General features: G+C 44.6%; 1 protein-coding gene across 1 annotated transcript; it reads right to left on the bottom strand.

Annotated features, from left to right (window-relative positions):
• Positions 1-521: 521 nt before the first annotated feature.
• LOC138268576 (unconventional myosin-Ie-like) lies at positions 522-110,883 on the bottom strand. The gene is made up of 28 exons (XM_069218355.1): positions 110,387-110,883; positions 65,969-66,106; positions 64,771-64,860; positions 63,791-63,885; positions 62,759-62,846; positions 61,135-61,224; positions 59,204-59,335; positions 58,179-58,313; positions 56,367-56,499; positions 48,959-49,155; positions 48,368-48,448; positions 47,937-48,023; positions 47,087-47,173; positions 46,654-46,821; positions 41,393-41,478; positions 40,538-40,619; positions 39,888-39,994; positions 38,573-38,671; positions 29,317-29,461; positions 28,605-28,719; positions 26,674-26,843; positions 26,070-26,215; positions 24,704-24,850; positions 19,712-19,869; positions 16,215-16,289; positions 14,476-14,668; positions 1,917-2,098; positions 522-1,611 (listed from the first exon to the last, which is right to left on the bottom strand). Exons 1-28 carry the CDS (start codon positions 110,387-110,389, stop codon positions 1,535-1,537), a joined length of 3,306 nt encoding a protein of 1,101 aa, XP_069074456.1. The 5' UTR covers positions 110,390-110,883; the 3' UTR covers positions 522-1,534.
• Between the last annotated feature and the right edge of the window lie 421 nt (positions 110,884-111,304).

Genomic DNA, 111,304 nt, shown 5'->3' with positions numbered 1-111,304 from the left:
TCATGTAAAGCGTTCAACGCCCCTTGGTCTGCTATGTGCTACATAAAACAACACATGAAATAAAATAAGTATAGGGCGCTAATAAGCAAATTCCTAATCTGTGTGTAAAAGTGGGCTGGAAGGGCTGCTGTACCACTTGGAGATCTTTTCCTTAAATTCATAAGTTATGCAGGGAGGGGGATAAGGGAAGGTGGACTACTGCATGATCTTGAGTTTGTTGGAGCAATGTATAGATCTGTTCACAATTGCAAGACTTTTGTATTAGGCTACACAAGTTACTATGGGCAAGTTTACTAGTGGTTACGTCGTCGGGCCAGCTGGACTACGTAAATAATTGTTGAAGAATACAAGGTGGGCCTTTTAGGACAGACACATAAGAGGCCGCGTCATTCTAGGTGAGTTTGTAAGGAAAGGAGAGCAGGAAACATGATGTTGTTTCATGTTAGCTGCCAATAAGATGAAGATTTAACTTGAACTCACTGAAAGACTCGCCATCATTTCCTAGAAACACAACTGAGAACTTCTTTAAGTAAAGTTATTTAATGGGTTTTGACAACACTTGAAAATAAACTTTGGTATTACAACATTGGTTAACCAACCAGGACATTTACAATTTCACAATTTTGTTTGCATTAAACAACTGACACAAAGTGGAGGTCTCATCCCTGGATGTTAACTATCCAGAAGGACCATTGGTCACTTTGGAAATGCAAAATGTTTAAAAACAAATCCGTTGGACTATTTTGAATCGTAGCTCGTTGACATCAATTAAAAAAATATATCTCTTAAAGAAAATGTTCCACTTGTGTTAACATTATGAGTATATCAGGTCATTGTATACTTTTAAAAAATAATTAAGTTACCTGCACCCTCTCCCTTTTAAAAACAAAGAGTAATACATTTTTCATATAGAGGAGTATATAGCCTCGGGAGCCATGATTTCTAGGGGAGAGAGATTCTGATACTTCAGTTCGCTATAGAAAACCACAAGATCAGTTTATCAGACAGAAGCTTTGCTGTGACCATGGACATTTCAAGCTGTGGGAGCCAAATTAATCTGTGGCTCTGTAAAAAGAGGCACATATCTTTCTAAAGAAGTCCTTGTGGTTGCAGAGGCTTGTGGATTAACCTCTTCAGAAAGTCACAATCCGCTTTTCCAAAGTTCCTTAATTCCACAAAATTGGATCCCTTGGCCCAAGCGAAATACTTTCAAAGGCTAGCAATACACTTGGCATGTGTCCTTTAAGAGTGCTAGGTAATTTGTCCTTATAGACTTGGGTCTAGCAAGATTATCTCTTCAAACCCTGAGAGGTATTTCTGATGCCTGAGAAATGGAAAATGGTTGCAGAAGATTTCTGTGCAGCATATGCCCAGTTGTACCAAGAAACAGGCGTCCAGGGCACCAAGGATTAAAAGTAGGGATGTGTCTTGGGGCCAACTTGTGTTCAGCATATTCCATCCCTGATCTCTCATAAATAAGTCCCAGTAAAGAATTGTAAGAGTGGGTCATTAAACTTCCTAGGGACACAGTTCTTCATATTTTCTCCACATAGTTCCCTGGAAACATTCCTTCTTTTCCTCTGATGCGACCAAGCCACCAGCCAGAGGGATCTGCACAGGGGACAATTGGACAAACATTAGGTATCATGGGGGAAAATTCAATGAAAAAGACAACATGCCCTTGTTATTGCAGGACACTTGTAGCATCTTGGGACCATTATCCCTGGTAAGACACCAACTTGAAACCCAAAAGAGAGACACCCATCTGCAGAAGAGATAGCAGGATCAACCCAATGACTTTTTTTGGTCATTGGAGAACATTAAAAGCAATGGTACCGCCAGCAATAGACAATTGTGGCAGCAAATGTATAATTGGTGCCTAAAGTGACAGGGAACCTAGGACACCACCATCTTACCTTCTTTTACTATATCCAACACATCATTGGCATTAAAGCTCAGCTCATCTGTGTCCTGAGCATCATAGGCAAACAGAGCACGGCACTGTGGCAGTCTTGGCTGAGGTTTGGGTTTTGGGGTTGGTTTTGATCTTCCACCTCCAGGGAGGGGCTTGGCCTCCTTAGAAAGCCTCCGATGCAACCTAGGTTATCAGAAAAACAACCTATTAGCAGAGCATTCAGCTCTTTGAAAGGGGTCATGATAACCACACTGAAAAGCATATTGTGACCCACCTGCTACTTATTGACAGATGTACCATCACCAGATTTCCTCGCTGCCACCACCAAGTACAATGAACAACACAGAGTACCCACAGATATGATGTAATCTACAGATTTATCATTAATGGCTTTCACTGTGCTTTTTTATTTAGCTCCCTAAATGTGAGGTGCGTTTGTATTAGACCAAAGAATTGCAAATAGTTTGTCTCCCTCTGTGGAGTGAATGAACTTCCCTACTTCAAAACGGCTCCCATGACTCCCTCTGGGGCTGCAGAGATGTTGGTGTGCTCTCGGGTAAAGCAAGGGTATTAACCTGTGACCACACCCGTGGTGTGAGGTGCCTGAAGCAAGGCATTAGTCTGAAGTATACTGGATGGTGATGTTCCAACATCGTTTAATGTATTCTCTAATCCTCCTTTACCGAAGAAACTGGCGATGTGGAAGGTCAAACTGTTCATGTAGTGTCTGGAGATCCATAAGCATTCCCTGCTTGATGGAAAGTGCCCTTGTTGGCATGGTTACCCCCCACTTTTTTCATAGTATTGATGCCAACTTTGATTGAGAGTGTGATTGGATCCTGCTAACCAGGCCCCTGCACCAGTGTTCTTTCCAAAATCTGTACCTTTTGTTTTCTACATGGCACACCCATGGCCCACAGTTAAGTCCCTTGCAAAAGGCACCCATGGTACCAAGGGCCCTGTGGCCAGGGAAGGTTCCAAGGGCTGCAGCATGTATTATGCCACCCCGGGGGACCCCTCACCCATCACATGCACACTGCCCTTACATTTTGTGTGTGCTGGTGGTGAGAAAAAGGCAAAGTCGACATGGCACCCCTCTCAGGGTGCCATGCCCACAAACCACTGCCTGTGGCATAGGCAAGTCACTCCTATAGCAGGCCTTACATTCCTAAGGCAGGGTGCACTATACCACAGGTGAGGGCATAGCTGCATGAGACATATGCCCCTACAGTGTCTACGTCCATTCTTAGACATTGTAAGTGCAGTGTAGCCATATTGAATCTATGTCTGGGAGTCTGTCATAATAAACCCCACGGCTCCATAATGGCTTCACTGAAAAACTGGGAAGTTTGGTATCAAATTTCTCAGCACAATAAACCCACACTGATGCCAGTGTGGGATTTATTGACAAAGGCACCCAGAAGGCATCTTAGAGATGCCCCCTGTATGTTAGCAAAACTGCTTTTGCAGAACTGACCAGTGTGTGCCAGCCTGCCACTTTCATACAAGTTTCGGACCACATGGAGTGAGAGCCTTTGTGCTCTCTGTGGCCAGAAACAAAGCCTGTCCTGGGTGGAGGTGTTTCACCCCTCCCCCCTGCAGGAACTGTAACACCTGGCGGTGAGGTTCAAAGTCTCAAGCCTCTTATAGAGTGCCCCAGGTAACTCCAGCTAGAGGAGTTGCCCGCCCCTGGACAAAGCCCCACATTTGGCGGCAAGTCTGGCGGGAAAATTAGAGAAAGCAGGAAGGAGTGACCACCCCAACTAGGACCACCCCTAAGGTGTCCAGAGCTGAGGTGACCCCCCTCCCTGCAGAATCCTCCATCTTGGTTTGGACGACAAGGACCAATAGGGTTAGGTTTGTGTCCCCCTCCCCAAAGGGAGTGAACACAAGAAGGGTGTAGCCACCCTCAGGGACAGTAGCTATTGGCTACTGCCCTCTCACCCCTGAAACACCCCTAAATCCAGGATTTAAGGGCTCCCCTGAACCCAGTTCATCAGATCCCTGGCAACCTGACAAGAAAGAAGGACTGCTAAGCTGAACCCTCAGCAGAGAAGAAGGAAGACGCAAACTGACTTGGCCCCAGCCCTACTGGCCTGTCTCCTGCTTCAAAGAACCTGCAACAAGAAAGCGATGCATCTTGTGGGACCAGTGACCTCTGCCAAGCTTCAGAGGCCTGCCCTGCACCCCAAAGGACTAGGACCTCCAGAGGACAGCAGCCCTGTCCAGAAACAAACTCCATCTAAGGACCCCAGAGTCTCCCCAGATCCGTGAGCCCTGACCACTCTGCACCTGACACCCATGGCCCGTGTCCAGGTGGCCCAAGCGACTAAGAGGATCCCCAGGCGATTCCGAGCAACTGCCCACCCTGGGTTCACCTCTCATGTCCCCACGACGATGCCTGCAGTGTGAAACCAGAGGACCCCCCTGACCGCGAAAGCTCTGGATGAAGATATCAGATGCCTAAAGTTACACTGCACCCGCAGCACCCAGGCCTTGGAGAACCCGATCACCAGTGCAGCAATGTTCAGCAGGCAGCCCTCCTACTTGTCCAGCCTGTGGTTTTCCCAAACCGACTCCCTGGACCCAGCCTGCAGCATCTAAGTGACCCTGAATCCCCTCAAAGAAAAGCATTGGCACCCCAACGCTCTGTTTGCACTCTGCACCCGGCTGCCCCTGTGCTGCATAGGGTGTGTGTGTTTGGTACCTACTTGTGGCCCTCCCGGTGCTCCTTCTAAACTCCCAAGGTCTGCCCTCCGAAGACTTGGGTACTTACCTGGAGGCAGGCCTGATTCCGAGTGCCCCCAGACTCCATAGGACCCCATGTTAAATTTGCCTCAACTTTGACCTCTGCACCCGGCCGGCCCAGTGTTGCTGGTGGTGGGTGTTACCTTGAACCCCAACCTGTGGACTTGCTAAATCCCGGAGCCTGGAATTTTAAGTCAAGTACTTACCTGTAAAATGTACTAACTTTTCTTCCCTTCAAGAACTGTTTCTGAAAATTGCAGTGCGTCACTTTTAAAACAGATTATTGCCAATATTTAAAAAAAACTGTATAATTTATCGATTTCGAACAAAGTATTATTGATATATACGTGAAATACGAATCTATTGAAGAACTTACCTGCAACTTGAATCTTGTAGTTCTAGAAATAAATTAAGAAAATATATTTTTGCTATATAGAAAACATAGGCCTGGAGTTAAGTCATTGAGTGTGTGCATCTTCTATTGTCTGTGTGTGTGTGTGTGTGTGTACAACAAATGCTTTGCACTGCCCTCTGATATGCCCAACTGCTCGACCACACTACCACAAAAGAGAGCATTAGTATTATCTACTTTAGCCTCTGTTAAGCCTCTGGGGTACCCCTAGCCTCTGGGGTGCACACTATATCTCATTTTGATATAGTGTATACAAAGCCAGCTTCCTGCACTCCTGACACAAGTCTCCCAGTGTGCGAAGACCCGCCTCCTCCCGCAACACAAAGTCTCCAGTGGAAAGCGGTCTTAACCCAAGAGGCAACCTGCGCAGCGGCAAAGCGGGAGCGAATGGGAGTTCTGTACCTGTATAGATGAAGCCTGTTGCTCATAAAGTGGTGGCGTTAAAGGGTGGTCCATTCCCTTCTCCACTTCCCTGGGAGAAACTGCAAGTTCGGTATCCCATTTCGTATTTGAGTGGACAGGACCTTGTTTTTTTTTAAAGTGGACGCCCGCCAGCCATTTGGTTGGCAGCTGAAGCTGGACCGCTAAATAACCATAGAAACGTGGAGGTAGTTTGAGCTTATCGACTGCTATTGGTCTCCTCCCGGTTCCCAAAGTGTGGGCAACTATTTGTTTCCACAATTGGCACACCCGTGGCCCACAGTTAAGTCCCTTGTAAAAGGCACCCATGGTACCAAGATGTGGGCAAAACATTTACCCAAAATGTGGGCAACTATTTGTTTCCACAATTGGCACACCTGTGACCCACAGTTAAGTCACTTGTAAAAGATGTGGGCAAAACATTTACCCAAAATGTGGGCAACTATTAAGACATACAACTGCCCGAAGAATTCTTTCGGCATCACTGGGGGAAGGTTTGCGAAATAATAACAAAGTTTAGGGGCCATCATCATCTTAAAGATAGCTGTGCAGCACAGATGGATATCGTCAGAGTAGTACAGAATGAAACTTGGGAGCATAGAGAGCTTGAGGCTCTCCACAAGTTACCATCTACGAAGTCAGTATGGGCATCGTAGATATTAATCCCCAAGTATCGAAATGCTCATTGCAGGTACTGTGCCCAAAACCTGATCATTCTTTGCAGAGCACCAGGTGCCAAAGGGAAAATCTGGAACATCGTGGGGTTGACTTTTAACCCTGAGCTACATCTGAAACCTTCAAGATGTGAGTGAAGTCTGCCTTCACTTCTCTGTTATACACCAGCATATCGTCCACGTAAAGTGACACTGCATGCATGGTGTTTACAGCTACAATCCCCAAGTTCGGCTGTCACGTCTCAGCCACATAGCTAGGGGCTCAATGGTGAGCGCGAATTGGATAGGAGATAGTGGGCAGCCCTGTCTCATACCTCTCTAGAATTTATATGAAAATGAAAAGCATAGTCAAGTCCTTGCCCTGGCGGTCTCTTACAGTAGTCTGAACCAAATAAGCACGAGGTGTGGTAAGCCAAACTGCCTTGGAGTTTGGAACACTTGATGGTGTCAAATGCTTGTTGGAGGTTGAGGACCATATATGCTGAGCACGGCCACACCTTTGGGGACATTTTCCATAACTTGGTGCAACCTCCCAGAGAAGTGTTCTGTCTTGGGATGAACCCACTCTGGTCACTATGGATCAGTAAGGGAAGGGCTGGGAGGAGTCTTGAAGCCTTAATTAAATTTAGTATTTTTTAGTCTGTATTTAGAAGGGAGATTGGGCAGTAATACGACAGGGCAGCTGGCAGCCATCTCGGCTTTAGGAGCGATATCACCATCACCTCATTGGTCTTGACGGGGAGACTACTAGTATACAAGGCCGCCTCATACAGTTTTATAAGTCAGGGAACTAATTGCATGGCATAGGTTGTGTATAACTCGTCTGGAAGGCTGTCAGAACCCAGTGTTTTGCCAATTGGTAATTGTTGAATTGCTTCTTTGATGTCTCGTTTAGTGATTAGGGCTGTTAGGCCGTCCAGTACATGCTTGCACAGTCCGAAGTCGCATATCCTCCAGGAATGCGTCTATTGCTTCCACGTCTACAGGGATGAGGACTTAGTAGAGAGCCTGTTAATAATGATAAAAGGCTGTGTTGATGTCTGCAGGAAATCATGCTATTTTCAGGTTGACACCCCCCCCCCCCCCCCCCCCACTGACTTTTTGTCCCCATCTGAACTACCAGATGCTGGTTTACAACTCGAACAGTGCGCTGGATCTCTGCTAACCAGGTCCCAGTGCCAACATTCTTTCCCCTAAAAAGGTCTAATTGTGTACAATTGGTGCCCACTTTAGCCCCCCTGTGATTCCCTAGTAAATGGTACCCTAGGTGCCTAGGGCATGGGTACCAAAGAGAGTCCCTAAGGGATGCAGCATGTAATATGCTACCCTAAGGGACCCCTACACAGATTGCATGCAGACTGCCATCGCAGGCTGCATGGCATGGTGCAAACCATGTGTGAAAACACGACGTGGCACACTTGCTGTGTGCCCTTCCCAAGTCACTGCATATAATATATGTAAGTCACCCCTACAGCAGGCTTTATAGCCCTAAGACAGAGTGCATTATATTACATGTGAGAGCATCTCTGCATGAGCAGATATACCCTTATGCTGTCTAGTTCAATTACAAGATAGTACAAGTGAACGGGGAAGCCATCTTAAAGTACATGTACTGGGCACTGGTCATTACCAGTGCCCCAGCTATATGATGGCTTTACTGAAACCTCAAACACCTCATCTTAATAAATACATAGTGCACACCCTTAACCCTGCAAGGATTCCCAGCAGCTTGAAGTCCAAGTGGTCGCTTGTCACCAGTGGCTCCCCGCCACTGACTTAATGGCGAGTCCCGTCCAGCACAACGAACCACCAGGACAACTCTGCACTTGGACACCAGAGACCAGGTAAAACTGTACTGACTTGTGAGTTGGTCTTAGGGACTGCACAACCTTAAGCCTATAAGGGTTCCACGCATCTCGCTTTCTAAGTGCATTTTTGCAACTAGTAATATTTTCTCGATTGACTTCTATGCAACATTTAAATGCCAGTTCTGCTGTGATTTAGCATTGCTTCTAAAATCTGTAACTTCAGTTATACTGAATCAATTGTTAGTTTTCGTGCCTAAATTAAGATAAAAATAATCTCTATTTTTATTAGTTGGTGTTGTGTCAATTACTTATAGTCCATGTTGGTGCTCTGAAATACTTAGCACATGTAAGAAAACCTGACTGCTCTTTGCCACACTACCAGGGCTGAGCTAAGGATTTACTAGTGTGAATCCAAGGGCCATCTTTGGGGTATTGTGAGAGTATTACTTTCCTACACCTACACTCCCCTTAACATCTCTAAATTGAGTATTTAGGTTTCTCCCGGACACCAGGATTTTAGATTTGTCTGATTACAAGAAGAAGAACAACAAAGAAGAGCTGACCAGCGCAAGAACTGTGGACTAGCTGTGGACTTTGGCACAAACCCTGCCTACCTGCCCCTATCGCTACAATTGCAAAGACCCACCTTGTTCAGCACCTGTACATCCTGCCAAAGCCTTGGAGGCGTGCCAGCACTATGTCAATTAGCTAGCCTCTCCCTTGGAGTGGAGGAGCCATTTCCATGCATCTGTGGGCACTAACGTTGACTGCCCTGTTCCTTTTTTTGCAGACTATCAGGTCCACTGAGGGAGCAACTCGCCAAAGAGAGGATCCCAAGTCTCCAGGAGTGCAGCCCCTACAGCCTATCCAGTTCTCAAGACGCTGAGCCTGCCTGGAACCTCCCTGCACCAATACCCGGGGCACCACGGCCAGTTGAAGCATCAAGGCTTGTTAAATGTCCAGCCAGAAACCAACACCTCCAAGGATGGTGGTTCTAAGGACCTTGGCCCCTACTTACCTTACATCCAGAAGATCAAACCTATAAATCTTTTGCAAGTGATCCTATGCAGTGTATGTTTTCCCCATAGACAACATTACCATGTTCGAGGCTCATGCCTCAAATCTGATAGCTATATTTACTCTGAATTTTGAAATCTCTAATTTAAAAGACTTACCTGATCTTGAAGAACTTTGTGTCTAAATTAATATAAAATATGTTATTTTTGAAAATTGGTCTCAAATTGTTTCTTTAGTGTGTGTCTCATTTCTTGACTGTGTGTGTTCAACAAATGCTTAACACTACCATTTGATAAGTCTAAACTGCTCACCCACACTGCCATAAAAAGGGCATTTGGGATTATTATTTAAGCCCTGCAAGCCAATAAAAGTAGTCTGGACTATCTGTATGGTGTAACCTTACATTGGTACAGTACATAGATAGCCAGCTTCCTACAATGTCTGCCTGTGTGTTGAGCTCATGCCCTTCCTCTGCCCTAATGGAAAGCACAGGTGAGGGGGCTGTCAGGTCTAACTAACCACACCAGGAGGTGGCCCGCTCTATCTCCCACAGTCAGTGTACTTTTTGAGGATGAGTTATAGTGCAGACATCTAATTCTATTCAAGACAGAGGAATGCTGTTTCCACACCTCCTGGAGATGTGGCACTGCAGTCAGATCTTGTGCCAGCCCCCCCCATCCTCCCAGCTCAAGAGATAACAAGGAGGCATCCAGGGTCTTGAGCTCTTTGCCCCCCAGACTCCTATAATGGTGCTTTGGCAGATGCCCATGATCACCACTTTAAAAGCATCCCACTCTAACGCAAGTTTTACCGGTGGGAGGGGAAGAGAGGAAACAAGAGACCCAGGCTGTGACTGCAAGCTCCAGAGGGGTGGTAACGGGCCAAGAGCCCAGATGCCTAACTGAAGGCAAATCGGGGCCCCAGACGTCAAAGATGGTACAACAGGAGGTCCCGGAGATGGGCCTACACCGGTTCATCTGCCGTCTTTGGGGTCACCCCAGATCGAATGCTGAAGATTTCTCTCCGCTTTGATCCAGACCGCAGTGTCATGCCTAATTTGCTGCAGTGCTGGGGTTGCCCCACAAAATTCCCTCCCCTTCTCCCTCCAATCTGGCTAGACCCCACCTGCCGAAGTTGTCAGGAAGGGTCTGGAATCCATCTCCTGTCTCCGGAATATGCCTGGAAGCTGTCAATCCTTGCCCCCTCTGGAGTGAGAAAGAACTGAGGACCCGATTTAGATCTCAGCGGATGGAATACTCTGTCACAAAAGTGAGGGAAAACTCATCTGTCGTCTTACGATCTCCACAGGATATCATTGGATCCTAATACGGAGGATGAGACATCCGTCACACTTGTACCTGAGTATTCCCCTCCATCAACTTCTAAATTAGGCCCAGAGTGTCTTGGTTTTCTATTACCTTGAGCTACGCTGGGTAAAGTAGGGAATACTTCAGCTCAAGTTCCTTCAGTCATCTCTACCACCATAAAGGAGTCCTTCTGACATTGAACTGTCATGGTAAAGACCGGGAATAGCCGCCATCAAAGACTCTGCTGTCCTGACTGCGCTGAGGAGAAGTTCCCAGTCCTGGTAATTTAGAAGTCTCATCACAATCGGCCTCGGGGGAGGGCGGTGGGGAGATACCAGGCTGGGACTCGGTGGGCACGGGTCACAGTATACATGGGAGAAAGGCCCCAGGATGTACCTGCTCCCACAGCCAGCCCCCAATGAAGGTCTTGGCATTGGAGCCCTCAGTTTTTTCTGGCAAGCCCACAATTTAGAGGTTATTAAGCCATGCCCTGCCTTTGTGTCCTAAACCCGGTGTCCCAGAAGATTTACACACTCCACTAGTGCACATAGGTCTTGTGATGTAGGTTTGGACTGTGGAACAAGCCCAGCAAGGGTCGTGTCAGTTGTGTGCAATTTCTCTTTCAACTTTTTTTAGTTGCCTTGCAGTGCATTCAAGTCTATGGCTAGTGTGTCTATTTTGTTCTCCAGCGCCATTCAGAAGTCCCATATCACCATGACAATCTGGGTGGCGTCACTAGACTTCAATGGTGTGTCCGAGGGACTCAGGGCTGGGATTGACTCATTCAGGCTCAACGTGGGGGTGGCTTGTAGATGCAAAGGCATGCTGATTTGGGCCTCCCCATGATGTAGCTCCCCAAGGACCCCCCCAATAAAGCCTGGATGCCACGGAAACAAATTGTTAGCGCTGTGGGAAGGGGGTAGAGTAAGGCCCAGTCTCCTGGGCTGTGGTCACACATGAAACACATCTGGCAAGGGCACAGTCCGTTCACAGCCCATCTGCCACCTCTGATGATTAGTGTAGAGTATTAGGAATTATCTCAGTATGTGATCTCCAAGTAGTTCAGAGAACAAACATTTAATTATTTTCCAATCATGTGCCTACTCAGTTTGTTGCCATATTTCCACAAAACCCAATGTTAAAAACAGGATGTACCCCCAACTGCAAGAATGGAAAGTCAACAAAATAACTTTGTGGTTAAACAGAGCTGGCACTGTAGGAAAGTGCTACCTCGCTGGCATAGTTACCCCCACATTTTGCCTGATGTCAGTGTGCTTGCACTGTAGTTCACTGGGCTCCTGCTAACCAGGACCCCAAGTGACAGTGCTCTCTCCCCGAAATTCAGTTGTTTGTTACTTTCCAAACCTGCAACTGGCATACTGGCGCACCCCTGTAAGTCCCTAGAATATAGTACCTAGGTACCAGGCCACTGGTGCACCAGGCGTCCCCATGGGTTGCAGCAGGTATTATGCCACCCATAGGAGCCCATCAACACTGTGACTGCAGGCCTGCCATAGTAGCCTGCGTGAAAGGGTGCATGCACCCTTTCACTGCCAAACCTAACCACTGCATTTAGACATAAGTTACCCCTCTAGTAGGCTCTTCAGCTCAAAGGCAGGGTGCATGTCTCTAAGTGTGAGGGTACTCCTGCATGAGCAGGGTACCCCAAAACACCACAGGCCAATTCCTGTAAGTGCTGGTAAGCCATCTTAAGGTATGTAGTGGACACTGGTCAACACAAGTGGTCCAACTAAATAATAGCTACTCAGAACCTAGGCATGTCTGTTATCAAACATGTTGGAATCACGCAACTACACCGATTCCAGTGTTAGTTGCATGATACCATGTACTCTGGGGTTTCCCTAGGGGATCCCCAAGTTCTGCCTGTGTAGCCTTACTGGATCCAGCTCCCAGCCTGCACTGCTCCTGACCCCAGACACTGTTCTACCCTCTGGCTGATGATTCAGGCTCAGGCCGGAGGAGCAGGACAAAGGATTTCCTGCAAGGTAGAGTTGATACCACCTCTCTCTGTGTATTAGGTGTCTAAGGGGTGGGGTGGCCACTGAGCGCCCCCAGACTGCTTCAAAGGGCACATTTGGTGCTCTCCTTGCATAATCTGGTTTGAACCATTTCAAGAAGCCCCAGTTCCTGCTCTGGCACAAAACTACACTAAGGACTGGGGAGTGACCACCTCTGTTGGCCTTCCTGTGTGCTGAGGACAAGCTATGACTCCCCCTCTCAGGTAGAGACTCCTGGACCTGGCTGGTCCCCACAACTTTGCAAACTTCTCTTCTGCTACTATTTGCACTTGCCAGTGCTTGTCGGTGACCTGGCTGGTCATTGACCCTCCTGCGATCCGGCAACCGTCGAGAGACCGCTTGTAGGCAACCCCTGGGTTTTCCGACTCCTGGTCCCCACCGCTGGACTGCTTCCACTAACTTGCAGGAACTTCATATTCAGGAGGGTGGGCATTGCCACCTGCACCACCTGGGCACCTCCTTGGGTGCTGGACTCTGTCCCCTTTCTTTGCAGGTCCTCCACGTCCGGAATCCATCCCTGGGTTACAGTGGCCTAGCCCACGGGTCGTAACAGCAGCTGGACAATCTGAGGCTTCCACAGTCTTCAGAGAGAGTCTCTTCTCCCTCTGAATCCTGGTCTCTAGTGTACATACTCCTGTCTTCAGGGTATCCTCTGGTAAAGGCACTCTCCATCCATCCTCTTGCCTGCGGGGCCTGTGGGAAGGGTCCTAAATTCGGCAAACTCCAATCACTACGCTCTGTGTTATCCTATGGGACAATGGGGTGGGTAACTGGCGGACTCCTGGTTGCTGGTGTCACCTGCTATACTTACACCTCTGGTGTTCCTAACTGTCCTCAGCCCCTGGCTAACCACCACACCTACCTTGGAGTCCCACTTTTACATTCCACTTTTTTAGTATATAGTTTAACCCTCCCCTAGGGCGCTGTATATGTCTATGCTTTTCTGATGGTTATTTTATATGTATAATGGTATGTAATATCTCCAAAGGGAGATATACCAATATCAGTTTAGTACTAGTGCTCTAATAAACTAGCCTTTATTTTTGCAACAATTGTGTGGTTCTTTCTCATGACTAAGTTATTGTCTGACTAATGTGGTATTGCAAGTGCTTTACATTCCTCCTGGATAAGCTTTAGCTGCTCGCCTCAGCTACCACTAGAGAGCTTCTGCTATCTGGACACCTATTCACTATCACTAAGGGTTGGATGTACTCCGTATAGGATGCCACACCATAGGTGTACACCATAAACTGAGCAAGTCTCCTACAGGCACCATCAAAATCCCCTTTTTTGGCCACAATTTACCTTCAATTTGCCACTAATCTGAGTTCTAGATCTCCACTTCTTACTATGGCCAGAAATACACAAACCCACCCAGGGCCAGTTTCAGCTCCAGTGGCGCCCGGTTCACCAATCTTTTTTGGTGACAATACACCCCTCCCCACCTCCCACAAACTCCTCCTCAGACTCCCTCACTACCACCTGGCAAAAGTGCCTCTTCTCTCCATAGCCGTGCTCTCAAATATATTTTATTTGTTTTAGAGTGCCGATTAAGGTTGACTTTACTAATTCACTCTGCTATCCACATAAAATACAGATCTGTTATTTGCAGCAATCATATTAACCCTCCACGTTACTTCATGGTGAGTCAAAACTGCCACTAGAGAAAACACTGACCCCTCTCTCTCCAGAGGGAACATTATTCACAAGAGTTAATATTGCCACCTGGAAGCTGGGTGCACAAGGAACTCTGCTGCTGTTAAATTGTACATTATTGCTGAACACAGCACCCCCAATGAGGTTGGTGCCCCCTCCCCCCCGGGTGAGCCCCTAGGGCGGCCACACCATTTGCACCACCCTAACGCCCGCCCTGACCCCACAAGCCCTGTTTCCAGGACACTCATTTTTCCAGATGACCTCCCCACTACATCTACAGTGTCCTTCCTAGGTTCCAAACCCTTCACACAGTGGCCACTCCCTTTCCATGGCCAGCTGCCCCTGGACTGAAGCAAAGAGAAATGTCATCAGGTGTGAAAGGTAGAAATAGACAATGGAGTTTAATGGTTGGGAGCAGGCGAAGAGAAAGGAGGCCCACATAAACCACTTCCAGAGTACCCAGTGCTTCCAATACTCACCCGGCTACACCCTGGTCCGGCACACTCATAAAGTCCATGTTGATTTGGCCCTGAGGGGTCTTGGCCCTTGGATTGGTTGCTTGCCGGGGCAATGATGGCGTGTCCATGCTGCTCTGTCGTTTAATTAACGAAAGTCTCTGTCCTGCCTGCAGCTTACTATTCGGCCTGGTGCTGGTGCCATTCCTCCTTGTTCCTACCAGAAAATTAAGAAAAAAATGCTATTTTGAACATCCAATGCAAAGCACTTCTACCATGGGCGTGGGGGAGGAGGGGCACGCAAGGGCAAGAGGGTCCGATCCGGTTGTATTATTCTAGAACATCAAGTAGTCTATGTCATTAATACCCATTCATCAGTCTATATCCAAAAGGGCATACCGCAGCAGTCTGACCACAAATTGACCAGCACCCGCAGTAACCTCACCCGAGGACCAGCTACTCTCCTCCTAACAGATACACACAAAACTGGCATGTTAGAAGCAAGGTTGTTGATGAAGAAAAAGTCCAATTTCATGTTGATTGGTCAAAAGGCATTACATGTATAAGCATAGAAAAAAAGTGATTTTAAATGAAAACTTAACTAACTATAGCTACGTAGTTGTTGCAGACTGCAGTATTTTATGTATGTATACGTATATATATATATACGTATATATATATATACGTATATATATATATATATATATATATACACACACACACACACACACACACACACACACACACACACACACACACACACACATTTACACAGACCTAGATATTAGACCCAGAGACCAACTTGCAAATGTACTTCCCAGATGCAAGCCCTTGATATCCTGTACACAATCTGATTCAGCCAACAGTTAGCAGCCACATAAATAGAATTTACTCACTGTGATCAAAAACCCATAGCTTTATGGTCTGCCCACTTTTCTACCTGCCTGCTATAGTTAGCAGCCTTTCAGACCTAGCAGCAGACAATCTCTTCCAGCTAAAAACCTCACGTTACTGGGTAGCACATAAAGTGCCCAGTTAATATCCTCTGTAGATGGTGATTAGTTTTCTATTTCTCAATAATTGCATGTGTTATTAGGAAATTCTAACCATAAGAAAATGATTCTGGCATTTTTTTTCAATATACCATTATTCACAAATTTCTTTAGAACTTTTTTCACCCTGTTGATAAACCATTCAGGTAAAAGGCTAGTCTTGAAGAACCAGTATCTTCAGGTTACATTTATCTTCTGGTTAATGTATGGTAGGGATTCTCCCACTTAGGATCCTTCCTGTCCCTTGGTACCCCAAGTGCTGTTTTCCCCTCCTAGTGATGCTCCCTATTCTGCTTTACTCCTCCTATTTTTGTTTATAACTCCTATACCTTCCTAACAACTACCCAAATTATGAGTCCACTATCCTCTTTACCCGTCCCCCTCTTATCTTTCCACCTGCATCTCCTTGTCCTCTGTCTTTCTGTGTTGACTTTTTTTAGCCAATGGTTAGCAATAGAAACAAGAGGAAGACTAAATGCAACTTTTTGTTTTTTAAAGAATTACCTCCTACACAAAAAGAATATTCTATTTTCTTGGAAAAAGTATTTCATTACTTTGACATTTGTCTACATGGAATTTTGTCAATCTGGTCTCTCAGGATTTCTTTGCTATGGAAACTCATTAAATTGACAGAATTTCCTCTTATGATCACACATCAGGCAACCCATCACAGTCAGCAGAAAGACATGCCGGACTGTTGTAACCACTCACCTGCTGGAGGATACCCCTGGTTCTGGGGAGCCCGGTCTAAATACTGGCTTTTCCTCATATCCTTCCGTGAGGGCCCTGCAAAATAAACATTCAGGGTCAGTCAGGACTGATAATTCTTGGTGTAAGAATCTGGTCTCTTGTGACTCTGCTTCCCTTTCTACCCAATGGTAACCACAGTAGCAACAAAAGTCTACTAAGAGAAACATCTTTAAGGTGCGATTTGTGATCCTGATGTAGTTCCTTCATATACTTACAACGCTAAACCTTTGTTCTTCAATATGATGGCTCGGTCAAATGAAACCCGGAGCCAATTCACAGGCAACACAAAGAAAACTCACCAAAGGGCTCTCCTAAATCGAATCAAACAAATTCACCTCAGATTTCACCCAATAAACCTATTGTGTTCACTGCATGACTGGCACAAATAATGCAATGCACTCTGAATTTCCACCATTGACATTTTATTCCACCTGGTGGACCCTTGTGATTTATTTGTATGAATCCTATTTAAAACAATCATCTTCCAGCTAAAAAAACAACCATAAACCTGTGTAATTTCAGCTTTGAACTCTGACATGTTTTTCAATTTATTGTCCAGTCTCACCCGGAAACCCATTTAATTCTATCTAGAGGTCCACAAGGCTAAAGTTGTAGCATGCTTACATTACAACAAGCAACTGAGTAAATGACTATTGTATTGATTATTTGAATGCAAATTTAGCTTGAGAATCATAGTTTGACACCGCTGATGGTACCTATTTGCAATTTGCTTTAGATTTGGCTGCACACCCTTAAAATTCCAAAGTATCATTTATCTACCACTATGATTCCTTTTCAAATGAATTCCAAGATGATTTTTTTTTTCTTTTTTAAACATAGGTCCTTCAATTTCAAAAGGCATTTCCAAAACCCAAGCCAAATGGTTGTTAAAGTCCTAGAAGTCTTGCACAAACCATTTGATGCGAACATTATTCCATAAGCCAATGAAATTAAGTCTCCAGAAATTCTACCATGTAGCTCTTGAAATATCTCGCAGCTCTACCACAAGCTTTAAAAATCATTTTTGGCACTCTCTAGCAGGTCTGAGCATTCCATTTTGATCGTTACCCATAATGCTTGGCGGTGCCATCTGAAACATGTTCCCTAAACCCTTACAGATACAGCTGAAGGCGAATACCTATTATTCATATGTAACTAAACAAGTATTGCATTCTTAGTACTGAACCATGTATTCTGGGTTAGAATGCCAATTATAACACACACATTAATCAAAACAACCTACACAGTCAAAAACATACAAAATACAAACGTATGCCATGATACTTTTAGGCATACCAAAACATGTATAAAAATGTTTACTGTTTTATATTCTCAGATATTTTCCAATTCATCAATACAGTGCGTTTTCAATAGCATACATACCAAATCCATCAAAAATTCAAGCCTAAAAACTGATTATCTAGCTTCCATTTCAAACTGGACATTGAAAGAACAGAAATATGAGCATTTCCAGATTCTGCCACACAGCTGGCAAATACTCTCATTTTAGGAATACCAGCTCAAATGTACATCATTTGGCCTATCCTACCGCTGAGAAGGAATTTCTAAGTAAGACAAATTTTGTGTACAAACTTTCAAGCCTAAAGCCTAGAATTACTCTTTCTACTAATATCATGAAATCAACAGCTTGTGTAAACTTGGCTATACATAGTGAAAAGGACTAACAATAGGCACGTACACAATTTACACTCTATAAATGCATTATCAGGGCAAAGCCTGGCTATGCTGACCAGGCCTTTCATCCTCAACACCCAAAGCAAAAAGCAAAATTAAAATAAAGTGATCTGCTGTGACATCGAAGAATAAAGATAAAAGGTTGCTTGTCATGGCGAAAATGAAGAACAGTATTTGAAACAGAAAGCAGTGCAGTTTCTGCAGAGCACCTAGGGTGGAAACCAGACTGAATAGAAAACAGAATATTGCGAGTATGAATTAATGCTGACAGCATGTTGAAAACAATACTTTCCAGAATTTTTTAAAGAAACAACAACAGAGAGATCTGAAACTAGAAAAATGATAAGGATCGAGAGAGGGGTTTTCTAAAGTGGGAGAATGGTTGCTGATTTGAAAAGTGAAAGAGAAATTCCAGAGGATGGGGAAAGATTACAAAAGCTAGGCCAAGTGAGAGGCTTAACTAGTTTTGAGGGGAGAAGATTCAAAGAGGTAGCAGCCAGTGGGCTGGCTAAGACAGCTGGTCCCGAAACCAACTAGAAGCAGGCTAAGATGAGAGTAGCAAAGAATACAGTATTCTTTGAAAAAGTGTTTTTCTTTTAGTTAAGGCCTATTGCCAGAAAAATAGTACCAAAGCTCCTTCAGTTTAAAGAATTAAATGGTATCGTTTATGCACTAATCGTTTTGGCATAGATCAGTTTCTGTGCTTTCAGTCAAATTTGCATTTTATTTATGCCATTTTGATTTATTTTAATTCATGTTTTCTCCGAGTGTTCTTCATAATGATATAGGTTTACAGATGAGGGATGGAAAAACGCTCTTCAATATGATTGCAAATTATAGTAAATACTTTACAAGCCTTGTGTATGACAGGTCATGGCTGGGCATGTGCAGGATTGCTAAATCCACCGCATGGCTCTACTTAAGAATGGTTGGATAGCCTCTCCATTCTTGGCCGAGTGTGTTCAGCACAGCCACATCCATCTGCACTAATCGTCTTCATCCCCAGGCAACCCACTGGCACTCTTCTACTTACAATAGCACAGATAACATCCGCACTATTAGCCAAGCGTTGCAGGATTGCCAAATCTACCTGCACTCCTCTATTTACTACAGCTGGGGTACCCTACCCAGGCCCCTCTACGTAAGTGCAAAAATAATGCCCGTGCACTCTGTTGTGCAGAGGTAGGCTTCTTGCAGCCTTGGCATGTAGAACCTGTATGGAGCACTTGGGCAGTAGCATCAATAATGAAGTGTTTTGTTTAGCAGGAAGCCCCCTCCAATATATACCTATTGAACCTTTGCCACCATTAACTCTGCTGGGAGCTTCATATCTCCCAAACATGCCTGCATGACTTGTGCTGCTGTTTGCTCTGCAGGAAGCCCTTCTGACCTATGTATCTGTATGACTAGCCTTCCTGTAAACTCAACAGGTAGATCCTTCTCACACATTGTGATGTTATTACTTGTTCAATATCATCTTTTCAGGGATCACCCTTTCTCACATTTGACTTGCATTACTTTACCCCTGGAGAGACTTCCATCTCACTCTAGAATAATGCCAAGGGTGCTTTCATGGTTGGGTCATGGAACACAGCTCAATATGGCCAATATGGCGAATATATACAAGTTCAATTACTGCAGGATGTTCCCGCTCCTTTCGTTGGCTTAAGTGATCATCTGCAATAAATGTTCTGCAGGAAGCTTCCTCAAAGATGTTACAGTACATTAGTTCCATCTCAGCATTTGACCTTCAGAACACTTACGTGAGTTCTTGGGCAGGCCTGGTCCAATGCTGACATTCAGCACCTTGCCGTTGTTCTTCAGTACAGCAACATCGCCATGCTGCACCTGGAACTGAATCTGACGGGATCCTGCAGCCCCCCAGGGAGCCCAGCCGTCCTTCTTCACCTTAAACTCCAGCCTAGCACGCAAAATACAGTGAAGTGAGATCGACGCAAGCGCCATACATGGGAGGTCTCCATCCCCCCACATATTCCAGTAAGCCTTCCCCCAGCTCAGACCATTTCAATGATGTCTAAATGAATCACAAAATCAAAAATGGTTACACTCGAGGAAACAATACAGAAACCTAGAAATAGTTATCTTCCTTAAACGGGTACTTTTCACATCACCTAGAGAAATTCACATGAACCCAAAAACAGTCACACCATGAAATGTCCAGTTCAGTTTGGAACTCTCTCCAATACAAAGCTAGAGTACGCCAGAAATTTGTATTGGGACATATGTAATGATCACTGGTTGAGCGGTCTCTCAGTAGCAGTCTTCTTAAAATGTGATTCTCTAATAAATTACAAAATTTACTATAGTGTTGCTTTGACATATTCTGCAATTTTGTTTACATTATAAATTCATTACTTCACCCTCAAAAACTACTGGGTGCCTAGTTCAAACTGGAAAGATACCATCTTGCTGAACTTCAGAAGCATCAGTGTGCCAGCGAATAGGTTTAATTATTTAAAGACTACAAAAGTATATATATATATATATATATATATATATACACATACATACATACATACACACACACACACCACTGTCATACGGCCCCAATAAATGAGACACACTCATGTTTGGCTAAAAGTCAAAAGAAGAATTTGATGTTGGAAAATCAAATAAATAAGACTCCCGGAAGAGCAGAAAAATCCTGATCACACTGTCAAGACTGGGGAAGACCACATAAGAACAACCACTGACAAAGTCAGCGGACTGGACTTCATAAACTTGATGCACTTTAGGCAGTATTGAATGTAGCATAATATTGTTAATATCAGCTTGACACAGAGGCTGAGCCTATCCTTAAAATATGAAGTACGCATAGGGGATATTCACACATGTGCTGTAAGCTTATTATTCCCTTCAATCATTTTGGTTACAAAAAAAATAAAAAAAACAGATTGAAACTCTAATATGAAAAGGGCAAATTGATCCCAGAATTTTGTTATCCGTGCAATGATCTTTGCAGGATGCCTTGTTTCCTCACAGCTGGTTTAATACTGCACTTCTATGTCTCAAGTAACAGTGTTGTTTCTCACTGAGTGGTATCCATGGGACCCCTGCACCCTACCACTTCGCTAATGCCATCCACAGTTACATCAGTACCTCGGGAAATCTATTGTCTCTATGTAGGATACCTACCTATTACTATCTACTGCCTTCTTTCACACACTTCCCCCTCAAGCTGTATTTGCCATATCACCTGTAAAGAAATGGCTCCCTGTTGCAGTTACCCCCCACTTTTTGCCTGATACTGATGCTGACTTGACTGAGAAGTGTGCTGGGACCCTGCTAACCAGGCCCCAGCACCAGTGTTCTTTCACCTAAAATGTACCATTGATTCCACAATTGGCACACCCTGGCATCCAGATAAGTCCCTTGTAACTGGTACCTCTGGTACCAAGGGCCCTGATGCCAGGGAAGGTCTCTAAGGGCTGCAGCATGTATTATGCCACCCTAGAGACCCCTCACCCAGCACAGACACACTGCTTACCAGCTTGTGTGTGCTAGTGAGAACAAAATGAGTAAGTCGACATGGCACTCCCCTCAGGGTGCCATGCCAGCCTCTCACTGCCTATGCAGTATAGGTAAGACACCCCTCTAGCAGGCCTTACAGCCCTAAGGCAGGGTGCACTATACCATAGGTGAGGGTACCAGTGCATGAGCACTGTGCCCCTACAGTGTCTAAGCAAAACCTTAGACATTGTAAGTGCAGGGTAGCCATAAGAGTATATGGTCTGGGAGTCTGTTTTACACGAACTCCACAGCACCATAATGGCTACACTGAAAACTGGGAAGTTTGGTATCAAACTTCTCAGCACAATAAATGCACACTGATGCCAGTGTACATTTTATTGTAAAATACACCACAGAGGGCACCTTAGAGGTGCCCCCTGAAACTTAACCAACTATCTGTGTAGGCTGACTGGTTCCAGCAGCCTGCCACACTAGAGACATGTTGCTGGCCCCATGGGGAGAGTGCCTTTGTCACTCTGAGACCAGTAACAAAGCCTGCACTGGGTGGAGATGCTAACACCTCCCCCAGGCAGGAGCTGTAACACCTGGCGGTGAGCCTCAAAGGCTCACCCCTTTGTCACAGCCCAGCAGGGCACTCCAGCTTAGTGGAGTTGCCCGCCCCCTCCGGCCACGGCCCCCACTTTTGGCGGCAAGGCTGGAGGGAACAAAGAAAGCAACAAGGAGGAGTCACTGGCCAGTCAGGACAGCCCCTAAGGTGTCCTGAGCTGAGGTGACTCTAACTTTTAGAAATCCTCCATCTTGCAGATGGAGGATTCCCCCAATAGGATTAGGGATGTGACCCCCTCCCCTTGGGAGGAGGCACAAAGAGGGTGTACCCACCCTCAGGGCTAGTAGCCATTGGCTACTAACCCCCCAGACCTAAACACGCCCTTAAATTTAGTATTTAAGGGCTACCCTGAACCCTAGAAAATTAGATTCCTGCAACAACAAGAAGAAGGACTGCCTAGCTGAAAACCCCTGCAGAGGAAGACCAGAAGACAACAACTGCCTTGGCTCCAGAAACTCACCGGCCTGTCTCCTGCCTTCCAAAGAACTCTGCTCCAGCGACGCCTTCCAAAGGGACCAGCGACCTCTGAATCCTCTGAGGACTGCCCTGCTTCGACGACGACAAGAAACTCCTGAGGACAGCGGACCTGCTCCAAAAAGACTGCAACTTTATCCAAAGGAGCAGCTTTAAAGAACCCTGCAATCTCCCCGCAAGAAGCGTGAGACTTGCAACACTGCACCCGGCGACCCCGACTCGGCTGGTGGAGAACCAACACCTCAGGGAGGACCCCCGGACTACTCTACGACTGTGAGTACCAAAACCTGTCCCCCCTGAGCCCCCACAGCGCCGCCTGCAGAGGGAATCCCGAGGCTTCCCCTGACCGCGACTCTCTGAAACCTAAGTCCCGACGCCTGGAAAAGACCCTGCACCCGCAGCCCCCAGGACCTGAAGGACCGGACTTTCACTGCAGAAGTGACCTCCAGGAGTCCCTCTCCCTTGCCCAAGTGGAGGTTTCCCCGAGGAAGCCCCCCCTTGCCTGCCTGCAGCGCTGAAGAGATCCCTTGATCTCTCATTGACTTCCATTGCGAACCCGACGCTTGTTCTAACACTGCACCCGGCCGCCCCCGCGCCGCTGAGGGTGAAATTTCTGTGTGGGCTTGTGTCCCCCCCGGTGCCCTACAAAACCCCCCTGGTCTGCCCTCCGAAGACGCAGGTACTTACCTGCTGGCAGACTGGAACCGGGGCACCCCCTTCTCTCCATTGAAGCCTATGCGTTTTGGGCACCACTTTGAACTCTGCACCTGACCGGCCCTGAGCTGCTGGTGTGGTGACTTTGGGGTTGCTCTGAACCCCCAACGGTGGGCTACCTTGGACCAAGAACTGAACCCTGTAATTGTCTTACTTACCTGGTAAAACTAACAACAACTTACCTCCCCCAGGAACTGTGAAAATTGCACTGTGTCCACTTTTAAAATAGCTATTTGTGAATAACTTGAAAAGTATACATGCAATTGAAATGATTCAAAGTTCCTAATGTACTTACCTGCAATACCTTTCAAACAAGATATTACATGTTAAATTTGAACCTGTGGTTCTTAAAATAAACTAAGAAAAGATATTTTTCTATAACAAAACCTATTGGCTGGATTTGTCTCTGAGTGTGTGTACCTCATTTATTGTCTATGTGTATGTACAACAAATGCTTAACACTACTCCTTGGATAAGCCTACTGCTCGACCACACTACCACAAAATAGAGCATTAGTATTATCTCTTTTTACCACTATTTTACCTCTAAGGGGAACCCTTGGACTCTGTGCATGCTATTCCTTACTTTGAAATAGCACATACAGAGCCAACTTCCTACATCACCCATGTAGTATTCCTTCATACCTGGTGCCATACGCAGCAACTGGTTGTGCTAGCTTATTTACGTGTGCAAGAGGCCCTGCACACTTTTAGTCCCTTGGCGGACAGCACACAAGAAATTTAACTCGTCACCTAATGCAATCTACAACACCCATCCAGTCTACACCCTAACTTCACTGCCACCCAGAGCACCCAGCTACCTGCCCACTACCATCAAAAGCACCCTAGGACCCCCATCTGGTGGCATCCAGAGCACCTTCTAGTCAGTAACAGATGCAACATTGGCACATCTCAACTCCTTGTACAATACTATTCAAAGCACCTGTGCTCCCTACTTGCCCATTCAAGTGACCCGTTCACCTTACACCAAATGTCTTTCTTTGTCCAGTGTTATTCATAGAACTCATGTGCCCTCCCTCAAAAGCAGTTTCCACCCAGAGCACCTTGCACCCTACCTCACATTCCACTGACATCTGGCGCACTGGTAAACCTTTCTTCTTCCAAGCTATCTACCACGTACAAAAGCGACAACTATGACATTCGTCATGGGCCATGAAAAATGAAAAACTTAAAGTCCTTGCTCTTCAAAAATATCATTTTCTGAGTTGCTTAGGGTCTGCTGATATTGCAGAAGCGCCAAGAACCCAATTTAAAGAAATCTTAACATCACAACAAATTATTGACCATAACACAACACACCTCCTAACACTGTGTCTTCATTTGGCATCGAAACAGCTCTGGTTGACCATACCTCTTCATCTTGAGAATATTCTCTAAAAGTCGACTCATTCTCTGGTTGCAGTCTTAGAACAGCCCATCCCACCCATGTGCTCTCCTGGCAAACTCACAGGTTGCTGAACTTTAGTTGCAGTTGCTTCTGGGTTCTCTCCTCGTAACGCTTGTATAGAAGGCTCAGGAACTCAGTCTTGAACATGGACTCCAGGACACTATCGTACTGTGCCTCGTGAATGATGAAAAAGTCGTCCTGCAGAGTACTTGTGGTAAAAGAAGCCGGATACACAGTGTGAGCGAAATTAGAAAAAAAATATTAACTCTTACATTCACCAGCCTGAGACATCTCCTCCGACAGGATGCCATTCCTGACCAACTCCACCACTGCAAGCAGTATCCTCCTCATGCCCTGGTCCCCATCTTGTGCAGTCCAGTGCTCCTACTTCTCTTCATCAGCCACTCACTCACACTGCACATGGTTAGCAGCATCTCATCCACATGCCCCATCCACAGCAGGTATTCTCTCCCTCTTAAGCAGCTGTTTCTCTCCACCCCAGCAGTCATTCGTCACTCCTTATTCTGAGCAGTTTTTCCACCTTCCCACCATCCCCAGGAGCCCACATTCTGGGGCTTGATGTTTTCCAGACAATTCTTGCCCCATCTCTCCTTTTCAGGAGCACCTGCCCTCACATTCGGCATCTCCAGTAACACCTCGCTCACTAAAATTCAGAGTCTGTAGCACAATCACCTTTACTTTTCAACCTCAGAAAACACTTGTCTCACCCCCCCGTTCTTACCACCCCCTTCAGCACTCACTCACAAGAGACCCTTGCTGCATTCACATCCTCAGGAGCCTCCTGCCCAACTTTACTAAGAAACCTCTTACTCCCAATTCCCTCAATCCACTTGACCCTTCCCTTTGGTCTGCATAACCATTTGTTTTGGCTGTTAGCGCCAGGACACTGTTAAGTAGCTGAGCACATTATGAATTCCGTCCATTCATTGCTCAACCCCCATGTGTTCCTGGCCTCCTACACTTCATATTACAATTCTCCCCTCTACACCACAATCATCAAAAGGCCCTTTGCTCCCCATCCAACATAATAGCAGGATTATTCTCGGCTTTCCATTTTGGGTAGCCCCTTACCTTTCTCATCAGGTTTTTACCCAATTCTCATTCTGAACAGCCACTTCCCTGCCCCATCCATAGCACAAACATGTGCCCTATTTCAAAATGTGAGGCATCTCTTGCAGCCCCCACCCTCCTCAAATGTCCAGGAGCCACTTTTCCTGGTTCCTAGTCTGGGGATGGTGATCTCTCCCAAACCTTAGAAGGCCAGTTTCCCTGCTATTCAAGCAGAGGCCCATCTTCACTCCCCTCCCCAGCGTGCACCTGCCCCACTGTTCCGTGGCCGTCATCTTCTCTTTTAAGGGCTCAATGTATCTTCCCTTCACAAGGCAGTGGGTGGTTTCTTTTATTACCTCATTGAGACACTTTGGATCTTCTCCAGTTCAATTTTCCGTTTCAGGACCTCCTTAATCATGCCCTTTTCTGGCCCCTGCTTCACCTTTTCTCGGCCAATCAGATACAGGAATTTGGGCGTCAGGATCAGGTCTCGCTTCACGATCTACAGGCAAAGAAAATTGATGAGAACTGCTCCCAGTAACTTTGAGCAGAGATCTTCAGTGTTACCTATTGAGTATTGCATTAGGATATGTAATCGTCTCACGCTCCCCGAGTGAAAGATCCATTAGCAATGATGCGTCCACTCTTCGCATTTCATAAGTGACAATGAAAATTTACCCTATGCACAACTGGAGACAGCCAGGCTTATAGCATAATTAATAGATCAGAATTTGCCATGTCAGACATACACGCCTCAGTAAGGCTATCAGTAATAGGGCATTAGTGGCAGATCTGGTATGCCTGACACTCGTATGGCTACCACTGCCTGATGCGCCTCTCAGATGAACCAAACTTTCTTAGGCAATTTAACCCATGCGATCCAACTAGTGAAAGAGACTTCTGTGTCAACAAGGGCTATGCCCTTGCTACTGCCCTGCGTTTTCACACTTCCAGACCTACCTTGAACCTACGGTCATATTTAGTCACTGTGTCAGAGAAGTCAATGCGTTCTCGGCGCCCGACAAACTGCTTCAGCTCTGGCCGGTTCTCGATACCAATGTAGTCACCCACAAAATTTCTGTTGATACTATTGTGCCGGCGCTCCTTCTTGTTTAGAACAATGTTTGATGCTACAACAGAGAGAGAGCAAGCTTGTAAGTGAGGAAAGCATCAGCAGAGGACACAAGGTATCCCATTTAGGGTAAGAGAAGTTTATCAAACTCACTTTCTTCTTTGCATTCTGGTGCATACACTTTGGGTTTTCCTTTCACAAATGCAGGAATAAATACCTCAGTGCAAATCCAGGACTGGATAAACTATCCATCAGAGATCTCCACATCCTAGTGTATGTAGATTTCACTATCTGTCACTCCTTGCTGTCCTGAAGTGGACATCAGGATGCAGAACAATAAAGAATTTCCCAATATATGTGGTTCTCTCACAGTATCATGATATTCAATGTGCACTGCAATTATGGTGATACTAGAAAGAATGAGGCAGTTCTGGGACATGACTCTGGGATTAATGTTAAATTGGCCACTACTCAAATGAAGCAACATCATTATTTGCCACAGGAACGCAAAGTACATCAGTTCAAATTAGAATCTAAAAAACATGTGGGCTAAAAGTGGATTAATGTAATGGAATGATCTGGCTTAATCCAGAATAATAAATATGTTTGCACATATTCTGGGGAAAACTGAAAAGCACAACAAATTACTCAAAATCCTGGAAATGAGAACTGAATATATATATATATATATATATATATATATATATATATATATATATATATATACACACACACACACACACACAATAAAGAGCAAGGTAAATAAAGTGATTGCTATTTGGCCTTCTTATGTCATTTGTGTGCCCTTCCACAATGTCACCTTCTGTTTTACTTACATTCTTTATTTACGCAACATACCAAGGCCCTTATTATGAACTGCCCATATTTTGGTGCTGTAATACGAGGGCATGAATCACAATTCTTGATGGTATCCTCAAACCAAAGTGCTAGAATTAGGAGTTATGTTCCACAGAATGGGAAATAAAACCAGGACCCTGGAACACAGACTCCAATTCTTTGTTTTTCCCCCATTCTGAGGAATATAACAGGTCCAAATCCACATCCATTTATCACCTGCTTGAAAAGCAGGGGGCTTGGTTGCATCCTGTGATGATAGATGTTCGGTGGGCACCTGGAGGAGAGTTGGGTATAGAGAGGAAAGCTTCCCCAATGTGCTGCAGGCAGTGGGTGGGTCGGAGCACGACAATAGCTGCTTTCTGCCCCAGCAGCTCTTTTGTTGGTTTCAGTGCGGTAACTCCAGGCCCAGAGACACCAGAAAGTCACTAATCGCCTGAAGTGGTATGCGCTATGAAATACCAATCTAGGAAACTCAAAATAAAGGCCATCGTGGAGTATTTATGTCTGTTTTCTACTCCTACTGTCTATACTCACAACCGGTAAGGAAATCGTTTTATAAATTACCATACAAAACAATACAATTGTTCAAATATGATAAGTAAATGTGGAGTGCTAAAAGTAATTACACTGGGGTTTACCTAATTTTTCTAAATCTTGGATTTGAAATAGTATTGATTCAGGAGTACTACTGGTAAGTACTGAAATATTTGTTCCCTTCAAGCTATCAATGAAAATACCAAGACTGGGTAACCAACTTACAAAATGAATGAGCCAGAACATGGACAGTGAAACAAAACAATGTCCTCAGCACACTGCAATCATAATACATACACGTATACCTAAATATGCAATTTCCCACCCTATGAAACATTCAGTTTGAATCACCAAGGAATGTACATGCCTCTACACCGCCCTTCTTTCATAAATCCTACTTTACACTTTAGACCATGGGTATCCTCACCTTCCTCTCTCATCTTAATGTACTTGCGTACAGCAATGTGTTTGCGCCAGGCCTTCTGTATCATACGAGCATAGCCATCGTACTTCCGCTCCCGCATTTCCTCTAGAAGAAAGAGCTGAGGAGCACAGAGAGGCTTGTTAGGCATCAACATTCTGCCATCCAGACCCACATCACGTGCCCACCCGACGACTACCAAACTACCCGACCTCTGTCCCAACTAACCTAAAAAATATCCAGTGTGATCACTAATCAAATAAATCAGTTCCTGCACATTCAAATCTTCATTCACTCTTCACCCAACTCTATGGTGCATACCATCCATTTCTGTACTGTGAATACTACCACCAACCATCGCACCATCAGCCAATACTTGTATACAGTGCCCAAGCACAATTATTGATCACAATCTCCACGTCATGCAACTACCATCACTCACTCGAGTCCTTGACCTAACCATAAACATTTCTGCTGTGTACCCACCACCCAAACAATGTCTTCCCAAAAGGAAACATTTTGTAGCTTTTCCACAAACATCAATATTAAGATCATGAAGGACTAGTTTTATCATCCACTCCATCATCCCTGCTGTCCACCACCACTTACATTCCCAAACCAACCACATACCTCTTTGCAGCCATTATATCCGTATTTATTACTGCCCAAGTCTCCATCTTCCCATCCTGCATACTCACTCCCCTTCCGATTCACTCACCGATTCAGGAGCCTTGATGAAGATTTTGGACTTGCCGAGCTGGTACTGATCGGCGTCCATGTTGACAGATCTTAGGAGATGCACAACACCCTGCTTCTCGTCCCCTTTCCAAGTTGGCCAGGATTCCTTTGTCAGGATTGCATACCTATTAGAAGAAAGCAAAAAGGAGTAAAATGTGACAATAAGAACCTGGACGATCAACAAATAAAAAACTATAATTCACATGTAACTTCATTAGTATTGGGCTCTTTACTTGTATTGTATGGATATCTTCTTATGTTTTCTGTACTTCCTTGCCACTAAGGCTAAGAAGAAATATATGGAAAATGTCACTTACCCAGTGTACATCTGTTCGTGGCATGAGACGCTGCAGATTCACATACTGTGCATTATCCTGCCATCTAGTGTTGGGCTCGGAGTGTTACAAGTTGTTTTTCTTCAAAGAAGTCTTTTCGAGTCACAAGACCGAGGGACTCCCCCCTTTCGGCTCCACTGTGCATGGGCGTCGACTCCGTCTTAGATTGTTTTCCCCGCAGAGGGTGAGGTAGGAGTTGTGTATATAGTAAAAGTGCCCATGCAATGGAGTATGTATGTACATAATGTGAATAAAAATAGTATATATTTACAAATTTACAAATGTCCAAGTTTCATCAACTTAGAAGGGCTACAGGCTCCCGGGGAGGCGGGAGGGCGCATGTGAATCTGCAGCGTCTCATGCCATAAACAGATATACACTGGGTAAGTGACATTTTCCGTTCGATGGCATGTGTAGCTGCAGATACACATGCTGTGCATAGACTAGTAAGCAGTTATCTCCCCAAAAGCGGTGGCTTAGTCTGTAGGAGTTGAAGTTGTCTGAAATAATGTTCTTAATACAGCCTGTCCTACTGTGGCTTGTTGTGTTGTTAACACATCTACACAGTCATGTTTTGTGAATGTATGAGGCATAGACCATGTGGCTGCTTTACAGATTTCTATCATAGGTATATTTCCTAGAAAGGCCATTGTGGCGCCTTTCTTCCTAGTGGAGTGCGCCTTTGCCGTAATAGGCAGATCTCTTTTTGCTTTAATATAGCAGGTCTGAATACATTTCACTATCCATCTGGCAATGCCTTGTTTGGATATTGGATTTCCTGCATGAGGTTTTTGGAAGGCTACAAACCTTGCGAAATTGTTTTGTTCTATCAATGTAATATTATTAGTGCTCTTTTGATGTCTAACGTATGTAAGGCTCTTTCGGCTACTGAGTCTGGTTGTGGAAAAAAGACTGGGAGTTCCACTGTTTGGTTTAGGTTGAACGGCGATATAACTTTTGGTAAGAACTTTGGATTTGTATGGAGAACCACTTTATGTTTATGTATTTGTATAAAGGGTTCTTGTATAGTGAATGCTTGTATTTCACTTACTCTTCTAAGAGATGTGATAGCTATTAGGAAGGCTACTTTCCAGGTTAAGTATTGCATCTCACAAGAGTGCATGGGTTCAAATGGTGGACCCATGAGTCGTGTTAATACAATATTGAGGTTCCACGAGGGAATTGGTAGTGTTCTTGGGGGTATGATTCTCTTTAAACCCTCCATAAATGCTTTGATGACTGGGATTCTAAAGAGTGATGTTGAATGTGTAATCTGCAGATAGGCAGATATTGCTGTGAGATGTATTTTGATAGAAGAAAATGCTAATTTTGATTTTTGTAAGTGTAATAAATAGCTTACAGTGTTTTTTTGCAGAAGCATGTAGTGGTTGAATTTGATTATTATGGCAGTAATAAACAAATCTTTTCCATTTGTTTGCGTAACAATGTCTTGTAGTAGGTTTCCTAGCTTGCTTAATGACCTCCATACATTCTTGTGTAAGGTCTAAATGTCCAAATTCTAAGACTTCAGGAGCCAGATTGCTAGATTGAGCGATGCTGGATTCGGGTGTCTGATCTGCTGTTTGTGTTGAGTTAACAGATCTGGTGTGTTTGGTAGTTTGATATGAGGTACTACTGACAGGTCCAGTAATGTGGTATACCATGGTTGGCGAGCCCAGGTTGGTGCTATTAGTATTAGTTTGAGTTTGTTTTGATTCAATTTGTTTACCAGATAAGGAAGGAGTGGGAGAGGGGGAAAAGCGTACGCAAATATCCCTGACCAACTCATCCATAACGCATTGCCTTTGGACAGAGGGTGTGGATACCTGGACGCGAAGTTTTGGCATTTTGCGTTTTCTTTTGTTGCGAATAGGTCTATTTCTGGTGTTCCCCAGCATAGAAAGTAAGTTTGTAGTATCTGGGGATGAATTTCCCATTCGTGTGTCTGTTGGTGAGCTCGACTGAGATTGTCGGCCAACTGGTTTTGAATTCCTGGGATGTATTGTGCTATTAGGCGAATGTGATTGTGAATCGCCCAATGCCAAATCTTCTGTGCTAAGAGACACAGTTGTGATGAGTGTGTCCCTCCTTGTTTGTTTAAGTAATACATTGTTGTCATGTTGTCTGTTTTGACAAGAATGCGTTTGTGGACTATTAGCGGTTGAAATGCTTTCAATGCTAGAAACACTGCTAACAGCTCTAAATGATTTATATGCAGTGGCCGTCCCATTGTCCCTGTTGGGATCACGTACTGAGGCACTGGGTCTTGGAATGGCCGCCCTTGGATACATTTATAGGATTCCACCATTGAAGCGAGAAGTGTGTTTGGCGGTCTATCAACACTAGATCTTGAAGTTGACCCTGTGCTTGTGTCCATTGTGTTGCTAGGCACTGTTGTAAGGGCCGCATGTGTAGTCTTGCGTTTGGGACAATGGCTATGCATGAAGACATCATGCCTAGGAGTTTCATTACAGACCTCGCTTGATAGTTGGTTTGAGTACATGTTTAGTATTACATTTTGGAAGGCTTGTACCCTTTGTGGACTTGGAGTGGCAATCCCCTTTTGTGTGTTGATTGTTGCTCCTAAGTATTGTTGTATTTGACACGGTTGTAGAGAACCCTAGTTTATGAAGGGTTTCTATGACGTATTTTGTGTGTAGAAGACACTGTTGCTGAGTGCTGGTTTTTATTAACCAATCGTCTTAGTAAGGGAATACGTGCATGTGCTGTCTCCTGATGTGAGCGGCTACTACTGCCAGGCATTTTGTAAATACTCTTGGGGCTGTTGTTATCCCGAATGATAACACTTTGAATTGGTAATGCACGCCTTGGATTACAAACCTTAAGTATTTCCTGTGGGAAGGATGTATGGGTATGTAGAAATAAGCATCCTTGAGATCTAATGTTGACATGTAGTCTTGTTGTTTGAGAAACGGAATCACGTCTTGAAGTGTCACCATGTGAAAGTGATCTGATTTGATGTAAAGATTCAGGCGGTCATTCTGACCTTGGCGGACGGCGGAGGCCGTCCGCCAAGGTACCGCCGTCAGAACACCGCACCGCGGTCGAAAGACCGCGGCGGGGATTCTGACATTTGCCCTGGGCTGGCGGGCGGCCGCCATAAGGCCGCCCGCCAGCCCAGGGCAAATCAACCTTCCCACTAGGATGCCGGCTCAGAATTGAGCCGGCGGAGTGGGAAGGTGCGACGGGTGCAGTTGCACCCGTCGCGTATTTCAGTGTCTGCTGGGCAGACACTGAAATACTTTTTGGGGCCCTCTTACGGGGGCCCCTGCCGTGCCCATGCCATTGGCATGGGCACGGCAGGGGCCCCCAGGGGCCCCACGGCACCCCCTACCGCCATCCTGTTCATGGCGGGAGAGCCGCCATGAACAGGATGGCGGTAGGGGGTGTCTGAATCCCCATGGCGGCGGAGCGCGCTCCGCCGCCATGGAGGATTCAGACGGGCAGCGGAAAGTCGGCAGTAGCCCGCCGGCTTTCCGCTTCTGGCCGCGGCTGTACCGCCGCGGTCAGAATGCCCGGCGGAGCACCGCCAGCCTGTTGGCGGTGCTACCGCCGACCTCCGCCCTGGCGGTAATTACCGCCAGGGTGAGAATGAGGCCCTCAGTGTTCTGAGGTCTAATATGGGTCTCAGTGTTTTGTCCTTTTTTGGAATTAGGAAATACAGGGAGTAAACACCTGTTCCTTTTTGATGGTTGGGTATTAGTTTTATTGCTTCTTTTTGTAATAATGCTTGGACTTCTAGTTGTAACAGGTCTAAGTGTTGTTTGGACATATTGTGTGCTCTTGGCGGCACATCTGGTGGCAAATGTAGGAATTCTATGCAATAACCATGTTGGATAATGGCTAGGACCCACGCATCCGTAGTTATGTGTTCCCAGTTGTGGTAATATTCTAAGTCCCCCCCCCACTGGTGTTGTGTGGTGGGGGTTTGTGACATTGAAGTCACTGTTTAGTTCGTGGGGTTTTTGGGCTCTGGAATTTCCCTCTTGTTTTAGGGAACTGTCCACCCCTATATTGTCCTTGAAAACCTCCTCTCTGATACTTGCCCTGATATGTGGGTCTGACTTGTGAGGTGGAAGGCTCTGTGGTTTGGGCCCGAAACCCCCCTCTAAAGTGCGGCTTCCTAAAAGTACCTCTGCTATGTGGGGAGTAGAGCGCCCCCATGGCTGTGTCCGTGTCTTTTTTCAGTTTTTCTATCGCCGTATCCAGCACCGGCCAAAATAATTGTTGTTCATTGAAAGGCATATTCAGCACAGCCTGCTGAATTTCTGGCTTAAATCCGGAGGTCCGTAGCCATGCGTGTCTCCGAATGGTTACCGGCATGTTTACTGTCCTGGCTGCCATGTCTGCTGAGTCCATAGCCGACCTTATTTGGTTGATGGAGATAGTTTGGCCCTCCTCGACAACCTGTTGGGCACGTTTCTGGAACTCTTTGGGAAGGTGTTGAATGAGATGTTGCATTTCATCCCAATGTGCCCTATCGTATCTGGCCAGTAGAGCTTGAGAATTGGCAATTCGCCATTGATTGGCTGCCTGTGCTGACACCCTCTTGCCTGCTGCATCAAATTTCTGACTTTCTTTGTTGGGCGGTGGTGCGTCTCCAGAAGTTTGTGAGTTTGCCCTTTTCCGGGCTGCTCCTACTACCATCGAATCAGGAGTTAACTGTTGTGTAATGAACACAGAGTCAGTAGGGGGAGGTTTATATTTCTTCTCCACCCTAGGTGTGATGGCTCTGCCTTTGACTGGGTCCTGAAACACTTGTTTGATGTGTTTTAACATGCCTGGCAGCATTGGCAAGCTTTGGTATTGGCTGTGCGTAGATGACAGGGTGTTGAACAAGAAGTCATCTTCTATGGGCTCTGCATGCAATGCTACATTATGAAATGTAGCTGCCCTGCATGTAAGCAGTACTGTCCTCAGGTGGAGAAGTTCTTGCCGGGTAGCAATCAGGACTATTGTCAGAGACCGGTGCATCAACAAATCCCATGCATCCGGGTCATCTTGGCTCATCCGTGTGTGTTGGTGACTGCATCATTGGGGGTGTTGCTACCGGGGACAGATGTGGCGACTGTGTTGGCGATTGTTGTGGCGAAAACTGTGGTGGTGTTTTTCCTTTAGCCACTTTCGCTTTTGGCTGCATTTCTGCCTCTTGGAATGCGAGCGTCCGCTTCATCTTTATTGGAGGAAGAGTTCTGATTTTCCCCGTGTCTTTTTGTATATGGAGCCTCCTCTGGGTATGGTCTGGCTCTCCCATGCCCAGTTCTTGTTCAAATCTGTGACCTTGTAATTGTGTGGAAAGGCCTTGTTCCTCTGTATAGGAGCTTTGTTTCGGATCCGAGGCTGCATTTTTCGGCACCGAAATCTCTTCGACAGTCTTTTTTGGCTCCGAGGAAACCTTTTTGACTTTCGGGGTGCCGAGTCTGTTCGGAGCCGGTATCTCGACCAGAGTCGAATGTCTTTGGCTGCTGGGAGGCCTTTTCGGTGCCTATGTTTGGTCACCGTGTTTTCGGGTTAAGCCATGGCCTGTTGGCGGTGGCGTCCCCTTGGCCTTCATTATTTGAGTGAGTTTTTGCCGGGGCTGGTTTACTCACGGTTTGCTGCGTCTTTGGCTGCTCACTCTCGGACTCGTCCGAGTCTCGAATGGAGAATCTCTCCTCTTCTTCGATGTCGATGTGCCCGGCCGGTGTCGATGCCATCTGGAGTCTTCGAGCTCTTCGATCCTGCAGTGTTTTCTTGGTTCGAAATGCCCGACAGGCCTCGCAAGTATCCTCTTTGTGTTCGGGGGACAAACACAGATTACAGACCAAGTGTTGGTCTGTATAAGGATACTTTGCGTGGCAGTTGGGGCAGAAGCGGAAGGGGGTCCGGTCCATGAGGTTTGAAGATGGATGCGGTCGGGCCGACCAGGCCCCGCTGAGGAGTGGAAGCCCCGAAGGGCCGCCGGAGCTCTTCTTTCTTCGGTGTCGATGTGCTAGCACTAACCCGGTACCGAGCGCAAACAATACCGTCAAATTTTCCGATGGATAACTATCTTTTCCGAACCGAAATACGGAGCGAAGAGGAACACGTCCGAACCCGATGGCGGAAAGAAAACAATCTAAGATGGAGTCAACGCCCATGCGCAATGGAGTCGAAAGGGAGGAGTCCCTCGGTCTCGTGACTTGAAAAGACTTCTTCGAAAGAAAAACAACTTGTAACACTCCGAGCCCAACATTAGATGGCAGGATAATGCACAGCATGTGTATCTGCAGCTACACATGCCATCGAACATTATCTATATATATATATATATATATATATATATATATATATATGGAAAATGTCACTTACCCAGTGTACATCTGTTCGTGGCATGAATATATATATATATATATATATATATATATATATATATATATATATATGCCTTTAATTGCCATTCTAAAACAAGAAATGAGATGAAGCAGATAATATTTTAATCTGAATGACCACATATAACAAGGGCATTGACTACCTATTCCTTAACTATCACATGAGGAGTCTTCATTAATTTCTTTTGTAAAAATATGACGATAGTTTACATACTTTGTTTTCACATAGGGTAGGGTCCCCCCCACGTTTTTTTTTTTCTTCTGAGCAGGTGAGAAGAGGATAGGAAAAGCCTCTTACATCTCACCAGTATTTTACTTATCCTTTTTGTTACTCATGTACCCTTCCTGTTTAGGTCTGGGCTAAAGACAGCTTCAACTCTGTGATACTTCTCATGTAAGCAATTAAAACCATTAATGGAAAAAAACATATATATGTGTATATATACACACACAAACAAACAGACATATACACATATGCTATGTGGCAGCCTTCTTCATCCCTTGTTCTGTTCAACAGTCATACCCAATTTGCTTCCACAGACCACAGGATACAGCACAGCGGAATGGGTCAGCTGGCTCTCTTGCATGAGTTTTGCCATTTTGCCTAATAACATGTGCACATCAGCCTAAAAAGAAATGCACTTTAGTGCCAGGACCATTGGACTAGTTCTGGACCATGTCAAGTGCTTTTTTATTTCCACTATTCATCCTTTTTAAATCATCCTTGTATGGTTAAAACATGACTTCATATTATTATAATTCTAACCCTGTAGTAGGTTAGCTTTATGCCAATAAGAATCTTGCCTGCTAGAAAGCACCTACTCCATTCAAAGTATATGTAATGTTTTATTCATTTTAAAATTTGAAAGTTTTATTACAGGCTTACGGCTCTATATGCAGGTGTGCCGCAGTATCTAGTGAGGAAACTACAGACTGTATAGAATGCCACCCCTAGGCTTGCTCTCAGTCTGCCCAGAACGGAGCATATTTCTTTGCATTCGCAAAATTTACACTGGCTTCCTGTGAATATGCGGATCTTATTCACGACTTCCCTTTTAATGCACAGAGGGCTTCATCATTCTGGACCCAACTACCTGTCCTCTAGGATCTCATACTACATACCTTCGAGAAACCTGTGTTCCACAAATAACTTATTCTGGCCACAATTCCCAGGACTCGCCTGGCTTAGGCTTGCGGGCATTCCTTTTCCTTTTTGGAGCAAGGGGGCTGGAACAACTTGCCTTTAGAACTTAGTCATATAAATGTTGAAGGTTTGTTCAGGAAAAAGCCCAAAACAACTTTTTGTTCAGTAGCCCTGCTTCTATCTTCCCTTACTGTACTGCATAGTGCCTGGGACACTCTGAGTAGCCGCGCACTCTATAAATCCCTGTACATCTATACTTCTAGCAACACTTTCATGTGTCTCTCATCAAGGCCAAGCCGCCTTGATTTATTTCTGTCAACAACAGCAAAATAGGAATTCCACTGCATAATTATGTTACAAATTGATTTGTTTGTTCAGTGGAAGCTCTTCTGCAAGTTTCTTCACCTACTGGCTTTAAAGTTAAGATACAGTGCAAGAACATTTAAGTCCCCACCAGCTGGGTGGAAGCACTGAATCGCCTTTACACCCGACACTACTGCCCAAATTGTTTGACATAAAGCATACAGGAAGCACATCGTACTGTGTCCCCAGCTTCATCATTGAATCAGGCAGCCTGTCTACTCTACCCTGCAGCAAACACCAGAGCACAAAGAGGAGATGCCCTGCTGCTGACACAGGGGAGCTAGTCATGGGCAAAAACAGGTCTCTCACACAGAGGATACCAAGCCAGAGCCTGACTGACCAGGAAAAAGGTGCAGACCATGCCATGAGCACCTCAGAGGGGAAGTCTATGATCACTCTTCAGTTCACATGGTTATTTATTGAGCAAGGCCTTGTAACCTCTTTAGTCCCTAAACCTGGAGATTGCTCCCTGACCATGGCTGGTTATTGAAGAAAAATGAGAAATGGAAAATCACAAGCAAGACTGCTTAAGGTACCAAAATGATTTCCATACTCCAAGTTCTTTTCACAATTTCAGAATATCTCCCTAATTCAATGATGCTTTAACAGCAGATTAGCAAAATGAGAATATTTTAATTCAAATTTCTTCTTCTAATCTGCACAAAAAAACAGGGTCTTATTAAGCAGAAATTGACAGGATCGAGATAGGTCCAAGCTTTCTGTCGCGGTTTTATTTCATTAAACCACCCCTTAAGACGCTAGCAGACCTAACGAGCTGGAAACAAAGTTGCAAAATAATCTTTATAAAAAGCTGAATTGAATTAAGTCTTTTTCAACTATTTCAGCAATTTCACATTACTGCTGTTGTCAGAGAGGAAATTAAAGGGAAACACGTCTTTATTCTAGGTCTTATTGCTTTTAGTGAAATTATGAAGTATTCATCAGTATATACATCAAAACAACTATATTACAATTTTGTGCCTCACATAAACAGAAACAGACAGTTCTTAACACTGCTTGTACCTCTGAAGAAACTTCTGGAAGACCCTGCGGTAGGCATAACCAGCTCGTCGCACCCGGATATTCTCCCTTAGTCCTAGGTATTCGACTTGATGCTTCACTCTTTGAAAAAGACAAGAAAATTAGAGTGTAAAGGAACAGTTTAAGGGAAAAAGCCAAGGGTGATAGGTAAACCTACATTAAAGGTAGGGAGATCACAGGATAAATAAATACAAATGACAAAGGAAAGAGACAAACCAAAAAAAAACAAATTAAAACTCAAGTGCAGAGGTGGAAAACTAGGCACGACAAGACAGCCGGACAGAGAGACTTTGCAAGCGTCAGACATGTGTGGAGACTTTGCAAGCGTCGACATGTGTGGATGATTCGGAAAATCAACATCGCAGAGCAGAATAAAAACCGGGTGTAAACTCAAGTGCAGAAAGGGGATGAAGCAAAGAGGTGCCAGAATAGAACGATATGCCAAAAAGCAGAAGGAGCTGACATGGCCAACAAAATATGCAGGTAATGATGCAAACCCACTGAATAGGTCTAGATCACCACTGGGGACAGCCCCGCCCCACCATACCCCGCAAAACAAACACACACACAGTTACTATTCTCTTCTCCACCAATATGCAAGCGCTTCAGGGCTTCCCCAACTCCTTCATGTCCTTTTCCCGTCCAGTCTGTACTATCTCCTGTATTGCCAATACAGGAACCGCCTCAACACTTCTCCCATCAACCGCCAAATCCTTCTTCCTTGGTTCATCTCTCTGTCTTCATCTTCACCGTCACATCGTCTCCATTTTTACTCTCTCCTTTTTATTGCCCCTAAAGCACCTATTCTCTAAACAATGCAACTGATCACTAAATCCTTTCCGACGTACACTCCTGTACCTGGTACCCTCCATCTTTGGCTTCCATCCGGACTCCTTAAGTTTAATTCCTGCTTCTTTCTCAAACCTATGTTTGTTTAAGACCTTGGCTGCTGCACTCTGCCTTCAATTCCCTCTGTCTGAAAATTTCAAAGTCCTTCATCTCAGAGTAGCCTTTTATAGCCATCGGTCCAAGGTTCCCATCAGTTTCTCGCCCCCTCAGTCTTCACTCTCTTTTCTAGCACATGATCTCTGTCCCATAAACCCTTCCGTGCTTGTATCCCGAGCCACCCTCTGTCTTTGCTTCATCTAAGTATTCTTTCTGCACTTTATGCCTACTCTGGTTACCAGGTTACTCTCAGCACTTACTTTTGCTCCCACTTCTCCTGATGCCCTACCCACACAGCTTCACCCCATGGCATCGGCTCCCTACTCGTGCATCAATTCTGCTCCCCTAGTACCTGCTTTCCTCCCAGTCACGGGGCTTCTTTGTCTCATTGGGCTTAATACAGCGGATATAGTGGGGGGTGCATTTCATCAGGGTTTTCACCAGGTCGTTGGCTTGTTTCTTTAAAAAGAGAGGAAAAAAATAAATAAAAAAGGAATCAGTAAATTTATTTTTAACATTCCTCTACACTTGGTGGTTCTGTGTGGCGTTGGCATAGTTCCCAGTGATCTTCCCGTCACTAAAAGAGCAGAATTCTAGACAAAACCACTTTAAGCCATTATTTTTATTTTGTAACCATCCAGCCTTAGTCTTTTTTTGTCATTTATAAATATTGCAATTCTAGCCTGGGCATGTGTTATTTTTGCTCATGGTATCTGTACTTTTCCTTATTTCGGCACCGTTCCTTTCGAACAACTGAAACCAGAAAAGTCAAGTTGCTAATATTGTCTCCCCTATTTGACACTATTGAGTTATAATGGAGTAATCTCTATTGTCTGGGGCATTAATTTTCTTATCTGACAAAAAAATCAGTGAACTTGCTTCCCTACTATTGATAGGGACTGGTCCCACTTTTTTCAAAGAAGCCTCCATGAAAAGTCACTCCACCCCAGGGGAAGCTCAGCATGCCACCCCACGCAGGAGCAGCATCCGACACACACATACCTTGATCTTGCTGCTGGCGGTGGTCGGCCGGCCTTTCTTTTCAGCATTAATGTTTTCTGGGAAACGTTCCCTGATAAAAGGGCTGTGGTGGAATGAAAAAAATATTCATTAAGGATGTAAAAATAAAATAAAAGATTTGAACATGTACACTGAACGTCTGTAATCTGCCAACTAGGGCGGAACAGCTACAGAGAGGATGTGAAGGGGTCCTGTGTATCTTCGACTGGAATGCACACTGATAAGTTCCCATAGAACAATGTTTGGAAAACATTTTTAATTATGAAATTGAGCCAAACATACCGACATACTGTAAAGACTTCTCATTGTAGAAACAACTGTGTTTTGTTTCCCAAAAGTACAGGGAATAGGTCAGCAATACCCTGCTGGTTGCAAGCTTTGACTATGTAGAGCAGAAAGTACTGAGAATGTGAACAACATGAACATATCTCCACCTTTTTGAGTCACTGTATGGGGAAATTTCAAATCCTGCAACACAGAATTAACCACGTTTGGAAATTTTAATAAGAAGAAACAGTGCAATCTGATGTCAGTACGTAGGTATTGCTTCCAGATGAAGCCAATTTGGTATCATCCGTATGTAACAATTTGGACTTGGGTAATGCTCGGTGGTATGGATCGGTCTTATTATTTGTTGCTCCTTTGAGCTCTCGGCAGGATGGCATTGAGATAATGTGGGAGTCACATGCTTATATTTTCAATATTGTAGGTGGTTGAATGGCAACATGTAATGGTACTTGATGGGACTTTTGTAAGGCATATTATGATGGTTGAATGAATCAGTAGTCAAGAGGCTATTTTGGCGTTCCACGCATGTATTGTGGATTCCACACTTACAGCTCACTGCTCTGCATCAGCTCGATGAGATCGTTGAAGAGCACATCGCGGTTCCGTTCGCAGAATCCCTCCACATCATAAGATACCTAACAAGAAAAGAAGCAATGACTAACCTCACACACCATCTAACGACACAGCTACAGACACTGCGACACCACAGGTGTTAAAAAGCATCCACAACGGCCACTCGCCAACTCAACAGGTGCATCAGGTGTTACCTGCTGGGAAAGCCATGGCACGTGCAGATTTGGTAACAAACTCTACAACTTTAAAAGCTGTCTGGCACTTTACTAATGAAGTTGTAAAACATGCTTTCTGATGAAGGTTGACCATGTACCTCTCAGGAAGGTGCCCTGTGTATTTTTCTGAAATCAGATAGGACTCAGTGAGATGAAGCTCACACAGACCCAGTATGCACCTAAATACGGCCTATAAAATTCCTGTTACAATTGTGGCTATTTAATTATCAGCAGTTGTATCTGATTTAATGTGTAAAGATCAGACAGAGTTTATATTGGGTGGAATGGTGTTTGAGCAAACCCACTTCCTTCTAGAAAGAAAGAAAAAAGGACAAGTTAAATTCCTAGGCAAAATGAGGCATTTAATCAGATGAACTAAGACTTCTTGTTGGATGTCCTACCAACCTTAGAAGTTCCATCCCAGTTTACCAGATCACTAGCATCCATTTATAGTGGCTCCTGTGTGTAGGAAGATGGCTATTTATGCAGTATACCGATGTAGGGTACACTATGCAGATAGTACAGGTGACTCTTATTGGCTGACAGAGGTCAAAATAATAATCCTAAATGCTCTTTTTTGTGGTATTGTGGGCAAGCTGTTTAGGCCTATACGAGGATGGTGCTAAGCATTTGTTGTACACAGTCAGTAAATGAGACACACAGAAAAATCGAGACCAATTTTAGAAAAATACACTTTTTATGTTAAGTTTGGACACCAGAAATCTTCAAAGTAATGCAAGTAGTGTTCGTACAGTTATTTTGCGCAGCGAGGTAAGTAAATCACATAAATGAGCTGTTACGCTGTAATGGCTTTCAGTAGAAAAAGTACATATACTGCATACAGGTATTTTCAGAGATATCTCAAGGGTTCCCTTTAGGTTGTAGGGTGCTAGGGAGCCAAGGTCACAAGAACCACCAGCATTTCGGTTTTACCTCCTCTCGGGTGTCTGGGTGCAGAGGCGCTGGACGGGTCGGGTGCCTTACACACTGCACGGCTGGCGAAGGGGGGGACCTAGAAACAGGCTTCAGAAGGGGACTTGAGGACAAGCCTGAGCGCTCCCAATTGGGGCTCAGTTTGTGAGGGTCCTGGGAGCACAGTCAATAGTCGTGGACCCGGGCCAGAGCACTTGGGGTGCAGAGGATTTAGGTTGGCTGATCCTCCCAAAGCCTCGGAGGCCTGCCAGCACTTCGCCAACCTGCCAGCATCTCCCTTGAAGTGGAGGAGCCACTTCCTTGCACCAACTGCGACTGCCTGGTTCTTTGTTTTGCTGACCATTGGGTCCACTGAGGAGGCAACTCGCCAGGAAAAGGATCCAGAGTGTCCAGCAGAGCAGCCCCGGTGACCCATCTTGTCCTCGAGATGCTGAGCCTACCCCGAGCCTCCCTACACCAATGCCAGGGAGCACAACCTAGAGATGCAAGCACCAAGGCTTGTTAACTGTTCAGCCCGGACACCAACACCACCAAGACAGGCCTACCGACGTGGGACGTCAGCATCACCAAAGCCATTGTTGAGAGTAGCCCGGTCGTCGTGATTTGTCCCCACCTCCAGGTCAACCTAAAAAGCGAGAGCCTCAAACGCAAGCAATCCACTGGACAAAACACCTCTGTACCTGAGGCCCACAGCCTGAGTCTAAGCATACCAATGGTGCACCCTTGCCCCAAAGACCCTCAGGAGCAGAGCCACCCTTTGGGTTATGCCAGACTGGTTCCCCCTGTCCCTATTTGCAGCTGTTTTCTGTTAAAGGTTTCCCCATTGACTTCAGCGGTAGCGATAGAGGCTACTCTTGCGACCAGCACCTTTGCACCTGGACAAACCAGGACAGGTAACCTGAAACTGCCAGTGGTTCCAAGGACTTGGCCCCTACTTATCTTAAGTCCAGAAGATCAGACCCGTTAATCGTTTGCAAGTGACGCTATGCAGTATACGTTCTCTCCATAGGATAATGATATTGCGTACGAGGCTCATGCCTCAAATCGGACAGCTGTTTTAGTGTACCTTTAAAAATCGCCAACTCAAAAAGTACTTACCTGAACTTGTAGATCTTGGTGTCTAAAATAATATAAAAATCAATGTTAGTTTTCTAAACTGGTCTAGAGTTTCTTCTTGAGCTTGTCTCTCTTTGATAGGCTCTGTGTGTTCAACACATGATTAACACTACCCTCTGATAAGCCTAAACTGCTCGCCCACACTACCACAAAGAGAGCACTTTGCAATATTAATTTAAGCCCTGTAAGCCAATAAAGGTTGATTGGACAGTCTGCATGTTGTACCTCTACACTGGTACACTACATAGGTAGCCAACTTTCCCATCAATCATGGGCTGTATTAAATTAATGTAAAAAAGACTGCAGTAAACAAGCAAATATATGTTTTGCAAAACCTACAGCAGACCATGCCACTGCGGTTCTTCAACACCCTAAATGCCAAATTTACAGAACGTTTGTGGGCAGGACTGAGTTGCCATAACCGAATGTGTTCAGTCGACTTACAAGGGAGGCTGGGGTTGGCCAACATTTAGTTATATTACTGGGTGGCTCACCTCACCATTATTAACTACTGGATATTTGGTCAGAGGGGCGACTTCTTCTGTCAGTCATTCCCCTCGCAATTTCTGTATCACACCGAGACACCCTCCTGTCTCCTAGGGGTGATGGTGCCAATCCAGCCTACCTGCCACGGTGCACTACCACATATTGGCAAGTATGGAAACCTATCCGGTGAGACTCCCTAGTGGCTTGGTGAGTGGCTCATCTCTGCCCCTAGGTCACATGACTTCAGCAGTTGGAACAAAATGTGTATTTCTAAAATAGGAGACATATGAGAGACAGAGCACATGAAACCCTTTGCTGAACTCCACGAGGAATACCGCATGCATAAATCTCAGTTCTTTAGATTTCTGCAATTTCATGTGCTTGATTCCCTCTGGGTGTGTCTGGCAACTCTCCAGGAGCCTAACCCTCTTGAAGTCAAGCTCATGTCAGAGAGTTTGGGTAAAGGTTGTATTTCACGGCTTTACTGGTGACTGACTGTTAATACACCTGATCCAATGACACACTTACAAGCTAATTTGGAGGATCTGGAGCCCCCTTGATGATGATGAGTGGCGAGAGACAGCTCCCCATTGTTTGCCAACTCAGCCCAGCTCCGGTTGGTGCAATTTCACTATTTCCATAGAATATGTTACAGCCCCGGAGTGGCTGCAGAAGATGGGAAGTTGGTCCTCCCTGACATGCACCATCTGCAGAGCTACAAGAGGTTCTTCGATGCACATGGTATGGGACTGTCTCGACATCAAGACAGGCCTCGATGAGCATGACAGATAGGGGAGTGTTTCAGGAATAAAGTTCATCAGAAAGCAGTTCCCTCAAAAATATGGATGAATATGCACTCCTTATTAAATTGGATAAACATAAGACATTCGCTGTATTTTTCAACTTTTAGTTTTTACTCTTTGCTGGTAAAGATCTACAGCTGGTTTCCAGGACTGAGCCCGTATTGGAATAGGTGCCAGATTTCATTAGGCGCATGGGAACATATGAATGTTGAATTACCACTTAAGAACATAATTAGGCAAAATAACAGAGATTGTTTCAGAATGAGATCACAGATAGAGATGAAATTACTGCTAAAATAGAATGTTAGCTTTAATTTCATCTCTATCAGTGACCTTAACTTCGAGCAAAGGCCATCCACATGGCACATTAAAACTATACAGCCTCTAGCAAATATTGAAAATAAAGTTTCAGCTGCAGGTGTCAAGCAACCAATGGTGCAACTACCACCTGGTAGCCCACAGACAACCTTATGACCCTCACCTCTAATACACAAACTAAGGAGAGCAGGGGCTCCCATATACATTATTACTTGTCAATGATCTTCTATACAACAAAGGCTGTTGCAAGTTATGGGCTGCACAATGAAGGAGGGATGAAGAAAGAAAGTGTTGGATACTAGATTCAGAAACTGAACCTCTATGCTGTAAGGCAACCGCCTACCTGATTTATCTATAGGAGCTGTGAACAGTGTACAGATAACAAACTTTAGAAGTTTTATAAGAGGCTGGAAGCAGAGTAGGCTCAAAAGGATGGTGGGATGATGCACTGAATGTCATTCTAGTATTGGTTTACAGTGCAAAAATAGTATTTTACACAAGCTTATCATGCTGTAGACTAGTGCGTTCAGTTGGGTCATAGCAAAGTAGATGGCAAAGAGTGGATGGATTTTTTCACATTTTGATTAAGTAGTTATTGATGGTGGAGAAGAAAAGGTACTGAAATTAATGCTGTTTACTAAAGGCTGAAGTCCAGTGAGAAGAGAACGAATGGGCTGGAATGATGTTGGGTGGATGAAGAAAAAACAGGAAGAAAGAAGATTATTCTTCTGGATCAGTGAGTGAGAGGAACTAAATTTCAGTAGGACTCAGAGTAGGAACAGTCTACAAGCTACGAGACACCACTGAGTGCGGCCCAAACGATGCATAAAAATACCGTTGTGTAGGAAATGTTGTAGCTGGTTGTACGAAAGGCAGAAGCGACTTTGAGGACGGTGGAGCTGGTTGTGGTAGGTAGAGGTTACCTAGTTGGGCACATGACAGAATACGGTCTCAGTGGGAGGTAAAACGGGGGAAAGGGAAGTGGGGGAAGGAGAGGGACAAGGAAGAGGAAATATATAGGTATATGCTATGACTACGGGTAGCACACAAATAAGAATGATGAAAGAGTTTGCATGCAGCACTTTAGTGAGACAGGTCTCCCACATTTAAGTGCGCAAAAGGGTCCTCATTTTTCAAATGTTTTGGCGATACTAGGTTTTCAGTAAAGGGGTGAAAACAGGCATATGCCTTGCAGTTAAATCCTAGAACATCATTTGTTAGTGGCTAGTGCTGGCTTCAACCCTTGTCTAACTTGTAAATACTGACTTTACGTCTGTGTCCACGTTTGCTTCCCCATCATGCTTCTGTTGCCCCACCAACCACGCAAGTGATAGCTTCCCTCACTTCACCACGTTGGATTCCCTACCTTGCCAGCATAATGATGGATGATGAAGCCTTTGTTCCAGCTGTTGAAGTGCTCATGCGTTCCAATAGCCATCTGAAGCTTCTGCAGGAGGGTTTGGTCCGCACCTTCTCCCTTGGCATGCATGGTGGCACACACATCATCCAAGATGCTCATCACACCAGGGGGGCTCTGAAACAAACAATGAAGTAGCAGTCTGGGTTACATGCATCATATGCTTCAATGTAAATGCCAAACCACAAGAGCGCAACTCAAAGATCGTACCACCAACAAGCACCAGGACTGTGGGGTGAAAGTCTGAGAGTGGGAAGAGTCACATCTGCATGAAACAGCTGACTATACACAATCCAAGAATTCTAAAACAGGAGAAGTTTATTAATTATTACTACATTTGAAGAGAAAGATGACATTCTTAGTGCAGAAGAACTAAACTTACCACTTTATTCTCAATAAGGTCACATACGATTTTGTTGTTGAAATATTCGATAGGGGTCCATCTGATACCTTCATGCACATACTCCTCCTAAAAGAGAAAAAAAAGCTGATGATGCCTTCCAGAGGGGTTTGTGGTATCACTGTTTCTCAGGCAACTATGCAGGGAACAAAAGATGAGAAGGACCATTGTACATATCTAGAATCGAACCATATTGCTCAATGACACCTGGGCCCTACAGTTTTCATCCTTTCCTTGGCCTTGACATTACTACCATAAAACTCCAATAAATTTGGATTTATGTCTTGCATTACCTTTAAGGTCTTGGGTAAATATTTATTGTTTTAATCAGAGCTTTAGGCAGGCAGACCATCTTTAGTACTATTTAAGGTGAGCCGCTCAGCTTCCCACATGTCCTGCAGTATTTTTTTGGATCACACAAGAGGGGTTGCCTTAAGTTACTGACACCCTCATTCTTGGGATTATTTCTATATAGTGTACTCTCCGGAAGCACATTGGCCTTGGAACAAATTGAGAGACTGGCACAGGGCTCACATTCTCGACCTTTTAGAGCCAGGTTCACCTGAAATACGGAGTCTGTATTGAACCAAATATCCCCCTTATTAAGTAATCAAATTAGAAATATTTTATTTCCAGATGAGAAGCTTGGCATGCCGTAATCAGACTATGATTGTAACTTTGAAAAGTTAATTTTGTGAAAGGAAAGCACCACAAAAGGTATATACACCGAAACTTTGGTTGTGGTAGTCTGTCAAAAAAAAGTTAGGAATTCTTCCCCCAAAACACAAAATGTACACCACAACCGACGTCACTGTTACAATGCCCTCCTCACCTGCTCTGCTTTCAGGGTTAGCTCAATGAAGATCTGCTGTAGTTTCTCGTTCACAAAATTAATACAGAACTGCTCAAACCCGTTTTTCTAAAGGAAACCAAAGAGACTGGTTAGAGGTCAGATTAACAGCACTCTGCATCTAATACAGCTGGGGATCTTTAAAATGAAAACCCGTAACTACATCCTTTTTCCTCAATTTCAATTCACTGTCACTCCATGTTTCTTGCATATCCAACACCTTCCGTTTCTCCCTTCCACTGTTCTCTCTCGAAACTTTACCTGATTTAAACATAGCATATTAATTAACCCTGGAAGGTTCAACCAGCCATGCAGCATTAGTACCCATAAGTTTCTTGGACACCTCTGCTGCATTTGCATTTTGCTCAGGAGCATTCACCAGCTTAGTTGCGGGATAAAAGTAGTTACCGTACCTGGAAGATCTCGAAGCCATAAATGTCCAGGACACCAATGTTGTACTCCTCCACGTCCTTCTGGATGGCTTTATTTAAAGCCTAGAAAAATCAGTGTGCAGTACAGGATTAAAAGAGAGGCTATGCAAGCCTGGGGGCAAGGAAAGAGTGAGCGTGAATCAAATTACAGAGTATCTAGATCACAGAAACCTTAAAGACAATTACAGGTAAAACTTGATAGACTTTTAGAAAGAAACGACCAAGCACCCTGAGGTCCAGGGCTTCTGAAAATCAGGTAGGGCTTGAAATGTGGTATGAGCTTATCTTGCAGATAGTTGCCTTTTAATACCCATGTTGCAAAGTTTTTTCTAGATCTGTTCCTTCTCTGTTTGTATGCAAGTATGTTCTTCAGAGCTATACTGAACCACAAAATGCATTTACCTAAAAGCAAATGCATCCATGCACTGCATCAACATATTGACTAAATCACTATTAATCCCAGCACTGTAGCAAGTGATAAGATAGTCTCTAACCTAGCACTAGATAGCCATGATGAAACAGCTAGAATCTAACCAAACACATGTAATGAGCATGTGATACTGCATAACTCACATCAACCAGGAAGTCAAACAGCCGGGTGTAGAGGGCCTTGGCAAGGGCGTCTCTCGTGAAGCTGGCCTGCTCTGCATTCAGCGTCACGTCGATCACCTCCGATTTACCTCCCCATTTGCTGTCCATCTTCCGACTAGTGAGTTTCTCACGCAGGCCCTCCTGGTTGATCCCCAACAGGTAGGATGGAAAGGCCAGAACTGCCAAAAACACAGAATACAGCTAGTCATGTCTTTCAGCAGAGTGTGATGCTTAGGAATATGGTGCCACTAGCAAGGGACTGTTACGGATGACATTGGCTTTGTGAATGCAACGTAGGAGGAATGGAGTGAAACTTTATGGGTACAGAACTCAGAATCAGAAAGACATGCAGAATTGGATTAATGAATGCTTTGATTCGCCGGTTTGGTTGTGGATTCTTGTTATAAGTATTGTCACTTGGTACCACGAACGGTGGACAAGGCTGATTACTTGTTTTTCCTTCTATCTCTTCTTTTTGTACTGTGGACGCAAACTCAATAAAAATGAGTTTTCTTAAAGAGAAAAGCAGCATTAGAATTACAGTGTCTGGTTTGTACAACTTGCAACGCTGTCAAATGAACAAGATGCAACCTGACAGAGTAAAAACAAAATGTATTTCAGTGCTACACAAAAACTAAATGCCATAGGACAATGTGCAGAGACTATTTCCCCAAAAGGCTATACAAGGTGCAAAATCCTCTTATGCCCCGTCTTCTTGAGAAAAGTGGTACCAAATCATAATGCCAGAAAAACATAGCAGTGCAAAGACAGTGAAAACAAAGAATATTGCAGCACTTACCCCTGTATGCTGGTTCAGGAACTAAACACAGAGAATCTGGGGTCAGGAGATAACCGGGAGATAGACAACTGCACAACAAGTAACTCTGCCCTTAAAATGGAGGACTGGGTGGAGGAGAATATAGCCAGAATAGTGTGCATTACAGAGACGAAGGCCCTCATTACGAGTCGCATGACTGCCAGACTCGCAGTGGCGGTCCCACCACCAACAGGCTGACGGTGGGACCGCCACATTGTGACCATGGCGGAATCGCCACGGTCGGACCACTGACACCACCAGGCTGCCGCAAGCCGGCTGCCTGGTGGTCCTGGTGGTTTTCATCCTCCATGGCAGCGCTGCCCTGAGGATTACGAGTCCTCATACCACCAGCCTTTCCATGGTGGTTTACACTGCCATGGAAAGGCTGGCGGAATGGGGGGGTTGGGGGGCCTCCCATGCACAGCCCTGTCGCTCATACACCTGCCCGAATTACGGGCAGTGGAACGCTCGACGGGTGCTGCTGCACCTGCTGCACTGCTACATTGGCGCCAGCTCCATTAGGAGCCGGCGTCAATGTTAAGGCCCCGCGGTGATCTCCTAATATGGTGGTAGGGTTCAGGCCGCACAGGTGGTCTGAAGGCGGGAAGAGTTTGGCGGGTGGCCTCCGCCGCCCGCCAAACTCATAATGAGGGCCTATGGAAAGTTAAACTGGGAAGGTGATAATCCAGACAAATATCTGCTATGTGAAAATTTGACCACACAAAGACACTAACGGATGATGAGCCCCTCGGAATACCATGCCAGTTGGAGGATTGCTGGAAGATGGCCTGATGTGTGGTGAACATCTATGGTGTTATCACCTTATAGCAGGTCAAGGTATCCCCTGTTAGTGAAGTGTGGGCAGTGTCTGTATGAGCAGCCAAAACTTATCTAGGAGACATCCAAAGCTTATACAATAACACTATAGTCACACAGCACTGGAGGTAAGTACACACAAATTATATACACATTAGCAATTGGGAAATAGCATAGAAACAACAAGCATTGGCAAAGGTATTAGAAAATAGTGAGGACCCTAGTGGATGGCCAAACCATATACTAAAAAAGTGGAATGCAATATACAGCCACCCAAGGATGTGGAGTCGTTAGAGGGAAGCTGGAGGAACTAGGAAGCCCAAGAGAGACATACTAGAGTGACCCCCAGCGACCAGGAGAGCGGAGGTAAGTATCTGGTTTTCCCTAAAACTAACAGGAGGACTTAGCAAAAGGATTGTGCAAGAACCAGACCAGACAGGAAGAACCAAGAGGTGGATTCTGGCATAAGAGGACCTGCAAAGGAAGGGGACCTAGTCCAGTTTGTGATGGAGTGTCCGGTCGTGGCAGGAGCCACTACCCACCCTTCTGTGGATGCAGGACCAGGTCGATGGGTGAAGAAGAAGACTAGCTGTGCAGCGCAGGAGATGAAGAGGAGTCCCTGGAGCAAAGTTAATGGTGTCCCACGTCGGCTGTCGGGTTGCAGTGGGCCAGTGGTGCCGGAGAACCACCAACAAGCCTTGGTAAATGCAAAAAAAGACAAAGAAGAGTTGCAAGGCTGATGAGGACCAGCAAGGTCCAGGGGACTCGACCCAAGGAGGGGAGTCGGGAGAGCCAACAGAGGCAGTTGCAGCCCCCACAGGCAACCCACTGGCAGCAGGCACAGTAAATCACAGTGAGGCCCAGTCAGCACACCTGAAGAGGAGACCCACTTTGATGGAGCAGCAGAGAGGAGACTGTGCTTGGCAGGATGGAGTGCTGGAGGCCGGGACTAAACAGAGCCTGAAGATCCCTTGGAGCAGAAGCATACAAGCCTTGGTAGCTGCAAGAGTCATGGTGCCCAGTGGTACTGTCCTGCAAGGGAGAGGAAGGGGCTTACCGTGTCCCAAGTTGGACAGGTAGCAGAGAGGACCAAGGGGACCACTCCAGACCACCACCTGTGGATCCACGCAGTTCCGGAAGAGAGCAGATCCACACAGCCTGTCGTTGATGCAGTTGGGTCCTGCAGGTGCAGGAGAATGACTCCTTCACTCCAAGGGAGATTCCTTCTTACTTCTTGGTGCAGGCTGGAGTCTTGTTGACCTCAAAAGATGCACAGCCGGGGAAATGTTGCAGTTGCTGGAAGGAGCCGGAGAAACAATGTTGCAAAGCAGAGTCATCGCTGGAGTTGCAGGTTGTTGGTTCCTGAAAAGTCCAGTTGCGGTTCCAGTGGCCAGAAGATGAAGTAAATTATGGTGGAGACTTGCACATCGAATCTGGGGACCCACCCTCAAGGGAGTCCCTAAATAGCCCTAAAAGAGGGTTTGGTCACCCAGTAAGGTGACCACCTATCAAGAGGGGTCTGTAACATCACCTGCCTGACCTGGCCACTCAGATGCTCCCATGGGCCTCTGTACATCTTGGTTTTAAGATGGCAGAATCAAATGGCTACCTGGAGGAGCTCTGGGCACCACCCCTGGGTGGTGATGGACAGGGGAGTGGTCATTCTCCTTTCCTTTGTCCAGTTTCACGCCAGAGCAGGAACTGGGGGTCGCTGGACTGGTGCAAACCGGTTTATGCAAGGAGGGCACCATATGTGCCCTTCAGGGCAAATCACTGGCTTGGGGAGGCTACCCCTCCCAAGCCTTGTAACACCTATTTCAAGGGGGAAGAGGGTGTTACCTCCCTCTCCCATAGGAAATGCTTTGTTCTACCTTCCTCTACCTGAGCTGCTCAAGTAGTAGGAGGGCAGAAACCTATCTGTGGGGTGGCAGAAGCGCGGGCTGCCTGAAAACCCCAGAAGACTGGTTGGAGCAATACTGGGGGCCTCTAAGGAGCCCCCAAACGGCATGGAATCATACAACCAATACTGGCAACAGCATTGGGGTATGATTCCGATATGTTTGATACCAAGCATGCCCAGGTTCGGAGTTACCATTATGTATTTGGACACAGGTCTAATGCAACAGGTAAAATGGCTTACACGCACTTATGAAGTCCAGTGTAATGGAACTGGAGTTCGTAGAGGCAACTCTGCTCATGTAGGGGTGCCCTCACAAACAGGAACCTCCACCCTGCCTTCTGGGCTAAGAGGGACTCCTATGGGGGTGACTTACAGTGACCTGGTGCACTGATCTGTGGTGAAAGGGTGCATGCACTTTTTCACACAGGCTGCAGTGGCAGGCCTGCAGATATATTTTGCATAGGCTCCCATTGGTGGCACAATACATGCTGCAGCCCATGGAGAACCCCTGGTGCCCCAATGCCCTGGGTGCCTAAGTACCATATACTACGGAAGCATAAGGGAGCACCAGTATGCCAATTGTGGGGTGTGTAAAGTCATAGGCAACCAAATTTGGAGGGAGAGAGCACAATCACTGCGGTCCTGGTTAGCAGGATTCCAGTGAAAACAGTCTTGGTATACTGATAGCAGGAAACAAGTAGGGGTAACCATGCCAAAAAGAGTGACTTTCCTACAAGGATCTCATAGAAAATACCCTGTCAGTAGACTGGCGCATAGAATGCCATATAAGGAGGGAGTTATTTCAAAGAATGCTGCACTAGCAGGAACCCGGACATAAAAAATTCCCATCATGCAGAATAAACTCCCAACTACTGCAGAGGGAGGGAGCCTTCTCGCATGCTTCTGCAGATGGAAGAAAGCCACCAATAACATTGTGCATCAGGAGAACAAAATACAGCAGAATCCTAAACCTTGATTGTGGAAATACACAAAACTGCAATAAAGTTGCTGTCCCAGCTGATGCTCTCCAAACTTTGCAAAAGGCTGAAGCATCAAAATACTGTTGGTCAGTATGGCAAGAAAAACAATACCTCACAATACACACTTTGCGAGTTGTTATTAAGAGAACAATGCTCACAGCTTTTTGTAACCAGAGAACCTTTGCAAGAATAATATGCCAACCAGTATTTATTTTGAGAATTTGAGATGGTTGTTTCTGGTGGGGACACCAGCACTCATTTTTGGGGACCAGCACTATTTTTTCTCATCAGACATTTCCATAGAGCAAGAGAGCGAAAACGCATGAGGAAATAAGGTGGAAGAGAAAGAAGGAAGAAAGGGAAGAACAGACCACTGCAAAAGTGATATAAAAGGGCAGTGAGTGTCTGATAGTTGATTAAGGGGGCATGAGGTGGATTCCAGACTACAAAGCCTTGGTAAAAGGGACACTGGTGCTGGCTTGTGCTTCCGAGCAGGGTTTTGGGCACCAGCACTTATTCTTCCACAAATTAAACACTAATGTTAAGAGATGAATGGATCACTGAATGATGTAATATCAATAAAACTGTCAACTAGAGGCCTGATCTTTATATTACAATGCCAGTTATCCATGACACTCTGCGTGCTCCTCACAGCCTCCTTCAACGTGAACTGCACTCTTTGCACCAGACTTTGAGAGGGTAAAACTTTCTGCAGGATTAACCTGGTCTGTGTATATGGCCCATGATCCATCACGGTCAGACTGAACATGTACATTTCCCCTGGTCTAGCATGACCAGATATCCGGGAATGGTACTTTGAGCTTTTAGGCGCTATATCTACATGAAACTTTGAAATACAATATCTCAGGTTCTATCCATAGGATTTTTATCATTTTAGCCTCACTCTATGTATTAGAATTTAAGCTATTCTATCTAAATTGGTTTGGGATATTTCTTGTGTTGTGTTTTCACTTTATTACTGTTGCCTGTGCACAGGCCTAAGAACTGTGCACCTCTATGTAAAATGAAATAAGAATGTGTACCAGGTGGACCGGTGCCTATAGAACGCTAGTGTGGTTTTGAAATGGTTCACATAATGAGCTTGGATGAAAAATGCACGCACCATGATATACCCAGAGAAAAACAGTTAAGAAAATGTTGTGTGAGGAGGGCTATAACAAGCTTGCAGAATGTTGTGCAAAAATGAAAAATTACCCAGAATTCTATGCTACACAGAAGAGAGCTAATGCAAAGTAGCATTCAAAGGAAATGTAACCAATGTGCATAGAAAGTATGGCTATTGCCCACAGAAGAACCATTCCCAGCTGATTGCTACAACAACAGGAAGTGTCCCCTCTAACCTGACTTGCTGGCAAGGGCAAATAAGCATTGCAGGCACCCAGACATCCACAGTGGTTCATCTAAATAGCTTAAAAGTTCTTGGTTTAGCCAGAGGGATGGTGGATAACGAATCTCCATTGGGGCACGCTGATGGTGAAGACATAAATAGGTTACAAAAACAAGGTTTTGAGAGGTCTTCCTAAGTTCTAGGGTTAAAAACTGCCTTTGGGGGTCACCAGGATTATTTCATAGGGCAGGAGGGATATTGCATTCCAACCTGCATGCCGGGAGGGCCGTGGGGGTAGAGGCCTTGTGACTGGCTTCAACCGCTCCTGAACATGCCATGCCACTGCTTCAGCTGTACTTCCTCTTCTCACCCATACCAATGCTCATGCACGCAGATGGGCACCGCCAAGACACTCTATTCATAAACATAAGCAGCTTTAATACCTCTTTTACAGAACTGCATCTAAGATCTGAAAGGAGCAAAAGGCAGCCTCCAGGGTCAGTGTCTGTATTCTAGTAAAAAAAAACTCTACCCTTTTGGCACTTCATTTAAATGTTTGCCCTTGTGGTTTCAGGTGTAATATATATATATGGTCAGCTGCGCAGCTCCAAGAAACTTGGACTGTAGATACTCCTCCGGTTTGCCAATAGGTATATACACGTTGTGGTCTAGTCCACCAAAATCTCTAAAAGCTGCTTTTTAAATCTGACTGGACAGTGCAGCTGCCTGCAAGAGGTACTTTACCAATTCTTTAAAATGCACCTAGAGTAGGTATCAGCTCCACTCGGTGGAGTATCACAACTTATGCTACTGGCCGTTGTATTACTTTATCCACTATGAAGTGCATTCATTAATGTATGAGTAAATCTTTACATCTGAAAAATGTATTTAATCATCACACATTCACTTTTCATGCATTCATTTAATAAATAGTGCAATCCGTTTGAAATGGCTTTTACCTTGGTATGTTTTTTTTAAAAGACTTGTGTGGGGATATTATCACCATCCACCATCACTAAAACCATTAGAAGTACCAGGACCACTATGACCAATACCATCATCACCATCAGTAAGATTACCACGTGCATCAAAACCATCAACTCCATTACTACCACCTCTATTGCCACCACTACCATTATCATCAACACCTGTATCACCAGCCATTATCACCACCATTACAATCACCACAACATTTGTGTCGCCTGCGTTTGCATGTTTTATCGCAGGAAAGCCAGACCTTGTTGGATATGAATGTGACTCTGAGAGGTACGCTAAAGCTTATCGTGTACGTGCACCATGTAAAAGACTGGTGTCGGCATCAAAATATAGGCATCTTATCCAACTGCAACACTGATGTCAAGCACAAGAGGAGCTCCCCCAAATCCACATCTCTGATGGAACAGCCATTTATCAATGCTTTAGGTACACATTTCAAATCAGTCTACACTGCACTTGACAGGAAGTGGCACCTCTTGTCCCATTGGCACACACTGCACACCCGTGTTCTCTGGTTGGTCGTATATACTCACAGTCTTCACTCTCCACCACAGCGTAGTTCCCAGTCTCCTTGAAAGAGATGTTCCCAAGGTGCAGGATTCCAGCCACAATCTGCAGAACAGAGGTTTGATCTTCTGGGGACAGCCCCACCACCTGCATGGCAGCCTGAAAAACATGAGAGCAAGGAACCTCCTCAAAAACAAAGGGTGGTAAACTGCACCCCCCTGACATGATGGATCTGAGAATTCCACCTCTAATCACTTACTCTGCCCACTGACACAAGCATCAGTTGAGTCTCTTTGAAGCTGGTCACCACCAGTACAGAATGCTTTTTTAAACCCAATCACCAGAACCCAATGCCTTCCCAATCCTTTACTTAGCCAACTCCATCACTCATTCCTCATGTTCCATCCCTCGCCATCAGCACCCTCTAAATCATTCAATATATTTCTACCACCTACAGTATCCCTTCTGACCGGTTACCATCACCACAACCAACAAATTCTTCATATATCGCAACAACCACGAGCACACACTCATTGCCTTACTAAGCATCCACTGCAGCTAATGCCTCTTAAGCCCTCACAGACCCTTCTCACCTGCGGCACTGACCTAATCTCTTTACATTGTCCCCCTCAACTGGACCCTTTAAGGTGTTTTCAACCTTTAAATGTCAGAGCATCATTTCCAACCATACCAGCACCCACCCTTCCTGTACCCTCAGAGGCCTTCTAAACCCAGAACACTAGTAACAGCTCTATTCAAACCCTCACCCACTCCATTCCCAGTCTATGCAGAACCCACTCAATCTCTCACAATCACTCAACACAATTGTTACCCAGTGAACACCTTACAACCCAATACCTCAGTCTTTTGGCTTCTTGACACCCACCCAATTTACTTTTAGAACCATACACAAAAACCTTCCAAATCATTACATACACTGAATGCGTCCACGCCTTCACATCCTGCACCCTCCCAACTCCTGACACCTCCCTAAGCAATAAGTGCCACTCTGTTCATCACTAAAGTCAACCCAATCACCAGCTACCATTGAAGCACATCCAATCACTGCTGCCCTGCACCGGATCCCCATAGTGTCCATCGATACCACCAGCACCTGCTTAAAATCCTCCACTGATGCCCTGAAAGCACTGCTGTTCCCTCCTAAGATTGCTTCCCACCAATCCGTTCTTACACAACCATTTTCAAGTCCCTCTTAACAGTAGCAATCTCTGAATCCTTCCTAAATCGATCAATGTGTCCTCACAAACTGCACCCACTCAGTTCCTTCAAATTCCTTACTGGTACCCACTCAACTACTTCCAGTACTTCGCTGCAGCCAGCATCCCGTCAATCACTTCCAATCCCTTTTCATCTCATACCACCTGCTCTTTCAGTCCTTTTGCACCACTTGCACATGCTCAGTCTGCTTCATTCCCTACCAACTGCTGGCACCTTGACTGAATGTATAGCGTGCACCAGCTCAGATCTCTTTGTTATACCTCTCCCTGATATGTGCTTTCGATCTAATCTTCTTGATCCACAACTGACCACTGCTAACAGCTTGTGCATACCCCAACTTAACTCCAATGAACAAACCCCTTATGGCAAATAGTAAAGCCACTTCAACGAAAACAATATTGTTTCACCAATGTGACTCCAGTTCTGGACTTGTGGAGGGAAATAAGGGATGTATTTTCTTGTGGCGTGATGCTTCAGGGCACAAAAAGTCCAGGAAAGCGGACACAATTGTATTGCAAATAGACCGTTAAGAACCAGCGTCTGTCAAACTATTGGGCCCTGGGTACCAAAACATCATTGTCCCAGCAGCAATCCCTCACCACTGTCTCCAAAAACTCCTTCTTGTCGTCCATGTCATCCACTCGGTATGACGCTGACTGGTTGAGATAGAAATAATAGTCTGGTGTGGTGATTCCGAGGTTCTCCCGCTCCTCAGGTGTCACCCCCTCCAACAGCTGAATGTGAGAAACAGTGAGGTAGAAATAAACAGTCACTTTTTTTTTTATTATTAGCGTAAAAGAAAAAATATTCAAACACAAATGTCAAGGATTCTGACTGACAAGTGTAATGTGGATCCCTTAATCATAGGAATTCCTAGCCCTCATGATTTATTGACTCTTGGAAAACATTATTGGGCATTAACTCATTCTCATGATTTATTTGTTTACAAAATACTTCAGCTGTGAAATAAATAAACAAATAAGGAAAAAAAACAATTGTAAATCGGCAAAAATTATAAATAAAGATGTTTTGGACACCGGATTCAAATCTGTGACCTGCAGATTACACATACAGCTAGCTGAAGGAGGCACATTATCCACTGTGTACAATTTGCTGGACTTTAAAAAACGTATGTAGAATACATCATAATAACTTCATGCTGTGCAACACTCTCAGTGGACCACAGAGGAGGAACTAAATTTCCATTGTTCGATATAGCATTAGAAATTAAACTACTAACCAACCCATCCGGGCCAATGTGTCCAGCACATACTCTTTACAAATTCTGAAGAAGTATTTATATCTTATTCATAACTTTAGCATGGAAAACTTTAAAATAAAAAAGATACATTGTGAAAAAAGCAATGTAGAGTAGTGTTAATGAGCAAGGTACTAATCTGTTGAATTTCAGTGTTGCTTTATTTTCTTTACAAACACCACTAAATAATACCTATAGTATTAAATTCCACAGACTAAACAATTTGCACATGAAACACTGAATGGTCGCTATTGCCTATCTGTATATTGTGAAATAGCTATTACATATAGCGCCCAGAGCAACACCATATCTCTCAGCCACTCAACACTTCCTTATAGTCATCTTCGGTCGTCCTGTATTACTTACCTGGTAGTAAATGTGGAAATTCCTCTCACCAGCATTCTGGCTGACCACTCGCGACTTTTCAAGCAGAAAGTTGGATATTTTCCCTCCATCTGGCTCTCCGCCACGACTGAACTGAATCTCGAAATACTTCCCCTGAAGAAGAAAAGGGTGAAAAAAATGAGACAAGGGCGTGTTAGTTAAAAACCTGCAAAATATCATCCTTACTCATAAACAAAGTGGGAATGGACTCTGAATTCAGAAAACAGGAGTTAAAGACAGCTAATATAAAAAACATTCACCTTACCAATTGCAACCTTGACAGATTTAAAATTAAACACCTGCTAGTTTTGTCCCAACGGCAATGCTAAGATGAGATATGTCTAAGAAATCATTTTCACAATTATTATTTTTGAATGTTATAACTTTTGGACATCAGCAAAAGACAGTGGTAAATGGTAGGTTTCATGAGGAAGATTTAAAGAATACAGGTGGAGGATCAAAACAAGTGATGCAGAATTATCATGCAATATATCCAAAATACATAGAATAGAATATCAAAAACACATTACATATCTCTAAATTCCCACTAAATCATTTAGATTTTTCAGTTTAAGCTCTGTGACTAATCTTAACCAAATAGAGGTGGCAGCATCACTCATTTTACATAATTGACAAGTTAGCAAGACAAAGGCGTTTTAATGTACGACCAAGCCTGACCGGAAAATCACCCATGGTATCACACATATCCCTAACAGAGTGTTTCTCTGCCGAAAATCTTTCTTAAATCTACAGAAATTTTTAATTGGTGTTAAATAACCCAAATATTCCTTTAAAAAAGGCAGATTTGGCACAAGGAAATAAGTGACCCTAAAACACACAGAGATATGCTACATAAAGCTATGATTGGAAACGATAAGCAATATTTTTGGCCCGGTTTATCAAATGATCCCTTATCATAGGCATCTATTCATGGTTCTCATGTAACTGACGAGCTGTTATGAGACCATTTCACTCCTCAATACATTAACAATGTATCAGCTTTGGAAAGAGCTCAACTAACTCCATTACTCTACTCATGCTACCATTTACCTCAATAGTTTCTTCTGAAAGAATCCAAACTCAGTTTGCACACCAGTATATACACGCAAACATGATTTAATGTGGGAAGTGCTACCCATCATTGTGTTCTGGGCTATTCAGTGCACACATAAACTACTAGAATCACCCTTACGTTTTATTTTTTCCAATGTAACTTGCCACTTCTTCCATCTGAAAGCCAACCCTTGGGGTTCACCATCTTTCTCCAACATATGTCATGTGGAAAAGAGACATGCGATCCCTTGGGGGCTTGTGCCAATGCATCCACATAACGTAAAGTATCCTGCCGTTTCCCAATCAAACTGTGCAACAGAGTAGAAAGGAGGGAGTAGGATAGTGGCTCACAATTGTTAGAATGTAGATGTTAGTTGGAAAAAAAGTGATGGAATTTACAATGGAAAAAAATAAAATGATTGATTGATTCTTGGATTTTGCACAGGAGGCCATTTAATGCTCAAGTGTTAGAAGAAACTTCTTCCTAATTACATTGGCTGCATTCTTCAATCTTGTAGCCAACATGCCTGCAGGCAAAAGCTGCCTTGCAATTAAAAAGGTGCAATTAAATTGTTTACAACTTTGCCCTTGATTAAACAATCTAATCAAGACCACTTAACCATGGATACTTTGATTTTCCGCCTACAGGCCTTCATTTTACTCCTTTTTTAAATTTTACACACTTTAGTTTTCTACCACTAAATTTCTTTTGGAAGGTTGACAGGCTTAGGCAGTTACATTCAGGTAATGAAAATGAAAGGTTGTGAATGTTGGATTGGGAAGGATATTTTAGACACACTAGGAGTCCTCACTAACTGAGAAGGAGAGTCCAAGTGGGGTGGGAGGACGCCAATACTCACAAATCTGCTGGAGTTGTTGTTACGGACTGTTTTGGCATTTCCGAAGGCTTCCAAGAGAGGATTGGATTTCAGTATGATGTCCTTCACGTGCTGTGGGAGGCATTTGTTACCATGTTAGTTACAACAAACAAATCGACGGGCAATGTAATTGATAAGGCAAGGAAGTTAAACAAGGCATGGGCACAAAGAAAAATAGGGTGAAGATTTGAATGTTCATGAACAAACTAGAGAATGAATGAGGAAACTTTTTGCAGTGTAACAAAACAAACCGAATTGCCACTGGGTGCATTAATTCCTCATCAACCTAACAAATCCTGTCAATAAACAGGGTATGAAGTTTGTACCTACCAATATGCATGGGCAAAGACTAGCTGCTTATTGATCGGACTTGGAGGGGGACTGTCTGCAAACTCTCCGGTATGGAAAGCTTTCAAATGAAATAAAAATAATGTGTTTAATCTTTAAGAAAACCTCATTCACTCCCTTCACTGCGACCTCACTTTAACACACAAATGATCGCAACACTTAGTTTGTAACTGGTTTTCAACTCTTTGCACATGCGCGATCACTGCACTCACAGGGGCATACGTGAGAGACATATTTTAATGATTGCTATAAAAGATTTGGGAATCCGATACATTATATTGAGAGAAGGCTAGTGGAACATGCCCCTTAATTGTTTGGGAGAGAGGGGTGGCGTGAAAGAAATATGATTTAGTTTTGGAATGGTGTATCAGTTTGGTACCACTTCATCCCCCATCAAGGTGCTGCCAACAGGAGGTTTCGCACTGGCCAATCTGAGGAGTGGGGGCATACAGCGAGTTGGGAAAAGTGGAACAAAACATACTTGGGGAGATGGATGTAGAATATCACTGAAAAACCTTAAGCATAAGTTAATGTTTGTTTTCCTCATAATACATTAACAAACCTCAAATTCTCTGAACTCATAATAACCTAATTATGAGCAAGAGGTGGTTTTAACTGCAGGGGTTCGGGTAATGGACTGGAATAGGTGAATTACAGGGATTTTTAGTTCTAGGTTGGGAACACTAATCTCCTTTTTTTTAAATTCAATTCCTTAGTCTTTTTCCCATGTGAATGTTAAAGGGTTTGCACTATTTCAGCATTAGCTTTATTTTACCAGTTTTTCTGTGCATTCCTGAGGGTATTTGTCTACAGCTCATTAACACTAGATCTGATGCCACTGCCTATATTTCCAGCCCTGCACAGCACCTTTAGGCGCAGGGTCTGACCTGGCCATGCTTCCTACATTAGTGACATTTACAAAGTTTGTTTTTTGCTGAAGTGGAGAGCAAACTTTCTTATGGCAGTAAAAACTGGACATTGATCTTTTCTCGACTTCCCTTTAACCTTTTTACCTGCACGGAGCTGCACAAAACTGAGCATCTCACAACTTGACCAGTTTTGGCAGTGTTGGGCCCAAACTCAATGCAGATTTTTCAAAAAGGCAGCAAAGTTATAAGCCAACTAAAAAATGCATTTTCACCGGAAAGTGTGGCTGAATTACTACAGTCCCTACAGCTGATGATGTAATATATCTGTATAACATGGACAATTCAGTCATCTCTTTCTGAGGGAATAGGTTCAGATTGGGGATAAATACCTGCACTTTGGGGCCTCCTCCTGACACTTTTGACACATAGCCCATGATGTACTTGGCAGCAACAGTCTTGCCAGCTCCACTTTCCCCGCTGAAAAAGAAAGAATAAAAATACTATATAGCGGTTTCAAAACCTTGTTAACTTTCCCCAGTTCAAACCCCTTCTTTGGTTTCCATTGTAGGGTACAGGTATGCTTTCCAGACGCCAGGCCATGTTCGGCTTTAACCATCTGAGTTACGTATCACTTTTCTTTGTGCTACCTGCCTTCTAGAGGAGCGGTACTGGCATAAGTGGGACCTGAGACTACTATTGGCTGAGGACAGGTACAACGCAAGTGAAGGCACTTGATGGGTCGCAGAGCTGTGGTTCAGTGATGATATTACAAAGCAGTGGTTGGCAATTCGCTCTTCACCTCCTCGTGGAGCGCTTACTGCTAGAGCATCAGTATGGAATTTATGTATTAGTAGTAAAGCTCTTTATCAAATGTAATACTCAAGACTGGGCAAAAACTGCCCCACACTGTCACTTTTCTGAGCATGAGCAACTATACTGAGGAAATAAAAGATGAAACAATCAACCAGTCTAGCGGGCCCCTGATGGAACAGACTTGTACATTGCAAGGTTAAAGCAGGCAGGCGTGTAACACTCATTATAAGTTAGGATTTGCGAATAATGAGAAATATTTTTGAATGGAGTTTTCTAGTTTAGCTGGAGGCTGTTAGAACATCAAGGAACCAGTACTTGCTACCTGCACTTGGAAGTAAAGAAGTATGGCCTGTAAGCATTGATGACCCAGTTCCCAAATACAGCGTAAGGCAGCCCCTCTGGAAGTCTTGAAGCTAACAAGCTTTTATTTTTGTGCCAGACTTCCTGGTTGCCATCTCACTGGTTCACACTCTTTCTACTAGGCTTCGTCTTTTCTGCAATATCCACAAATGTTGCAGGCTCTGCCCAACATCTCAGGCCTCTAAGAAGTAGACCTCTGTCTGGACACTCCAAACAGCCTCCCGCCTGCTCCGCTCTACCAGATTTACCTGATGATGACACACTGGTTCTCTCCATCAATCAGCATGTTCCTGTACATGGAATCTGCCAACGCGTAGATGTGGGGTGGGTTTTCATACTGAGCCTGTGAGAACAGAAGCAAGAAAGTGAAATCAAAAGGGAATATCCAGCCATAGATGCAACAAATTGATACTATTGGAAGTTATCATCTATTCTTTGTTAGCGGAGGGTCACACAGCTCCAGTCTTCCAACTGCTAGAGAATGTCGACAGTAGTAATTTTGAGGGAACCCTGGAGCTTTGGGGAGCGGGAGATGGCGAAGCTACAGATGCAGCATTGACACTTATCGAGTGACCACTGACAACACTGCATGCCTGAATTCCTGCAGGAAGCATAACAAAATACAGCTGTGACACCACTGGCCGGTAACAGCAGCTCAGGAGGAAGCTAACTGGTTCCGCGGCCAGTCAATGTTTGCTACCTAGTAAGCTTTACACAAGTAGTTGCTCCCTTGTAAGGCCATTTCAACATATGAGGGAGAAACCCTGCAGCTACACCCTGTGTCCAGATACTCTAGAATTTCCTCTCTCCATGGTCTGGTGCACCAGTACAAATCTTTCCTCTGTCCAGGTTTACTTTTGGTTCTCATAACCGCATGATACTCCTAAAATGACTTGCCTGAATTTAAAAATGGTCACTCATGCACATAGTGTGACTTGGATTCTGGATTCAGTTTTCAACAAGGTTTGCACATATGACAACATTCACTGTGCTCTGCTACACTGGTAATGGAACACTGCACATAGGTACACCCATTGTTACACACCACAGCCGGGTACTCCCAACATCAGATCAAGGTTCACATGAGGATATACATGCTCACTCATGGACACGGTTCCACCTACATTCCGCGTGTGCCTTTCACCAGAACTCATACACCTGATTGCATTCATCTTTGCCTGGGAACTTGATGTCGCCCACTACATTTTGTACACCTGATGTTACTCACCGCACCCTGATACAGCTCGATTTCCCGATCCGTGAAGTATGGCAGCTGCTTGAATGGGTTGACAGAAATAAGAACCGATCCAATATATGTCTACTGAAGAGTCAGGAAATCCAACATGTGAAAAAATATAAGGCCTATATTCCCTGGTGGAGAAGGTCTGGACAGCAAGGCCTTGTGCACTCCTGCGTGTATGTTCTACTGTAAGCTCTAAAGGAGGTCCCATTGTGCAGCGGGGGCCTGTATTATATCAATGTAATCCCAGCAAAGCTTTACCTCATCCTGTATCGGTACTGCTTATACTACTGTACTTCATGCAAGGAGCTCCTGGTAATGCCCTATGGTAACTTTTGTTTAACTGTACGCTATGAATTAAAAGGCCCCCTCCCACCATTTTCAGTTACTGTAAGTTGTGCCAGACGTTTTCTCTCTCTCCCTGTATCAATAGGAATTGTTGTACTGTACGTTTTCTATGCAGTGAGCCTCCTCTTGTCCAGTGCCTTGGTATGACTTCTGTCACAGTAAGTGCTAGAGAGACCCCGCTTCATTGTCCTGATCATGCAATGCCAACATAAAGGGTACACCGACTCTAGTACGGCTATGGACGGAACATTACTTATAGAGTGAGAATGAGCTGGTGGTTGGAGTTTAGGAATACGTTCCTAAGAAGGAGTGTAGAGAGTTTTTGTTAATTTTGTTTCAAGAAACATGGGAAGGGTGAGGAAGTCAAATTATTTTGATGGGTTAAGAATTATTTGTGGAATATTTGTTTGGTCCTCCCTGGTGACAATGTGTGGTGAATAAACATATTTGTGAGAGTCATGAGGAACATCTTTGGAGTTCTAAAACTAAGATAATAGGATCTGGTTACTAATGGATGGGAATGGAGAGGGAGAGAGAGAGTGTTATAAGCGATCAACTGATTTGTCCAGACCACATCATTGAGTGTGCGATTAATGCTTAAAATCTGGGTCTGTTGACTCCACTTGGGAAAGCCTCACCACAGCACCAGATGAGGTCCATAACTTGATAGGTACCAATCTACGTTTCACCTCAACACCAACTGTGTAACAAATACAATTCTCCGTCCTGCACCAATGCCTTCCTCTCTACTTTCTGCCTGTTCTGCTCTTTCAGTCTAGCTGTTCTTTCCTCCCTGTTTTACAGCCACTCCACCTCTGCTGCAGTCTCTAAAGGATACAAAGATGTAGTCGTCCATGTAGCGCTTCCTGAGGTTGTCGACGATGGCCTCCTCGGTGATTTTTGACAGGAGCACCATGTCATCCACCCCGCTGTGCTTGACATTCTGGGCTTGCCAGTGGTACCGCTCCTTACTCCCCTGGGGAAGAAGATGAGAGACCGGGTTACATTCACACTGCCCTCGAAGGGCCATTATCCAACTTCATAATGTTTATATTATAGAATTCATAAGCATGGGAGGTTAAACCTGTTTTGTGAGGTAAACTTCTTGGCTGACACACTTGCCTAAAAACATACCACTCTCTCCCTGTCATGCAGCTGCTCTTCTAGTGCACATTAAGGTCCACAGCTCCCACACTGGGGTTAAGTAAATATCGACAGAAAAGAGTAATTTGTGAGAACACAAATACCTGTGTAAGACAATTTAATAATGAATAATGACCTATATATATATATATTTACACACACACACATATATATATATATATATATATATATATATATATATTTATTCACTGAATAGATAGGTTCACGTTTTACCCATACAAAACCACAGAAATTCAGCAGTTAACAGTTTTACTTATAGTTCTACTTATGTTAAGAAACTAATAACTCATGGCCTAAAGTTACTTAACGGCACCAGTTATATAGTTGCTTGTTGCGCTGAAAGGAAAAATGAACTATGAAAAGAAACCATACTGGTTACTTAAGCCACACCAAGGACCCACATTCCCGGTCTGAAAATTCTGCACTTTTATCCTTGGGCATTGTAGCAGTTTGAACTGAAACAGAGCCACGGTGTTCCAGCACTAGTATCACTGATAGCCAGTCTCCCCTAGGCAAAGGGACATCACCCAGTTGCTGCAAGCCTTAATAGAAGAAGTTGTGGGTCTGTCAGAGACCCTGGGGGATTCTGGCCTGATGAGGGGGAAGCCTTGTCCTGCAGGACTCTGCCTGCCTGTGGAGGTGACTCAAGCTGTCCAGCGATGGAGGGAGCCTAGATGGAGGACAATAAATGTGGGGAAGTGCCAACAAGACCCTTACAGTGCCCAGGGTCCCCCTGACCATCGAAATAGTCAAGTCTGACTGAGATGAGGTCATGTCTAACTTGCAAGTGTCAACCGCGGAATAAAGGCTGCCTATTTCGTAGACAGCAGCGGAGACAGACAGACTGACCAATGCCCCATCCACAGGCACACCCTCAATTGATTATCCAGAGTGCACACCACATATTCCATACATCTCAGACCCCTTAACTGTGAACATCTGGCTAACAAGAGTTTGGTGGGGCAATATTGAGCATTACTATCCCTGCAAAAGAATTGAAGAGTCATTTGCCATGGACTGACCTACAAGTCTCAGATGCAAGGAAGCTGCTCCGCTGCAACAAAGTGACCCTGCACCTGAGTTGGATTGGGATTTCTTCCAAGTTTGTATTCCGGAGGGAACCAAGTAGTGCATCCCTGTAGATTTGCAGACACTGCATTTACCCCATTAAGTTATGCCATGATTACAATACTTATCTTTTTCTAAGACAAGCTTTGGGCTGGGCATTATGTTATTACACCTATTGTATCACTGTTAAAGTGCTAGTTACCATCACCCCTCAATAACTCCCTGAGATGTTTGCACGGCTCGCCCCCTCATTTCTCCATTCCAGAATGGAGCGAAAAAGACACTTCTATACACAGAATCTCACCTAAGATCACCCACCACCTGGGCCCACCAATGAGATGCACGTCAGTAGTTAATCATGCTTCTGCCCCTTTCTTCCTTATATACAGTAATGCATTACCAATGAGGTTTCCAGTTTATAAAGCTTTCAACTTGGAGATCCCAAAACATCCATAAAACACCAGCAACAAGTGCTGTAAGGCTGTTAAGCACTGCACTAAGACTCTTCTAACAACCAATATTTCATCAACAAGTGGCATCATACACCTCATCACCAAGCCAGCAGGAAAACCAAAAGAAAGTTTCCAAAGTGCATACACTCAAGCCAAGCCACTGACCTGAACATCAGCTTCTATTAACCACTATCCACATCAACTTCTAATACAAACACCACTCCACAGGGAGGTTCTCTGCCTATCCTTGATCATCAAGACTGTCTCTGTCTTGAAGCACTTGCTATCCTTCACACTATCAAATTATGATAGCAACTGCCACACCTCATCCACAACAAAATAGTCAAGCATTGGCAAATCCAATACGTCTGGCTTACGAGAGAGCTGTTGGCGATGTCAATATGTTTTTAGCCATGTTGCCCAGCAGGGAGTCTACTGTGCAGCTTGGCTGAACTTTTCCAAAAAATAAAAAAACTGAGACGCTGCCGGCGCTGTCCTCGTTATAGCGCTTGTTTTTTAATTGCTCTAGCGACGCCTGCAAACTCCCAGCTGCTTTAAAATATACGCATAAAAGCTCCTGGAAACTGCACTACTTGACAAAGCTTTTTTGTGCCGCAAGAGACTAGTGAATTTTAGGACCCTTGCCAACTGTGCAACCAATAAAGATGAAAATTTACAAAAAAGAGAAAAATCAGAGGAAAAAAAGGGAATTATGACCCAAAACAAAGTGTCATTTGAAAGGTTGACACGTCCGTTTGTACTAGAATGCTCTGGAAATGTGTTTCTGTCCCCTGGATGACGCTGGCCACGGTGCAATTGTACACACAATTTGTATTCTATTGTGTTACTTTGTGGTATATTGTGACGAGCTGCACTAAACTGGGTTTGATGTGGTGGGGTGACCAATTCGCTTTCCAGCTGGACTGGTGTTATGTACTGTGCTTTCTGCTTTATTGATCGGTTGCAGCTTTGGACAGTACTGTGTCAAGATGCATTTTGGTGTTGTAAAGTGCCATGTTGTGATGTGCAGTTGTATGTTGCGTTTTCATGTTATATGCTGTAATGTCACTTGGTGTGCTGCTGTGATTGATTCATAGTTAGCTCTGTTGAGCTCTGAGATAGGCTTTCTTGATATGGTCTATGAGATGGGGTTATGTGCTCTGATGTGATGTGAAATGAATTCATAAGGTGCTTTGTGGTTTGCTGTAAAGCACAGTTCAGTACTATGCTTCCTGTGAACACTATGCCGTGTGCTATGATGTAAAGGTTATCAAAGGATCTGCTTGACCAGGGGAAGCAACCGCATCAGGGATTGTGCCAGCGAATTGACGCAGTGTAGGAGATGTGGGTGGTCAGCAACAGAGAGCAGTGTGAAATTAACATGGTGATGTTGGCAGCTATGGAAGGGGGCACTAGCATGGGGGAGCAAGGAGGACACAGGGAGTCAATATTGAGGAGGGCAATTAACTTTTTGTTCTTTCCGAAAATAACTAAACACATTTTAAAAAAGCACTATGACACAGCCAGCGCTGTCTAGGTCATAGCATTTTTTTTCTTGTTGCGGGCTGAGGGGCAACATAGACAACTAACCAGCACCGCAGACAATGGACGGGTGGGAGGGGAACAAACAATACAGACAACGGGAGGGTGGGAGGGGACAAGCAAAACTAACAATAAGCAACGCGGACAGAGGGAGGATGGGAGAACAAAATAAAAAAAACTCAATCACAACGCAAGCAGTGGAAGGACGGTAATCAAAATGAAGCAATCAGTACTTGGTCCATGCTCCATAGAAAAGAGGAGGAAGCGAACATGGAATGCTCTAGCCAATTAGGAGGCAGCAAATAAGAGTGACAAAGAAGCCCACAAATGGTAAGCAATCGGTGGGCTCCAAGCTCATGTAGTAAACACAAAACGTCTTGAAAGCAACAGAGCATGCATTCTGTCTTTGGTGAGGCCTTAGTCAAATTCTCATCCCTTCTGAAAGAAACGCTGGTGATTTTTCCAACTATTGTTTCAACACTCAATTGTACTTCTTTGGCAAAGTACTGGAGAGAGTTGTTACATTACAACTTTGTAGGCAAATTCCTTGGAGGGGGAATTTGGAGCATGTGACAGTCCTCGACATTTTATGTTTGGCAGTTTTACAAAGCGCAAACATAAACAGAATTTAATACTCTGTTTTTGTTTGCCTTACGTTATTTAACGACCAAAATAAAAAGCTAATTGTCACTAAAAGTACCTACAGGCCCCAGGGATTGCCTCTGCTTTCATTTGTCCGTGTGCAAAATACATTCTCCCGATATTTTTTTTTTAATCTTCCACTTGCCTGCTCTAAAATGTTGGAATCATGCCTTCCACGGGCACACAACACCTCACTCTGAACTCCAAAGCAAAGCATCGACCAGGAAAACCTACTGCAAAAACTCACTAACTAAATGAACGGAACAGACACCGGGACCAGCAGGAAGAGTGTTAATGGGTAAAAATGTTAGGCTGTGGTGTCGTCTCCACGGGACACCTTTCCCGCCCTCTTCAGCGCGCTTCGAATTCCTAGCCGGGCGTGACGCAGCAAGTCCCTGCACCCCCCAAATCCGGGGCACTTTTGTTCAGCTTGTCTCGACGAGCGTGGCGGCACCCGTGAAATAAACCCGGAAGAGGAAAATGCACAAAACATGCGGAAAAATATGCACATCTCTGGAGGAAAAGTCAGACAACAGGTTGGTCCGGTGCAGTCCACAACTAAGAGCAGATCATGGGAACATGTCAAAAATGTCATGCATAGCCTATTCGCGATGGTCGTTGGGTTTCTAAGCGCGCCCAAAAGCTTGGCCTCTGAAGGCACTGAATTAAAGGTAAGTCAAGAGAGGACACAGGCAAACACAGTTTGACTAAGTTATGGAAGCAACATAACTGCTGTATCAGTCTGAGCTCTAGCTGCTTAACAACAACGATGGATCACACACAAATAGGTTCTACAGCACTGCTTAATTTGTGAAAAACAAAACGCGCTTGGCCCAGTAGGTTCCTCAGAGGACCTTGCAGTTTGCACCAACCACTGTCCCTGCCACCGCTGGAAAAAGCCAAAAATCAATGCTACTCACTGCTCTTCACACTTCGACAAATGTAACCATTTGGAATAATCAAGGCCACCCATAGCCATAAGAATGGCCTGGGTGTACTAATGATATATCTATATCTCATAAGTCCCAATATCTGTATCTCACAAGTCCCAATTAAAACAAAGTCGCTCGCTCAGGTCAAAGGGTGTGTCTGAAATTCTTCCTTTTCGAGCTCAAACCTGACAACACGTTTCGGCCACGGCGGCAGTGATCAAATGGAGGCCTTTCTCAGCTCCAGTGAAATGTTTTGTCAATCAAACCTGTGAATGGCTCAGAGGGCAGACCAAGTGTTAGCCATGGCTTTCTAGATTCAGTAGCATCCTGGGTAACAAAGTGGACCTCTGGCAGTGCAAAATACCAGGACTGACAGGTCAAGCTCAGATTTCGGGGAACCTCCTTCCCAGGTCAGGGTAACATAAAAGTTATTATTTTTCACTGTGTGTGTTTTTTGAACATTGAGAGCTTTTTCGTAGAGGTGCCTCCAGTATCCACAAGGTATACATAAGAACAATGGTCAGATAGTTAACCAGCTGTGTTTGAGATTTGGAAGGTGGGATTTTTGAACGTTTTTTGCATAGAGAAAGGAAAGGTGGCTCAGCTTCAACAAGAACAGCAGATTCCCATACTCACAACTACTGACTGACTTGCGCTCTGTAGTGAAAAGGTGAAAGCATGCTACAAAAAATATAAACTAAAAAGGTAAACTCGCTGACGTGGACATATTAAACATACTCATTCCATCCTACTGAGACCACATATTTAGAAACTGAATCTGACTCAGACCTCTGGTGGAAACCACAGAACCACTTGGAAAGTAGTCCATGGACTAATCGAAAAGGGCCGAGATGGCACATGCCAATGGAAGATTGTGCCTATACACATTCTAATAAACAATCATAATATTCCAAAAGAGAAGTCTGGATTACATAAACATTGGAATTTTAAGAAGACACAAGGTGGCTTGATGATGGGGAAAAGGTCGGTGTTGCCTGAAATGAGTGTGTGGCCAAGAGAAACTAAGACAGATAAGAGAGCAAAGATCACTCCAGTGTTTAAAAAAAAAAAAAAAAAAAAAAGTTCACGAGGAGAGTGTGTTGGCCATCTGATTTATCAAGTCAATCTCCCCGGTGCCTTATTGAGAGGTGAAAGTGTCCGGGTAGGTTGTAGGGTGATTTGAAGTTGATGACTTTGGGCCTGATTTAGATTTTGGGGAGAAGGGAATACTCTGTCACAAATAAGATGAATATCCCACCCACTGTATTTTAATCCCATTATATCCTACGGAGATCGTAATACGGCAGACAGGATAGCTGTCTCGTTTGTGATGGAGTAACCCCTCCACCAAGATCTAAATCAGGCCCTCTGTCTAAATGACAAAAGAAGTAGGAATGCAGGAGTCTCGCTAGTAATCATTGTACCTCATGAGTTTACTCATCACTGGTGTTTATTAGCGACTTACCAGCTTGGAAGAAAAGGTGAAGACAAATCTATCTGATGTAAAGAAGCTGGTGCCTCATGACGAAGGCAGCAACATAGAAAGAGAAACCTCAGTCCCAAGGTGAACATGAACTGTACACCAATGTTTCAGAGCTCAGGCAGAAGGATAATAATAGAGGACGACCAGTTGTTGGCACAGAGGAGGTTGAAAAGTAGATAAAATTAATTTTAGGAAGAATTAAGCCTGAGGGAGCAGCAAGTCATCCAGTTTCTCAGTCCTGTCCGGCATTCAGAGATGTTAGATGGAAGGCAAGGTATGATGGAGGCAAGAGAGAAGATGGCCGCATTCTCTGCATATGGGTGGGAGGAGAATCCAAAAGAGGCAATGATGGCACCAAAGGGAGGGTGCAGTGGGAAAAGGGGAGGGTGGATGGACAGAAATTCAGGGAACGCCAGTTGGCAGAGAAAGAGGAAAAAAAGGAAAGAAGGAAAGAGAAAAAAAAATGGAGAAAGGGTGAAGGTAAGGGAAAGAAACAGAGAGACGCCTGGAAATAAACAAGACTATTCAAAGAGAAGATCCAAAGGAAGCAAGGGTATATGTTCAACACTGTCAGATACTGCAGGGTGATCAAGGATGGACAGAACAACGGCGAGGTGGTTGTGATAACTGGTAGCAAGCAAAAGTGATGGATCAATATGTGAAGGTAGACTTGGGGGAATGTAGTTGGCGAGCGCCAGATCACAGCGAGTTAGGCAGGTTGTGTTAGATGCCACTGATGATTCTCCCGTCTGTTGAGAGTTACTGGTGGGGAGTGAGGAATACAGATGTGCGTCTCCGAAGCACCCAGATCACGCTGAGGCAATTATAAACTCAGAGGAGAATCATCTGGTGGGACACTCAGGAATCCAAATACATATATATCCCGAACCAAAGTCAACACGCGCAATATGATACAAACATACAAACTCGTAATTGGAATAAACAACACATGCACTGGGGATGACAGTGTCATCATCATTTATTTGAGCTTGATGAATTTTTAGCCTGTAACACACATAAATATTACTTATATATGTACATACGTTATTTTACACTTGGATTTAGTGAAAGAAGTGATTTATATGTTTTCTAGTACTATAGTTAGGATTTATGTATCTTAACATTTTGCTTGCTATGCATAGCGTTCTTTTTGTTTCGGGAGTCACCATGTTCTCATTACAAATTATTTTCTGTTAGCTTGTTGTGTGAAGGTCATATCTGATGCTACGAATTGCTTGGACGAGGATTTCCAGCACCTGCACACGATGGGAGGCAGAGGAGGTAAATACTCCTTTGTGAGATATCATGAAAGCCGCAATGATAGAAAAATCTGGCATTCTATCATCCGTAAGAAGTAGTCCAACACCAAGTATAGCGGGAACTCTGATTTTTGATTGGTTCTTACTTGTGCAAACCTGTAGAATATATGGGAACAGAATTGTATCCCACTTTACATATGCTGTCCTTAATAATGAGTATCTGCACTCGCTCAATGGCGTGCCCGGACTATATTCACAGATGATGTATTAAGGGGATTACTGATTTAGGATTCAACAGATTTGATTTGAGATTGTAACCTTACTGAATTTGTGAATAAATCTTCATGGTTTTTAAAGTACTTTTTCCTATCGTTACTGTGGGGGCAAATCTGCTTCCCTGTCATTCACATGAATTGTAATTTCAGCCTCCGTTTGAGAGTAACAATGTATCCTAGTGGACATAAAGGAGTTATAATGTTGCTCCAAATCTGCATGGAGCAAGCATCATCCTTATCTCACTGGCCAGGCCACAATGTATGACTTACATTTTGAGTCCGGAGAAAAACACTTGAGACCCCTATTGCACTGAAAACAAGAAAGCAAAAATGATTGCCTTCTATACAGACTGCATCAGTGAGGATGACTGAAGCCTCCAGAGTGAGGCCCTGATACCAGATGAAGGCACAGAAGCCTGCAACAATTTGATAATAGGTTTCACAGATAAGTGAAAGGTGGCAAAACAGAAACTTGATTAAAGTCCTGGAACCAATGTAGGAGACAAGGAATAAAGAGAAATCAAGGGGAGGGCACATGGGGTCTGTTGGCTTGAAGATGGTGGGGACGTAGAGGGGCTCTGTAGTTCTCACCTCCATTTCTTCCATCTTTGTGGGGATGGGCAAAGTTGTGAGAAATCATACTAAAATTATGTACTGTTGCAGGCAAACCAATTTGGAAAATTAACCAAGGGGGGAGCCTGATATCTGAGGTGAAGGCCATAACAAGGTTATTTTCAGCACAGATCACCCAATGGTGACTATGTCTCACAATGAAAGATATAAGCATTAAAATGCTTAAGATGTGTATGATTTGCCTGCTCTTGCATGACAGAGTAGTAATTTTAAATATTCTTAACGTATTGATCTCACAATGCCCCTATCCTTGTCGATTTTTTGTATCATTATTAGGACATTGGTTTCGGGAAGTTCTTTGGCAAAAGGGGCAATTTGGGGCATGGTTGAGGTAAACCAAAGGCTCTCACAGAATCTCAGAGATTACTATGTTTATCTGTGAAAGTCCCTAGATTTTCGGGAAAGTTGAGCTGCCTGGATAATATAAGGGTCCAGTAGCGGGCAAAATGATCTAGCTAGGTGAGCACAGTTCCAGAGACAGCTTTTGGTCACTGCAAGGTAATTTTTAGGTCGGGCTTGCAAAAGCGTGCACTACTGCATATGCTCTCGCTTGTCAGACTCTTGTAGTCAATAATGGGCTTGGAACCCACCCACTGCTTACCATACTTTGGCATCATTGTCCACTTTCTTTACTGTCTTCTTATTGGGCAGGGCTTGTCATGCGTCATTTTGCTTCTTTGCCCTGGTGCATGACCAAGTATACACTGATTAACTTCTAAATAGTGACCCTCCGCAAGACATCTGCTGCTCACGTTAGAATTCAGGTACTATTTCTGCTGCTACGATGTGGTCAACACTGGCTGCGTCATAGCTCTTTTTAAAAAAAGTTATTTAATTTATCCCCACCCCTTCCTGTTTTTTTCTCCGCTCTCTCGTGTCCCTGATTCTTCTCACACCTTCCACCTGCCTCTTTTTTTTTTTTTTTTTTTTTTTTTTTTAGGGGTGAGCGCAAAGCACTCCGTCCTGTGTTGTAAAAATTCTTTGGGCTTCAAACCACGCCCATGTCACGTCAGTCTCTTTCATTGGTTTGTGGGCTTGCCTTTTAAAATCTGCTTGCTTTCATTAGTGAAAGGCATGCAGACTTCATGCCTTTTCCAGTATTTAGCCCTCCTCGAGCGCAGCGACCAAGTACTGAAAACATACGAGACTCCATGTTTTCTGTCCGGTTTCTGGGCTACTTTTTCCCTTTTTTTCACAGCGCCATCTCGCTGGACAAAAGTCGAGCACTTTTCATGACATCGGCCCTGTTACATAGTTAGTTGCACTTTTGCCGGTTACATAGATAATTGCACTTTTGCCAATAGTTTTCACTGCGAGAGAACTTTTATTTCCCTTTGTGTGTCTGCTTTGCACTGCTTTGGTGGCAGTCAGCTCGCTTATGTGAAACTTTTACATTTCAGTTTATATGGCAGGAAAAGTCCAGTTAGTTATGTGAAACTTTTATTTTCATTTTCAATTTATGTGTCAAGAAACGTCCGGTTAAGAATTTACAACGCTAATTGCTCTAGCTTAAGCAAACGCGAGACCCATTGCATTGCAAATGCTTGTTTAGCTTTTTCCCATCTGGTCCCTCCCCATTTCTCCTCATTCTTCTCCTTATCTCACCTTCCATAGTCTCTTCAATCTTGACATAAAAAGAGCTAGGGAAGGGCCAGCACTGGCTGCTTTATCACACTTCTTAGAATCATCCCATCATCCACCACACCTGCCCCCAAATTAGCTACCCACACCTGATTGCCAAAACCAATCGCACATACATCGGCGAGTACTACTGGCTTTGCTAATGCTTGTTTTTCAAGTGTGCCCCCTTCTGGAGTGTTTGGCACTGCTCCTTAAAAGTGACTGAGGGTGTTACAACAGCACACGTTTCCGAGTATTGGTTGTCTGATGCCCCGCTCTAGTGAGCAGATATTGCATGTGCATTGAAGCAGGCTTGAAGTGGATTATGCACCATTCTCTAGCCCGGGGTCAGGCGGATGTTAAACCGCACCATGATAAAGATACGTGAAGCCATGACACTGCCCAGACAAAATTTCAGGACAGATTTTAGTTTTAAAGATCAGTGAACACTACAAGGTGACTGTGTCACGAGGCAATAAAGTTGGCAAGCTGGGCACTATACAACCACAACGGCAACTGTCAACTTAAGTTTTATCCTCTGCAAGCTGCAATAAAACCCTCCCCCCACCCGCCAGTCCCTCCATCCCTTATTCCCTTCTTCTATGTAGATAGGAATGTGGGTTGGATGGTCCCACTCCTGTCTCTTCCGATGCTTAAATCACAGCAAGCATTTGATACCCCTGACTTTACTCAACAGAGTGTAAGGAATTTGCAGAATTCTCTCCATCTAAGCACGTGATAGCGGTGACAAATCAGATGGCCTCATTTGCAAAGTAATTTGCATGTGTAAGCCAGATTTACATGCAGGTGTATCCTTGTTCACAAGTGCAAACTAGTTTTATAATTAACAGAAGTAAGTTTGATACACATAAGAGGGTTTATTAACATGGACTTATAGCTGGGGCTAAATCTCCTCCGTGTGTGGGAAGCAGGGGGTACAGGGAAGAAATTTCTCACTGCCACGTGTCTCTGAACATGCTAATTTTTTAGGTCAAAGCCTACCAGCCAGACAGTACAGTTGTATGGTTGTGAAAAGACTTCTTGTAGACATTCTGAAAGCTTCCCTGGGAATACCGCTCATTGCTTGCAACTGGTTTTGAGAGTTGTACCTCACATTTGCTTGCTTTCTATTTGCTGGCTTTGTTTATTTTAGGCTGCCCAGCTTGAGTTAGTCCATACAACGGTACATATCCTATGTACTGTGCCCTTTAATGAGTGCCTGCATTCTGTAAAGAGGCCTCTAAATCTTGTTCTTATCTTGTCACATTTGCTGTGCATTCAAAGACAGGTCAAATGTCAGGCTCAGTCTTCCAACATCGAAGTGAGAGGATTTATGTGACAATCATGCTGGATATGGGAAAGGAAATACTATTTTCAAGCAGACAACAACATTTAAATGTGTGTAAATTAACTCTGCAAATATTTAAGAATATATAAAAAATAGTAAAGCACAAATCAAGCAAATTATTTTTAAAATGTGAAGTAAGGTGGTAGCAAATATTTTATTATGATCAAAAGAAATCGACACACTAGGTGATGCTATTTCTACACATTATAGTTTGTGCACTGTATAGATTTATCAATAAAATTCTATGTTGGTGCAAATGCAATAATCATTTCCACTAAAAATGTGTTGTCTGTAATGGCAGCGCACTACCACACTCTGCAAACTCCACAACACTCTACCCCACTCTATGCCCCTCCAATCCACTCCACCGTAGGTCAGTCTACCCGACTCTAAGACCCTCCACGACACTCTAAGACCCTCCACTCTATGAAACTCTACGCAATTCTCAATCTGTACCCGCACACAGGCAAGCTTGGAACCCTGCAAGTGCAGATTTTTTATGTCCCCCCTCCACCCCCAAAGAATCAATCTCAGATTGTCTGACAGTTAAGAAATATGATCATTTTGCTCCTGAAGTCTATGTACTCGCATAGTTTCAGGTTTAAAACTTTCAAGAATTTTCTAAGGTTTCCGGAAGAGCACCTAGAATACTAGGACAACCACAGGCTTCAAGCCTCCTCTGCGGTCATGGAGATGGATCTGGAGGAGCTTGTAACCAGAGCGATAGCTTTGCTGTCAGATGATTAGGACTTTAAGTAACACATCCTCTAGTGTATAGCTTTACTTTAAAAAGCCTGGGGTGGGAAACCTTTCCAACCTGATTGGTGGTTATTCTATCCAAGACCTCATCTAGTAAGACGTGTAACTGGCAGACGCTTTAGCCTGTTGGCCATTTGTAAACTAAAAGATAGCTCTTCCGTCACAGGTCTTCACCTGCAAGGCATGATTAACATGTCTCGCATCACGGCTCTCAGTTGCTTGAGCCTGTAAAAGTCATTTGACTCCTGCCTAGTGCCTGGTATTATAACGCCTGTATACCCTAGAGAATATCTTGGCTGTAAAATGGCTGAGCTTGTCAGATATGTGTAAGTTGAGAGATACTTTTGCTCTTTAATCATGATCCTGTCGGATAGGTGTAATCTGATAGATAGTTCTTGTATCTGGTGGTCTACATATCCTGTAAGACACATTTAATGCTGATGTCGAAGACTATAGGACCTGCAGAGCATTTGATAAAGATAAAGAGTACCTGTCAAAATTCTGTAATTGAAGGGCAGGGCCACTGGAATTATACAATTCTGGAGCGGCAACATTCTTCACATAACTATGCATTTGCCACTTAATCCATCAACTGCTGTATAATCTGCAGATTTTAACTAAAAATGCTTCTAACTCAATCAGATCAAAAGTTACTAATAAGGTGGCAACACATGCTCCTGCACAGTGGAAGGCCCTCCGTGAGGGTTGATTGGACACCTTACAGTTATTTGTTACTGTATTTGGTTACGAAACTGCCACTAATGAGGTACAATCTTTGTCAGGGAAAGACAGGGTTAATGTGTTAAAAACAGAACAAAAAAACCCACACAAAATAATGAAGGAGTGCTACCAGAAAATATGCTGCGTTATGCTGCATAATTTGCATTTTCTCAATGCATAAAACAGTCAACCCCTTCCTCTGCTGTATATTTACAGTAACCCTGTTTAAGCAATTTTCGTGTCTTTAGAACCCTAATCCTGCAAGATGTGAGTTGTGTTCGATATGATCAGAACAGAGACTTGAACACTTTTGTAGCCTGACATATTCCTTTTTTAAGGGCTTTCTGCAAACAAATGGTGAACTTACTGCTCCAACTTATACCCACAACAGCTTTAATTGCAAGTGTTGAACAAACGCACAACACTGCACAATGCCAAATCCAGTGTGCCCAATTACCTGCCCGATGGGTTCAGGTAAACACTGCTACAACAGAGGTCACTGGTTCTCACCAGCCTGCCACTCATGAACTGATGCCGCATGGCAGCTTTCAGACCAGCAAGGGTGTCATCTCTCGTTTATATATAGGCAGAATCATAAGCCTCCCACCAGGTTCACATTTAGAAGATGTGCACCTTCTTCAAACTGTTCCTTAAAGTCATTTTTAGGTCTTGTCTGCATGAGCATGTGCTAGTGCATGACCTCTCCCTTGCTACACTCTTGTGTTCTATAACGGGGTTGGAAAGACACGCATTGCTTAACATTTGTTTGCAGCAGTGTCACTCGTCTTTCGCGCCTTCTAATTGGGCAGCGCTTGCCATGTGCCACTTCCATTTCTTTCGGTGGTGCATGCACCAAGCACAGATTTATTAAATGTAATTAGTGTCTGTCTGCTGGCCATCCGCTGCTTGCTCTGTGCTTCAGGTGCTATTTTTTTTTTTTAATAAAGTGATATGACATAATCAGTTTGGCCACATTACTGTGCTTTTCTATCTCCATCCCTCACCCACCCCCATGGTGGCATGTGTCATCTAGAATGTATACTCATGATCTAGAGGTACTTTTGGCATATAATTTCAAATTAAAGGCCTTTTCTAGCCTTTTGCCTCCCCTTATAGAGACCCACTATGGTACATGGAATCCAGCCCTGGCATGTTTTCTAGTTCTGGAGACCATCTAAGAAGTAGAAGTTCTAGTTCTCGAGGACACCTGTGGCTTTCTCCACCCGTTTCCGGTACCGTACTTGGAATATCTCCAGTTCTGGAGTTGCCTCTGTAGTTTGGTCTAGCTCTGAAAAAAAAAAAAAAAGATTCAGAAGGGGAAGATACACATTAGAGATGGTCCAAAGGAGAGTTTCTTTCCTGAAAACAAGAAGAACCAGAATGACTATGCAGAGGTCCAAGGACATAATCTGTAAAATGTGGAGGTGAAGATACTGTCATTTACCCTCTTCAGACACCAGGCACTGTGTTACAGAATTTCTGGATGGACAGAAGGGAGACTGAGGTAAGGGCACAAAAACTGAACTGGAAGAAGCTGCTATATAATAGCAATAATTCCTGCATAGGTCTCTACATGTCCTATGGTCCTCCATCCTGCAGGCGTTGTCAAAGAGTGGGTCTTTTCCATGCCAACATCCACTGCCCATATAACATAGTATGAAAAGGAAGGAAAGACTTGCTCATATTCTTTTAAGGTGAACAGACCCTATGCCATGGGAAGAGAAAGCAGACTTATGGAAAGAAGCAGCTTAACACCATAAAGCTAAAGCCACTAAACCCTCTCCTTCCATAGCCCAAAATGGAACCATGAAGGTTTGCAGTCCTGCATCCAAGCCCTTGAGGGCAAGGTGTAACAGATACTTAAATATCCCCTAGTTAGTTATAAATACAACAAAGATGAAACTCAAAGAAAAAATCCTGGACAGACACTCTCTTAACTTGGGGCATTACACATAATTTTGTGGCAAAGTGTTCCACTTCAGGCTCATCCATATGGAACCCTCTTCCTCGAACCCTCGCTTACTCAGAGGCAAACATTCAACAGTGCTAGAAAGAACTAAAAATTCACCTCTTCTGACACGTGCTAGGACTAGGTTTAACATTTTTCTTAAGGCTTGCATTGCTCCTCCCCCTGACATTGCACGACAAGTCCCTGCCAAGTCAGGTGAAACAGTGGAGTAATATATCCGCTCCAGAAATCTGTGATTGACTCCACAGTCACGGGATGCATGCTCAGAAGATAAAATGAGTTTGAATGAGTTGCAGACAAACATCTGATATTTTCTCTTTGAGGCTTGTGGTACTGAATATGTGCTTTACCAATACATATTATATTATGTCCTCTACTTAGCACCCCATAAGTAGTCAAAAGACTTATATATAAACATATTCCACCAGAGATGTAACATTGATTAGGGAATGCTGCCTGAACTTACCCATATTAAGGGGGCTGGCAGCAAAGGTGGCAAAGTCAATGCCTCCATCAGAGACCAACACAGGGACTGTAGTGGGGGCTAGTTAGAGAGACCACTGGGGCTAAGGTGAGCTCAGCTACACTCTTGGACTGACTACTGTCAGAAGTCCCACCGCTACTGCTACTACTAGGGGCACTAGGAGTAGAGGTGGAGTTAGTAGTGGTGAAAGGCTTGGTGCTTTTCTTAGGGCAGGAGCTGTCCCCTGCCCTATGGCCTTTGTTTCTGCAAACATAGCATAAAGTCTTTTTGAAGTTGGAAGAGGAGGACGAGGATTTTCTCCCACCCACACAGGAGTTTTGTAGGCCTGATGAAGACTGTTTATCTTTGTCCCCACCCTTGTCATGAGACGTACCTGCTTCCTTCTTTTTTGTGGTCACCCCCTGTTTGAGCCTTCTTACTCATCCTTGTGCGTACCCACTTGCCTGCCTTCTTTCCTAATTCTTGGGGAGAGGTCAGACCAGAGTCCACCAGGTACTGATGCAACTGATCAGATACACAGTTGTTTAAAATGTGCTCACTTAGAATTTGGTTTTACAAGCCCTGGTAGTTAATTACTTTGCTCCCATGCTACCAGCCTTCCAGAGCTTTCACAAAACAATCCACAAAATCTACTCAATATTGATAGGTCTTTTTCTTGGTCTCTCTGAACTTGATCCTATAATGTTCAGTAGTTAGACCAAACCCTTTTAACAGTGCTGCCTTTAAAACTGTGCAGTTGTCTGCATCCTCTTCTCTGACAGTGAGGAGTCTGTCTCCCCCTTTGTCAGAGAAGGAGAGCCACACAATTGTTGCCACTGCCTTTGGGGCCCCCCCTGTACCTTACAGACCCTCTACAAGGCACTGAACCGCTTATGGATATCATCTCCCACCTTCCCACCTTATAAGGTGGGACTACTTTGTTCAAGTTCCTACAGTCAAACGAGTCATCCTTAACCCTGCTATCCCTAAACCTGAAATTGCTGCCACCATGGGGTGCTAACCTCAAATCCTACTTTTCTCTCTCCACTGCCAGAGCCTCCCTATCTAGGGCAAACTGTTGCTGCTGCAGCCTCAGCTTAGCCTCCTCCAATCTCAGGTGTCTCAATTCTCTGTCTAGGGAATCCTCTCCTGAATTGAAACAGTGGGTCCCCTCAGATACTGAGGTTAAGTGAGATTTAGCAGAGGAGGACCTATTCCTCCTACTTGGGACCCTCTGAACCAGCCATCTAAGAGTAAAGGTGGCCCTACTAGTGTGACCGCCCTTCTCACTACCTACGAGGCTTCTGGAAGGGTTGTGATGACTCCCAGTGTGTGCCTGATCTATCCTAGCTAGGATTGGTGGACCAGACTCTGCTACCTCTTCCTGGCTGTCAGCAGTATCCTGTTCAGCCTGGAGGAGCAAGCCCAGAAGCAGACTCTTGTTGTGATTCCTCCCAGTCTTTAGTTTCCTAGAGGCACACATCTCCCTCAACTCTTGGAAGGTTAGACCCTCATACTGAGAGTCCGGGGCCTGAGAGGTGTGCTCTACTGAAGACATGATGTCTAGCTAGAGTTGTGTAGGAGCCCCTAACTACTCTAATACTAGGCTCCCAGCAAAGTTTGGACCAAGGGCTATGTCAGACCCCTAACTTACCCGAACTCAGGAGACTAGAACCCTAACACTAAGTGTATAGTGTACCTACAGTTAGTAATCGTCTTTCCTGTGGAAAGTACCTAGTGACAGAGTGGTAAGGCGATTGCAAGTGTCTTATCCCAACGCTGCACCAAGAAATGCATGAAGTTGGTGTGTAGTGAGCACCTATGGTGTTATCACCTTATACCAGGTATCCCCTATTAGTGAGGTGTATGCAGTGTTTAGGAAGCCATGGCTCTCTAGAAGTAGCTGTGGATGAGCAGCCAAGACTTATCTAGGAGACATGCAAAGCTTATGCAATACCACTATAGTCACACAGCACTTACACACATGAAAGAACCACACATTGATACAAAAATAAAGGAACTTTATTAGGTTACACAAATACTAAGATAGTGTATAGGCCACTAGCAGGTGAGTAAACACATTATTATATACACATTAGAAGTCAGGAATTGGCAATGAAAACAATAGAAAACAGTGAAATAGCAGAATAAAAGGGAGACCCTAGGGGGAGACCGAACGATATACTAAGTCATCGGAATGCAAGAGTCAGTCCCCCACTCAAGGAAGTGGAATCTGTGGAGGGGAGCTGGAGGAACTAGGAACCCCAAAAGGTAAGTACCAGGGTGCCGCCCTGGCGACCAGGAGAGAAGAGGTAAGTACCTGCTTTTCCCTAAACCTACAGACAAGCTTTGGAAAAAGACAGTGCAGGACCCAAGCAAGACTGAAAGAAACCAAAGATAGATCCTAATAGAAGAGGACCTGCAAATGAAGGGAACCAAGTCCAGTTCGAGTTGGAATGTCTGGTTGGGGCAGGAGCCACTACCACCCCTTCTGGAGTTGCAGGACCAGGTCTACAGTGAATACCAAGAGTTAGATGTGCAGCACCGGAGCCGGAGAGGAGTCCCAGAAGTGATGCAGCCAATGTCCCACAACGGAAGAAGAGTTGCAGGCAGTCAATGGTGTGGAAAAACCACCAACAAGCCTTGTCAAAGGCAAGAGTAGTAGAATAAGAGTTGCAGAGCTACCGGGGACTAGGAAGGTCCAGGGGGACTCAACCCAAGGAGGGGAGTCCCGGGTGACCCTCAGCAGTTAGGAGACTCAGAAGTCGAGGATGCAGCCCTCACAGGCACCTCACAGGCAGCATGCGCAGGAGTCACAGTGAGACCCACTCAGCACACCTGGAGAGGAGTCCCACGTCTCTGAAGCAGCAGAGAGGAGACTGCGCTTTGTAGGGAAGAATGCTGGAGGCTGCGGCTACACGGAGCCTGAAGATCCCTTTTAAGAAGAGCCAAAAAGCCTTGGTAGCTGCAAGAGTCGCAGTGCACGGGGTACTATCCTGCTAGGAGAGGCAAGGATCTGATGTCTCCCAAGTTGGACAGCTGGTAGAGAGGACAAAGGGGACCACTCCAGACCACCACCTGTGATGCAGGACCCATGCAGTTTTACAGGAGAAAGAATCCACACAGCCGGTTGTCATTGCAGTTGGTGCCTGCGGATGCAGGGGAGTGACTCCTTCACTCCAAGGTAGATTCCTTCTTGCTTCTTGTGCAGGCTGAAGACTCGCCACCCTCTGAGGAAGCACAGCCAGGGAAATGTTGCTGTTGCTGGAAGGAGCTGGAGAAACAATGTTGCATAGCAGAGTCGTCGCTGGAGTTGCAGATTGTTGGTTCCTAGAGGGTCCAGTTGTAGTCCCAGTGGCCAGAATATAAAGTAATCAATACAGAGAAGACCTGCTGGAATCTTGCATGTCGAATCTGAGGACCCACCCTGGAGGGAAACCCTAAATAGCCCAGGAAGGGGGATTAGTCACCTAGCAGGGTGACCACCTATCAGGAGGGGGCTGTGACGTCACCTACCTGACCTGGCCACTCAGCTGCTCCCAGGGGCCTCTGCCCACCTTGAATTCAAGAAGGCAGAATCAAGTGGTCACCTGGAGGGGCTCTGGCCACCACCGCTGGGGTGGTGATGGACAGGGGAGTGGTCACTTACTTTTCCATTTTCCAGTTTCGCCCAATAGTACTGGGGCATGATTCCGACATGTTTGATACTAAACGTGTCCAGGTTCGGAGTTACCAATATGTAGCTGGACACAGGTAAAATGAAGACGGGTAAAATGCCTTCCACGCATTTAAGAAGCACAGGAAAATGGAGCTGGAGGTTGTAGGGGCCCCTCTGCTCATGCAAGGGTGCCCTCACACACAGGTACTTGCATTCTGCCCTATAGGCTATGAGGGCCTGCCATAGGGGTGACTTACAGTGACCTGGTGCAGTGACCTGTAGTGAAAGGGTGCATGCAATGGCTGTCCTGCAGACACATTTTGCATAATACATGCTGCAGCCCAATGGGAACCCCTGGTGCCCCAATGTCCTGGGTATCTAGGTACCATATACTAGGTACTTACAGGGGGGCACCAGTATGCCAATTGTGGGGTGTACCAAGTCAGGAACAACCAAATTTAGAGGGAGGGAGCACAGTCCATGGAGTTCTGGTTAGCATGATCCCAGTAAACACATGCAAATTGTGGGGGTAGCCATGCCAAAAAGAGGGTACTTTCCTACAGACGTGTTTCTCCAGCAAAGGATAAATTAAGAACTGTGGGGAGAGAAGACTTTGGAACCACATAGACCTCAGTCAGAAAGAACTGGAAAAATGGAGGACATAATTCAAGTAGACAAGGGATAGGCAGGTTAGCAAATACTTAAAAGAGCAAGAACATGACTCTTGACCAGGTCTATGGATTAAAACAGGCAGGGAAATAGGCTAGAGGGGATTGGCCTGAATCTCTGCAGTGCAATCAGAATACTGAGTGCGGATCTTGGCCAAAAATATGACAACAGTCGTGTAGTAAGAATTATAAAGAGTTCATTATTCATTAACACACACAAAAGATTCAGCTGGGGAGGGAAAGGGTGCAAGAGGAGTTTACCTTAAACATCTTTATTTTGCACTGTATGTAGGACAGAAGAGCAGGATAATCATTCACTGTGTGAACCAGGAACCAGCACAAGGTTTCCACAATAAATACAGCTGTCCCCAGGACAGAGTGAGCATCGCCTTGTTTACCAAATACCGGACCTTGGTACAAGGATATGCGGGGACACATAACTCATCACGTCACAGTCGGACCAGAATCAGAAAGCTGGCATCATGACAAGTGGTGGGACAAGGGCTTATGAAGCCTCCAGAAGAGGGGAGACATTTCTGAAAAACTAAGAGGAATAAGAAATGAAAGTAATTATTTTTGGAAAGGAGCAGGTGCTGGCAGACAGTCTCAGAGGAAGAAACTGAAGAGGGGATAAGGTCTGTGCTTTCACTGACTACAACAGAGGTAGTTGGAAAATTGATGAAAGGATAATGCAGAGTAACACTCGGACTGGCCAAGGACCACTTGCGTTGATTGAGAAGGGAAAGACAGCGTCTAGTAGATCACAATGGTCTTCTCTGACCCAATGATTACAAGTCAACATTTGAGAACAGATAAAGATTTGGAAAAATAATCTGTGTCATTTAATTTCTATATTAACCTGGAGAAAGCTAAAATAAAGGCATTTTTTTGCTTAGAGATTTAGGAGCCTCAGTCGGAAGTATAGGCATGTTTGGGAAGGTTTCCAGTTCCACAGATCCTTGATCTGCATTAGAGAAGATGAAAGTAAAACAACTTTTGTGTGGACGGGTTATAGAACCAGTCTGCATTTGGCCCAGTAGCTTCAGACCAGAGCTCGTGATGAAGAAAGAGCATTCCATCAAAGACCTTTCTTAATTACATTTTTACCCACATTGGTATGCCTTAAAATCACAACGGCAAGCTTAAAGTGTTCTGCCTTTGGATAGGGACAGAACTGGAACCTTTTGCTTGGAATCACCATGGCTAAAATGTAGGTGCTGCTCACTTAATATCTAATCCTTACAGTCTCCTTTTGCTTTAATTCTGGGGTGTTATGTGTCTGCAACAATGCCTCAACAAGGAGCCATTCAACAATATAAATAAAAATAAAACATAATGATTCACTTATTCTGTAAGGGAGTACCCAAATGCATAACTGTATTTAGAAAAACACATTAAATAACAATAACCATATTTCACAAACTAACAATAGTGATGGTGAATATAGTGAATGGCGCAGTGTAAATATATATACAATCTATACAAAGATTATAATAATCACAGCAAGTAGGCTATCGCCATGACTGATAATTCTTGTCCAAGGTAAAATCAATAATCTTGATAAATTACTACAACCAATAGTCTGACAAAGATAGCCACTTATAGCTGTAAGATAGTCGACGTTTCGACCCCTATTTAATGAGGGATCATCATCAGGACTGGAAACAAAGAATATGCGGCACTGAAAAAATGAAGAACATAACACAGAATTACAAAGAAACGGAAAGGAAACAAAGGTGTCACTCAATACGGTTGCTCACTGGTAATAGAAATTATGGGGCTGAGAAAATCATCAACCGCTTGGACTTGTTAAATCTTGCTTGGTAAGAAAAAAGAACACTCTCGCAAAGGGGTCCTGAAAGCCAAAGGAAGCACAGAGGAAGATGAGACTTAAGGCGCTACACCACATCCAAAAATCTAATGATAACCAAAGTTGGGGCCTAGTAGCCAACCCACAAGGTTAATAGTCTACCACTCACCAGTCAGATCAATTACTATTCCAGATACATAAACGCATCTCATATCCAAGGGACAGATCAAACCGAAAACCACAAATCCAATTAGGGAATACGAACAGGTCAAATTAATCAGGCAAAACTGAAAAAGAAATTAAAAGAAACCAAAACAAATTATGTCTAACCTATAACAGGAATACATATTAATGTAGTTGTATTTCTAGGGCACAAACACTCAGAAAGACATGCCATCCCAATCCACCAGTCAAATTTGTATCTGGTCCAGATGACCCACTAGAAACCAAATCAGCATGCAAAGTGCAATTAGAGAGCAAATATACCTTTAGATCGAATCGTGCTATAGCAAGTGGCACAAAGCGTAACCGTGTTATTCTACTAACTGAATCAGTGATTCCATTTATAACCACCTTGTGACTACAAAAAGCTCCATTGACATCATGCCCACCAATGAGCATATAGTCCCAAACCAAAGCTATTTAAGCTAACCGATCGTTAAAGACTGCAGCCCCAAAAAGATATTTTCAAAAAGGCAACCGATCTCTCAAAAATCAACGCATAGTTATATGTCAAGGATGGCAGTCAATAACGACCGAAAGAAAACGTTCACAATATCCGTACACCGAGGTTGACCAGTGCCATATCGAAAGAGCGAATGACTCCGAAAAAATTTCTACAATTATTCTGGGGTGAGCAACCTCATGTAAGCACTGCATTGCTTTTGTATGTTTATTGGACCTTGGCATATACTGTTATGGTTGGCATGTCAGTCGACTGCACCCAAGGCATAACTTATTAAAGTAGAAGTGCAAGGCACATATGGTTTTATTTGAAGCCCTCAGGTGGTATTTGTGAACTCTGGGGCAGTCAAATACTGGGGTTGGCTAATCTTTTTTTATTTTTTTGTATTTATTTATTTTCACATGCAAACAACAACAATTAACAAAAACACGGAAGTCTCATTCCGCCAGCTACTAGTCATTTAGTCGGCGTCTTTCAATCCCTGAAGGCAGTCGGAGTAATACATCTGAACATGTGCAAGGGTTAGTCAACGTTATACATCGCAATACAACTCAATAACAATGGTGGGGAAACCCCCCAATGGTAGATAACCATGAATAATGGGAGGGAAGGTGGGGAAACATGCACTCCTGTAACTGCAATGCAGACAATTCATCAGTACAGCACAGAGGCATCCTCCAGAGATGTACTGTGACCGGTCTTCAGATTCTAGCATAGTGCCAGACCGCAGCACCTCCCACGTCACAGGCAGTGCAGCCTGAAGGGGGGCCCATATCTAAACAGGTCTTGAATTTGCCGGCAAGAGTTCCCACTAGAGATTTACTTGTTCTTGACAAGATGCTGCATCTTTCAACCAGTCCGCTTTACACAGGTTTCGGTCACAGCCCAGGTACATCACAATTCTTCGCTTTGCTAAAGTGAGTAGCAGACCTACTAGCTTTCAACAGTTAGTCTGTAGATCCTTAACATACCCTGGGAGTGCAATTAATGGGGTGCACCGGAGTGCAAAGCCAGATAGCTCTTCAATCACAACAAAAACCTCCTGCCAAAATGTCTGGATCACACTGCAACCCCAAGCTGAGAGCAGAAAATCTGCGTCAACAGCTAGGGCATCCCGAACCTGAGCGCAATCCCATGCGATGAAGGTGCTGGGGTGTGTACTACAATTTATTTATAAACCTGAAGTGAATCAAGCACAGTCGGTAATTGGGGGGAGAGGGCGCGCATATGCGCACTGAATTATTTCCAGACATCAACGGATAAGGGCGTATCTAGATCACGCTCCCACTGTGCCCTGATGCATGGCCTAGCAGACAGGGCTGTATCCTGCAAAACTGCATACAGTCGAGGAACAAGTCACCTAGGCGCTGGAGCGAGTATAGCAGCTCCAAAGCCTGAAACACTGTGGGCGGGGCGGGGAGGGGGTAGTCGCTGTGTTGTGTGCGAATAGCTGTCCAGATTTGAAAATAACTAAAACAATATAATACAATATTGTAGGGTTCGTGAAGCGCAGTCTCCGGGGCCAAAAATAGGCCTTTCCAATACAGGGAACCCATCGTGGTCAGCCGCATAGTGCAAAGGTGCATGCGCACATTACCCTCACTTGTAAAGGGCAGTCCAGGGTGGTCGATCAGCGGCATAGAAGGCGCATACAGAACAGGAGCACAAGTGCCACAATAGAGCACATGCCGGGCAGAGGTCGAGAATGCTACTGTATCTATACCAGAATGCTGTTGACACGGAGGAAGATATAGCGCCCTGGAAAGTCTACACGGCCATATGGAGTCCTGTTCAGGTGCGATGTGTGGCAAATACTGTTTGGGGTGGATCCAGAAGTGTGCAAACTGCACCTGGGCACAGTCATAATATATCTATGTCCGACACCGCCAGTCCACCCAGCTCAAAGGGCTGGCTAGCATCTCCCATGTGATTCGAGGCTGCCTTCCCGCCCAGACAAGGGATATTAGTAACAAGCAAAGTCTCTGCTCAAAATGAGATGTGTAAGGTATAGGAATATTAATGAATAGATATAAAAATGTGGGCAGGACCACCATCTTGGTGATCGCGATACGACCCGTAAGTGACAAGGTAAGAGATTGTCAGGCTTCAATCTTGTCCTCCAGTCAGGAGATTGCTCTACCATAATTTTCGGTCCACAGATCATTCACATCTCTACACAGCCATACCCCCATGTAACCCACAGGATCAGTTGCCCAGTGGAGCAGACACTCTAAGGCAGAGGTCTTCAATCTGGGGGTCGGGACCCCCAGGGGGGCCGTGGAGACCTGGAAAGGGAGTCGCACATTCCCCCAGCTGATCCTTAAAATGCCTCAGCTGAACTTTAATTTGAGTCTCCTGTGCTGTGAAAGCCACAGACAGCTAAGGAGACTTTCAGCCCAGGGCTTCTGCTTCCTGAATGAAAAGCAAATGTGCTCTACGAGCTGATCTGCTATTGTAAAGGGTGCATGGGAGCAGCTTTAAATGATCAAAGCTTTGTGAGGACAAACATTTTTGAGGGGTAGTGCGAAGAGTTAACAACTGAGCTGTAAAGTGCATGCTTTTAATTGTAATTGTATTTACACAGCGCTTACTTCACATGGAGGTGTTGAAGGGACAGCTATTAAAAAAAAAAAGGTATTGAATATGCTCTATTACTTAAATCCACATTTTGGAAGCACAGTTTTATAATAAACCTTTTGTAGTGGCCTATATTATACTGCGTGCAATGCAAGTATAAAATAATGCCTTTTTAGATATTCACAGTGCTTTCTGTCACAGGCTGTGACCTCATGGCACTAAAAATACACAAGTCACTATTCTCAACTGTACTAACAAAGATTTAGTTCTGTTGCTCTCCGGTTAAACACAGACCTCTGCAGTGTATTAACTAATAGAGGTTTCATAATGCACTACAGTGCATTTCCCAATGAGTAACAATTTTATTTTATTTATTTTTCATTTCACCTGGCTATTATTTTATATGTAGCTACCTGGCGGTGAAAGACTTAAAAAAATTTAGAGAATATTTTGGGTTTATTTATGAGAGGCTTGCGCTGCTGGAGCATCACTTTTTTTGATGCTCCAGCATCACAAGCCTCTCAATCGTACCTATGAGCTGACTCAAAGCCACCCTGAGCGGATTGAATGGCCTTGTAGACATGGAGTAAGGCAAGGCAGTGCAAGTCGCTGCATTGCCTTACTTTGCGTCAAGGAGTTGTTCCACAGGCGTAGTGGTGGGTGTTCCTATTCATGGAGGAATACAATGAGGAGTAAAAGTCCCTCATTGTTTGTTGTACCTCAGCTGTGCCCTCATGGGGTGCTTCCAAGTCATCTTGGAGCTCCACAGTATATTTGCTGGCCCAAGGCCTACACAGCAGAGCAGTAAGCGTCTTCCCAGCTCATTCTCCCTCAACGTAGCTCCTAGTTGACGCCTCCTTCTGCAAAAAACAAGCTCCACTGTGCCCTGCCTCATCATACTGCAACATATTTTCCCTGGCCTCCATCATGAGCGCAGCATCTAGCAATCCTTAATACCGCTGTTCCAAAGATGTAAACTGATCCTCTAGCCCAGCCAGTTCATGGCACAGCGCATGGAGTATGATGTGCTGCTTGGCCATAAATATTCCCCAGATGACCATCTTAAAGGCTTCCCAAACAGTGCAGGAAAGAACACAGAGCCCCTGTTCTGGGCAAAGTAGTCAACAATGGCCTCATGCACCTCTACCCTGAATACATGATAACGCAATGCGTCTGCATGGAGACACCAAGCAAATGCCAGGGATATGCAGCTCCAGAAACCCGGGGGAGTGATCAGATAATGTTTACGGCAGATGCCTAACCTCAGCTGTTCAGAGCTCTGCGTCTCTAGTTCCAAGTCACATATCAATACGGGACCAGCTTATATGTACCATATTAATGCAGGTGTCGTCCTCAAGCGTGTTATGCTTAGCCTGCCAAATATCAATCAAGCCATGCTCAGACATGATGGCATTCAGAACCTTCGCAGTGACTGGGTGTGGGAGATGCGTGCGACTGCTGCGGTGTACTTTGGGGTCAAGCACTACATTAAAGTTGTCCCCCCACAAGTAGCGTCCCAGGACCAAGCATGCCAGCTAAGCACCAAACCTCCGCAAAAAAAACTCTGGGCTGTCCACAGTGGGGCTATACACTGACAGCAGCCAGAAGGGGAGATCAAATAGCACCCCTGGCATAATATACCACACCTCCAGGTTGCAGATCACACCCCTGGTACGCCGTGGTAGATCCCTGCGAATGATAATCACCACTCCGAGAGCATAGCAGGAATACACGGCAACAGGACACGTTCCCATCCATCCTGTGCGCAGCCACGATTTGGACTCTGCAGCCAAGCGGACCTCCGCCAGCATGCAAATATCGATAGCATGGCGGCACAAGTATGCCGATGTCTGACACAGTCTGCGCATGTCATTTAACCCCCTTACGTTCCAAGACAAACATCTTAATGTGGAACTAACAGCCTGAGGCATCGTGGAAAGTTACCCATAGCATGCCATCGCCGAGTCCATACCGGGAAATCGCACAGTATTGCAAGGAGGAAATAGACAATTATAACACAACAACCAAGACATTTGTTCAAAATGCACCATACCACCCGCCACCCACATTGCTGCCCCCCCCCCCCACCACCAAATGGGCCTGACAATCCATGCCCACCCAACATATTCCCACTAACAACCCCAGGGCGCACATCATTAACTATGGACTCTTCCTTGGGGGTGCCAGAGAGGCCGACAAACCCCTTCCCAGCAACAGGAAGGATGGACGGAAGGGAATAAAGAGGGAGAAAGAAACATGGAGCTATCAGAGCTGTTGAACAAACTGCAAAGCACTGAGGGCTGGGGAGCAGCCAGTGGTTCAGTGCCCCCTCAGTATATACTATACTCAGTCGTTACCACTCAGGTGACCCCCGTTCTCCACATCACCACTCGGGCAGCCAAGTCAGATATCTTTGGAATAGTTTTCACTAATTTCACAGCCTATTTGGGATCTGTGAAAAAGTGCAGCTTTCCATTATGCTGGATTCTCAGTTTTGCTGGATAAGTCAAAGGATCCTTAGCTTCAGTTTGGTTCAATGAGAAAAGCCCTGCGCGCCATCTGGACCTCAGGAAAGTAATACAGGAAGATGGTAAGTGTATTGTTATCGTTGACAGAACTTTGCTTGACGGGAAGGCAGAGCACCATATCACGATCCCTATAATTTGACAACCAGATTATGAACGGCTAGGCGAGCACCTCTAGGGGAGGCCTTGGACCCAAAGATCTGTGTGTGTCTACCACAAGCACAGAAGACAGTGCACCAGAGAAAAGCGACTTTAGCATGTCCTCTACATAGTCCACCATTCGGCCAATAGGTGTGGACTCCAGTATGCCCAGAATGTGGAGATTGCTCTGTCTCAAGCGAGCATCAAGATCTTCATTTTTTTTTGTATCAATTCAAGTACTCATTCCATCTGAAGATGCCGCTCATCAGAAGAGTGGTGCCCATCCTCTAGATCATAAGTGCTGCTCTCAAGGTAGTCGAGTCAGGTATCATGGTCGTCCACTCTGTCTTTTAGCTGGTCCATGCGGTCAGTGAGGTGGTCCAGCTTAGAATCGATGCCGGTGAGGCCCTGCTTTAGGTCCAAAAACATAGCCTTGATTGACACAGATTGCGGCTCATCCTCTTGGAAAGCTTCCATTGTGTCCTCATCCGATACCACTCTGCTAGTGTGTCCAGACTTTTCCCTGCCTTCAAAGGAGAGTTGTTTGCTTGTGACTGGTTTTCCCCATTTTGGCACTCTCCAGATCCAGGCGGCACACTACATTGAAGGGATCTCTCTGTCTCAACGACCCCCGGCTCCAAGCGTGTCTCCACTCCCCAGTAACACACAGCCATAAACCAAGCGCCAAACAGCGTGCAGGGCCTACCTGACGGACAGGGCTGTCAGGTTGAGGACCCTCTGCACAGAGAACTGGACCTTCCTACCACCACCAGTGTCAGGTTTTGCACTCCGCGCAGTGCAGTCTCAGCATCCAGAAACTGCGCAGGTGCTGGACCCATGCCCAAGCGGCGCACGCCAATGATCCTCATGCCTTTTTCTTTCACCACAAAAACACCTCCTGTCTCTGTGGCTCACTCTTCCAGGTTCTTTATCATCCTTCTTCACTCCCTGTTTCACCGTTGTCCTGTCTTTTTCTTTCTTCCTTTCTACCTTTCCCTGTCTTGGGAGACGATGTGTCATAACGGCCGGGGCTGCTGAGTATGGAACTGGGAAACAGATTTGAGTCTCAGTTCAACATCCTGGGATTCTGGGCAAATCACTTAATCTCCCCGTGCCTACTAAAATTATGTGTCCTTGTGTAATGTAACTAGTGTTCATGTAAAGTTCTCCAACACCTTCGACCTTCATATATTAAAATTAAAAACAAACTGCTCAGTGTAAAAGTAGAATGATGTAAAAAAAAAAAAAAAAACACAACAACAACATTCCGGTCACAAAAATAAGTGTCTTTAATAACATTTTCTACTGGGCTTCATTTTTAAACCAGCCTGTCTCTATACAGGGAATAAAAAATATAGTGACTTTACAAATGCTGACATATGTGCTATGAAACACAGACATGCAGCTTTCAGTTGTGAATATTGATACTGACCAGATGAACTCTTTGTGAGTCTCTGAAACCAGTAAATATACACTGTGCAGTGAAAAAGACTGAGTCCGACTCTACTCTCTGATATTCATGGTCCACACAATCTCTGGTTGGACAATGAAGGATGTGTTCCACCCGTATTTTTGAACGCACAAACATTTAAATAAGTAATAATTCGCAGAGAGCAAATACACAGTTCCAATATCCACAAGTAGGGGTACTATAAGGGTGAAAGAAGAAATTAATAGCCAGGAACCATAAACGGTACCCAGACTGAGTGAGCCATAGGAGACAATAGATATAGTGTAAGCAAGCTCACAAAAGACAACCAAAAAAACAGCCTTTCAACACCCTGGAAAGAGAATCCAGTTGTACATTGTGTATGTACATTTTGGGTCTGTCTAAAATATTTGAAAGCAGGGTAAAGCAAACCTCACTCAATGCTTGGAAAGTGACCCAGGAGTGTGGAAATCTCTGCAGAGCCGTGCCAATGGCAGGCGGCACCCTTTACAAATGTCAGTAACAATAATACCAGAAATCACTCCAGGTAGTACAGATACTCACTCAGGTCTGCTCTAAAGATACACATAAACTTATTTAACTTTGTCCCTGTTTATATACAGACATTATAGGAGTGCTGCTTCTCATATAACCCAAACTTAATCAAAGCTCAGCAACACAAAATACTCAAACTCCCTCAGAGCTCTGGGTAAGTCATTCAGGTCGTTGTTCCAGTTTATATAAGACTTCCTTGGAGAGTTCCCATCCAAGAGCATCCCATCGGCCAAGGTCGTAATCAAGCCCTAAGCATGGGATTTGCAAGGTGTACTGGAAAACATTTAGAGCCCTGTGTAGCAGTACAGATCCTGGACATAAGATGTGACCCCAACACTGTCCGCCAGTGCTCCTGAGTGGAAGCTAGTCTACATGAGTTTCAACCTCTGCAGTATGACAGAGAGCTCCTAACTCCTCTAGTACACAGGGGACTGTAAGTGCAGGGGCCTGAAGTGTACCATTGCCAGATACCAGGTTGCTGAATCCCAAGGCTGCCTAGTCTCGAGTCAACCTCATGTTGTCTTCATTCACCACCATACACTTCACATCCCTGTTACTCACGCTTGAAAGTTCTTTTTCATCAGTTTCTCCCCTACTCCCTTTTTTCCACTCAGTCTTTCTCTTCCTCCTCCTTCCTCCTTTTTCTGCCTTCCTCTGTTGCCCTTGGTCAAAGTTTGAGGACAAAAAGTAAGTCTTCGACCTCATAAAGGAAAGTTGTTATCTATCACCATTAACCAAGTCATTTTTTCAGGATAAGCACTAAATATGTAAATTGAATGAATTTAGATTGAAAGCATGTCAATTTATCTTAAGTTGATATCATCTAAATATTGTTGGATGGGGTGTTCCTGGTCGTAAGCTGGACATTCCTGTCCCAAGTTCTCCCAAAGGCAAGGTGAAACAGGTCAGAGTGTGCACGATACAGGAAAGCTTGGTAACTGGTCAACACCGACCTGATAGTACAAGGGGCAAGAAACTATGCACTGACACATTTCCTACTTCATTGTTGGTGCTTAATTGAAATTCCAACAGGCAGTAGGGGTGGTGGTGGTAACAAAGGCAACAGGTGTGTATCTTCAACACAGAAATGTAAGGAAAGTAAGAAACATGATAAACAGAGTATGTCCCCAACAGGAGACTGAGTTGTGTCCTACTGAGGTGGGTGAAGAAACACCTAATTTAGAGCAAAGAAAAACAAGCAGTGGTTGGTTTTCTAGCTGCCCATCAATTCAACAAAAGGTCAATGCAGGTAGGAATTAGTTATGTGATCAAATGTTCAACAAATCATATCACATCACAAGACATGACATCTAACAACATGAAATGTTCCTCAGAAAGTCTATGTGTTCTGGCCTGAATGCTGCCACGACTGGCTGAAGGCCACTCTGTTCCTAACCATTGGTGGCTTTTTACAAGCCCTTGTTTTCTCTGTGAAACCCTTGAGAAGCTGGGACGAGGCCATTTGGGACCTACTGCCTCCTGTCCCCACTGATAACCACAGGCTCAGCTAATTTTTAGGTTAGTTACTGGTATTTTGTTAAGGTGATGGTCACTCAAACGCATCTGTTATTCTTACACCTAGTGTACCTATTTTGTGGATATGTCAGCACGGTAAGCAGTCTACACAAATTGTATGCACATAGTTAGAAGCAAAACATTGGTTAGGTGCAATTTAGTCTATGTGGAGTATTTCTTGGGGTGTAAAATACAATTGTAATTGGGTATATTGTCTTTAAATTTCACAGTGGCCATCTGGTGAAAAATGTCACAATAAGTTTTACATCTCAACCAGACGTCATCTAACTTGGTAATCATTGATGGTTTAAGATTGGCTAAGTGGACAAGCGTTTTTAACTTTAAAAGAGAAAAGATATGCATTCTACCATGTAACGTGCTTAATACCTTTCTTGTGATTACTTGGATACGAGGGTCTCTTTCCATTCTTTAGCATAACTACATCTCTGTATACATTTTCAAGAACACAATTGAAGGAGATTCTCATTCTCTCATCTGGCATCCACCCTATGTCTCCAGACCAGCAGTGTTCCGCAGCTTGCCTGTGTTCACACAGTTTTACAGCCGGAAAGCATCTGAGGTGGGACGGAGTCACTGTAACAGGATTTCGTAAATGATGGCTGTAGGAAGCTGGCCCGGTGTGTGGTCGACACCTATGGTGTTGGCACCTTATACCAGGTCCAGGCAGCCCCTGTTAGTGAACGAAGACAATGTCTAGGAAGGCAGGGCTCTGTAGAGGTAGCTGTGGATGAGCAGCCAAGACGTATCTAGGAGACATGCAAAGCTTATGCAATACCATACAGTCACACAGCACTTACACACATGAAAGAACTACACAGTGTTACAAAAAGAAAGGTACTTTATTATAGTAACACAATTACTAAAGTACTGTATAGGCAATGCTCTACTAGGAGGTGAGTAAACACACTACCACAATAGTCACCCAGTAAATTACCACACATGAAAGGAACCACAAAGTAAAAAAAATAAAGGTACTTTATTACAGTAACACTACACTAGATTACTTGTAGGCAGTCCTCCCCCTCAACCGGAGGTATTATATATATATGTATATATACAGTAGCAATCAGAAATTAGCATACAAACAACAAGCATTGGCAAAAATTGTAGAACATAACTAGGACCCTGGGGAGGGCCAAACCATATATTAAAGTAGTGGAATGCGAAGTGAAGTCCCCCCACCCAAAAGTATGGAGTAGTTAGAGGGGTGCTTGGAGAACTCAGGAGAAGAGGTGAGTACCTTAGTGAACCCGAGCGATCAGAAGAGCAGAGGTAAGTACCTGGTTTTCCCAAGGACTAACAAGAGGACTTAGAAAATATACTGTGCAGGAACAGGACCAGACCAGAAAAACCCAAAAGTGGATTCTGGAAGAAGAGGACCTGCAAAAGAAGGGGGCAGAGTCCAGTCCACGATGGAGTGTCCAGTCGGAGCAGGAGCCACTACCCCACCCTTCTGTGGATGAAGATCCGGGTCGACGGGGGAAGAAGACAACCAGCTGTGGAGCCCAGACGCTGCTGAAGAGGCCTTTGTGTGGTGCAGATAGTGTCCCACGTCCGTCATTGGGTCGCAGATGGACAGTGGTCAGGAGAACCACCAACAAGCCTTAGCAAATGAAAGAGGAAGCAACAGAAGAGTTGCAAGGCTGAAGAGGAGCAACAAGGTCCAGGGGAATCAACCCTTTGAGGGGAGTCCGGGTTGACTCTAGTCAGGAGAGCCAGCAAAAGCAGTTGCAGCCCCTACAGGCAATCCACTGGCAGCAGACACAGCAAGTTGCAGTGAGGCCCAATCAGCATTCCCGTAGAGGAGACCCACATCACTGGAGCAGCAGAGGAGAGACTGTCCTTGCAAGGATGAAGTGCTGGGGGTGAAGATCCCTTGGAGCAGGAGACAACAAGCCTTGGTTGCTGCAAGAGTCGTAATGCACAGGGGTACTGTGTAGCAAGGAGAGGCAATAGCTCACCGTCTTTCAAGTTGGACAGCAGTTGAACCACTCCAGACCACAACCTGTGATGCAGGATCCACGCAGTTCCATAGCAGAACAGATCCACGCAGTAAGACGTTGTTGCTGTTGGTGCTTGCAGATTCAGGGGAGTGACTACTTCACTCCAAAGGAGATTCCTTCTTGGTGCAGCTGAAGTCTTGTCGACCTCAGAGGATGCACAGCCAGGAAAATGTTTCAGTTGCTTGAATGAGCAGGGAAAACAATGATGAAAGGCGAGATCGTCTCAGGAGACTTGTCGGTTTCTGAAGGGTCTAGTTGCTGTTCCAGTGGTCAGGGGCAGAAGTAAATGATGCAGAGGACTCCCGATGGAGTCTTGCACATCGAACCTGCGGACCCACCCACAAGGGACTCCCAAAATAGCCCTAAAAGGGGGTTTGGTCACCTTGCATGGTGACCACCTTTCAGGAGGGGTCTCTGATGTCACCTGACATGGCCACTCACATGCTCCCAGGGGCCTTTGCCCATCTTGGTGTCAAGATGGCAGAATCGAGTGGCCACCTGGAGGACCTCTTGGCCCCACCCCTGGGGTGGTGATGGACAGGAAAGTGGTCACTCCCCTTTCCTTTATCCAGTTTTGAACCAAAGCAGGGACCGGGGGTCCCTGAGCTGATGCAAACCAGTTTATGCAAGGAGGGCACCAAATGTGCCCTTCAAAGCAAACCAGTGCCACAGGAGGCTACCCCTCCCAAGCCTTGTAACACCGGTTTCCAAGGGAGAGTGTGTTGCCTCCCCTCTCATGCAACCAATACTGACAACAGTACTGGGGTATGATTCCGACATGTTTGATACCAAACATGCCCCGGTTCGGAGTTACTAATATGTGGCTGGACACAGTGACCTGTGTCCAGTACAAGGGTAAAATGGCTTTCCCGCACTAACAAAGTCCAGTGCAATGGAACTGGAGTTCGTAGGGGCACCTCTGCTCATGCAGAGGTGCCTTCACACACAGGGACCTGCAACCTGTCCTTTGGGCTGGAAGGGTCTACCGTAGGGGTGACTTACAGTGACCTGGTATAGTGACCTGTGGTGAAAAGGCGCATGCACCTTTTCACGCAGGCTTCAATGGCAGGCCTGTAGACACATTTTGCATGGGCTCCCATGGGTGGCAAAATACATTCTGCAGCTTATGGGGGACCCCTGGTATACCACTGCTGTGGTTACCCAAGTAGCATATAGTAGGGCCTTTTAAGGGGACACCAGTGTCCCCAATTGTGGAGTGTACAAAGGTCCAAGGTAACCAAATTTGGAGGGAGAGAGCACAATCACTAGGGTCCTGGTTAGCAGGATCCCACTGAAGACAGTCTAAGCACACTGATAGCAGGCAAAAAGTGGGGTAACCATTCCAAAAAGAGGGTACTTTCCACAATAGCCATGCCAAAGATCTCTGCTTCCATTTTATTGTGTGTCTAACTGTTGAGATGAAGAAACTGACACCAAGTTAAATTTGAAGTAACTTTGATCCAGATACAGAGGAACCCACGTCCAGCAGCCCAACTCCTCCTGTGTTTCCAGCTGTAACTGCTCAGTGCTGTTCTGATTGGAAACCGCAGAGAGCAGAGCTAGAACATGGAACATACAAACAAAAACATGTATGTGCCAGCTAGGTGATGATGTAAAAAAAAACTAAAAAAACATAGGACTAACTTCAATGTGCTAAGGCAACACGCTAATATAATACACTACAGCGATCCTTGACAGGATGACGTGTATTCCAATTGGTAAAATCAACTTTGTGTGACGAGCTATTGGACAACCAAGTTCCCTTTTGTGGTGCAGGGTTGATGGATTAAATGATCAGATGGGGAGGAGCAGTAGAAGGTACATTAAAGAAGGGGACTCGTTGCTAATGCAAGCGTGATTTGCACCACAAGTATTTCACATCTTAAATCCAGAAATATCACCAATCAAAGATCTCTTCAGTATGGGATTTTGGCTATTTAGAAGCTGTGCCTGGGGGCCATGTGTCATTTCCGGGGCTAGTTCTAGGGAAAGGCTAAACTAGGTAGTGCCATGAAGCTCCTCCACCAGGGAGCACCAATGCGCCAGATTTTCCCTACATGGAACACCACAAAGACAACACTGCAATTCAACATCATTTCAACAAAGCAATCCCCATGGCATGCTGTGTTATGTGTCGAGTCTGCTACACATGTAACTACAAGGAGCAACGATTCCCCATTTAGAAAAAACAAAGAGTAACGGAAATGTGTGAATTTGCCAAGGGTAGCAAATCCATGCACCATTTGTTCACCAGGGTCACAACTTGCACCCAAGTCACTGAGGAAAAAAAGACTGACGTTTTATCTTGAGAAACAGCAATTTCTAAACAGCAGGCGGAGACAGGCATGTGTGCCAACAGGAATGTCCTAGTCCAGGAAGTACAGGGCTAGTCCATTGCCAAGGATTAAATAAAAAAATTTAAAAAAAAAAACAGACAATCTTGGAAGAAAAGTTGTCTTTTCCGCTTTCTGGTTTCACAGTACAGTGAAGAACCTTGGAAGGGGTGGTAACAGTTCAGACCCAGGCAAGTTATGCTGATGACAACCAGTAACTATTCCCCACCTACAACTAGATCTCAGATTGGTGGCAGAGCAGAGGGTGTGTACAAAGTGCATCTCTACTGCCAGTGAAGCGATAAATTTCACGAGACTTCAGGTCACCGGGAAGCATTGAGACTGACAGCACGCCACAGTGGCTTTATAATGTTAAGGCTCCCGGATTAAAGAACACCACATGCTGTCCGCCAAAATCCATGGCCTGCGGTGAGTAATTTCAGCATGCTTCAGAAACACCAGCGGTGGAGAAACTGCATGCCTGGCCTGATGAGTAATCAGGCACACCTCAGACCAAACCCTTGCATTACTCTTATATATTAAACATTAAACCTGGGGGTGGTAGGGCTCCACCCACAGAACCTGCCACAGTATGCCAGGATCAATGCATCCTTCTTCCCAAGCCTGTCACTCACATCTGAGTCTAGGCAGAGCGAGCGAACCAGCAGCTGCTAGAAGCAAATACAGAGAAGTTTACAAGCTCTAGCACCGCCAATAGAACTACCATTGGTTTCCAGGCTTTAGGCTTTGACAAGAATTGTGTTGTCATTTTTTTTTTTTAACTTTACTGTTGGGTCTTTGACAATATAAAAGAAAATATTGGCTAAAAGCAGAAATAGTTTTTGGTCCCACAAAGCACATATCGCAAAAGTAGACCCCTGACCTGAAGGAAACTGCTTAGCGTGTGAATGTGCACCTTGTGAAAGAGCAGAATGCCATCACTCACAGTGAAGTTAGCCAATGGCTGAAGTGGGCTGGCCCACTGCCCCATGCTGCAGTGGGCAGAAGAAAAATGCGAATGACAACAGAAAGGGGCTGGCTGAAAGTCTTAAAAATATATATTATTGTTTTTAGTAAAGTAAAAAGATCTTGGCTAATGCCAGGCCTAAAAATAGATAGATATGTCCCAAACTGAAGGGCAGAAAATGAATATGTAGAGTTAGAGACCATATACAAAAATGGCAAGAAGGAAACTAGCCAAGTAGATGGGCTTGCAAGTTTTCCATGCTCCTAGACTGATGGGTTTATTGGTTCTATGAAATCCTGCTTTCATTACATTTATCAATTGTATGTTTTAGACAAGTTATTAAGTCCTACAGAATTCACACGCCTATCGCAAGTGTATCCTCTGACAGGGCTGTGCACACAGAGCATAGGGAAGCATTTTACATAAAAAAAACAGAAGTAGCCAATCACAGTTGAAGGTAAATTTGTTTATCACAAGCCATTGTACCAGGATTACTGTATGCGGCATAAACCACTGTTTGCAAAATGACCATGGTCAGGGCTACTCTAGTCAGCAACAACTACTGTTCAAAAGAGGAGGCCCAGTCTACTGCTTCAAGTAGAGGCAGTGGTTTAAAAGGTGGACAAAGCCTGTGTATGATCAATGAATGGATTTTGACAAGATGGCTATGCTTCAAAGCCTACTACATTGTGTACAAACTGCTGCTCATAATATGGATGCCATCTCTCAATCTAATGTACTGGGGACACTTAAGGGATCTGCTGTTCGCTCTACAATATATACAAAAAGTTCTAATACACAAAAAGTTCACTTAGAAAAACATGTTCTTCTGTTGCACTTTCTATCCTATTCAATTGCCTTGCTATCTCAATCAATGAGCTACAATTCTTTAAGAGGAATGGCGAGTCCAATTCCTGAGTAGGTGTTACAAGTGATGGCGCAGGGTAGGTGAGGTCAAGTGAGTGAACAAGGCGAAAGCAAAATGCAGTTAGCATCACAAAGAAATGTCTTAACTACTAGGACATCAAATAAAGAAAAGAATCCACACAGAATATTTTTTCAGGATTTCCTAACGTCCGGCTCTCGTTTTCTCCATAGTGCTTTTTCTACCACCATATTTTGGGAAAATGTATTACAACACAAAATTAATTTAGTCTACATTAGTATACCATTGCAGCTCCAACATTTTTTATTACAACACTGCATATTCACCCTGGGCAGGCACATTCCAGTTTGTTTTACTGTGCCGAAGAGTCCCTGTGAACACACTTTTATGCTTGTAAAACATACTCCATTTTTTCGTCTGCTGCCTCTTTGAAAAGACTCAAGTGAAACATCCTATGTGTGGGTCAACTCAAATTCTTTGCTGAGGTTGCTTACACTCTGGAATTTAAATTTTGCAATTTAAGCCGGCAGATTACAGAAGCAATTTAGTTTTTAATTGGCACTGGTCATGGTTACTCCATGACAGAGCATAAGCAAAAGCAGGGTGCTTTGAAAGAGTGCACAAAACTGCAGTCTCTCCTGCTTGATCTTCGGGTGCCACATGGAAATATGAGAGCCTATACTGTTTTTTTGTTCTCAGATGCGTGAAATGAATCTTTATTTGCTCCCTGCAGTTAACACCGGAAGTGTATTCCACACTCATGCTCCAGTGTTCAAGCTTCACTCTCCAAACCACCCCAATGATGGGGGAGCTCTCATCCAATTGCACGAAGAAGCATGAAATGCTGGCAGGCTATCCGAAAATCCACTGGTGAAAGCAGATACAATTTCTTCAAAAATGTATCAATGGACTTTAAGTAGATAATTGCAGCACTTTAAAGCTGTAGCCTGTATACCTTATGCTTACTTTTGTTAATTGATGCCATTCTCATAACACTGTTTCCTCCTAAAACAGCTTTCTTGCACAGGGGCCTGTGGCCATTCTGTGCCTGGCTCACAATTTATAAATATGCAGAAGTAAAAAAACTTTTGCTCTAGGAAAAAAACACTGTCTCAATGTCAAAATCGGAGCAATCACCCAGTCCCCCTTCCTAATATTAAAAATAAAAGTTACAGCCTCTGATTACACCCCCGATCTGGGCTCAGATATAGGCTGCAGATCAAAGCTCTGGGCGTGTGTATTGCACTGCACATGTTATACCGTAAAAACCTTATCCTGTCACCGATCTCTTTTCATTCCAGCCTAACTCGGTTGGACTTTCCTTCGCTGTTGTCCTCTTGTTGAACAGGTTTCCTGTTGAATGTGTTTGGAACAGGTAATGCTTTCAGTGTAGGCTAATGAACGTGTTGTTTTGGTAGCTGACTTTTTGGTGTTTTGAACAGACTTTGCCACCATGAGTAATATTTGTTTTCCAAAACATTTTTATTGAGTTTTATATTGTAACTGACAAGTTTGGCAATGTAAATCTTCCGTTGTTGCGGTATGGAAGAGAAAAAGAACATAATATATAGTCACATGTTGATGCATTGGAATCATAGAATTGTATGTTCGTATTTCACCAAGTTCGGTACAGTGAAGAACCATACAGGTCATGGTGATGTAGATAGGTAAATGTCACTTGCGCCTTATTGCAGTGTCGTTAACTATTGGGAGATAGAAAATCTGGGGAAGGTGGAGGGCGAAGAAGGGAGATGGCAGCGACAGGTCAGCGGTGCCAGGAGAAAAGTATGATGTACTCGTTGGGACGTAGGTGTTGACGCACCTGGGTGGGGTCTGCGAGAAGGGTTGTTTTACTGGGGTAGGGGGACACCATGAGTAATAATGGGTGGTCTGGCCTGGTGGGAAAAAATCAAACGAGAGGTCAGCACCTATAAAATTAGATCGGGCACCTTGTGGATGCACTTCAACCTAGGTCTTCTGTCCACCCACAGTCCTCGTGCCCATTGTACAAGTCCCACCTTGTTTTCAGATTTTTGAGCATTGCTCAATATCGGTTTTCCATCACTGCGTAACTGCCTCCAAAGGAGAAGAGCAGCCATGGAAAAGGTATTTTCTATTATATGAATTTGCTAGTCATTATGAAGTACACTGCAGTGGTCTATTCATATTTTTTGTTATTCACCAATGAGGGTGTGAGACCAATCCTAGCACTCTTGGGCCTAACTTTAAGGTTGTTGCAGAATGTTTTATGGTTGTCTCCGGCTCTGCCTTAAAGGCGTTTTGTCTTGTGTGTTGGCCCGAGTGTTGATTTGGAAAGTCATGGACTAGTGACAAAAACTTTGCTTATCTGAGTGATTTCCTCACTCAAAGAATTCGAGAACATTTGTGAAAACATTAATGTGGAAAACATCACTGCCACTTTACATCTGTAATACTCCAGTGGGCAAGGCTAGAGTTATCTGCCACTTGGGATGGCAGAAATAACTACCTCGCAAGAGGCCATTTACTCTGCTAAGCGAGCACCGCGGGCAGGTGATCTATGCAAAATCCAGGCAGTTCTTTAAATTTTCTTGCTGAACTCAAAAAGTTCACTGAAAAACTTCTATTTATGAATGTTATGGTTGTTTGCTAAGGTTAGTAAGTTAGTAACGGTATGCAAAAATCCTGTGCTCCTCATTTCCTGAAACATTATGATTGTAATCCAAAAACAAACAAAAAATTGAAATTCCACAGATATAGTTGGGAATCACGTGGCCCTTCATGTACTGCTCGTGACTTCATGCCTAATATTACAGGCATCATCATCAATGACATTTCTGAGGCAAGGCCATCTCTAAAATTTGGAAAGCCAGACCAGAGGTTCAAAGCAACTTCTCAAGAGGACACCGATAGACCTTACAAAGAAAGAAGTCCTGTGCAGTCCTAGTACTAAGGCACACGCTGCTGTCAGAACTCAGCAACCTCACAGCCTCCCATCCTCTTCCCACTATCCACAGAAAACTACATTTAACCATTAGAAGGGCGGATTGTAGGTATAGAAAATGGTTTTAGGGTGCTGACAAGTCTTACAAAATATATCTAGAGGGGAAGATGGGACCGTGAAATGAGAACAGGAAAAGCAAATGTAGGATACTAACATGACCCACAGATGTTTTTTTCATTTATAAAAGACGCCAACATGTTTTCAAAACAGAAACACTGTCAGACTGTAAAAAAAACTGTCAGGGACAGCGACTGTCAAGTAGAGAAAATACAAAACGATGGATAGATTGAGTGGCCCATGAGGGTTGGTTAAGTACCCTGGTCATGGGTCGAAGTCAGGAGTGGCCCTGCAATCGTGCCAAATACTCAGGAGAATTAATATTTGCTTTGTGGAACAAAATATGTCGATGCTATGTCACAGCACTATATACCATGGAAGCATACAGCTTGAACAAGTGACTTGAGTTTATCCTCCGATATGGTGCACACTGTGCTGAACAGCTTCTAGGCACCCAAAATGCAGAGTCCATCAAAGTTGGCACTGAGGGCACAGGAGTCTCTTCTGTAAGCAGACACTAAATGAGCAAACAAGTTGGACCCTAATAGAACATCAGCCTGTACAAGGAGTCACTGTTTTGAGTGGTTCTTCGGGCACGGTTAATTGAGTTCACAGTTTGAATGGTGTGGTTTGCTAGTTCATTCGCCTATAGGTTCAACATCCATGGCCACTGAGTCAAGTCAATGGGGGGCAAAACCCCAAATCAACTTTCCCCCTTAATTACAGCTGGTATATAAAGATCTTGAAGAAAAACACATCTAGCTACTTACACTCCCCCAACAAAAAACACTCACACAGACTTAAGTAGATCTACTTAAGAGTCTGGACTACAGATGCACTGAGGCTGCTCAATGCAGCAAAAGTTTAAATTGGTCTTTCACTTTCCCTGAAAATTCCAGGAGTGTGTATTTCTTGAAATGCTTCCCAGCCAAGACCTTGGATTTGGCTGGTGGGAGGGTAAAGATATGGTCCCAAGGGTACCACCTCACCCTGATCTTGGGTGAGTGATCTAACCTGCCCAGCAATGGGGAGACGCAAGGACGAAGGCAATTTAACACATTTACAGTCACACCCGTTATCTTTTTTTAGCCCTGTTGTGAGGTATATGTACTCTCTCATTATGGTCTAAAATTGACGTGATCCCCTAAAAAAAGGCCTCTTCCCTTTCCCCTTGAGTGGGAAGAATGAGATGCTGAATTGATGAAGACTTCGAGGTATTCCAAAATGCTGTACTGTGATTCTCCACCAAGTGTCAACAGTGGACATGACCCATCTTCCCTGAAATAAGTGCCAAATTCCTATGTCACCACTGAAAGAGGACATTTTCGAGATGTCTGGCTTGGGACTGCAATACACAAACAGCCTGCTCATGCCATTGTTATTCTCAGTTTATATGGAAAGGCAGTCTGTGAAAAGTCTCCTTTCCTGAGTCGCTGCGGATGAATGTCTATTAAAGCTCCTCACTGATTGAATATGGATCCCCATCCAGTTCCCATGCACTACAGACAGCCCATACATGCAAACGCAACACCATGCGTAATAGGTGTGGACCTAAGGAGTGCTTCCTGGACCATGGTGCTGTGAGTAACCCTTCCCCCTACAGTTGGGATCAGTCTGGTGGTTGAAGTGCTGCGTTGGCCCACCATAGTTAAGGCATGCTTCAGCATCCAGTTAAAAAGGAGTATCAGCCAACTGAAGCGGTTACCACTTTACTGAATAAATCCTTAAATCTCAGAAACTGCTCCAATGAGGGTCATTTACTGATAAAAGGCTGAACAGACTGACCAATCACAGGGCCTAAGGAGAATGTAACACAGAACACCTTGCCAAGCTCATTTGCATGTATAAAGGCTTTATGCTTTCCATATTGCCGTTTATCCTATCTCTCTTTGGTAGCGTGACCCAGGAACAGTTAGCCCCTCTAGTGCTCTCAGATAGTGCCAGAAGATTTTTGGGGGTCACTTTCCAACTCCACCCACTTTAACATTAAACATGGCATCCAACACCCAGCAGCCTATCAGATCCTGCAACTCGGATGGCATTACAAACCCAGGATCTCCTATCCGCTGTAGAGCCTTTAACACCATGCGCAGGACGCCTGATGCCTTTTAGGAACAATGCTTCCAGTGCAATTGATACATTCTGCGATAAGAGCCTTTTAAGTCACTTCTGGCACCAACTCTGAGGTTCCTAGAGCTGCACGTCTCCCGCAGCACCAAAAGTTGCCTCAATATTAAGTTCACCCAGTGATCTTTCAGCTAATCAGCAGTATCTTTAGCGCTAGATATCACAAAAGCATGACACAAACTTTTCAACAAAACTTATTGACTTTTCAACATGGGCCAGCTATGTTTAGCTGGTAGCCTCCTCTATAAAGCAGTGATCAGACGGAAGTTCAGTAGAACCATAACAACTTTGACAGGGAAGCTTAATCTTTTCATTAACTAATGTTGTGGTTTGCGGCCAACTTGCCAAAGCAAAACTCAATAAAACACATGGGAAACAAATGCTAGACATAAATGGGACTACAGTTATAGACCGCATGATGCTAGCTGGCACTTTGCATCGCTCCATACTGTCGTTGTCTCAGTGACTTCTCACATCCATCAACAAGAAGAGTGATTTGTTGAACTAAACAGATCTTCAAACAATGTCAACATAGAACATGAGTGTGACTACAAAGTCCGCGTAGGTATTAATACAGACCTTTTTAATACAGACAACTGCCACTGACAAGTTTTGCATAATACTCAACCCTGTAAATCTGTGAAAGGCCATATGCCAGTATCATAAGTGCTGGTCACTTCAGGTTTTCACCTTGAATCCTAATTGCAACTATTCCAAATTACTGACAATATATTAAAGATTTAAAAAAGAAAATATTTTAAATGAAATATAGAAGATTGCCCATTTGTCGCTCTTGAATGTGATAACTCGTGCAGTTTTGATAACACCAGACTCTATACCAAGAACGCATAGGGAAGAGATCAGAAAAAAAGTATTTTCCAGCTTGGTAACAAGAATATGTATCTCCATCCTGGTAGCTCTGACAAGCACCTTCACTCCCCAGCTTCAGGAATGAGCTGAAAAATTAATCTCTTCAAGGAAGACTACATCTGGTCTTAACACCATCTTCTGCCTGCAGTGCAGATGCCACATAAAAGGCTCCATTACCTGTAAACCAATTGTACGTATACCCCATCCACACAGTACCATGCCCCGATTCTTGCACTGCTCTCTGGTGTTTCATAACCAGGCTAGTGTTCAATATAAAACCTATAGATACAATCTCCATAGATCCTATTAGTAAGCCTTTAATGCTTCACTCGCTACCACCGGGGAGTGAAGAAAGCTAAGGAAGTCTTTTTAATATTTGCAAGAATCCCAGGCCTGCGGCGGAGAACACCAAATCTCACTTTTGGCATTCATTGCCAGGCACTGTGAAGACGATCTGGAGAAAAGCCTTAAAGTATTTCAGGTCTCCCACAGAGGAAAGGGGGTGTCACGGATGCCACCTCCCTCTCGAAGGTACATAATGACCATAGATCACTCAGTCAACATCGCCTCTCGTGTGAGCTTTTTTTTCGTCTCGATGACAAAGCATGCCCTTATCCAAGCATCCCACGCGTCCTAAGAGTGTCAAACATGCCAGGTTGTAATCTCCGCCCACAGGTGTCCCTTTTATTCCAAAAGGTGATTCAAGTTAAGCAGGTGTCGTAAACTGCTAAGTTAAGCAGGTGTCGTAAACTGCTAGCTGACTTGCAACTAAATGTGTGCTATAAAAACACCACACAACTGGGCTGCACCTCGCCGACAATTGTTTCATTTGCATGGAGGGTAATAGCGAATCCTGAGGCCAAAATACCACCTGTCCCTCCACAAGCACCTCATGAGCCCAAATATCCCACATTTTCTCTGGAGAATAAAGAAACACACCCCCCCACCCGTCTCCTCTCTTGTGGCCATTTCCTTTGCTAAAGAAAATACACGACAAACACTGGCCACTGACGAAAGCGAGTACTTTTGTTATGGAAAACGTGATTGAAAGGAGGGGCGTGAGGGAAGGTCTCCCGTCAGGTCACTTCCGTCCCTCCTCTTTCCACCACACACTCACCATGGCTCGTGCTGGGGCAGTCGGTCCTCCTCGGGGGTGGGCGGCGCCGGCGGCAGGGGTCCTCCACAGGTGTGGTGGTCGCACAGCAAGGTCCCCGCTGTTCCCTGCGGGTATCGGGCGCGCGGGCGGATCCCTGTAGTGTCCCGGGCGCGGGTGCTTGGGGCGGCCGGGCCAGGTTTGAGCCCTTCCGGCCTGTGTCAGGCCCTCCTATCGGGGCGGGCCTGGGCGGGCAGGTACGGGCAGGTGAGGTGGGGCCGGCCGGGGGCGGAGGCAGGGCCCGGGGTTTGCACAGGAGGACTTTCCAGGCTCAGGCTCGGTAAAAACGGTGCCCAAAAACCTGGACCTCAAGGCGCCTCTGTAGCCACCTGACAAACAGTTTGCAATTTTACTTACACGCTGGAGTTACACCTGAGGTAGCTCGCAGGTCAACAGAACCCGTGCCGTGGAGCAGACTCGAGGTATTACATCACTTGCCCCCTATGCAACGACTTTGGGGCGCTTCACGGCTGATTTGACACCGGAAGTGTTTTTGGCTATAACGCAAATACACCCGTTTCAGATGTTAACGCGTTAAACGTCACGCCGCTCCCTAAAATATTGTTTCTGGCCTTTCCGTATATTCGAAAAGAACGCCTTAGAAACCAAAGCCTGTATTTTGGCAACGGAGATACACCCACCACTCCGTACCTCCCGAAATTACGCACCACCACTTCGACCGCTATCTTCAAATCAGAATTCAACCCCCCCCCCCCCCCCCCCCAAAAAAAAAGAGATATTTGGTATAGCCTCAACAATGATCCCTTACATGGCTTTAACTACCCTTATCGATTGTGTTGGGGGGGGGGGGGGGGGTCTTTAGGCTACCTCCAGTTATGCGCATACATCTATACATTTAGGGAATATCTCATCTGAGCCTTT

Source organism: Pleurodeles waltl, chromosome 12 (genome assembly GCF_031143425.1).
Source record: "Pleurodeles waltl isolate 20211129_DDA chromosome 12, aPleWal1.hap1.20221129, whole genome shotgun sequence".
Taxonomy (NCBI): Eukaryota; Metazoa; Chordata; class Amphibia; order Caudata; family Salamandridae; genus Pleurodeles; species Pleurodeles waltl.
This window is presented reverse-complemented; position numbering and strand designations above follow the sequence as displayed.

Coding starts and splice junctions, on each gene's coding strand:
- LOC138268576 (XM_069218355.1), bottom strand. Junction 59,336..61,134: donor ACAACAACTCCAGCAGATTT/GTGAGTATTGGC, acceptor TTTCTTCTTCAG/GGGAAGTATTTCGAGATTCA. Junction 14,669..16,214: donor CCAGGGGTATCCTCCAGCAG/GTGAGTGGTTAC, acceptor ATTTTCTGGTAG/GAACAAGGAGGAATGGCACC.